Consider the following 136,099-nt stretch of genomic DNA (forward strand, 5'->3'; position numbering starts at 1 on the left):
ACAACTAGTAAAACGTGACGGGTTCGGATGATAATGGTTGGACTAGGAGCTATATAATTTGAAATCAGGGAATCAAAGGTGTTTCAATTATTGGACGAAAACGGACTTACAAGTATTGAATGAGAGTAAATCCTTTAAAACTCTCCTGTTGAAGTATTTGCATTTATACCGGAAGTTGACGTAACTGGAAGTGACGTTTTATGGCGTACGATAAACACAACTCACGCGTGGTGTTCGGCCCGGTACGGCCCTACAGGAGTCAGCTTTACGCAAGTACGCCGTCCCTGAATAGCAACGCCATTTATCCAAAGGTAAGCTCTGGTGGACAACTTTGCCGACATTCGTTTCTACTGAATTAAATGTTAAATCATTTCATTTCCGAAGGACTTACATTACAATAGAACCTTACTCAAATTCATTTGCAGAAATCTTAAGACATTTCATTTTCCGAAGAATTTGCAATTCCAAACTCTGGAGTGTAGAATTATCGGGAACGTATCAATGAAATGTATTTTATGATTTTTTGTATATAAGTCAATAATTACTATGTGATATACATACTAAATATAGTGTGTGTCTTTAGGATCAAATAATGATATATCTATGATAAGCAGTATATAAATGGACATCCTAAGACGTATCTATATACGTGTATTTGCATTAAACGAAATCCACAGATTTTCACAAATAATCGAAATAAAACTCCAATAAATTGTAAAATAAGATACTGTAATTATTGAATACTCATGTATCTTCTTTAAAATGTTGACATCTTCGTCCCACTAAATCGGGTTGCAAAACGAGAGGTCCTCATTAGACAAACTCTGCATTCCACTCCATAAGGCCAATGTTTGAAATATGTATTTTGCGCCGTTTTAATTTTTTTCCAATTTAGATTTTTCAATTTGAATAGGCGATATATTTTAAACGACTAATTATTAGATAAGTGATACCACCTGTTCAAACTTTTAATTGACATCACTAAGTCGTTAATGACCTATGAGTATTATCCATCTTATTTATTTCTACGTGATATCATTTTTTTTTTAAAGTGATATCACTTAATCAATATTTTAATAGGTGATATCACTGAATGAATTATATCACTTAAGCGACTAAGTGATATCTCTAAATGGGGAAAAAATGTAAAACGCCGCGCCATAAAACTCGCCCACGGATACAATTTCCCATTGGAAAGTTGAAGATCTAACTTATTATACCAGTCCAAAGTCGGTGTTTCCGAGTCTTGGTATGTTCCCGGTACATGTATCAGTATGGACTTCATAAAACTGTACTTCCGGTATTTGACTTTACGTATAAAACCGGTCTCCTTTATATACCCCAATGTTACCTTGTAAGTGGCGATTTTGACCTCTCCCAGAAAAGCTCAAATGTTACATGAATGTGTTGATTTTGTTGTATCAACAATTGACCAGTACTACGTGTACTTTTGACGGTAGCACTCCTTGTAAAGTGGGCAACTAATATTTGAAATTTATCAACAAAGAGGTCACGATAGAGGTGTTTGTATTTGTTCGCTGGTGGTTTATTACAGTACCGGAAGTAATGTGACCGGAAGTGATGTTTATATAGTGCCGAATCGTACAATCGTGATGTATATTTAGTATGCGATGTTAAACTCATTCCTATTTAACATTTAAACGCCTGAAATTTGCTAATTCTTTCACTTATAATACTTTGTAAAGTACAAAATAGTTGTAAATAGAAAGACTGGGTCCCAATTTCTTTTACATCGAGGCCATTCCGATTTTATCCTGGCGTGGGAATGGTGGTCGTCAGATTGCGAGGAAAAGGAATTAATTTGGCGACTTGCTGGAATAACCTCAGAAACATAATAACTAACTTTCTCTTTTTACTGCGTAGTTTAAAGAATATTATCAGTTATTCTGGGATGTATACAATCTATCACTGGGAGAACCATTCGGATTATGTCACGGCCGCTTGAGGGAGACAAGGGACAAAGAGGGACGGGAATTAGAACGGTACCCGCTTTATATAAACACGCTGTCAATGGTGCCCGGATACATAACGAGAAAAAACGGAAACACCAACGGAAGGAAGATCTGGATAAAAATGCCGATAGAAAGAAAGGAAATATCATCAACTCAAGTTTGAAAAGCAATGACAGGACATTGTCGGCGTACCATTTCGAAAACATTGTTGATGGCTCCGGTATTTCAAAAGCTAGGGCGACAAATAAACAGCCAGTTCAAACGAGGAGGGGCAGTGTACTCCAGAAACAGAAAATACACAGGTTCAGGGATGTGAATAAGCGTTTCCCCGAATCTAACTCGATAAAATCAAAATATCAGATGAAGGAAAAGAATAATTTTCAAACTTCCAGTCACGAGTTCACATTTGTAATGGACGAGACAAGACATGAGAGTTCAGAAACAGAGGAAATGGCGACTAATGGAAGGGGTATATCTCCACAAACATCTACAGACAAAGAAATAGCAGACAATACACAGAGCCGTCTTAGAATCGTCGCCACAGAACGTGATCAACTCAACCATTCAATCCCAGCAGGTACTACCACGATACCGAGGCGGAGAGTGGATAAGAAATCCAAGAGCTATTCGGTGGCTTTTGGATCTACCGTAGGGTTCAAGCATACCGTAACGAAACATTCCAAACGTCGAAAGCGTCATCGTGTTCGTAATTCTTTAACGGCCATTGTTGAATCAAGTCTGAAGGACTCTAAGCCAGAACAAAACCTGAAATCTGAAAATGAGAGAGATAATGACATTCCGAAAAGTATCACTCGGAACCCAAGTGAAACTTCGCAACAAGTAAATATAACAGTAAGTCATACTGATCCGGACAATAATACCATCGGCCGATCACGTGACCAAACCATAGCTCGCTACGTGAGTTCTGTACCATCCCTTGTTGACCGGTCCACGTCGATGTCGGATGTCCCTAACACGACTTCCGGTATCATAAACGAGAAGTCAAGCATCTCATCAACGTCGACATCATTTCCATATCCGCCAGTGGTTGGCAAATCAGGTGAAGTTTCCCCCTCTATTCCTGATCGATACAAACGCTCTGCTGACGATGATGTCTCTAGTAAAACGCTAAACGTATTTAAGACTCTTGATCCTAATAAAAAGAAGGACGTGGACTTATTCAGAAGTGGATTGGTGCATAATGAAGACAATGTAACAGATAATTTCCCACAAAGGAAGCACCCAGGAGCTACTCAATCTGCGAAGGTTAAGGTTCTGAAAGAATTAAACAAAAACAGGTCGTTTCTAGATACCCATAGTGTATCTGAGAGTAATTTAAGTCGCCAAAACACGTCGTCGGCTTCCTCTCTAAGGCTGATGACAAGTTATGCATCTTTAGACCTTGGGACTCCTTCAATTGCTAATCTCCATAAAATCGAAGGCGACGCCCATAGCAACATTCATCAATATCAAAACAATGATTCTATACGTACCGATACCAGGAATGGCGGTCAGAAACCAGAAATTGACGTCACAAAATATGGAAAAGCGTCAGCTGTTGTGATGCCGACAATTCGTATTCGCCGCTCACCGGAACATCTACCGCGCATGAGCAGAGGAAGTACCCTTTTAAACCAAACCAGCTCAACATCTTCCCCCATTTTTCACTTTCCAACTGTCGAGAAAGTACATAGAAAAAGGGCAATAACTTCCCTGTCTAAACCAACACTCGCGAGGAAGTTGTCGCCATCTTCGACAAACTCTTACCGTATTTTACCTAAACACGTGAAGACATCATCCACGTCACTTCCCGGAAGTTTATCGGCTCTCAAGTCAATGGAGACTTCAGTGCCTATGGACAATCAAGACATATTGAAAAGAATAATCATGAGAAAACTTGGCTTTTCTCGACGGATTCCACCTCAGACGAGAGGCACCATTAGTAAGTTTATTATTTTACATTGAAATACATGCATATCATTAACTGTATATCTCTAAAAAAAAACAAGTCTTCCTTAAAGATTAGCTGCTTTAGTAAATTCAAACTTGCACGCCCGCATTATATGTACGTATTATAAGGAAGGATGGAGAATGGTTTTATGTTCTAGCGACTAATGTTTGTTGAAAGAAGAAACTATTGTGTGAGGGACTAGGTCATTTTTATAGTGAAATATATCGGGGATTAACCGTAATTCTAGTAACTGATCCTTTAAGCCTTCGAGTCTTATTTTTGTCTTTTTAATTTACCATTTTATCGGCGTTGTATGACCTGTACGCCAATCATTCTGTTCATAAGGAAAATATCAAATTGGTGACTTTAGAGGCTTCGGGTGAGGGGCCTAATGAAAATAATTATCTCATAACACCTTTAGCTGACACAATATTATATAGTTCTCCCCCACCTGCTCATAACTCTCAAATTCCCCTGTCTCTCAACTGAATCACGTGTCCCTAGAATGCCCTTTCTCTCCGCCCCACAAATGTCTCATTCTCCCTGAACATCTCTGTCCCACCTCTTCCCACTCCAGTACCTCAACGTCCCCCTAATGTCTCATTCTCCCTGATACATCTCTGTCCCACCTCTCCCACTCCAGTACCTCGACGTCCCCCTAATGTCTTATTCTCCCAAATGCCTCTCTGGCCCACCTCTTTCCACTGCAGTATCCTTCTTTCATTCCATATAAAATATATCAACCGTTCAAAAATAATTATCTTGTATATGATGCAAAACACGATAACATATTTAATATATTATCAAACTCGTATTCTGGCTGAGTATGTATTAATATTTTACAATAATCGATTATTGGAGACCGTGGATCCATCAGATCTAGGTAGATGACAAATCGGCCATCTTTATTGCATTTTTAAAATCATGTATCGATATTGTATTTACGTCCTTGACGTGGGAATGAGATAACAGACATATATTACCTTATTAGAAAACCCACAGGATATCCTGGTTATCAAAGTAAACACAGGGGCGTGAGATGTAGATGTTATCATAGGGGCGTGATATGTAATGTTATAGTCTCGCTGGTGTCAAAGGGAACACAGGGGCGCGAGATGTAGATGTTATCATAGGGGCGTGATATGTAATGTTATAGTCTCGCTGGTGTCAAAGATAACACAGGGGCGCGAGATGTAGATGTCATCATAGGGGCGTGATATGTAATGTTATAGTCTCGCTGGTGTCAAAGGAAACACAGGGGCGCGAGATGTAGATGTTATCATAGGGGCGTGATATGTAATGTTATAGTCTCGCTGGTGTCAAAGGAAACACAGGGGCGCAAGATGTAGATGTTATCATAGGGGCGTGATATGTAATGTTATAGTCTCGCTGGTGTCAAAGGGAACACAGGGGCGTGAGATGCAGATGTTATCATAGGGGCGTGATATGTAATGTTATAGTCTCGCTGGTGTCAAAGGGAACACATGGGGCGCGAGATGCAGATGTCATAGTCTCGTCGGTGTCAAAATGAACACAGGGGCATGTGATATTGAGGCTGTAGTCTCATGGATGTCAAAGTGAACACAGGGTCATGATATGTAATGTTATAGTGTCGTGGGTGTCAAAATGAACACAGGGGCATGTGATATTGAGGTTGTAGTCTCATGGATTTCAAAGTGAACACAGGGTCATGATATGTAATGTTATAGTGTAGTGGATGTCAAAGTGGTCAAAGTGAACACAGGGCCATGGGATGTATATGTTATAGTATCGTGGGTGTCAAAGTGAACACAGGGGCATTGGATGTATATGTTATAGTGTCGTGGATGTCAAAGTGAACACGGGGTCATGCTATGTAATGTTATAGTGTCGTGGGTGTCAAAGTGGTCAAAGTGAACACAGGGGCATTGGATGTATATGTATTACTTCATGTGGGTCAGTGTAAACAGGGATTTGCTATATAAATCTTATAGTCTCATGTCAGGGACATGAGATAATGTATTTCTTATATCATATCCATGAAAAATATAGGTATTCCATCGACCGGTATAACTATTTATGGCTGCAGTTAAACTCATCACAATTATTGCAGTTATATGTATGACGGGCCCCTGTGACTATTTCTTCGACTTATATACAATGACTATCAAAAAAAACATTATTCATTAAAACAAACTTGATGTACGAATATGCCAGCATACTGTGACTGTTTCCATGTCAATGTGCCGGGTCCCTGTGAATGGTATCATTCTACGTTCATTCTCACGGCTATAAAAGGATCACTCCATTGGAAGATTTTCTCGCCCATTTAACGTAAATGCACTCCTTTACCTATAGCTTAACTACACGAACATCACAAAATAATTGATAAGTGATTCTCCGGGGACGTTTAGTCATGGGTAATGTTGTTTAGCTGTGAACTTGATGGGTCAAACCAGCCCAAGCATATCTAGTTGTCAAATTGATATCGTCAATACATACATTTGTTTGATTCCAATATTGTTTGTTTTCATGCCCAATTGATTCGTCAAACAAAAGCTTTATTTTCTTCCAATTAACAGGAAAGATTTTTCATCGATTAATTTGTTTTTTTCCTCTATAAACATGTCATAGACACAACCAAACATGGCGGTAGTTAAAGGGTACGACACGGTCAGGAAATAATGAATAATGATTGCCATTAAAATTAACACGAGCGATCTGTGTTTTATAGCAAAAATAATAATATGTTTTTCCATGCTTATGTTCTCGATATCTAGAGTTTTTTGTGGAATCATTTAATTTTTCAAAAATGCAATTATAAGAGAATCGGGATTAAAATGTCATAATTTTCCTGAAACGTTTAGTGGTTAGAGGGAGAATACTATTTCGGTTGAAAAACTTAACCTACAATTTTCTCTGTCGTTTCCCTTGTATCACATACCAACAATGGATCAAGACTTAATTTAGAATATATCAGTGCTCACGGCAGGAATATCTCGTAGGAACTGTACTCAAACGTATCTCTGACTGATTGGAAATCTTTTTTCTCGGGAGGTAGCTTTTTTATGAGTTCTTCGTATCTATCCCAATGAGCAATGGACGTCATGTGACTTCTGTGTCGCTTCCCTGCTCTATTGATATCCTTTCTTATACGTCATTTTTGCCACTCATTGTCATAGAGGTCGTTGTAATGGAAACGACGTAATCATCAACCAAATACTAAAAATGTCACGGTGATGAATTTAGATACGAATCTTCGGCTGTGCTCGATGATTCGCCGACATGGCATTTAGCCTGTATATCTAGATAGAAAATCACATTTATACATAATTGATAAGTTTCTGTAGTGACAATGTTTGGGATAACATTGTTCATACGGACAGGTGTATGTTAATTTACTCGTCGCTTCCCATGTGTGACGACTGCAGCGCCACCAGAGACTAATTATAAGGACCATCTGATTATCATGATGTACCTAATACGGCATGTCTCTATCTCTCCTTTCTAAATCCAAGAGCTGTCCATTTCTAACCCCAAAAAGCTGCCATTTTCTGCTTTGACGAAAACCCGTATCCTTTCTTGAATTCCCCTTCTTGACCAAAATTATGCCCCTTTTATTCATTGAGAGACGTAAAGGCTGTCCTACTCATCTACATAGAGCCAAAGCGCTTTCTTCTTTGCCTTTCTTGACATAAAGTAGGATATTTTCTTTAATTTCTATATCCATTTCTATCCATTTCTTACATTTACTTTCCCAAAATCTGTCTTTAATTTTACTAGACCAGGTATTGATAATTCCTTACCTTTTCAGATTAAAATTTGTTCTTCCCTTTCATTACTAGACATCCAATCTCATCAATTTTAATCATTCTTCAAAATTACCGCCTTTTTCACTTTCCTTTACCAATCCAATTTAGATTGATATAAACTGTAATCACTTTCCTTTCTTTGTCATTGCTTTCTATTAATTTCCATACTCAGCGTCATTGCAATTTTCCCTTCTCCATTAATTGACGTAAATTACTCTATGGAAACACCCCCCTTCACGTGACGAAACCACGCCACCTAGCGTCCACCACTAGAGTACCCAAGATTGAAACTACTATCGAAAATTCGGTCAGCTAAGATTAAACCTGTATAAGGGAGAGTCTATGTGGGGGTTGTAAACGTTTGACGTTATTGATTTGTTGTTACTATTTACATTAAGTTCGTCTTAAACTTGTTTATGTACAAAGGCAACACAACAGTTCTCTATCCTCAAGCATCTGTTCATTAACTGTTTAACTGTTTCTCAGAAGTAGTTTTTACACTATCTTTGACAACGTGATACGTACACGTTATTTTGTGGTCATTGGTTTTTAGAGGAAACACACAGATATTTATCAATGAGAGGTGATACTTTGTTTGGCTGTATATTGTTTAACGTCCTATCGGCAGCTATGGTCATACTACGAACGGTCTCCCCAGAGTCGGTTAAAGCGCCGGCCACGTAACCCCAGACAAAGTCCGCGGTTCGACGCTCCTGCCCGTGTCGGGAAGCTGAGAAACGAACGGTCTATTCTGTCTTGGGCAAGACACTTAACCCTTATTGCTCTGGATGGCATAGGATGGGTCTCCCTTGTGTTGTTCATTGAAGTAATCACCAACTACTACAAGGATATCCCGCCTAAAAATGACCCTGGTTTTGCACGGGACTATAAGCCAAGCTACCGCGTGTGCGAAGTACATACGGGTAGTAAAAGTTTGTAGACTGTGGTATCTTCGTGTTTGTCTCCTTTGTGATAGCGCGCGACGAAAGTCGAGTTTATAGTGCAATCTCACTGAAGCGTACTACCTAAGACACCAAGCAGAACACCTCGCCCGGTCACATTATACTGACACAGGCAAATTTTTCGTCACACTCTGGCGAGCAGGAGTAGAAACTATCATTTTTAGAGACTCTGGTATGTCGCGGCCGGGGATGGGGGTAGGGGGGAGCAAAACCCAAAGCCTTCATTAGATACGAGACTCAACTAAAGGCCAAAAGTGCGGCAGTGTCAAAGGAGACATTAGAAAGAAGAAAATTGTGAAAAGAGAAAGTATATATCCCAAATTTAGTCGTCTTTTACGATCATGCAATGGGGGCAGCAGGTACAATTCTTACACCCTACTTGTACAGCGAAAGACAGATTTTAAAAAGTCAAAATCTAAATATCACGTAGATAACACTATATAAGACGCGATTTACATTTAAAGATACATTTTTATTTATTTTTAGAACAAACAAAAAGTCACCTGACCAAAGGACTTGACCTTATGAAATAAAACGGTCATAATCTACCAAACAGCTATTTGGTCAAAGATAAAGTTCAAATGATTGGTACTCGTAATCGATAAACCATGAAATTTCTATTATGATATCATGAAGTTGGTTGTATTAAAATAGTAAGTTAACTGACCAATCTATATTGTCAAAGTCAGGTCAGGGGTCAAGGTGACTGCTGACCGCGTCCTTGGATGCCCAGTGTGGCTTCTACATGGTGTTAAATTGTGGTGGCTGGTCATTTTAAATCAGGCATACAGCTGTGCCCTCGATGGTCTGGATCATTTCGTCTGAAAATATATCTTTTTCATTTATGCTATTTTTTTATTTTTTTTATTTCATCCAAAATATAATATTGCAATCATCGGTCAGGTACATGCCTTGTCATAGCTCTTCGCTCTGTAGTGGTGCAATATGTGCTTACAAAACAACCATGGGTATATTTATTGTGGATACGCAACATTAACACGGGTGTGTTTAATTGTCTTGTCGATTGATGTTAATTAGGGACGTGCTAGGATACTAACTAGACTTGGTGCTGGGGTTGGATGACAGTTGTCATACATGGCGGAGTCCGCAAAGGTCTGTTTGTTGTAATGACATCCTGGAACAGTCTACTGTACAGAAACCTCAGTAGAACGGTATGTCTGCTGTAGCGAATCCCAATACGTTATGAGCACAGTATAAAACCTGTTAATTTAACCCTTTCACCCCTACTGACCATATTGGACTTCAACTTATGAAAGAATGGCAGAGTCCACTAAAGTTTCTTAGGGTTGAAAGGGTTAAATACTCTGGCAACGCTACTTTGGCAAATAGCGATACAGCTAGCTTTCCTTTTCCGACGCCATTGTTTTGTTTTTGTGTTGCTATTGTTTCCCTCAGTTACCTGAGTTAAATGTCAACTAAAGTAAAAAAAAAAAAAAAAAAAAAATAGATACCGATAAACTTTAGGTATTTTACAACAATTGCGAAATTCATGTTGATCCGGATGGAGACGTCCAAAGGGACTTGCCGTTGGAGGAAAATGGAGTTCCCGTAGAAGAATCGAACCCGGGTCACCTAGGTGAAGTTCGAGTCCATTACCACTGCGCCAACCGACCATTCAAGATAAATAAATTAGTTAATCTATTGATAAAAGCAAGTAAATAAATGTTCAATTAATTAATTAAAGAACGAAAATACAACTTATTTCAAATGCATACCACAAGCAGGGTTTTGTTCGAACCCTGACCTTTATTTATAACTATGACAAAAAAAACTTATATGACGATAATTGGGCCAATCAGGACGGATGTTTTGATTAATGCCGTTTTAGGTCGTCATCAGCCCGGAGCCGACAAGTCAATAGAAGGTCGGCGTGTTATCGTAGTCTCCACACCAACTATAACCGTCTAACAGTACTGTCATTCGGGTTGTCGCTGTTTACCATTGTTGTCGCTATTATTCCGCTGTAATTATTTATGACAATAGAATATATACTTGCCAGTGCCAGATATACCGGCCTTTTTACGACACGATAGATTCACCTAGCAACAAAAGCATCCGTACCCCAGCATCATCAGATCTGCTTATAAATTCCTAATGAAGAAATCGACTTCTTGCCCCGAACCCATTGATTGGTTCAAATAAACACAGATATACCCTCGCGTGCACGCGCTGGTCATTCTACATGAGACATACCTGAATAGTCTTTGTATTGGAGTTACTTAGAGAGTTACCTGAATCAGAAGTGACTGTGAGTATAAATGATGTGGTGAACCAACCTGTGTTTAGGTGATATATTTACCCGTAACTACGTACAGATAGAGACGTTGCACGCGCTGGTATTCCTGTGGTTCTTGTATTTGAGAATTACTTACCTTAATCAATCTGGATAACATTTTTTTTTTTTAATTTGTCGGTGTGTAATCTAGTCAAGGAGTTCCGTTGGTGCTTGATATTTGTTTGTTTGCTTCTCAGAAGAATGTTTCAACATAATTCTACTATGTACTATTTATAAATTACCCAAATTCACAATCCTCGCACTCGAATGATGATATAAGCAATATGAAATGAAATACCTTCTGTTGAACAATGAGTCTTAATCGGAGAGTTTCAAAGGATCAACCGAAGAACAGCGGGAAGCTAAGCAAGGTGTCAAGGAAGAACTCGAAGGAGTCGGTGAAAGATGTAAATTTGAAAAATAGCTCAAAGGTACCAGTCCTGACTAAACAGATTTCCAAGAGATACATTAGAGGAGATTATGAAACTGGGTCCCAAAGAGGAAGTGTAAACAGTCAAGATACGTTTACAGGAAGTGCGTCAGCCGAAACCGATATACCGGAAGTATATGTGAGTATTAGACCGGAAGTTGATGCTAGGTTTACAAAATTAAGTTTTCATATTTCTATTCTCATCAATTTTGAATTTGAAAAGTTATTTTCAAGGTTCAATCATTCCAAACTACTTCCCTGGGGAAGCCTTCGGAGTTTTATTTTTCTAAGCCTTTTAGAAAATTGAACTTGAGCATATTAACCCAGAATATGGAAAATCCGCTCAATACAATTTTATTTGTTGAACAACACAATTTTGCTGACGTCATTTTGTAATTGTCGGTTATTGAAATGATGACGTGTATCATATTTTTAAGTGAATTAAGAAAAATGTTCAAAATCTTACGTTGATACGTACATGTATGTCGTCGACATTTATTAAGGAGTTATGTCTTTTTACCTTAGTGATGAGGTCATAAACGAGAATATGGATAATTAATTCAAATGTGGTCAGATCTTTAAATAAATAACATATTTTATGGAATAAATGAACGTGGAATCTTCAAATACTGTGAAAGGACGAAATGGGTTGATGAAAGGTGCAGTTTTACATTCAGGATTCGACCTACATTGAGTCTACTGCTAAATTCAAATGCGATGTTCACTTGTGTGTATGTTTTAGTATGCTGTGAGATTTCAGGCCATAGTACATTGTAAAGTCTGCCAGAGGACGTTTATTCCACAAGGCTTGTCGTTAACCTGCATTTCACATTAAAATATGTATGAACAGTACAGCGGTTCAGAATACACACACAGAGGTCTTGGGTTTTTTTTGTTTTTTTTTTATTCTTCTTTATTTATCTTTAGATCTAAAATCCTAGAATTTCGAAAATGGATAAATTATGGAGGTATTTCACCCCGCAACCCTGCATCTCCGCACTGCCTTTCATATCTTGAAATAAGAGGAGAGAGTGCGCCAATAAAAGTGGATCTCAATAGGGAATGTGTATGGTAAATTAAATCATAAGGACCAACTTGTTTATGTTATGGAGCTATAACACAAAAAACGGAGTGTATTCTCATAATCGATCGCTGGTGATAATCCTAAAATAACGATGCTTACAATTCGAATTGAATAATGAAATTAACAAAATATTGATATATCGTTTTTGTTTTTGAGGTGTGTTTTCCTTTTTGACACAATTTAAGAGCGTAATACAAAAAACTGTAGTCTCTGATACAGGATTAATAAGAATCATTTAATGGCAATGCTGGTACGTCTACCTTCTCAATATACATGTAACATTTAGACTAAATTTGGTTTGGTATATTATTGTTTAACGTCCCATAAACAGCTAAGGTCATTTAAGGACGGCCTCCCGTGCGTGCGACATGTATGTGTGTTTTGAGCGCAAATGTGTTTTTGGAAGCTGCAGGATGTTCGTCTTTGTGGTAGTCCAGAACTTTTGCCGATTTATAGTGCTACCTTACTGAAACATACTGCCGAAGACACCCAGCAGGACACCCCACCAGGTCACATTATACTGACAACGGTCGAACCACTCGTCCCATTTTCTAATATGCTGAGCGCTAAGCAAGAGTAGCAACTACCATTTTAAAGACTCTGGTATGTTCTGGCCAGGGGACAGAACCCAAGGCCTTCCTCACAGGGGCAAATGCTCAACTAAAGGCCAAAAGTGAGGCATTGCCAAAGGAGACGTTAGGAAGAAGAAAGTTGTCAAGAAAGAAGATAAAAGATAAGATCCCAAATTTAGTCGCCTCTTACTATCATGCAATGGGGGCAGCAGGTACAATTCTTACGCCCTACCTGCATACAGAAGTAGCATCCTCTTGTGGAACAACATGCATTAAATCTAACACATGTATGATACATTTACAAGGGTAGTAAAACCAAGCTTTAATAGCTAAATCGATTTACCTGTTGTGAATTATTCAGCAAACGCTTTAAAATCGCTACCTTTGTCTATAGATATCATTAACAGACGAATTGTGAAATAGAGAATATATTTCTACTGAAATGTTTAACATATTTTGTAGTCAACACTCCTCAAAAAATGCAAAACAATACGGCGTGGACTGCTTACACGACTGGCTATGCTATGTGGAGTTTATCTAAAGTGTTCAATAATTTGTTGTTTTAGGCTCATGGTCATAGTCATGCTATAGTTAATAATACGTTTTTACATTTGTAATCAACCATATATCATTCCATATCGTTAATAGAAAACACTTTTGGTTTGGTTTGTTTTTGTTTAACGTCCCTATTAACAACCAGGGTCATTTAAGGACGTGCCAGGTTTTGGAGGTGGAGGAAAGCCGAAGTACTCGGAGAAAAACCACCGGCCTACGGTCAGTACCTGGCAACTGCCCCACGTAGGTTTCGAACTCGCAACCCAGAGATGAAGGGCTAGTGATAAAGTGTCGGTACACCTTGACCACTCGGCCACCGCGGCAATACACAGTCGGATATAAAGATTCTTATATCATACATCTGACCTCAATATCACGAAGCAATCTTGTTTTTATTTCTCATATGATATAACGTTATGGCGTGCTATGGATTTGACTAAGTCAAGCTAAAATCCGTGTGAGATTTAAGATTGCTCCATGGTCCTTAAGGCTTTACATTTTTCTCTTGAGACATTTTGCCACAAAACCTTACTCAAAATTTGATTATCTCTTGTATAAAAAGATGTGTGCCCTCTTATACCGATTTTCACAATGACTTATACAATCAACTCTGTGCGACAAATACTTTAAAATCATTTTTCTATAATCGATAAATAAAAACAATAAAAAAAAAACATTTCCATAATGTATAATCTTACAAAAAAAAGAAAACCAAAAAATAAAACAAACAAGAAAAATATCTCTACCTGCCTCTGCTAGGATTAAAGACAATGTAAGCACCCCGGAATTATAACCATTCAAGGAGAGAGAGAGATAGTTAATTAGGAAGTGAGGCTCTACAATGTAACGAGGTTCCTTATCATCAAATGGGAAATATCTGACACGAAATATCGCGTCTAAGTGAAACTGATATAAATATTAGTTATATCAAATAAATAATTCATCAAGATGCCCACCAGTATCAGCAAGTAAAAGCCTAGGCGGCATTATCAAGTTCAGAGCAGACATATTTCCCCTGATACTAGTGTGTTATATAGGAATCAGATTGAATCGTTTTATTAACAAAATATTTGCAATATTGGTAAAATTAATAATTCAAGCGGTATTTCATTCATATGCAATATGAAAGACAACAGTTTACGAATTTGATTGGGAATCAAATCATTTAATTTTAAGATTCTTTATAATTCAAAGTTACTTTTTTATGTCGTCCGTCTCACATTTAAAGGAAATGTTGTGAAAAGGACTATTCTTTTGGTGGTCATTCTTGCACCCTGGTGTTTGAGTACCCTGTCACTCTGGTATTTGGATGTTTATTTTGTCACTCTTATGTTTAGATGTTTATTTTGTTACACTGATGTTTGTTTGTTTGGGGTTTTTTGGGGATTTTTTTGTTTGTTTTTTTGTTTGTTTGTTTTTTTGTTTTTTTTTTGTTTGTTGTTTTTTGTTGTTTTTTTTTTCTCACATAGTCTTTAGGTGTTTATTTTTATCACACTGATGTTTCACCAGTTCTTTTTGCGATTTTTTTTTTTCTTTTTTTTTGAAGAACATTTATGTCATTAGAGCTTATTTACTTAAAACAATAGAACTGTATAACACTTCGTTAATGTACACATTTATGTGACCTCTGTTTGTTTCTTTCCCAAATGAAAACTGTTCTAGAGCTTCGAATAGATTGATTTATAAAAGTTGATGCTATATGTTTTGCAATAGTTATGAAATAAATGAAAATATAGACTTTTTTATATTTTAAATGATTAATTTAAAGTGTTAAAAATCAAAACCGTTAGTAAATCGTCATAGATCAAAAGTTTGTTTTCATATCGAAATCTGTAACTAACGCACATCACCTGCATGCTGTATGTACCAAAGCTACCCTATATTGGAGCGTCTGCAAGATGGATTCGTGTGATTTTATTGATATCGGAAGAATGTATTGTGTGGATAATTGATGGTGTCTGAAATGAGATGTAGAGAATCACGTGGAGTAGGTGTTCAGGTGTACATATATCCAGGCAATACCTGTCTGAATTATGCATATCTACCTGTATGGCATGGCCTGTCTATCGCCATAAACCAGGTATATACTTATCATCACCCTAGCGACAGAGTAAGTCACTATATACCAGGCGGAACGCCGTCAATGACAGTTCACAGGGACATTGGCTAGGCTCTACCCCGCACTCCCAGGTACATATTCATGAAAGTGTGTCTAGAGTTCTGAGATTCAGTATTCGAATCACTTTTCACCATCCTGTTACGAATAAAAAAGGTCCGGTACATCCGCCTATCAGTTTAGGCCTTTCTACCTATGTAATTTCTGTTTTGTTAACATAAAATAATCATTCTGTACCCGGATGTTCATGTGTACGCATGAGCAGGTACTTGCCTACGCGGGTTGTAATTAAAATTTACGACTCGTTGCTTTCTGGTTAATCGATAAATGATAAAGAGTTGTTGAGTGCATTCGAGTTTGTAGCGATAACAATTTATGCACCACAAACAATGAAAATCGTTAGAAATTAATGTTTTGTGCCCACTCGATGTGCGGCGAAGTTTATCCACATAATTGCTGAACATTGTAAGATACGAATTAGCTAGCTCTATGCAAGAGTCCGTAAAAAATGCGCTGTGTCATTTATAAAACCGGGCTCGGTGAACTAGTATGTCGCACTATGAAAGAGAAAAATGGAAATTCTAAATCTATAACAACGAGCTAGCAACTTTAACCCCTGTTCATGGTCAGAAATGAAAAATTAATGTGTAAGGAATTTAAAGTGATCCTTTGAAAACTTGTGTTTGCCCTTCTTTAAACAATCGGAAAAGCAAATCTCCTTTCTTATCCATGACGTCACCCCCATCGTTTCCTTACCTATCATGGATTGCTATGCTCCATACTTGCAACAGCTTTGGTCGTGTCAAAATGAATTCCAGGGGTACCGTTATAGTGTTGTCTCATTGAAATATCAGAACGGGGATGTTATGACGATAGCACTGGCTATATTACTCATCTTCATTCTCCTACATAGAATAATGTTTAACTCTTTAGGAGTAATTTGAAAAGCCAAAACCAATCCGATTGAAACCGTTGAATCGCGAGAGAACCGAGAAAGTGATGTTACGGATTCACTCTTAAATCCAGAAGAGAACACTTTTTTCTAGCTAACCTAATTAATGATAAGGATTCGGATCAGTTTTGTCCCGTGTATTAAATATCAGAAGTTTCATAAAATTTACGGTTTACAATATCATTTGCTTTTGCTAAACCAATGCTTTTAAATTCTCATTTCTGCCATTAAATCTACATGCAGAAGTAGGATTAATGGGATTCAGAAAAAAACTCACACAACGTTTGATCAACCTTGAATAGCCATATGCAAGGGATTTTTCCCTAGAAAAGCAAACAATGGTTAAATATATTGTTTGGAGCAATATGATTAAAAAATAATACACCTATAAGAGGAGAGATATGCCTATAGTTATCCTGCAACTGGCACCGCATTGTCGGAACACATCCACCGTATACATTTTTGCTGTATACGGCAGTGATGGAAAACAGCTGAATTTTAGAGAATATTCGCACGTGCGTCAATTCGACTGACCTACAGTCTATGGACAAAAGTAGTGGAACGATAATTGTTCCACGATGACGGCACATCAGTTTCCGCGTTGTCGAAGTCGGAACTATAAACACAGTATATAAAGCACACCGACACCGTACCGCTTCCATCATTGGAAAGGTCATGGTCTCGTGTTTTGATTGGCGTTCTATTTGTGTCGTCTGCTAGCATGGTGTTTGTTTATAAATAATAGAAGCGAGATGGAGCCAAATTCGAGATACGCGAGTGAAGGCCAGAAACAAAGTGTGGTAGCTATGGTTCAGAAAGGCGTATCTTTCTAAAAAGTTGGTGAGCTACTGAATATGCTTTAAACTACAGTACATAGAATTTATAGAAATTTCTGTAAACGTGGAAGTGTGAAAAACGACAAAAAAACGGGCCGACAAAAAAGTTTAACTGCGCGTGACGGAAGGACAATTTTACGAGAATTGAAAGCCGACAGACGGATGTCTTTGGACAATATTTGTAATAATTTCAACACTAATGAAAACAGAAATGTTTCTTCTAAAACTGTATGGAGGTTTTTAAAATCAAATGGATATAGATGATGTGTTTGCAAGATTAGAAACAAATTAGGATTTTTCCTGTCAATAGAGTGAAACGGGTAACATGTTGTAATGAAAAGCGCCTGTATACGGATGACAACTGGAGAAAAATTATATTTTCAGATGAAAGTCAGATTGTGATTGGAAAGAACAATCGAGTGTGTATTTGGAGAAAATCAGACGAAGCTTATCATCCTGAGTGTATTTCTCCCCGAGTAAAAGATAAAAAAAAAACTGAGCCTTATGATCTGGGGGTGCATCACTTATCACGGTGTAGGAACACTCACTCGTGTTGACAGGAACATAAATTCTGACAAATACATTATAAATTTTAGACCAAAACTTGTGGCCAGTAATTGCTAGGCACTTTCCAGATGATAATTATGTATTTCAGGATGATAAAGCTCCTGTCCACCGTTCCAGAGTCACAAAAGCATATATAGAAACAAGCCAAATAAACACAGTGATCTGGCCGGCACAGAGCCCCGACCTTAACATTATAGAAAATTTGTGGTTGATAATTAAGAGGGCAATTGAACAGTCAGTTGAAAGAATAGAATCTTCTGAACAACTTTATCGAAAAATAGTTTCTGTTTGGACCAGTTTTGAGGTCGAAACAATCCCAAATCTTTACCGGTCAATTCCAATTCAACATACTATTTTTGATTAATACTCAATATTGCTTCGATCTTCTTCTTTGCAGTGGTATAATTTGTTTTGTTGTACATGTAGGTATAAATTATGCAAACTGCCAATATCGCCATTGAAACATAGCACCAGCTACAAATGTTTGACGGTACAACGTTACAATCGTTCCGACTACTTTTGTCCATAGACTGAAACAACATTTAAAAGGCGAACACATTTGGGACATTGTTGATACCGTTTCACTTAAAAATTATTATTTTCATGACTGTTGAATGATAGATAGAATACATGGTTGGTGTCTTAAAATATAAGCTGTATTTTTGGTTCGGGTTCGGGACAGAAAGACAAAAGTGGCTCGCCAAGGCTCGCCACTTTTGTCTTTCTTACCCTCGCCAAAATACAGCTTATATTTTAAGACACTGACTATGCATTCTTTATAGTAATACAATATCACAACGAAGACAATCTTATTTGATGACTCGTGTCCTGACTGGGCCTCGATTTCACGACCTACGGCACCTAATCGCCTAGCCAGAATATATATATACATTATATATGTACATATTCCTTTTGTTATATATAAGGAAGTTACCTTTTGATTTTTTTGCATTCGCTCCGTGTATGTGTAAAACACATTTTACCTTTCTCTAAATACTCTTTCCGTTATTACACTTAATAGAGTCCCACATCCATCACCCTGTATCACACGTTTCTAATATATATTTTAATTATTTACATGCACGAGGACGAATATTTATTAACTACAGGCGTTAATTTCGCCAGCGCTTTCCGCTTCATTTGACCAATCTATAATTTTCTCAAACATTTATGCATGACGAATCTCGCTATTAACGTGGTTCCCAGGCAACGTAATGATGACTGCTGTGTCGCGTTGTTACATGTAGCGACAGAGGTGCAAACTAATACTGGTGTCAATGGGAACGGAACTGTTTTCTAGAGAAATAATTCCGGATAATTACTTTTAACAAAATGGCGGATAGAGATCGCCAAATGGGAAGATATGTCGACGAAAATCTTCGTCTTGAAAACTTGTCCATGGTGAGTAATATTGTAGTGCTAACATCTTTTTGCTCGATAAGTGATTCTATATTTTGTGTAATATGTTACCCTGTATTTGATATGATACATGTATTGGAAGTCATACATGTGAGTTGTACGACTTGATCTTCGTTTGGTTCTAAATATTACATGATACATTGTATGTACGAATATCTCTACTCATCGATCGTGCCATATGTACGGAATATCTCTACACTCGACGCCATGTTCACCGACTATTTCTACATATCACGTGATTTGTACTGAATACCAACACATTACGTCATGTTTACCGAATATCTTTACATAAGAATGACGTGATATGTGCTGAATATATAGAGAATATATGGTCAGTGCCTATATAAATATAAGCTGTATTTTGGCGAGGGTAAAGAAAGACAAAAGTGGCGAGCCTTGACGAGTCACTTTTGTCTTTCTGTCCCGAGCCAAAAATACAGCTTATATTTTAAACCCCTGACTATGTATTCTATTTATGCTGCAAAAGTCATTAAAATGTTCTTTAAAAATAATCATTTTGAAGTGAAACCGTGTCAAAAATGACAGAAATTTGTTCGCCTCTTTAACGTTGTTTCCCTTTGAAGTAGGTCAGTCGAATTGACGCACGTGCTTAGATTCCAAAATACAGCTGTTTTCCGTCACCGCCGTATACAACAAAAATATTGATGGTGGGTGTATTCCGACAATGCGGTGACAGTTGCAGGATAAAAACATATAATATCATGTTTACCAAATATCTCTACATATCACTTGATTTGTACTGAATATCAACACATGACGTCATGTTTACCGGATATCTCTACATAAGATTGACGTGATATATGCTAAATATATCCATATAATATCATGTTTACCGAATAGCTCGACATATCACGTGATTTGTAATGATATCACAAGATTTGTTCAAATAATGGTATATGACGTCATGTCAAAGGAAGATTTCTACATATGACGTCATTTTATGGGATATTTCAAAATATGAAGCTATATTTATAGTTCTGCATACATATGACATGATATGTACCGAATACCTTTTCGCATCGCCAGTAAGGTTAATCACCACAAAACAAGTCACTGACACAACGATAGGCTTTTACTCACAGCAAGGCGGAAACAAGAGAGAGTACAATAAACATGATACATATAAAGCCGGATCCGGGTCCGGAATTCCGGAATGCAACAATTAACATTACACAACATATTTATGTTGGCGCCACCCTTTTTCAATACAATAAAAGTCCTGCACATTATGGAAGGGTGCAAACTTAAAAGTTTTTTTTAAACATCTTTTACAAGTTTACTGAACGGTATATTTACTTTCTGCACAAGGTAATAACTAAAGTCGTTAGCACAATATGTCTAGCGAATAAAGACAACTGGAACACGCTGAACACTAACATTTAACGCTAATAAAGGATATAGTCATCATAACGTTTTGGTACAGTCTTTTGGCGTCTCGGACGACTGGTCTGATTGTCCAAACTACAAGAACTAGGGGAAACATCATCGCTGGTAATAGATTCTGGGCTCATCCCTGATCCCTTTAGATCATCACAACACGGCCGAGAGCTGGTATCCGGGGGTGGCATCGAGATGACAACTGGAATGTCTGGAGTTGGGGTTGGAGGTGCTGCAATAGGTACGACTGAGTTGTTATCATCATCATCATCATCAACGCTTAGGTCTTCAGTAGGAGTATCCCTAGAGCTACGAGTTGTGCCACACTCAGTTACTTTGTAACAGTCAGACTTCTTCACTCTGTAGGAGTTGGCACGTAACTGGTTACCAACAAATTTCTGTATCTGGCACCACAAACCATCAAGCTTTGACACCAAATACCTGTCGCGAGCTGATGACTTATTACGATCCGCGTAAAGATAAACCAGATCACCAACCTGGATAGAAGGAACAGTTGGTACACGCCCATTTGGAGCCTTGGCGTGCTGACTAGACAGGTGATTGGACAGTCTGCGGTCATATTGTGACATAATTAAGTCCTGGTCACTAATAGGGATTTGTCTGTTCATGAACTGGTCTCGCTGGGTCCACATTTCTCGTGCAGATAGCCCGCGACTCCGGATGCGCGTATTCATCCGAGATGTGGCAAGTGAAAGGACAAGAGGGGTTACCGCGCGACACATCGGATCTTGACGTAAGATCTCATCCTCGAGTTCTTGTATTGCACGTTCCGCGACTGGGTTTTTGTTTACGTTCTTAGGGTTTCCCAATTCCAATGTCAACCTGTATTTCCGTAGCAAATCGTCCTTGACAAGAGCTTTGAAACCGGGAGCGGGGTCAGTGCGTATAACTGCATATGGTCCATCAAGAGGATGAAGCTCAATGCAAAGACGTATAAGTGCATCTCGTAGAGTCTCACGCTGTTCGTTCTCAAGTAGAGATGTAGCCGTGTATGATGTGACACACTCGCGGACAACCAAAATAAGTTGCCTTTCCCGTTTGACAACGTCTGCTGCGAACATGCACCCGACAGATACAGGTGGGTCTTGTGAAGTCTGCTCGAGGGCAAAGGAAGGAGCTTTCTTGAGCGACGCGCACTGATGGCAGGTGTCAGTAACCCGCTGTATAGCTGTATCCATATCCAAGGCAAAGAAATAACGATGGACAACCGTCTTAAGCTGATGACAGGTAGGATGCTCAAGTTTGATGTGTAACGAAGTTAACAGACCATCAAGCACCTGCCGCGGAATGATGATTCGATCCTTCGACGCACAGAATGGGGTAGTCGACTTCACGACAAGCAAGCCATCTTTAGAAAGGGATGCAACATTAAGATAACGCTTGACATCTTTTATGTTAGTAAGTTTCTTAGAGGGGCGTGTTCCCTGTCGTAGATGGGCACATGTGCGACGCAAATCGGAGCATTCAGATTGTATGTTCAACCAAGCGGAGCGGCTTGTGAATGGCAACTTTGTGGATCCGTCCAGAATTTCATTCATGTTCACGGTTCGAACTACGGCGCCACTCTCTAAGTTAACAAACGTGCAGATCTGACATGTAGGAAAGTCGCACTCCGGGGCATTACGGCTAGCGAAATCCGATGGCAGAATGGCTGATCCAGACACATGCTGGATGGATACCTGGAAACGGCTAGCTGTCGACAGAAATGTGGTGACTCTAGGACTGGCTGAAAATTCACCTCGACACAGCTTCTCAAAAGCCTGGACACACGGCTTGCTGTCTGTAAGAACACATGGTTTCAAGGATGACTGAATTATATATGGACTAAAGTGCTTGACAGCCGAAGCGATAGATAAAGCCTCAATTTCACAAGGCATCCAGGTTGCTTGGTTACCGCGTAGCTTAGCACTGAAATATCCAGCAAGTTCTGTTCGATTGTCGCGTGACACATAAAGTGTAGCACCGAGTCCGGGGTTTCTCACAGCTCCATCAGTAACGATCCAGAGCTGGTCACTTTGGCGAGGTAGCGTAATAGTGCGACTGTGGGATAAGGCTGACTGGGCCTTTCTGAATGTCTCGAGTAGTTCATCAGCCCACAGAATGGTGTCTTTCGATTCACGTCCAGCTACAATTTCATCTAGCTGTGATAACAATGCAGAACAACCTTTAACAACGCGGGCTAAAACCTTGTATGCGCCGATGAATGATCGGAGGCCGAAAACTGTAGTAGGAGGGCTGCATGTTGAGAGAGCCGCAAGACGGTGCGGACTAGCCTGAAGGGTGCCAAGTCGCCACACCCAGCCAAGAATGGTCGTTTGCCTCGGGGCAATAGTAGTCTTTGTGGCAGACAGATTTAAGTTACAACGGTGTAAGGCTTGCAAAACATTTCCCCAATTTTGACATAGTTCTTCAAAGGAATTGCCACCAATGTATAAGTCATCCGCAACTTTAGCTACGCATCCGGCTTCAACAAAGTCTCCTAAAACCCGACAAGTGAGTTCTTCCAAAGCGGTCTCGGACCCGGGCATGCCCATGGCCGAACGCACGTATACTCGTACTCCCTTATATGGTGTGGCCACACCACAGTACTTCATTGAGTCGCGACTCAAAGGGATCTGATAGAACGACTTTGTCAGGTCAGACGCGATTATGTATTTCCATTGAGCCATCTGGCGCAAGGTTGAGTCGACGTCTGGCAGAAGTGATGGTTGGGGTTTGCTGTACCTCCCAACATCTGCAAAGGCTGTGACTAGCCGAAAGCCACCGTTAGGTTTTTTAACTAGAAAGGATGGGTTGACGTACTCCACACAGATACCAATATCTTCAGGGCGCTTAAAAACACCTATTTTCTCAAGTTCATCGAATTTCCCTTGTAGTTCTACGAGCTGAGAACGGGAGTATTGAGGGACGCGACCTTTCCTTTGAGGTGGTTGTGAAGGACCCATATTGACCTTTGCCTCAAATGGGCCGGCGGCACCGTTATAGCCACTGAAATGTGGGTTGAACACAGAGTCAAACTCGTTTAAAACTTCACGAAATTTGTCTTTCATTTTAGGGGGCATCAAGTTGTCCGGGTCAAGGTTAACATTTGCAGAATGCCTTTGTGATGTCATGTTAGAAGGTGCTGGTGTAGACACAGTTGAGGAAGTTGGGCACTGAGGATTAGGCTCCTCTGTGTTAGGTACGACAGCAGCTCGAACTTTACAGAAATGTTCATTACGCTTAACAATCTGGGGCTGGTCCGTGAGGTTCGGTATGCGAACTTTCCCAGCAACGCTTGTTACGATGGAGGGCTTTGGCCAGGTGGACGAGTACATCACGTCTGCACGTGTGTCATGAGGCTCCAATGCAAAAACGTTACCAGCCTCTGTGAGGTCACTGGGAAGGTCAAGCTCAATAAAACCACCAGGCCAGATTGTTGTGGGTGAGGAGGACCTCAGAACATGAGCCCTTCGGATAGCATGTTTGTCCATCGCAGTTTCGATTGAGCCATATGTGTAGACACTATCTTCAACGATGACTTGATATCGAGACGGGCGAATTGACACGTCATTTTTTTCCATAAATGGAATGCCAGCCAACACATCTGTATCTAAATTTTCAACGACTAGACCTTCAAAATACAGACGGTGTCTACCGCATGTAAATACAAATCGTGTCTCTCCGATGATTTTCAGCGGAGATGACCCGTCAGCCTGATGAGCGGACTGGGAACTGCTAGTAACGCGAACACCAAGCTTTCTAGCACAGGAGGCACGAATCATGTTGCCAGTGGCACCACTGTCAATAGTTAAGCGAACAGAGTGGTGCTCATAAAAAGCATCTATGTACGGAGACTGACGCACGCGTACCCGGTTAATGTAGGGCGAATCGTCGCGTGGACGGTCCTGTTTCACCTCTGTATCAGTGTCCTCTCCAGAATCATCTTCTAGTCCAGTAACCTGTCGGACCTTGGCAAAGAATTGTCGGTCTTGACTGGGTAAGTATACACATTTGCTCAAAAAATGGGTATCCGGCCTACCAGCTGCCTTGCATAATGGGCACAATTTGCGATTGCGGGGTTTACCTGAGGGGGTTCTCGGAGCTCGTGACGATTCGGTGTGCGATAACTCAACTCGGGAGATCTCGGCACGCATGGCCTTAGTATCAGCGACGGAATGGATTTCCTCTAAGAGTGATTCAAGTGCCTGCGAGATCTCAGGCTTAATCGAAGCAAGTGTTCGGGAACGAAGTTCAGTACCATATCTCTGTTTTACTAACTTCGGTAGATCAGGGTGAATTAAGCGGAGCCACGTTAAGACCACACAGTTCTCCAGCGTAGGAGTAAGTTCCTCATCTTGAGCAATATTCTCACCATGATGGGTTATACCCATATCCCTGCGAAGTAAATTGTCCTCCATGAAGGCCATTAGCCTTTGATAAAGATCCTCAGGTTTTTCTGTAGGTCCTAAGGTGATGCCGGCGAAATCAATAAAATGTGCCCCTGTTGTCTGAAAACCGTAATGGAGTCGTATAGTTTGCCAAATGTTCTCCAATGACGTAGAATTTTTCACAATCGTATTACGGGAAATGACAGGACAATAGTTAGCAATCTGCCCTAACATCAGTTCCAGCATACTAGCCTTTTGTTCTCTAGTCAGTCTATTGTTCTCTGGAATGTTAACGTCGTCATTTAGGAAGCCCCTGAACGGTGTGTTCCTTACCTTCTTTTCCCAGAAAAAACCTTCGGCGAGAAATCTGGCGAAGTTAGCGTCCAGTGATAAGGTGTAGATTAAATTTTGTCGCCAATTCTCGAAGGATGTTACTGTTTCTGATGTCGTTAGACACCACTGCTTAGGTGCCCTGTGAGTGTGGGCCATGCTGTTGACGATCGTGTGCTCACGGTAGAAATCAACTACGGAGTGACTTTGCTGACACAAATTATGTGATGAAAACGTTCTGTGATGTCTTTAAAATGACAACATGGGTTCTAAGGTCGCTGCCACCACGCCAGTAAGGTTAATCACCACAAAACAAGTCACTGACACAACGATAGGCTTTTACTCACAGCAAGGCGGAAACAAGAGAGAGTACAATAAACATGATACATATAAAGCCGGATCCGGGTCCGGAATTCCGGAATGCAACAATTAACATTACACAACATATTTATGTTGGCGCATGACGTCATGTTTACGAATATCTACACGTGACGTGATATGTACCGAGTATCTCTAAACATTACGTCATGTTTACGGGATAGCGAATCAATCATAGAAAAGAATTTCATTAAAAAAGTTTATTCTTTCAAATGAACCTGAGGGAAATGGATGAAAATAAAGCACGTATTGATTTAAGAAAAATAAAAGTAATTGCAAATATAACAATTGAACGATTGTTTAATTGTATTTATTGTCACTATAAAATACAATCTTGGTGACAGATAAAAATACATGGCGGACTAACGGGACCAGATTTTTCTTTATAGTATATACCGGATACCTATACAAACCACGTGGTATAACACTCTATACTTGACCTTGTCTGTCCTTTTGGTGACCTAGTCTGTCTGTTTGATGTAGAATACTATTGTGATTTCTATGTATATACTGGTTATTATCTACATTATACTGTAACTGTTTAGGACGTGGCCTTGAACACACTCCTCTCGTCGTGTAAGCTTCAGGCCCTGACGCCTACCTTCGGTATTAAATTATTAATACCTTGGTTAAATTAGTTCGATATTATACCATAGCCTTGTGTATACGTACATGTATTAGGTCTGCGAGGGAATGATTTGCAGATATTCCTGTCAGAATCGTTGTCAGTTTTGTCAGCGAACAATGTCGATTTGTAGAAAATTATTGGTTCTGTCAGTGAACAATGTCGATTCGAGATTAAGATAAGAACGATTATGTTTGTTTATCACTAGCCCTACACCTCTGGGTTGCGAGTTCGAAACCTACGTGGGGCAGTTGCCAGGTACTGGCCGTAGGTCGGTGGTTTTTCTCCGGGTACTCCGGGTTTCCTCCACCTCCGAAACCTGGCACGTCCTTAAATGACCCTGGCTGTTAATAGGACGTTAAACAAAAACAAACCAAACCAAACCAAACCAATCCGTGTATAATTGTACATATACAGTGTAAAGTATTAGTATACAAATTGCCTACATAAAAAGCAAAGAATTACCAGTTTAAGCCATCTTACATAATCCACTCAACGTAGGGGACGCGATGGCCGAGTGGTTAAAGTGAGTTCGAAACCCACGTTGGGCAGTTACTTGGTACTGACCGTAGGCCGGTGGTTTTTCTCCAGGTACTCCGGCTTTCCTCCACCTCCGAAAGCAGGCACGTCCTTAAATGACCCTGGCTGTTAATAGGACGTTAAACAAAACAAACCAAACCACTCAATGTAGAACGGGTTAATTCCAGACCCCAGTTTCACGAACATCGCTTAGCTGAAACGTCCTCAAGGAAAATCAATACAAAATTTAAGCATATAACATTGAAGGACGATGAATGCTTCCCCCAATTAGTGATATACACCTTTACTATACAGACAGCGGTAAGTTAAAGGAATACTTTAACGTAAGGAGCGTTCTTGAATCTATGACGCAAATATAATTTTCAAATACATACTACCTTATACATTGGGTCTTAATCATTGCTACCTTATTCGCATCAGGTTGATTTAACACCAAAATATTTTATGTGTGACTGGAAGAGTATCTCTATTTAAAGCCGAGACTTGTTTCGTAAAGAGAATTTTATTTGTCTATTTTTTTTTTTTTTTTTTTAATATAGTTAGAAAATAAGTTCAGATTCAAAATAAACACTAAATTATTCAAAAAAAAAAATTACAATTCATTCACTCATGACTGATAGGCAACTCATTATTTTCCTCAGGAGGTCCAGACGTGTTATTGGTAAAATACAAACTGATTACATAAAAAGGAGTTGTCAATTTAAGCATAATGACTGACTCCCCTCACTGAAGTGTTTCTCGGACTCCAGTGCCACATAATTCCCTAACTTAATGTCCAACAGGAAAGCATAACAGAATTTCAGGACCGGGTCCTTAAGATGTTTTCCTCCAATAAGAACTATAAGGCTTAAGTGATGAAGCGTGCAGGAAACTAGGACTCAAATATTTTAAAACGACGTTAGGAAACACAAGACAATTTGTCAACGACAGACCTACTTGTAAATAAATTATGTATGCCTGTAATCTAAGTTCTTTTGAAACCCAGTATTGAAATTATCAAATGTATTGAATTATGAATTTTGCAAGTTCTTGTATGTATGGATCTCAATTTAATTATTTTTTGGCGCCATTGTATCTAGCTCTAAATTTGCATTGAAAGGTGTCTCTTGTTAAGACCTTTGTGGCGAAATATATGGTAATTCATTCCGGTAACATTTCTCCTACTATATAAAAGTATCTATATGTTACTCGAACATGTCTACATGAAGTATTTATATGTTAATGTTTGTCGCTACCAATTTGGTAGAGATGATACCGTTCCGCATGGTAACATGACTGTCATTAATAAGGTCAGAATAAGTAATCAGCGTTTGCAAGGCAAATGGGATCCGATAATTATTAATTGACGATTTGGAAAATACTGGGAAGACATTGTATTCTGCCGTTAAATGACAGGTGGTCATAATAATATAATCTGGCTTGTAACAAGCATTTCCATTGGTTTAAAAACTAATGTCATCTGCCTATAACTCAAAAAGTGACGTCGCAGTTCGTAAGGTCGATTTTGATTGGTTGATAAAGCTGCGTAATAATTTCTAAGAGAAAAAAGTCCATCAACAAAAGTAGACTTTCAGAGTAAATGTGTGCAGAAGATTGAATCTTAAATATCAACCTGAATATATGTTTATGTTAACACAACAACTCCTAAAATCCGCGAGGGCCCCATTACATAAAAGTTGTATTCAAGTTACTCCTTCAGCTCCTCAATGTTAAGTACTGAAATGTATCTGTGTGTCTGTGTGTCTGCCTGTGTGTCTGTCTGTGTGTCTGTGTGTCTGTCTGTGTGTCTGTCTGTCTGTCTGTCTGTCTGTCTTTTATGAGTGTAACCAACTTATAAGCAACGTCAAATGAAATATATAAATTTGTAATCTTATAATTTGCTTTTCTGCTAATGAAAAAAGTCTTGTGTCTTACAGTACATGGTATCTCGAACATTCTTATAACCTTTGCTGGAATGATGATTGTACTGTATTAAACGACATTGTTATAATGACCGTATAGGTACTTAAGTGTTTCTTAAGTGATTCTTTCTTTTAGATGTAAAATAAACTCGTTATGTATTGCCCCGAGTCCTTGGAAAACTTTATTTTATCAATTCATGCAGAACATACCTTCCATTAGAGATCCATCTTCTGCAACGTACCCACATATGATGTTTTGGGCAGGACAAGTGAAATGGTCATATAAAAAAAAAGTCTCATACTTTGATACCTGCACAGAATAGTTGTTCTATTCAATGATATTTCAAATTCCACGTCCAGCAGCTGACCCATTCTTGTTTTGTTCATTACACAGATCATTAGACTGGTAATAGAAATAACAATGCTGTTTAATGCCCTTAAATAACATTAAGTACTAGAATGTAGAAATGGCTCTTGGTGTAAACTACATACTTTTTTTCAGCAACGCCGTGTCTTGATTTGTACAACTCTCTTCTTGCATTTTAACTGATATTGCGATAACGTTTTCCACACTTTTGATCCCCTAATGTCACTTCTCTTCAGGACAAATTGGAGACTCCAAGAATAAGGTCCGCTGCATGTTGACCATAGAAGACTAGAACTGGGCCGCTTGAAGAATCTTTGATTTTCATCTGTGTCTGCTATTTATGGGATATTGTTGAGACCAAAATAGATTTTCTGCCCCAATTGCTTGGAATCTTAAATCTTTCTGTGCTTTGTTTTCTTCTCGAGGTGTCTCCTTGACAACCGTCCTCATATGTCCCTGCCTGTTGGTGTCTCCTTGACAACCGCCCTCATATGACCCTGGCTGTTTCGAAGAAACACCTGTTTGGTGTTATAGAAGTTTGATATTTATTTTTTTACAGAATATATTAATAATTCTATATTTTTTGTTACTTTCCTCATATGTGTTTTTATTTCAGTGTAGCAAGAATATCCCAAATAAAGTTTATACGATATTTTCTCTTCATAGCAAATTATAAGAAAAACATAAGTACATATAAGTGTTTATATAGCGTCCCGTTCATCATTAAGCTACTACGTACTGGTTTTCTTTTTCTTTACTTTTTTCATGCTGATGCTGCCGTCATAGAAAAGCCAATACACGCCTATTGAAAAATGTAATAACTACAGCTAACGCTTCAATACAATAGCACGACTGTGGTGAAATGTCATCCTTTTGAAAAAAAATATTACTAAGCATGTTTAAATATCCATGAAAGTTGGTTTTAGTTTGGCAATAACACTTAAAACACAAGCTGTGTGTTACCATATTTTGTATATGTATAATTATATTCTGACATAGATCATTGTTTTAACTTTAGAGGTGTAACATGTTTTCTAGAACACGTTACACCTGTGATGAAATAGACAACAGAGGTAATAGAAGACAACGCATACCTTGTAATAATTGCTGTATTGTAAAACATCAGTGCCGTAAGAGTGCGTGATCTTGTTCACAGACCTATATTGTTCTACTTTACAATAAAACTTCAAGGCAAGCCTGAGTTTGTGTGTCAGTTTTATGTCTATTCTAGACCTACCCTGTTGATTACAGCACGACTTTGATTGCCTCAGTCACGAACACACATATGTTATGTAAGAGATGTATACTTTTGTTGTTTTGATACATATACCTTCATGACTCTGTTAATATAGATATCACTATACACTGCTAGATGATAAATATATTATAGAGTTGGTCCCCCTTGAGATATATATTCCAATTGCTTTTAAATCGGCGTACAGATCATGATAATAGTCACGGTCATGCATTGAGAAAACATTTTTGTTTGCATCAATATTTCAGGACAAAGTAAAATAATCCTCGATTTGACTATGATTAAAGTGTTTAATCCAGATTGCTCACGGATATAATGAATATTGATATTTATCATTATTGTTTTTTCACAACACTACTTAAACTCAGCAGCTTAAGGCGTTGGTCCCTTTAGTCTCTGCGGATATGGTGTACTATTCACCCCTATTGTTCCCACTGCAGCTTTGTCAGTGGCCAATTAATTTAATATCTTAATTTTTCTTACAATGTTATGACATCTTTGATATAATTTGAACCTGTTTTAACCAGTATTGGTTAAATTATAACGTTATAACCTCTTAACACAAAAATGGTGTCGTTCTTTTAGGGCGCTGCTTTATTTGATCGTAGTACTTTGCATTGGTTTCGAAAAAGATAAAGGTCGGTCGTTTAAGAAAATTGGAAATCATGTAATAGTCCAGTTAAATTAAAATGTAAATGTTTCCTGGGGTTATTTTCAACTTTTTGAAGACGTTACCTACGATGCTGTAATTTCTTTTTCATTTTATTTATTTATTTTTTATTATTTTTTTTATATTCCGTTTTCCTGTGTGTTGGCACCAAATAAAACCAAAATTGCCTCTTAAATAAAGACAACTAGGTATGAATCTGTTTTCTTTAGACAGAAATTACTACTGTAACGGCCAATAATATATAAGGAGATAATCTCCCAATGATTTTTAGATAACTGCATTATCAACTTTATGTTTTTCAGAGTGATATACAATATGCCTACAGTGATGAGGAGGCTGATGGTCATCCCGACCATCGTCCCTTTACCGACTCCTACCGGGGCCATCCATTCACGTTAGGTGGCGCTGGTAGGTACGAACAGAGGAAAAATGGAACGACAGCTTCAGTCAAAACCGTTCCTGCGATACCACCAGGAAAACGGAAGGAGAATGGTGTGAAAGCAAATCTCGTGACGTTCTATATAAACGGGGACCGGAACTACAAAGGATTAACATTAGCTGTCAGTAGTAAAACATGGCTGAACATTGACAAATTAAAAGAACATTTAACAGTGAAGATCGGAACGAACTGGCCTGTAAAATGCATTTTCACAATTCCAGATCGTCAGTTAATTGACGACCTGGACAAGTTCGAGAACAACAGGTCGTACATTGTGTGTAAGGACAAAAACGCTCAGGTGAACGGAATCCAGTATGGTTACTCCAAGGAGAAACACTGGGTCACCAAACGACCGTCAGCAGGCAAGATTCGCAAAAACGATTTGACTATGCTTAAACAGAATCCCCCAGCAAATTCGCCATCGAAAAATCGCAGAGTGATAACTATTATACAGAACAAAAACAGGATTCGGAAGGAAAAGGTGATTTTAAATCCGGAAACATCAATGTCTTTCGACCAAATACTTAGTGATATGGGAGATATGATTAACATGCATGCCACGTCATTGTACCTGTACAAGAAACCAGAAACGAGGGTAAGTGTTTATATGATACAAGCATAGCGCTTCGTTTCTATCGAGAGAATGATCTATGGAGACCGGCCTCGGTCGATATTGGTTATCTGAGCTCCATAAATCATATCGATAGAAGCAAAGCGCCATACAACTTTTGTTACATTTCGGTATCGAAACCAGAGCTCAGAACTTATTCCATAATAATCATCATAACGTCAGAAACACCGCATCTTTTATAAAACATTGTATTTCACTCTCGTGCAACTTGCTTGAATGTCTCTGACAAACCTGATTGGGTGAAATTTCTCGACGTCACAGAACGCTCGCACGAGCGTGAATAACGATGTTTTATCACTGTCGCAGAGTGCAAATCGACCCTAAATCGAATTTAACACGTGATTGGATCTAGACCAATCAAAATTGAAATTTAAATAATATATATTTTATATGAGTATCTCTGTCCCAGTGAACCTTTGGTCATATCATATTAACGTGTATATAGGTAGTTCATATTTGCATATAATCCAGGTAAAATAATATTAATAAAACTCCCGTGTGTTTTTTAAAATTTGTTTGGGGAATTTGTTTTTACTTCGACTTCCCTTTCTTGATTTTTCTTTGATCTCGCTGCCCTAGCTGATTCAAACTAAAATACCATTGCATTACAGCTGTCTTCATAAAAATGAATCGATATTTGGAATTGTCGATTTCTTCTGCAGTCTAGATGAATGTTAAATGGTTTATGTTACTTGTAGTGCATTTGTATTCCATTCATATTCACTAGTTTAGAGAGACAAATCAGCCTTAAATAAATGTCCGAGCGGAACCATCAATCAAGCATTTCCATTGAGCGGTTTTATCCTCGCAAAACATCGCTTTACCTATGTCCATTGCCTTAAGGTCATAGTGAGGTTGTTCATACTTCCAATAACTAGATCTTTTCTTTTGTGCTGATTACGTGCTAATGTTTACAGTACCGATTCTCTAAACACATATAGCTAGGCGTTCTATTATGTATATCAGAGAATGTGTTATTGTACCTATGCACATGGAAGTAACGGCCTCGAACTCAACCAGCCACGACCTCAAATTCACCGAACACAGTATATCAGACAGACCACACCTCAGACCCATGGAACATATATACGACCGTATATTCACCATCCATTACTAATTAATGTTTTCATTAGCCCTACCGAGCCGAGTATATCCCAATGCAGTATGCATATTATCGAGAGATTTACCAAGCGAAAAAAACGTAGGGAAATATAAAGAAAAGAAACATCTACATGTTGGCATTTTTAAAAGGTTAAAGGCAATAACCGCCAGTGTTTATGAATATGTAAAGTCTCTCTACGTTATCAACGACACATAATACCATGTTCCCAAAGTAAGAATTAGGATAAAAATGACCAAGCATATTACACGTTAAGGTATTCAACAATGAGATCACGGTGACAACCAGCAACCTGCATTTTTTGAAACCGACTTTCGACATTTATTACGGAAATCGTGCTTTTGAGAACTCACCGGTATACAAATACTGCATGCTAGAAGGACAAAGTCAAGAGGGCATTGAGACCGATTTTATTTAAATATAACACATCATAAATATATCTTATAGTGATTTTGAAAGACTGATCGATCTTTCAAAAAAAAATCAGCATCGTTTGTAAACAAAAACAAGTCACTTTGGGTATAAATAATAGTCTGTACTTCTGCCAAAATCACCGTTCGTTTTTGTAGGAAAAGTTTGTTTTGTTGTTTTTTTTGTTTTTTTGTTTTCGTTTGTTTTGTCAGGTATGTGTAGCGAACATAGTGGAAAACGATGTTAGACGAATTGTTTTTGAAGGAGTGGATAGTTAAGAAGAACAAAAACTCATTGGAATTCATCAAAATCTATTTATTTCGCTTCTTAGCTACACAGTCTCATTATTCAACCCCAACGCTATGGTCTTCAGTATCATAATACGACTGCACCCCCGATAAAATATTACTTAGAATTCTAAGTACGATGCATTGTTAAAGATACACCGAATTGCCTTAAGGGTTGACTCTGAGGGTTTTCAATCCTGGCAGCCCGTACAATTTACTTGGAAAAGATTTTGAACTGCAAATATCTAATTTGCCCATTATTCATGCTAATATCCGTCCACTTTTCAAAGAATATGTTGAAACATATAAAATTGATTTACTCTGCCATTTACCTTCAAATATATAAATGGAGACAAATATTCATTGTTTATAGTTGTTTTAATGTTATAATTAACTTAAATGTATATCTTTATGTGAAAAAGCCACAACGTAAAAATAGATGTGATTTTTATTTATTTTTTTAGTTCACAATTTCTGTGGACTCTTTCCTAATAGAAATTACTACGCCCCTATGTCAACATTTACAAGAAACACATAAAGATTCAATATTCATACAGCTGGTCCCAGTGAAATTCTTAAGGAAGTAGTGGAAATCAAATCTTAGCATTTATTATAGTCAGAGCCAGTTCCACTATCAATAAGAATTAGATGTTCCATTTTGAGCGACGAAAAATTTTGGGAACTTACTAATAACAAACCAGAAGTATTGATATCATACCAGAATATAGATGAACAGGCGGGATGGAATGGTCATTTGGGATGTTGGTGATGTGGGGAAAAATCCCTTGATATACATGTACATGTAGTTCCCTTGGGTTCTCAACCAAATGCCCTACCATCGGGTATACTTATTGGTTTGACGCATACTGTATAGTTGTTTAATCTCAAGGGGCTATATTTTCCCGGTTGTCCCATTCGGAACTTGTTCGCCTGTATTAATTTCAAGTGACACCACCATGTTAACATTCTGCAGCAAACAGACGAACACTTCTATACATTTATGAGTAGGTAAGTTGTCTTAAAATCGATAATTTACGGTATAAATATTCGCGGGTATTTATTTTCGCACCACATTTTATGACCGCGAGTTAGCGAAATTATGTCCCCCGCGAATATTACCAGCTATACAGATATGTCAATGTTAATATTCATGAATGCTCCCCGTAATAACGAAACTTATGAAATAATCAAAATGAATAAAATCGCGAAAAATAGATAACTCCAAAACAACAAAGAATACAGACATAATAACAAAACTAATAGAATAATTAAATTAATAAAATCGCGAAAAAGAATTATCTCAAAACAAAAAAATAATACAAACATGATAACAAAACTATAATTCAAACTCAAAATCGAGTATAGAATGGGACCGCGGTGGCCGAGCGGTTAAGGTTCCTGACACTGTATCACTAGCCCTCCACCTCTGGGTTGCGAGTTCGAAAACTACGTGGGGCAGTTGCCAGGTACTGACCGTAGGCCGCTTGTTTTCTCCGGAAATTCCGGCTTTCCTCCACATCAAAAACCTGGCACGTCCTTAAATGACCCTGGCTGTTGATAGGACGTTAAACAAAACCAAACCATCAAAGATTATATAGATTTACATGAAAGCTCTTGAAAAAGTGCAAGGCATCAAAGTCTTCGACAGCCGGCATACAAAGCCGCTATCTCAAATTAGAATAAGGGTTCAAGAGGCACCAAAAACGTCACATCTCACAAAGAAATAGATTATTTCGAAATAAGAATATGATGTTGACCATGAAACTTTCCAGTGGTCTTCAAAAATTAGAATCATAACAAAATACGATTAAAAAAAAAATATCAATTTCATAATTTGCGTGATAACATCCGTTTTGCTTCGGATGAATCAAACCTTTTTTGTAAAACCGTGAACATTTTTACCTTCGAAAAACTATCCTTTTCAGTAATGTTTATCATGATGAGAACGAGTTATGAATAACTCTCGCTGTCACTAATAACAATCAAAATCTCACGAAATTATTCATGAGATGCTGAATCAGAGGCATAATGATGTTGATTGTTAACAGCATGAGGGGTTTTTTAATTCGATCGAAATAAAAGATACCAATTCTCTTTTTTTCTGTGCATAAATATATGTGCGTGATAATTGCAGCCATCGAACATGGAAAACAACTGATAGAGATAGTTCTGGAATACCGGTGTGGTTTATTGCATAATTAATGTTGACACGAACTCCCGTAGACACGGAAGCTTGATTGTCCCAAAATAATAGAGATATGTAATTTGAGATATATAAACGTATAATCAACATGTTAATCTATAGACACTGTCGCTTGATTAGTATGAAATCTACAATCGTCAGCAAATGTATCACGAACTTTGGATTGTCGATAATATATGGCTCCGACCTTGTTTATTATGTTAATTAGTGTTCGTAGTGGTCTGGAGTTTGCTAATTGGTGTTCATTGTTTGTTTTGCTTATCAGTATTCATAGTGGTCTCGTGTTTGCTCATAAGTATTCATGGGGGTCTTGTTTTTGATCATTAGTTTTCATAGTGATCTTGTTTTTGCTCATTGGTATTCATGGTGGTCTTGTTTTTGCTAATTAGTATTCATAGTGGTCTTGTTTTTGCTCATTAGTATTCATAGTGGTCTTGTTTTTGCTCATCAATATTAATTATGGTCTTGTTTTTTATCATTAGTATTCATGGCGGTCTTGTTTTTGCTCATTAATATTCATGGTGGTCTTGTTTTTGCTCATTAGTATTCATTGTGGTCTGGAGTTTGCTCATAAATATTCATGATTGTCTTGTTTTTGCTCATTAGTATTCATGATGGTCTTGTTTTTGCTCATATATATTAATTTTAATTGTTGTCTGATTTTTCTCAGAACTAAATTTCGAATTGTCGAGATATCAGAAGACGCTATGCCCTCTGTTGCACATGGTCTAATCTTCTTCTGCACATATAAAGGGAAGCTGTGTAACATATTTCCTTTGTTAATATATCAACTTGTTCAATGATTTCGAATTAGAATGTTTTATTAATCTTCATTTGTATCCTACTTTCTATCACGTTGACTGGATTCAAGTTTTTTTTCCTTGACTCCATGACACTTATCTTCTGACGCATTTACTATAAGGGCAGGCTGAATCGGTAACCGTCGGCTCTTTCCGTAAACGAGAAATTATTTCAGTATTTTCTCGTTTTCGGTAATGACCGACAATTCTCGATTGGAAAAGAGTGTAAATTATATTTACTGCGGGACTTGCATATCTCAGGACAAGTGTATATTATATATTTTGAATTCCATTTAACTCATCGCCATCACTCATTGTTATTTCTGTTTTCTTGCCCAGGTCACTTCATACTCCCAGCTGTTTCGAGAGTTCAAGACGGTAGACGAATTTATTATATGTGGAGAAGAGCTGGTGCCTGTTCCGGATTCTACAGGTCAGAAACGGACCGCTCCCAGCAGCAATTCTAGTAATGAATCCGTCACCAGTAGGGGGAGTCGGCAGAAAAAAATGCAGAAATCCTTCGATTATGGTTAGCTATGTTAAAACGCAAATGTGTTTGGTTTGAAATCTATCGACATGAACGGGCTAATTGGGAATATAAGAAATGGAAACAATCATGAATATTTTATTAGCTTAGAATGGTGGTTTTTTACAGTAACGGGTTTCTTCCATTGAAATATTGTCCTGTGTTTGTTTGGGATTATCACTGAATATTGAATATCTTGCATGGTTATCTAGATGTTTTAATTATTGAAGTCCTCCCACAGTATGATATCAAACACTTTTCAGAAGCATTTACATTTTTGATTCTGTACTTAAAGTTGTTTGAAAAAGAAAATGGCTTTTTCATTTGAACAGCGTAATCAAATGTGATAATTCTGGATCGAAATATCGGTGTGGGACATGCTGATTTTCTCATTCGTAAACAACCTAGATTTTCTGTCTTGAAATGTTTGCAGTATTTATCAGAAATCCATTATCAAATGTTTATAAGTAAATATTACTGATATTACTTTTATATGTAAATATATGTTAAAGTCGTAGTAATAGGGTGTCCATTGTCACTGTCATGATGTTGTCAGGATGACAATGTCATCTTTCGTGTTAGAACGTGATATTGCAAAAGGAATTAGTATTTGACAATACAAATGTAGTTATTGTTGTATGTATAATGCGTTTAGGTACAATAGATACAACTGAAATTAACTCCGTCGACATGGGTATTGTTTATGTGGTCCCAGAATGAAAACAGAACATAAATACTCGTAAGGGATGTGGTACTTGAACAACATTTAATATCGCTCCTTTAACTTCCAGTAGATGCTTAAGTTTACGGCTATATGATTCATGACAGCAGCAGCAATTTTTTTGTTTTAAGTTATCTGTATTCATTGATCTGAAATCCACATAAATATTTAAGTTATTCCAACAATTCCCGCATGTGTGACGAACCAAATCCGTCTGTTGATAAACAATTCTGTGATATCAGGTGACATTTCAGGCGTAAATAAAACTAACACACGTTTGAAATGAATTCCAGGGATCTACAGAAACCATTATAAAAATTTAACACGTCCAATCCTGAACCTAGATATGAATGTAGTATATCCATAGTGTTTATGAATATTGTATCAGACTATATAACAGGCTATTGTCGGTCATATAATACTGTCAATACATGTATGTCCTATCTGTAACCGTGTTTACGATATCCATATAGTGTTTATCAATATCATATCAAACTTTATATCAGTATAATGCTGAAAACATATATAATTTAGCGGTAATCGTTTTAAACGATTTTCGCAAATGAAGCATTGTGCTAAATTATAATTCCGTTAGTTACACTTTCTTTATTTTATGTATTTATTTTCTATTTTTATTTATTTATCTTTTATATATATATATATATTTAAGTCATTTTAGAGTCATTTTATATGAAGCAACATTGATTAATCTCAGGGGAGTAGGGAGGAGAAAGAGAAGTCAGGTTTAGTGATGTTGTAACATAAATAGGTACATTTGTACAGAAAATAAACATGATAAAGAGACTAACCATAAGGGCGTTTACAATATCCGGAAAAGATACACTTTTGATACACTACGAAACATTATTAAGCCGAGCAGGTAAAGAAAGGTAACCCATCCTATTGTTACTAAAAATCCTGTATCTTTAATAAAATTCTCTAAAATTCTCTAGTTCTCATAACGATTCCTACGATGATTGATGGCTGGGGTTACAATATATTATTAATTACATAATGTAATTTGATATTTGGTTATGCTGCTTTTATTTTCCTTGATCTCTCGGGACTTCCATATTTTGGTCCCTAGCAGAACGAAATAGCCCAAATATATATTCATTATTAAATGTTAAATAAATCTATTGTTAAATTCATATATAAATGGATTTATTAACATTTTCAATACTTTAAACTTATTATTTTGACGATTTGGCGAACTCACATTAGTTTCTATAGAAATGTTATATAGAAAGTGTAATTAACGCATTACTGATTAAGCGCAAAGCTTTCAGCGCCAAAAGCGCTGAAATAAAATTACCGCTAAAATATCTGCATGATAGTATATGTATGTTATATATACCCTACCATAGCGAGGTATCCTAACCTCTTCATTTTGTAGTATTTTCATCAGTGAAGTTATGCTTTTATTTTGACAGACACACAAGAGTATGAAGACTACAGTGGAGATATCGAGCAATACAGCTACCCGGACAACGACGACCGCAAGCGTTGGGAAGACATTATAGAGCAGGTTTCGTTTGACGATATACAAGATGACGACGAGGAAAACGCTAAAAGGGTCAAAGTTCGAATACGAGGAAAGTATAAAGGTCAGTACATGTGTAAGTAGACATGATTGGCGTGTGAAATCTGACATGATGTGACGTCAGTGGACACATCAATTGACAATATAGATATTACAAAAAGAATAGAAGATATCTGATATTAGGATGATACCAAGGTTTTCAAAAATGGTTTCATACATACCTGTCTTTTCAATGAGTTCAATACTACATCAAATGTTGAATTAAATGATTTAGCAATCAACTTAAAAATCTGGTGTTTTGTAAAATAAATAAACCAAACGGCTATAAATATCACAACACGTGCGCTACACGTGCGATACACGTGCGCTACACTTATCTGTCTGTCTCAAGGGTCAAAAGCTGCACTTGACTACTTTCAAAATAAAACGTTTGTGTTTGCTCCTCAGACGATCTTGTTCATCATACTATTAATACATGTAAGCTTGTATGTTGTTATATGTATCCCTGTATAATTTAAGCACTAATTAAATAACAACGTAATACTAAGGTTAAAGGGAGATATTGCTGTTTGTACTCGGTTATTTACTCGTTTACAGAGTATTTCCAGCCAGAGAGACCTACGCCAGATAACCGCTCCAGACCCAACGGGAAACTCATATTGGAATGGCTGTATCCTTTACACGAAAAATACAATTTAGACTATTAGTGGAATAAGTAGAGGATATTGAATGGTTCCCGTTTAATATAACACGAGTATGACAGAATATCGAAATATTCTGTCATACGAGTGAAATATATGTTATATCTAACGGGAAACCATTCAATTTTCTTTTTATTGCATTTCATCAACTTAAAAAACAAAATTAAAAACATCGAAAAATAATAGTGTCAAAAAGTGCAGGAATCAGTAATGACGTCATCTCTTTGTGACATTACTCCTCGTCAACTTGACGGTGCCATTTTGAAAGGACTGATCAGCGCAATTTAAACGTTTTCTGCTGTTATAGGAGATATCTGTGCATAAATAGCTAGCTTCAAGTGAGTATTTTGTCAAAAACTAGTCTGAAAATTTCAGAAATACAGCAAAATATCCAATTTATCTCCGCTTCGATTGGAAAAATCGGCAAGTTTCAACGAGGTGAATACAAAGGACTGCTCTGATTGGTCAAAAACGGAACACATATTTTTACTGCAAAACTTATATTTTCACTGAAAAATCTTATATTTTCACTGCTCGTCGCTGCAGTGAAAATAAAAGTTTTATTAGCTTGATAAATTTCTATATTATACTGGTAAAAATACAAAAGAAATCATATACTGAATAACATAGAATATTCTTGTGTACTTTTTTGTGGTTGGAGGTTTTGAAAATTGCTTAGTGGGTACAGATTTTCGTGGTTAGCCAATTCAACAATAAGATAACAACAATACAGACACCAATATCTATTGTATTTATATTCGTATTCCAGAGCAAACAGGAAATCAACAAGTTTATACACAACGAATGCTTCATTTTTGTCCAATAACAATAAAAGGAAAACATTAACACACTACGTCCATACGAAACATCGATACAAGTACGGCACTGTGAAACATGATTTAACGAAAATGTGTGGGACTAAGTCAATGTATCGGATATAGTGTGTCGGTAAAGTCAGTGTGGAATATGACAGTAAGTCGGTAAAAACAGTGTGGCATAATACAGTGTGTCGGTGAAGTCAGTATGGAATACGACAGTGTGTCAATAAAGTCAGTGTGGGTTATGACAGTGTGTAGGTAATGTCAGTGTAGGATATGACAGTGTGTCGGTAAATTCAGTGTGGGATATGATAGTGTGTCGGTAGAGTCAGTGTGGGATATGACAGTGTGTCGATAAAGTCAGTGTGGGATATGATAGTGTGTCGGTAGAGTCAGTTTGTGATATGATAGTGTGTCGGTAAAAACAGTGTGGGATATGACAGTGTGTCTGTAAAGTCAGTATGACTTATGACAGTGTGTCGGTAGGGTCAGTGTGGGATATGACAGTGTGTCGGTAGAGTCAGTGTGGGATATGATAGTGTGTAGGTAGAGTCAGTGTGGGATATGACAGTGTGTCGGTAGAGTCAGTGTGGGATATGACAGTGTGTCGGTAGAGTCATTGTGGGATATGACAGTGTGTCGGTAGAGTCAGTGTGGGATATGACAGTGTGTCGGTAGAGTCAGTGTGGGATATGACAGTGTGTCGGTAAAGTCAGTGTGGGATATGACAGTGTGTCGGTAGAGTCAGTGTGGGATATGACAGTGTGTCGATAACATCAGTATGGGATATGACAGTGTGTCGGTAGAGTCAGTGTGGGATATGACAGTGTGTCGGTAAAGTCAGTGTGGGATATGACAGTGTGTCGGTAAAGTCAGTGTGGGATATGACAGTGTGTCGGTAAAGTCAGTGTGGATATGACAGTGTGTCGGTAGAGTCAGTGTGGGGATATGACAGTGTGTCGGTAAAGTCAGTGTGGGATATGACAGTGTGTCGATAACATCAGTGTGGGATATGACAGTGTGTCGGTAAAGTCAGTATGGGATATGACAGTGTGTCGGTAAATTCAGTGTGGGATATGACAGTGTGTCGGTAAAGTCAGTGTGGATATGACAGTGTGTCGGTAGAGTCAGTGTGGGATATGACAGTGTGTCGGTAGAGTCAGTGTGGGATATGACAGTGTGTCGGTAGAGTCAGTGTGGGATATGACAGTGTGTCGGTAGAGTCAGTGTGGAATATGACAGTGTGTCGATAGAGTCAGTGTGGGATATGACAGTGTGTCGGTAAAGTCAGTGTGGGATATTACAGTGTGTCGGTAAAGTCAATATGGGATATGACATTGTGTCGGTAGAGTCAGTGTGGGATATGAAAGTGTGTCGGTAGAGTCAGTGTGGGATATGACAGTGTGTCGGTAAAGTCAGTGTGGGATATGACAGTGTGTCGGTAGAGTCATTGTGGGATATGACAGTGTGTCGGTAGAGTCAGTGTGGGATATGACAGTGTGTCGGTAGAGTCAGTGTGGGATATGACAGTGTGTCGGTAGAGTCAGTGTGGGATATGACAGTGTGTCGGTAGAGTCAGTGTGGGATATGACAGTGTGTCGGTAAAGTCAGTGTGGGATATGACAGTGTGTCGGTAAAGTCAATATGGGATATGACAGTGTGTCGGTAAAGTCAGTGTGGGATATGACAGTGTGTCGGTAAAGTCAGTGTGGGATATGATAGTGTGTCGGTAGAGTCAGTGTGTGATATGACAGTGTGTCGGTAAAGTCAGTGTGGGATATGACAGTGTGTCGGTAGAGTCAGTGTGGGATATGACAGTGTGTCGGTAAAGTCAGTGTGGGATATGACAGTGTGTCGGTAGAGTCAGTGTGGGATATGATAGTGTGTCGGTAGAGTCAGTGTGGGATATGACAGTGTGTCGGTAGAGTCAGTGTGGGATATGACAGTGTGTCGGTAAAGTCAGTGTGGGATATGACAGTGTGTCGGTAGAGTCAGTGTGGGATATGATAGTGTGTCGGTAGAGTCAGTGTGGGATATGACAGTGTGTCGGTAGAGTCAGTGTGGGATATGAAAGTGTGTCGGTAGAGTCAGTGTGGAATATGACAGTAAGTCGGTAAAAACAGTGTGGCATAATACAGTTTGTCGGTGAAGTCAGTATGGAATATGACAGTGTGTCAATAAAATCAGTGTGGGTTATGACAGTGTGTAGGTAATGTCAGTGTAGGATATGACAGTGTGTCGATAAAGTCAGTGTGGGATATGATAGTGTGTCGGTAGAGTCAGTTTGTGATATGATAGTGTGTCGGTAAAAACAGTGTGGGATATGACAGTGTGTCGGTAAAGTCAGTATGAGTTATGACAGTGTGTCGGTAGGGTCAGTGTGGGATATGACAGTGTGTCGGTTGAGTCAGTGTTTGATATGACAGTGTGTCAGTAGAGTCAGTGTGGGATATGACAGTGTGTCGGTAAAGTCAGTGTGGGATATGACAGTGTGTAGGTAGAGTCAGTGTGAGATATGACAGTGTGTCGGTAGAGTCAGTGTGGGATATGACAGTGTGTCGGTAGAGTCATTGTGGGATATGACAGTGTGTCGGTAGAGTCAGTGTGGGATATGACAGTGTGTCGGTAGAGTCAGTGTGGGATATGACAGTGTGTCGGTAAAGTCAGTGTGTGATATGACAGTGTGTCGGTAAAGTCAGTGTGGGATATGACAGTGTGTCGGTAGAGTCAGTGTGGGATATGACAGTGTGTCGGTAGAGTCAGTGTGGGATATGACAGTGTGTCGATAGAGTCAGTGTGGGATATGACAGTGTAGCGTGTCGCCGTTCTGGTGCAGATGGTCGGATTTTGCAGGATATTGTCAGTCGTCGGTAAAGTTTTATTGTATAAACTTACATTTTGCAAATCTGTTCTCCATAAATTAATCGATTCTTTCATTTGTTTCCTTTTGCAATCTTGTTTTCTGTAAAAGATAAGTTAACAAAATTCAAGATTAAACGTCATCACCGGAAGTTGATACAGATAAATAACACGAAACGGGGATACATCAAAACAAACAGAATTCAATTACGACCACTTATATACGTCATGAGACAAGTCTGACAAGCAATGCTCTGTTATAACCTCCTTAGCTAGACTATAGTTACGGGTACCGCTCTAACGACAACAATACCAGTATGCTGATGTACCACCGGACCGGCGAACTCGTCTGTTACATGGACGCAGCCGTGGTGTTCTACAATAGATGCTTCGATCAGCAGCGCTTCTACCTAGCTCACACTGAGGAAATCACATGGTGGGCATACTTAATAAGTAATCAAGGCTTTAACGTGTCCAAAGGACCATGAAACAGTAGCATTAAAGCAGAAAATGAATATAATCTGCACAGTAATATTATTGATATAATATACAAACTTCTAGTCCATTTGATGTTCTTCTCTTTGACGCTTGCATAAGTAATCTCATACCATCATGTAGTGTTTAATGAGTTTTAGAAATCTATAATAAAGCAACCCTTGTGTTAATTATCCATGTTCACACGTTTGCAGTATGGCCTTACACCCGGAGGGACGATGGATAGCGACAGGACAAAAAGCAGGCTCGAGTCCTGAGGATGTGGTAAGAGGGAAAAATTATAATATAATACATGTAATTCACGGTTTGACTTAAATTAGCAAACCTGGTTTAAGCTTTTTTATTAGTATTAATACTTGTGTCATAAGAACTTTGCATTGCCACTGAAAAAAAAAAAGAAAATAAGAATAAGGAAATGCAAGATTTCTAACTCGATATAGATAAAAAGAGGGCAACATATGACCAAAATTGATATTTACATGGAGACCATGGGCAAAGTACAAGCAGACCAGGTGTCCCGGAAGTCTTCAGATCCATCGACGACTCTTGCCCCGCAATTCTAGTTCAGCTACAAATGAAAGATTTCACATCATTATGACATTAATAGTTTGACTTTCATCGTTATAAGTTTTCATCTATTCGGGAAGTTAAGCCTTAGTCTTTGTTAGAAATCTTAGCATACATTACATCATAGATTTACGTTCTTACAGGCACACATCCGTATCTGGGATGGACGAACTCTCAGTACCCAGGCCATACTTGGTGTAGGAATATTCTCCTGTGGTGTATCCTCCGTCAACTTCTCTGTGTTTGTAAGTCAACTACTACAGCAAAATCCACATTTGATTTGACCTCGAAATTGTCCTTTGCGATTAATAAAGGTCTGCATACAATTCTCACTGGATTACACTGTGGTAGATAGATATGAGATTTTGGGAGATAAGTATATTGTTTATCAACGATAAATATGATATAACTGGCACTTGAAACGAATGTTGTCAATTTAGGTACATACTATCTATGTCAAAATATTATCTTAATTAAGTATCTTATTTCAAGTGTTTATGGATTTTTTTTACTTTATTAGTCCTATATCTGATCACAATGGCAGGAATTTCATCTACATACCATTCAAATGTATTTTGTCTTACAACTAACACATATAATTATATCTATAGAACTATAAACAATCATGCTAAATAATAAATTTTTATTTTTACATTTTTACATTATTGTCTGCGTGAAGTCTTAAAGATGATATGTATACCACTGCAATGTAACTCTGATTGTTGTGTTGTATTATCAGCGCGAGGGGGTATTGTTATGCGCCGTGGACAGTAGCGACAAGCACGTGCTTACAGTGTGGGATTGGAACCGGAAACGACTTTTGGCCAAGACTACAGTAAGTACATGTACAAAGTTCTTGTGGATCCGCCTTTGTGTTTATTTTTTTTCTACCCAGTACACAATTACATGTTCAAACCAAAGACTTCTATTACATATCAATAAGGTTCTGCTTTAAATTTCGCTAGAAGCTATCCTATAGTAGAATTAAAGACACCATTTCAATACATCTCCTTAATTGGTTTGTTGGTGGACTGATGCAGGCCTACCGCACAGTTTTAACAAAATGGACTAACATATTATATTTAGACTATCTTCGTGTTTCGAAAAGAAAGAATTTTTTTACAGTCTGATAAACGTCAATGTGATCATGATTCTCAACAATTAGACAAAGAACCCCTATTATACAATAGACATGATGTTTTACATCCCAGTTCTGAAGCTTTTTGTAATTTACTATGATAACGTTGAATCATGCATTTCCCTATATTGATCGCCTTATCCTACAATAGGTACACATATCGCTATTTATAAATATGTTATATTACTTTGTGTTTATATTCGACACCATCAGCTTATCTTATTGACTGTATTTTATTTCATTGAAGCAGAAGGTTCGTAAGTCGTTCAGGTTGATTTCGAATGAAATATCACTTTTCGAATGTCATTAACACTTTCACGTTTTTTGATTAAAAGAAGAAAAACCCTCACGATAGTTAAGTCACGTACCTACAACACTTCTTACCTGAGGCATGTCTATAGTTGCATGCCCCTCCTTAAGATGCTTATAAACTTCCCCAGAATCAACTGAAACATTCAATGCGTTCAAAAATTCATGAATTGATATCCAGAGTTTTTACCAGTTCTACTATCCAGCAGTAGTATACCCAGCAAAATTATTTTGTTGATAAACCTTGATCTACAGAAAGTTTTCACTTAAATGATTGACGTAAAACTCTTATGCTTTAGATGTTTAATGGGAGAAAGCACATTGTTTTAGTTAACAACTAGAAGCCGATATCCGCTTTACTCCAAGTGATAATTTCTATTATAATCCGATGCATGCTTGATAATCCCTGGCATGCGTTAAAGAACTGATGCATTTTTGTGTGTCGGCAGTAACAGTTTTGTCCATTTTTATCTCTGCTCTTTCGTGTTGTAAAATTCTGTTCCTTGGGATACCTCCTTGCACCAAAACGTTTATGTCAGAGCGATAAATGTGTGTCGTGGATCCTCACAAACCTATCCTGCCATTAATTGCGTCTGCTGGTAGTTCACTGGTAGACAACCCGATGTACAGTGTATCCTAGAAAATGTGTATGTTTCAATTCTCAAGTACGAAGCTTTGAAGAGAAGCTTGGTGAACCAACCACTCAAGCCAGCTTCATTGTTTAGAAGGACGTTTAAGAAGTTACAAATACAAATAAAAGTGACAAACGTTTTTTCTGTGACCTTATGATAACACGGTATTCTGAAATTTACAAAACAGATTCATAATCAGCTAGTTTCTCATCTTTCGGAAGTAGCAAAAATAAGGCAGAAAGGTTTTTGCTCTTTATCAACCAAACATAGTTCATCCTGTAAGTCAAGTAGAATGTTCTTGTTCACATTCTTAACGAAAAGGTAGATCGAAAATGTCATAAAGACCAGCAAGTTGTAGGCAAAATATTTTTTTACAATGATCAAGGTTTTGAATGATGTTGTTCCGATACAAACCCATCATGCAGATCGTTCTATGCTATTCTGAGTCAGAATCAAGGCTTGTTTGTTCTTATAAAATATTATTTTTTGTGATACATACCCAATGCTTCGTTCTGGTTATTTAGATATACAAAAAAATGTTGCCAATTCAATTCAACATTCTATCCTGATTTCTGTAATAGTCTCAACATTTCAGCATTGACGTAAAATGCTGCATTACGTTGAAAGATTTTATTTCATACATACATGTTAATTGTAGACGACTACAAGACATGTGTCGCACGCTTGCTTCTACCCATTTGACGACACCATTCTGATCACCTATGGCGAACAGCACCTCTATTTCTGGAAGCTGTTTTGGGACCCAGGTCGCGACACGGAGGGACGCTTGCTACGAGACAAGGAGAGCGGCGCCTTCTCGGTATGTTAATTAGGCTACATCTGAAAAGGGAAGGGAATCTCTTTCAGGAATATGTAATTATTTTCTGATTCTATGTAGCGAAAGATGATCACTCCGTCTAAAAACGAAACAAATTGAAAAGCTGAGTTTCTGATTCTTTATTTTCTTTGTGTTTTTCAACACATCTGAGAGACATTACAAAACAATACAATAGTATCCATACAACAATGGTATATCTCATTTATGGTGCTCTTGCTCTGGTATAAATTCATTCCTCAGTAAAAAGTCGAATTCAATATGGTAAACCTTAGGTTAGGATAGCACATCAGTTAATTTCAAGTATCATTTATTCATTTATTCTGTTCTTAACATATATTGATTAGAGTTGGGTTATTATTGGTCTTTTAGTTTCCTGTCACATGTAAACTCAACACTGACGACTCTCGCGAGATAATGTCCATTGCCTTTCCTCCAAACGGTGACGTAGTAACAGGAGATTCCACGGGATCGATCATTATTTGGGCAGTCGACCGCTCAACGCTTGTCTTCCGGTTCTACACGGTACTTCCGGATCGCCATCACGTGAGTATTTACTCGTAACTCATTGGTCGATGGTTAAGGTCGCATTGATACCATTGTCTCACTGAAAGATATGTATGCCTGTCGTAGTTGTTTGTTATTATGAGCATAATTTTAATTAATATTTGCCCCCCCCCCCCCCCCCCCCCCCCCCCCCCCCCCCCCCCGATCGAAAATAAAAGATATATATAAATATTTGTAAGGGGAGTGTTTCTTGTTTCGATATATACAAATGTTTTATCGTTTTCACAGATCCGTAACATTCTTTTTGTGTTACACCTACTATTCCCTTATCCGAACGTTACGTTACATATATAGATGTTATTATTTGTTCTCCAGAGATCCGTGACCAGTCTTTGTATGCTGCCAGACTCCACACTGATATCCGGAGGAGGCAAAGAAATCAAGGCATGGAGCACCAGTAACAACCATTACAGAAAAACACAAGAAAGGGTGGTAAGTACCGGGTTATTGATAGTGTCGGGTTATGAGTGGTTCGTGTCGGATTACGGGTGGTGTACGAGTGGTATCAGGGGGGTAAGTGTCGGATTATGGGGGTTAGTGTCTGATTACGGTTTGTAAGTGTCGGGTTACTGGTGGTTAGTGTCGGATTGCAAGTTGTAAGTGTCGGGTACAGATGGGTGTGATCATATTTATATCCTATGATGTGCTCAAGTATGAGCTTAACATTTGTTCTTAGCACAGAAGTTTACGAATGACCAGAAACACTGGTTTCCTTTCCCAGGAGTCTTTCGGTATATTATTACAGTAATAAGAGTTTTAACGTTATAGAAATTATCACATAATTTCATTTTGCTATCTTATGGTTTTATGTTGCAGCTAGTTGATGGTTTGGGTGACGTAGCCTCCGTTGTCCTGAAAGACAAGTTGGTGGCAGAAGGCAAACCTGCATTCTTCATTGGTACCAAAAACTCCTGCATACTGGAGGGCTCGTTTGAGGACAAGCTCAAAATGCATATAGAGGTGGGTTAACTATTGGGGTCTTTTATCGTATCATAGTCTTTATATCTGTCGAATAGCTTGTTTGAAGCATAGTGCCAAACGTGAATGCCAATATCAGTTGGTTCCATCCATTTCAAGAATAATTTTGTTTACTACGTAAATTAGCGCGGAAATACCGATATCATAATACATGCATAAAGCAACCAAACTAAATAAAATTGCGAAAATTTTGACCCAAGAAAATAACTGGCTATAAGGTATATCGTAGACAACATCATTTACAATATACACGTGCATTGACAAAGCGCTTTATATAATAACCTATTTTGATTGTTTACCAAGCAGTATTATTGATGGTTTTTTCCCTACATAGGCCCACTACGACACGGTCTCCTCTGTAGTTTCTCATCCAAGAGAAAACTCTTTCTACTCGGCATCAATGGACATGACGGTCAAGAAATGGTCAGCCGACAGACACGGACTTCCGGAGACAGTGAATGTCGGGGTAAGATTGACAAATATCTTGTTTTATCCGTTATATCTTGTATTTCGAAATATATACTGTACGATTTAAAAATATTTCTCAACTGACACAAATGATTTTACAGTTTTCACTCCCTTAACAGTTTCTTGGGTTGAAATCTAATGAATAAAATGCATCATATTGTATTAAAAATGTGTTCAGTAACATGTGGAGACCTGAGAATATTTTCATTATTGTAATGCATATCTATTGAACACACATATACTTTTCCTGCTGAAAGATTTACAACATATACATTATATCACATATTATTATGAGCTTGTCTGTAAATGATGTTTGTAAATGATGTCATAATTAAACAGCAACAGTCCATCATATCATTATTAAAAAAATGATTTTAAGACAAATTTTTGACGAAAACGGTTAACATATCCATAGATACAATGGTCTCTCATTAAACAACTATCTTATTCAGAAACCATGCAGTTGTATCGACATCGACGGAAAGGGGCGCTACTTGACTATTGGAACAGCCGATGGTTTCGTCATAGTTCTCGGATCATCATTAAAGGATAAAAAAGAAATTGCCATGATCAAGGTTGGAGCGACCTCAGAATTCATTGAGTGTGTTAAAATTTCACCAGGTATGTCACGAGGTTTAGGCATAAATTGGAATATTTGAAAAAAGGAATGTTTTATAAAGGGCATTACAAACCTCAAATATACTACAGCTATAAATACTTTCCAGGTTTTATAATAATTCTAATGAAGAAGAAAGTCATGGTTTGTCGTTTGTTCCAGAGAGGGATACGCTGGCTGTAGGTTGCCATGACGGTTGCGTGTACATCTACAATGACATCAACGACGGCGCTAAGCTGGCCATCCGAAACAACACTATCTTCAAGGTATAGAGCACTGATACATTACTGCCATATGCGTCATGGAGATGTCACTAGATTAATGTTGGGGTTTAAAATTTGGTTCCAGATATCCCAAACAGACCAAGTTCTGCCGATAGATTGGCGTTATATTTAACACTCGGGACACAGTGCTTGCTATTGGTTTCAACCTAAAAAAAAGGCATAAAGCTTTTAATTCTGGTGTTTTTATTGGTGTAAATTCGTAGCAGTTGGCCCTAGTGTAAGAAATGTTAGGGAATGCTGGTATCGGTATAAATCTGATATAGTGAGTACATAAAGGGTTATTGAACCAACAGTATGCGCTGATAGGAGTGTATCTGGTACATTTGTATGTCCCTTCGATTCAGTATTCTCTCTTCCGAATTCTCAAGTGTCGTCACCAGGTTACATTACATCACACTATTAAACCGTATTTTTCCTCAAAGATTATACGTTTAGTTTCTTTTTTCTTTTTTCTGTTTTTCTTTTCGTATCTAAGTTGAGGCAATGTCTGTTCTTTGTACCTTGTGTTGGCCGGTACCTTTGTACCTTGTGTTGGCCGGTACCTTTGTACCTTGTGTTGGCCGGTACCTTTGTACCTTGTGTTGGCCGGTACCTTTGTACCTTGTGTTGGCCGGTACCTTTGTACCTTGTGTTGGCCGGTACCTTTGTACCTTGTGTTGGCCGGTACCTTTGTACCTTGTGTTGGCCGGTACCTTTGTACCTTGTGTTGGCCTGTACCTTTGTACCTTGTGTTGGCCTGTACCTTTGTACCTTGTGTTGGCCTGTACCTTGTGTTGGCCTGTACCTTGTGTTGGCCGGTACCTTTGTACCTTGTGTTGGCCGGTACCTTTGTACCTTGTGTTGGCCGGTACCTTTGTACCTTGTGTTGGCCTGTACCTTGTGTTGGCCGGTACCTTTGTACCTTGTGTTGGCCTGTACCTTTGTACCTTGTGTTGGCCGGTACCTTTGTACCTTGTGTTGGCCTGTACCTTTGTACCTTGTGTTGGCCTGTACCTTGTGTTGGCCAGTACCTTTGTACCTTGTGTTGGCCGGTACCTTTGTACCTTGTGTTGGCCGGTACCTTTGTACCTTGTGTTGGCCTGTACCTTTGTACCTTGTGTTGGCCGGTACCTTTGTACCTTGTGTTGGCCTGTACCTTGTGTTGGCCGGTACCTTTGTACCTTGTGTTGGCCTGTACCTTGTGTTGGCCTGTACCTTGTGTTGGCCGGTACCTTTGTACCTTGTGTTGGCCTGTACCTTGTGTTGGCCAGTACCTTTGTACCTTGTGTTGGCCGGTACCTTTGTACCTTGTGTTGGCCGGTACCTTTGTACCTTGTGTTGGTCGGTACCTTTGTACCTTGTGTTGGCCGGTACCTTTGTACCTTGTGTTGGCCGGTACCTTTGTACCTTGTGTTGGCCGGTACCTTTGTACCTTGTGTTGGCCTGTACCTTTGTACCTTGTGTTGGCCGGTACCTTTGTACCTTGTGTTGGCCTGTACCTTTGTACCTTGTGTTGGCCGGTACCTTTGTACCTTGTGTTGGCCGGTACCTTTGTACCTTGTGTTGGCCGGTACCTTTGTACCTTGTGTTGGCCGGTACCTTTGTACCTTGTGTTGGCCGGTACCTTTGTACCTTGTGTTGGCCGGTACCTTTGTACCTTGTGTTGGTCGGTACCTTTGTACCTTGTGTTGGCCGGTACAACATATTCCAGGTGTTCATGAAGTGTTCGCTTAATGATGGGGATTGGTGATTTATTGGTCAATAACTATCATTAAGTGAAATCTTTAATGGTGATGTTGTATCTAGGTGGTTGTGGTGGTGGTGGCGATGGTGGTGGTGGTGATCGAGTAAGATTTAGTTGACGTGTACAGTTAAAGACACTCTTTTGGAAACAAAATACATACATGCAATTACAAAACATACTCCGTAGAGATTAAGTATCCGTATGTTTGGTAAACTATGCCAGTGTGTACAGTGAGACTAAACAGGTAGACGTATAGACCATACTATAATTACTAATGGTTAGGTGTTTTAGATGTTTTTAAACTCTAACTTTTAGGCTAACTCTGCTCCTGTCATCAACGTCGACTGGACCAGTAACAGTCATTGTATACAGACAATGTCGTCGGATTACGACCTGTTCCATTGTGAGTATGCACCTTGCTGTGACTGCCTGCCTTCATTAACTTAAGAGAATTCTTTACTTAAAAATTTCCGGAATGGAAACAATATTAGTTAAATACCTTTCCTTAAATGCTGTAGTGTTTTGTCTATAATCATTTTCAAGTTAAGTAATATTGGTGAAACTAGTGCCTGCTAATATTGCACTAACGATCATCTGCTGTAGTTGAGATGTCAGATGTAGCTAGAGGAAGAAAAACAAGTAATAAAGAGATCGTTTATCAAATGGTATATTTAATTGTTCTTGCTCATTAGGGGACGTAACAGACATGATTGCTAGCAAGGCCGTGGCCTTCAGAGATGCAGAGTGGCACACCCAGAACGTCACGGTCGGCTACCCAGTGTGCGGTGAGTCAGGAATCAACTACCGTAGAAATGATAGGGCAATTCTACATGTATTTCTCGTAACACCGTTTTCTAGATTTAAGTCTGTCTTAAAATTTGTTAATAAGTAGTTATCCAAACTCGTTATTTTTAATTTAAGGTGAACACATATTAAGGGGAAGCTTCAAAATTCTCTTTATTCAGAAATCATTTTTTAATTGAAGAACGTTTCAAATTCTGCTGATTAAATTCTTTTTCAAGCTTTAATGCTGTTAAAGGGCTACGCTTCAATGTTTGGATAATTTCAATATATTGATAAGGATTTTTTAGCTAATGATTGTTACAATGTATTGTTAAGTGTTGATTAAGGCATATTTCAAAGTTTCGACTATTTCAATACGTATATACAGTGTTTCAAAGTTTGTAAATTAAGAACCGTTTCAAAGTTTGTAAAGTAAGGACTTTTTAAAAGTTTGCAGACTTTGTCAAAAATTGTAAATTAAGGACTGTTTCAAAGTTTGTATAATACGGACTAATTCAAAGTTGGTAAATTAAGGAATGTTTCAAAGTTATCGGTTTATACAAATCGACTCACTTTTATGGTACATTCTTCGATGATACATATTCATACATTAAAATCAGAAAACTTTCTTTTTTTTTTTATTTCTTAACATTAAAGTATCATATGACCTTATTGTTGTTTGGAGCCGAGTGCAGGCCAGGCAAACTCAGTTGGTGTCTCCTTGACACCTGTCCTCATATGACCCTGGCTGTTGGTGTCTCCTTGACACCCGTCCTTATATGACCCTGGTTATTAGTGTCTCCTTGATGCCCGTTCTCATATGATCCTAACTGTTGGTGTCACCTTGACACCCATCCTCATAGCTGTTGCAATGATCTTTAACATAAAACCTTTAACCGACATAATTTGTACTTAACACTTTCTGTAACATATTTCTGAGCCGATGATGTGAGCGCCTGTGTGAAATGTTTATGTTTCTCTATCTTAAGGAATGTGGACAAATCTGAAAGACGACGACGAGGTGAAAGTGATGGACAGATCTCCGAACCATGAAAGTATCGCCGCCGGGGATATCAAGGGCGGCATTCGTCTGTACAAGTATCCATGTGTCGGAATCAAGGTACGCGTGTTAAGTAACATTGGAAAGTAACCGTGTGTACTTCCGGTGTTCTATCACCACTGCATCGTGTTCCATGAATGCTGAAGGTTTTGGGGGGTTTTGTAATTGGTAAAGCACTTATGACGAGTTATACAATGTGTGTATTCATAAAAAGATTGTTCATATCTACATTACCAAAATTAAATAAATAAAAATCACCAAAACCGAAGTTTTACGAAATCTTGTATAATGTTCCTTGTTTATGACAATTATTGTTGACCTACTTTTTTTATTCAACAGCCGGAGTTCAAGGTGACACGGATGTATTCGAATGAAGTAACGGCTCTTAGTTTCCTTGCAAGGACGGATCGCCTCATATCATGTGGCGGACAGAAATCTGTCCTGGCCCAGTGGAAAGTCGAGAAATACATCACGTCCAATGAACACTAAGATTGCAAATGCTCAATCAAATAAAAATGAGAATCATGTTGTGGTTAATTATTCATAAAAATAGCATTCGGTTTACAAATAAATGTTCAGTATATAGAAGGACTTTTCAAATCGTATCGTCTGTTAAGTACTATACGGTTGATCATAGTGTAGCTGACTTAACACCGGTTTAGAAGGTTTTATCGTGGCGACCAATGAGAAACTGGCTTACGTAAATGTTCAATAAGGCGACCAATGAGAACCTGGCTTACATAAGTGTTCATCAAGATGACCAACGAAATCTGTCTTACATATGAGTTCAACAAGGCAACTAATGAGAACCTGGCTTACATAACTGTTAAAAAATGTGACCAACGAAAATCTGGCTTACATATGAGTTCAACATGGCGACCAATAAGAACCTGACTTACATAAGTGTTGAACAAGGCACCGTATGGTACATGTACACATATTCTTTACGAACATTCATTAGTCGCTGTGGTTATATAGTTTTTTTTAATGTGATGTACATGTATTATGTTTCAGGACAGAGAAGTGTTTTTGGTATTTTGGACGTTATAACGGGTGTCGTGATACGGCCATATGAAATTAACAATATCAAAATGATCAGAATTAAATGAGATGTGAAATTGTATTTCAGCTATCACTAGAAAACTTACACTTTTTTCACTCAACTTTTTGTTGTATTTGTCAATTCGTCATATATTTTCTAAATGTGTAGAACGTAGATCGTAAACGAATATCCTCAACGGTCATTATAATTCAGCTTTACTGTACACTCGGACTGTGATATTTCAATATGTGTATCATACAGGTTTACTTTTTTTAATTTTTAAATATCTCAAATGTCATCATAATATGCATTTTGCTAATTTGAAAATTAAATGCAAACTACTTGAATATATTTATTTCTTTAAATGTTATCTCAAGTACCAATATCTTCTTGTTACTGAAACATGACGTCGCCGTATATTTAATTTTCTCGTTTCATATCTAATCAACATCCATCTCTTAACCGAATTTGGGCTCCACAGACATCAACCGGTTGATGTACCTAACGAATCTCTTATATATTCTTTCAAACTTGTGTTACATTTTTATCAACTCGTACCGCTTATCTTTTGATTTTGAGGTATCACACCAGATTTTGACCTATCTACGTACTTCCGGTTGCCATATAAAGTACCGGAACTACTTTCGGGACACGGTTTACCAGTGTCACGATTTTTATCATTTCTTCTCTATCCCTGCTATATTGTCTTGTAAATGTTAGGTTTGGGTATTTCGTGCAAAATAACGGACGTTGTGTCGTAATTATTTTCCGTTTTCTTCAATAAACAATATTTTAGGTAGTTTCCACAATTTCGCCATGCCATTGCACTTTTGATACAGTGTCTAATTTTATCAGTTTAATGTATATCTTGCCACTGAAACATAGTTCTTGTTTTATCATTAGATTTATCGCCGATTCATTCCTGTTAGGTAGGGGTTAGAACGACGCAAAGAGCGCCACATCTGTCGTGTTTCGATTTCATTATAGGTTGCATTAAATCAAAACCGTGAATGTGGATCGTCCATTTTCAGAGGTCGTTAGTGTGTTTGTATTAATACACATTTTCACATCTGACACATCTGGCTCGTTCTGGTTGTATTTTGTATTAAAAGGATCATGGCGGAGCTAACAAACCCTGATTGATATCTGGGCTCGGTAAAGACATTTAAGAAATAACCGTTAAATTCATTGGTCATGGAATTATATTTAAGATTCTATATATGGCATCCTATAATATCCCTTACCTTTTATATTGAAGCACATAAATTTTGTTTTCATTGAAATTCTTAATTCTATTTTAATGAACCATTCGACACGCCCATTTGCTCTATCGGAAACATATTGTATCCTACGTCAAATTAAAACTTTCATTTTTATTAAGATGTCCTGGAAAGTATCTTTTTATCTGTAGTAGCTTTGTTTCATTTGTTATTTACACCATAAAATATTGGTACAATACATAATTGGTTTATTTATATCAGATAAGTTACACCACTGAAATGTATACTCTGGTTCTATATGCTGGCCTCCCTTGTCGCCCGTATGTTGAATATGTCAATTGTTAAGTTAAGACGTACATACTATTTTATAAGAAGATGTACTATTTTTATATATAATTGTTTCCTTGGAAACAACATCTGTGTTTTCATAGTCAGACTGTGAAATCGTTTAACATAGTCGCAAATTTATCTTCTCTTTGTCATTAAATAACTTATTATCCATAATTAATTGTTTCTTATTTCTGTTACATTTTACCAAGACTGTTCGTCATGTATGAAGATTGTATAAAAAGACACACAACATATTAATGACATTCAATAAATATTCAGAATTATATACAGTAGCCAAAGATGAATCCAACTGCATCACACAGCCGTTTTGACCTTCTAGGACTTATCAGTGATGTTAGGGACATCATACACTCGTTTTGACCTTCTAGGACATATCAGTGATGTTAGGGACATCATACAGCTGTTTTGTTTTTCTAGGACTTGTCAGTGATGTTATGGACACCACACAGCTGTTTTGTTCTTTTAGGACTCGTCAGTGATGTTAGGGACATCATACAACTGTTTTGTTTTTCTAGGACTCGTCAGTGATGTTACGGACACAATACAGCTGTTTTGTTCTTCTAGGGCTTGTCACTGATGTTATGGACATCATACAGCTGTTTCGTCCTTCTTGTCATTCACAAAACAAGTGTTAAGCAACTCAGGTGATTTGGGGAAACTTGCCAGACGATGTGGTCATCAGATTAAGCCACGACCTGGACTCGATAACCTTTACACTACATATATATGGTTGAGAAATGAGCTTCATTTATGTGGTTTAATCCTGAGATGGATCATATGATGAATTAAATGATGATTTGCATTGAAATATAGCCCGCCGACCTTGTAAATTTCTCAGATGAAATGTTTGAGTTTCTGTGCTATCGTTGTTGTCATCCGTGTACTCTTGTCCTCCTCCTCCTCCTCCTCCTCCTCTGCAGCTTTATTTGTCCTCTCGTTTACTTATAGACTTTAACATTGCAATAGACTAACCCCCTGTCTATAGAATATCAAAATTAAGAAATAAGTCGAGCTTTGCAATATGTTTAGTTCGAGACTTATTCCCAAGTTTCAAACTAGGGGCGATAATCAAGTATTTCAATTTAGCTGAACATTTCTTTACAAAACCATTAGGCGCTGGTGACTAGTATAACGTGGCATGTCAAGCTAGTTTTACAACATTCCAAAGTGAAATACAGCAAAGCAATCCTAAAGCAATAATTCCAGTGTGTATCATAAATACATATTTTAACACTGCCTTGATCTTTTGCGATTTAACACAATGGATATTTCTGGATGCTATCTGAATCCATTCTTTTATTACATACTTTAGGCAACTGCTTCAAATCTATAGTGTATATACGCTTGTCTTGAAGCATACGACTGTCATATCGTCATCTTTGCTACATAAGGGACCATAACTTTATATTTGTATTTGATTGGTTGGTAGAGATAATTGACAATATTCTAATAGTAAGCGATAACCAATGGAACCCCATTGCTGGAAAAAATATAATGCTAATTAAGTTTCACTATTAAAAGACGATAGCGAATTATCAGTTTCTCCGCTAGGTGGCAGTCGAAGGAAAATATGAAAACAAATCTAGACTGTCAAAGATGAATTCGAAGTTATGAACCCTTGGATATCGAAGATGGCATTTCTTCTGACTTCCAGGAGAGCGTGTTGAGGTAAAAGTAATGGCATTTTGTAGATGTATAAATCCCACGTATATATGATATATCAATCCTGCAGAATCATAAATCTGTATAATGAAATGCTTTTGACAGGTAACACGGCATCCATTCATCGAAACATTCGTACATTCTTTCTATCAATTAATAATTCATCCGTGAACCATGCATGCCGCAATTTAACTCAGTTATTCTAAAGCTTCTAGCTCGATTTACTAACTTTCTATTCACTATACACACACATAGATAAAATCAATCCACATGTTGCGTATAGATACCTTTCACATGTCGAAGTATCATTGATCGGGTATCGTCACGCAACAGAGCCATCATCACATTGATGTTGATTTCATAGGAATCGTCATAGTTAAAAGGAATCAATTTCCAATGGAATAATTTATTGATATAACATTGGTATAATTTCATGGATACCAGCAACTTACAACGTGGTTTAAGTATGTGCTTTAACATTTGATGTATGTGGAGGACAGATCATGAGACTCTTTGAAAAAATATTTTTATTAATCTACATAAATCTCTTAACTTTTTAACATTTTTTGTGTTCATTATTTCTGAAAATTTAATAACATTTGGTAATTCGTAAACATACTTATTTATATACATTTTTCTTTCTGTATTCAAATAAGGACATTTCAATAAATAGTGGAATTCATCTCCGATTTCATGTGTATTGCAATAATAACAAATTATATTTTGATATTCAATATTTTGCCATCTTCCAGGTTCTACCATAATTTATGATTACAAGTTCTAAATTTACCAAATAGCCTTCGCTCATTGCTTTATAAACAACATTCATGAAGAGAGAAAACTATTTGTACTTATCAAAATAAGTCACACGTCGTCTGAGGTGTACAGGTAGACCCTGTCTTGGTACTATAGAATGGATCATTATAGTTACGATTTTTTTTTACTTCCAACTGGTTTATTGAAATATTTAGTGATTCAAGAGAATTACATGTAGTGTCCAACGGTAATGAAACACCACTTACATATGTATGGCTACTATTTCTTAAGAGTTTTTATATTTGCCATCCAAAAAGACAAAATCTAATATAAAAAAAGCAACAGAGAATACCGACAAAATAATGATACCATAATTCATACTAAAAACCAATTAAGCCAAGGAAAAGGATGAAAATAAAAGTATCGGTTTGCATGGAGACTCATGAAAAAGTACGAGGAGAATATATATAATAAGACCAGGTGTTTCGTAAGAGTAATGGTATTCTGCTTCATCAGTCAAATCCTGGTTAAGTCGCAATCTCAAATGACAGTTAGGGTGGTGACAACGGAACTACTGGGAATATCAACAAGGGTCAAACATGTCTGACTCCATATCACACCAGGAAGTAGAATTTTCCTTATGAGATCAGGATGACGACCATAAAATTTTCTATCGTACGGGGGCCGCAGTGGCCAAGTGGTTAAGGTGTCCCGACAATTTAACACTAGCCCTCCATCTCTGGGTTGCGAGTTCGAAACCTAAGCGGGGCAGTTGCCAGGTACTGACCGTTGGCCGGTGGTTTTTCTCCAGGTACTCCGGCTTTCCTCCACCTCCAAAACCTGGCACGTCCTTAAATGACACTGGCTGTTAATAGGACGTAAAACAAAACAAAACCAAACTATCGTACGTATCAATCTACTAACGAAAGCTTGTGTTGTTAATGTCTCCATCCGTAGTCGATATCTGTCACGACATCTGTAAGTAGGGGATGCAGGAATGTTGCTATCAAGAAATGGAAAGTTAACAAATGGGAAAATTGAAATCATCGCATTTATCATACAGCTTAATTGTAAGCTGTCCCTATTGATTACTTTATAAGATAGACTAACTTTCACTAGCATTTAATTTTAACTTGTACTAACCATAAATTTTGGGCCGGCTAGAAGCGCGCATGGAGCCTTACTGTTAAAGGGCATATAATACATGGAGAAAACACGTGGTCGGGCAGGTGATCATATCACAACACCGCATCACCAATTCCTGGGAATAGAACTATCTTACGATTATAGTGTTGCATTACAATGATAGAAAACGTTATCGGAGCAAGTTTGGATATGGGGTTAAGACCTCAATTCTCAATTCTTTATTAGTCTTGAGAATATACATCTCATCAACATAATACAATTACAAGAATACAAGAATATAATTCAAGTCAGCTCGGGTAGAACAATGCATATGACATTATAGCATGCACATATTTATATATATATTTATATAATTCAATAAGGTAAATGAATAGTATATATCAAACTACTAGTTACTAGAAGCCACCAGAGTAGAACGTAGTAGCGATGCTTGGTATAAAAACTTGCCCAGATTACTTAATTCTTTAACATTACCCGTTGATAGTAAATTGATTAACTTAAGTATGTGGCTACACATTATACATATCCCTTTGACTTTAAACAAAATACGTCGGGTTATATAGGCCTGTCTGTTAGGTATGATTCATTAATTATGAATGCCATTATCAAAATATAAGTGTAATATCTTAAGTATACACAGCGAAGTAGGATAATACAAAAATCAACCTTACAAAGATGATTAACCATCGATGATATTTACAGTAAACAACGTAAACAAAGGGCAGCAGTAATAAACAACAAAAATAAACAAAGCCTTGTTATCTTTGGTGAATACGAATACTTTAATATTTTCAGTACGTCATGCTGAGATACAATACGTGGCCGATATTTCTCACTTTTAAATCGTAATGTTAACTTAAGAGTCGATGTTTCGTTAAGGCTTTATAAGTCCTTATCTCGACCCATAGGATCTAAACATAAAATTATAAGAATTTGAACATTTATTGCATGGATGATATTTAATTTTAATAAATAACCACACTGTCAGGAAATAATGAACCGAGTGTCTCCTTATACTATCAGCGCTCACAGCGGAGATAACTCTTCCGAATGTTCTCAGACGTACGTCTCCCGTAGGATTGGAAATCTCTTTCTCGGGAGGTACAGTAGCATTTGTTGGGTGTTTCACATCCCATTAAATACAATTTGAAATTGTCCACACATATTAAAAATAGTATCCATGACAATACAAGTTATCGTTTACAACCCACATTTGATAATTGTTGTTTAGTTTAGATGTGCATTTGATTAGAAAGTTGGTACTGAATATTTCTATTTCTTCTCCAATAACCTTATTTACTTTAATTTAACTGACATTAAAATCTAAATATTTCTACAACGCCTAGGAAAAATCTGCCCCTTGTCATTTCAGTATCCATTGAATCATGTAACAAATGAGTTTATCTTAACCCTGTAATAACTACAAAAAAAAACATAAAAATCAAGGGAAACCCTGGTAATTGATTCAGAAGTGGGAAGTGCTGGTATTTGAGGTTATATAACTGTATATACTGAAGTATAGGATTCGTAATTAAATTTACAGTTCAGTCTATCCTAGTAGCAGTACAAAAAATCTCCGATTCATATCTTGATACATAACCGAGGAAGTTTGGTATATTTAAATCTTATAACGTGAATCCCATTTAGCATTCAATGTTGGTAATGCAAATACAATTAAACCAACCTTGTCACTGACATTGTTTCAAAAACGTGAAACATTTTATACTGAAAATAGAAATTCTTCAAATTGCTTTGTTAGTAATGAAATCTGCAATAATCTATTATTGAAGTAATAGATATTTTTACCCTAGGGAACCACTGATCATACTTTTTTCACAATATTCTGTTTATGTGTTAAGCCCTAGTAGACGAAAAAACCGGCAATACCATATGTATCGAAACAGAATATTAAAAAATATTTAATCTTGAAATAAGCCGGTTTAACAATAGGATAATAACATATTTCTAACCTAACAAAGCTTCGCTACCTCTGGCGACGAAATCGAGTGCATTGAAGGGTATATGTGTGACGAATGGAGCAGAAACGCCAAGGATTCTGACATACGGAGCATATGAATAGCGGAGTCCGTATATTATTATTTGTTAGCTTTACGTGATGAAATAAAAATTTTAAAATGTTACTAATAAACAGTTATTTAATGATATAAACATAAAAATAAATGCTCTGTCACTGTTTACATGACTGTGATTTGTTCGTGTTACAAAACTTTAATTATACACGGGGAAATCATCCATACGTGTTTTAAAGCATATACAAAAAAGATGACCGTTCTTTGAATGATCGGGCCCGGGGGCATACAAAGGCTTGTGTGTATGTCTGTTCGTCTATAGGTATATAGTAGGTACACACACACCATCGCCCCTACATGTAGTGTACGTAGCCGTCAGCACAGCGAAAACTCCTGTTTACATTCCAGCGTTTTCTTTACATTATTAGAATCATATAGAATAGGTGGCAAAATGGCGGATGGTACTATTGAGATTCAGCTAAGAAGATTTGATACAAGTCAGCCATGGGGGTTCAAGATGCAAGGTGGTGTGGACACTGGCTGTCCAATCCACGTGGCTCAGGTATGTAATTAAGTGTCACCCGTGCAGGTAACATTATTTTATTCTCCTTTTACGTTTTTTTATGATTTTTGTAATTTTACCTCTAAACATTATACAAATGGTGATTCCATACAAGTAAGATACATGTAAGATATACGTAAGATACGCGTAGGATACAAGCAAGATACACGCGATATTCACGTCAGATACACGTCAGATACATGTAACAAGATACATATTACTGTAGTTACAATGCTATTACACACACATATATATATAGTTCAACTCATTTGATTAGCCACCTTATCCCCCCGGAAAATCAAGCAATGCGTAAAAATTTCTTCTGTACAAGACTTTTAATGTACCGCGCGATATCTACAGTTAATTTACAAATTACTTTTCAACAAAAGTACCATTTAAGCAGAAAAATGTTTTTCGTGTGTTAATTTGAAATATAACAAAATATAAGTTGTGTTTATAATCAAGGAACTTGATTTACTTTGATAGCCTGCAGTGATTACTATAACACATCATGTGTATTTATGCAGTTTATATATATATATATAACAACAATATATTCTTGTGTTATATACATGTAGTATATAAAGTATCAATTTATCATTCCTTACATTCCATATAAATATATTCAGCTGTTTTCGTATTCTATGAAGTTTAATATGATTACCGGTCCTGACGGTATCGATAGCGTTGTCTTCCAAAGATCATACAGTTTAGTAAATTATACGTATTAGGGATGTGATAGAATTGACTGTCAACGTATACTTAATCTAATTATAGATTTTAACACATTTCAAAATATCGAGAACATTCCAAATCTTCTCGATAAAAAAAAAGTTGTGAGGAATGTTGTTCCCGTGTAAACAGTATTTATATTGATAACGAACATCAGTGTAAACAAACGTATGCTATCAAAACCACAAACGCTAATACACATTATTTGTGTAAATAAAAACTTTATTCTCGCTACTAACGGTCTTCTGTGGTTTCATCTCGTGGTTCTTTTAAACACGAAGAAAGACTGCCTGTTGTTCCATCGGAAGCCAATAGAAATTCCTTTGAAATGTGAGAATATTATCCCTGGGCCTCAGCAACTTTTGCCCGTTTCTTAAACTTATTTGTTACGATACTGTAATGTTTGTGTTCCGGTACACCAGCAGCCGTCGTAGAGATAAATAAATTAAAGGGTATCAGTATAATTTATATTGTATGGAACTGTTTAAAATAGGAATACTGGTTATATAGTGTAGCCACTTTCGTCTAACCAGACTTCAGATGATTTATCATGCACGTTCTTATGTACGTGCGTTGCGGTATCATTATTTGCACACATACCGTAGATAAGGTTCCGCTTCCTACAGTGCACGCGCCAGCCAGATCGGATTACGTTTTGCCTAATAGGGCACATGCTTATCTCCGAGTTATCTCCCTTTGAACACAGCAGTTGATCAGAACATAGCGCATCTGTTAAGGATCAACTTCTTATGACATTCAACAAAATTATATCATCAATTATTTACAAGTATTTTTACATGTTATCCTTCGCTGAACAAACGTATAACATATACCTTTCGACAACAAACAGTTCACGCTGACGAAGAAATTATCCCAAGCAGTAGTTGTAAATAAATTTGAAATATAGATATAATTATATTTATTACGTAAATCTGTATCATTAAAATTTTAATGCATTAAATAAAGAATGATAAAAAAAAGTATGGTGTCAGAAGTGGGATTCGAACCCACGCCCACATACGTGGACCAGAACACTCGTCTCACGCTGTGAGAAGGCTGTGCCTTGAGTCTGGCGCCTTAGACCGCTCGGCCATCCTGACTACATATGAAAGTTATCGATATGTTAAGATAAGAAAATCCTATATAGCAATACCGTTTTATGTCAACTAGTGTGAACTATTTCGCAAGGATGAAATTATATCTTTTGTTTTAAAAACTCTCTTTAACTTTCGTCGCATTAGTACTTTATTCGTATCATTAAAAGTCTAACAAAAATTAACATTGTTGACAAATTTGACTCTATATCGGTTACATCAATAAAAACTACACATTGAAAGTCATTTTTAAAGGAGTTTCCAACAATTAACCTTTAACTATCATCCTTAACATGATGGAACTGTTCTGAGATTCCTTATATTAAAACAAACTTTGGATCAGAAACATGTATTATCCCATCTGAGAGACAGACAACATTGTCATACACACTACTCCTTGAAATGCCTTGTGGAATGTGGTGAAATTCTTGCTACTTGGTGACATGGTTGGACAAGGTTATATAATGGATTACAATAGAGTATTTAAACAGTCATTTACAGTAACTTTTATTTTGACCTCAAATGTTCAATCAAAAGCTTTCCGCTAAATACTAAATGAGATCAATGGAAACGTTTTACAGTTTAGACTGTGTCGTTTCTGATATTAAAAAAGAATAAAGAATTTGGCATTTCTATAGCTTATTTTTTTCAGAATTTGACATTTCTATAGACCGATATTAAAGATAAATATAAAGTTATCATTATTACAGTAGATTGAATATTTTAATACGTACCGTTCAGAATAGTCCTTTGTTTTCATTCCCAATGAATTCAGCTTTTTTGTTGTACCGTATTCCCAGCATCTCGCCTCCTCGCCAAACGTCCGCCATCAAGCCCCCGTATAAATAAACTCAACTCTCTAATCCTTAAAATCTGGTTACCTTTCAATCCACACGCGTAGAAACCAATACTAAGATATTCTCTAAACCTGAATAATCTGAAATCCTCTAATCACGGTATGTCTGCGTCATCCTTAACTACACGTTAAGATATCATTCGTAAGACTTTTTTATATAAAGAAAAAGAGACCTTAAGCTGAGCAAGTTTTTGAAATTTAAAGATAGCACTGAAATTGAAGAAAAAAGTGCGTGAGCGAATTGATACATGTATACGTCTTTTGAGGAAATAGTTCGAGGATGAGCAATATTTCATCATAAACTTTCAGGGGCTTGTTAAGGGTTTTACTCTAAAATGTCGAATTTATTGCCAACCTTCATTATGGAATCAGTAATACATAATAAATATGTGTCTAAATTTGTACAGCCAAATTTAAATGCTGTCAATACTGGACAGGTATAATGATTATAAAACAATAGATTTCCCTTTGTTTGTTTCACCATAAACAAAGCGGAAGCCTCTTAAACGATCCAATAATCACAGATAGGAAAACGAATTAAAAATCACATACCATAAAATGTCATTTCATACCACTTTATAATTTATTCAATTTCATTGTTTGGAATTACCTATACACGTATGCGCTGTTAGATCCACATTATGATGAAATGAAGTATCAGTTTTTATTGAAAATCTCATTCCTCCAAGCGCCCCTTAAAAATAATTGCAGACGCCCTAGTGATAACAGGCCATACCTAAGTGTAGATTTAGAACTAGACATTTTATCTTTAGTCAGCTGAATCATACAGTCAACACATCTTGGTTTACATCAGTGTTAATTTACCTGAGAGAAGCCTTCGACCATCGTTACACAGTGTATGGTAAGTATACCTGGGACAAACTCTCAACCTTCGGTACACAGTGTATGGTAAGTATACCTGAACAAACTCTCAACCTTCGGTACCCAGTGTATGGTAAGTATACCTGGGACAAACCCTCAACCTTCGGTACCCAGTGTATGGTAAGTATACCTGGGACAAACTCTCAGCCTTCGGTACCTAGTGAATGGTAAGTATACCTGGGACAAACTCTCAACCTTCGGTACACAGTGTATGGTAAGTATACCTGGACAAACCCTCAACCTTCGGTACCCAGTGTATGGTAAGTATACCTGTGACAAACCCTCCACCTTCGGTACCCAGTGTATGGTAAGTATACCTGGGACAAACTCTCCACCTTCGGTATCCAGTGTATGGTAAGTATACCTGGGACAAACTCTCAACCTTCGGTACCCAGTGTATGGTAAGTTTACCTGGGACAAACACTCAACCTTCGATACCCAGTGTATGGTAAGTATACCTGGGACAAACACTCCACCTTCGGTACCCAGTGTATGGTAAGTATACCTGGGACAAACTCTCAACCTTCGGTACCCAGTGTATGGTAAGTTTACCTGGGACAAACACTCTGCCTTCGATACCCAGTGTATGGTTAGTATACCTGGGACAAACCCTCAACCTTTGATACCCAGTGTATGGTAAGTATACCTGGGACAAACCCTCAACCTTCGGTACCCAGTGTATGGTAAATATACCTGGGACAAACCCTCAACCTTCGGTACCTAGTGTATGGTAAGTATACCTGGGACAAACTCTCAACCTTCGGTACACAGTGTATGGTAAGTATACCCGGACAAACTCTCAACCTTCGGTACCCAGTGTATGATTAGTATACCCGGACAAACTCTCAACCTTCGGTACACAGTGTATGGTAAGTATACCTGGGACAAACCCTCAACCTTCGGTACCCAGTGTATGGTAAGAATACCTGGGACAAACTCTCAACCTTCTGTATCCAGTGTATGGTAAGTATACCTGGGACAAACTCTCAACCTTCTGTATCCAGTGTATGGTAAGTATACCTGGGACAAACTCTCAACCTTCTGTACCCAGTGTATGGTAAGTATGCCTGGGACAAACCCTCAACCTTCGGTACCCAGTGTATGGTAAGTTTACCTGGGACAAACCCTCAACCTTCGGTATCCAGTGTATGGTAAGTATACCTGGGACAAACACTCCACCTTCGGTACCCAGTGTATGGTAAGTATACCTGGGACAAACTCTCAACCTTCTGTACCCAGTGTATGGTAAGTTTACCTGGGACAAACCCTCAACCTTCGGTATCCAGTGTATGGTAAGTATACCTGGGACAAACACTCCACCTTCGGTACCCAGTGTATGGTAAGTATACCTGGGACAAACTCTCAACCTTCGGTACCTAGTGTATGGGTAGTTTACCTCGGACAAACTCTCAACCTTCGGTACCCAGTGTTTATATGTTCTTAGTTTCCGGTAGTTGATGTCATTTTTATTAGAAATTTCGTTGTCAATATTGAAGGATATTTTTCTGGATTTTTTTTTTTTTTTTTTTTTTGCCACTATTAAAGGATATTCTTTATTTCTGTATTACCTGTAGGTAAACCCCAAGAGCGTGTCTGGTCAAGCTGGTCTGCAGAACGGTGACCTCATTGTATGTATAGGAAATATGGACGTAACCGGATCTACTCATCAAAAAGCACGTGACGAAATGATCCGTAGCGGAAATGAAGTCGACCTTCAAGTGAGGAGGTATGTATTTAAGAAAAATGAGGTATGCTAGTGTATGTGTGTCCGTATAGCAGAAAACAATAACTGCAAACGTAAGTATTGTGTATGCAAAAATACGTACATGTAAGGCGCATACTACCAATAAGTACATAAGTAGCGCTTTCTCATATGAATTCGTCAAAGATACATCATATTCGAAATATTGGAAAATTATGAGTATAACTGTATCATACACGTATTTTACATACCCGAACTACCCGAGCAGGAGCGAGGAAAGAATATGACGACTAATTAGGGGGCCCCCTACACGATCAGGATGGTCTCTCCTTTGTCTTATGTTCAGGGGACATATTCATTGGAGAACACAATAAAAAGGCCCGCTGTGTCCGATTGTATGTTGATCGTCAAAAGGCGACTAAAAGGTGGCCACTGAAGGATCAGGGGATTTTCTTCCTTGTCTTCTATTTTGGAGACCTTGAAGACACCAAAATAGATCGTCTGACACCACTGAAATACTAGGGATCTTAAATATCTCCTTTCTTTCCTCGCTGCTTTGTCTTTCTTTTCTTTGTTTTTTGCTCTGTTGCGAGGACGTTAAATCCCTAAAAATGAAAACAAAAACAAACAAACAAACAAACAAATTATACCAATCGACATGGTAAATAAACTTCTTAATTGTTTAACACAACTCGTTATTATTTTATTATTTATCAAGAGGTGAAATAACTTGTTCTGATAAGTCCTGCTATAAAGTAGCTTTGTATGTCAAATAATGTCATTATATTCAAAAATATATACAATTATATAAATAAAGCATAATAAGACATCAAAATATTAATGTACACTTTTCTTTGTCTCAACCTCAACAGAGGAGGCGTGGCAGTGAAATCTGCACCTCCACCGGAACCGGAACCGGAAGATGGAGGTTCTTACCGCGATGTGCAACCCAAGACTTACCAAATACTTGAGAAGGAACTCCCACAGGCTGCAGCAACAGGTAACTGGATACCCAAGATAAATTTGTCTATCATCAATTACGTCATACAGCATGTATGGATCACATAGAGAATAAATCGGAAACCATCGGCACTTTCTGTAAATGAGAAACTACTTAAAGTGCCGACGGTTCCCGATTGAACAGAATTCACAATGTCGGTATTTCATAAGATAACTGCAGATAAATTCGATCCATTAAATTTTCTTTTAATCTTAAAAAGTTTATTGATAATATGCTAATGGCATACAAGGATTTATATTACTTTCCGGACATGGTAAGCTAGAGAATTCACATTCGGCTAACCTCGGCCGATTCCGGTATCCTTTGATGTAGGCACGGACTCGGCCGAGATGTGACGAGTGGAGAATTCATAGAACGCCATAGAAAAACAGAATGAAAAGTACTATCTTTATTCCTTGTTCTCAAATTAATTTCTTTCTTTTCTTCTTCTTAATTAGGAGCAAGACCAGCATCCATCTTTGACAGGAAGAAGCAACAAAGATCAGAATATACGAAAACCGATAAATCTGGATACATGAAAGCATATGGTCAGCAATGAAACGGAGTTATTTCCCTTGGATACAAGTAAAAATAGTCTCAAACCAAAGACACGTAGAACCGGGTGGTTCCTATGTAAAAACTACAAAGCAGAAGAAGACAAAGTGTATAGAACCACCCTGGCTATAGAAACGTCGTGTTTAAGATCAAACCTTCCTGGAAGTATACAGACGTGAACGAATTAAATTATGAAAACCAATTTTAGGAAGATAAAGACTTCCTAAATCCATGTTTTGGAATTTGTGTGTGATGGTGAATTTGGAAGCAACCTTAGTGACGTACAATGTTTTATCGACTGTTGCAATGACGTCAGATCCGTGTGAATGTAAATTATCGTCTATTTTGCTCTTGAAGAAAGTCTGTCAGTTTACGGTTTTAATATGGCCCTAATGACGTCAATTTAATGTCGTGTTATATGACGTCCGTTATATCAATTATTTTAGTTTTGATATATTGACAAACATCTGCGTATATATAACCTCACTTACCATCGGTTAAAGGGGAACATCTTACATTTGTGCAAAATACAATACAGTTGAGTGAATATATGCGGCTGCAAATTAAACATGTGAGGATATTTAAAAAAATATTGTAAATAACAGAATAATTCATGGCTAATTATATTAAAACTATTTTCTTATTTTCGTGTTGACAAATAAAATGAAAGATGTTTTTATTTAAGTTTAAAAAATCTTATCAGAAATAATTCTGTATAATTTGTCGACAAAATTATTTAACGACATTGGTAAACATCATTATTTGAATTATAATTAAACGGTTTAATGTGTTGTGATATATGTTTCTATGTATGCTTTTATATTTCTATGCAAAGTTTATTTATTTGCCAATAAAATAATACAAGTTTGTTACATCATCGTTTTTTCTTTTGAAATGTTTTTATTTCCTTTTTCAACACATGGTATACAATGCACAATATACAACATTACAATAACACAACCACAATTCCTCACAGACTTACATTATAAATATGCAGGACTAATATATAATCATAAACAAATGTAAACAATGATGATATCTAAATCATAAACAAGTGAAAACAAACGTAACAACGATGACATCTCCTTAGTCGCTAATTAAAATAAAATTTAAAGAAAACAATATCAAAACGTCCTACCCGTGATTACCGATATTTCTCTCATATCTCGCCATGTTGGATAGAGTTTGCCCATGTAAGATAGCTATGTAAGATAAATCTTTCTCTCATTCCTATAGGTATCATACTGTTCTGTCCAGGTAAATACACCCATGCTTGCTGTGTGTGTATTACCTCGCTTCCGGTGTAGGATAGCCACGCGCGCGCAATGATACAAAAGTAGGTCGCCGAACCGAAAGTAGATCTATCTATAGATTTGTAAACACATCGTCTGCTCCATGTGCTAGGCCAGATCTAATGCGAAATTTGTTTATGATATAAATTATGTAAAAAAAAAACACGTTCTTTTATTGTTTTTTATTAATAAAACATGGAACTATATTTTCACGCGAAAGGACACACTAGCTTAGCCGACATCAAGTGATTTGGCTTCGCTTGCAATGACAGGGCTGCTGAAACAACGTTAGACTGTGGAAATGAATGGTTTCCTTCGTTTTTAGATCAGTAAACAGAGTTTGAATATATGGGGTATGGTAAATCGATTGGCGCTGTTCTTTTTTTATTATATGCAGTAGAAAAAAAGTTTGGATTGAGAAAAAATGGCGTCTATCTGAGAAAGCTATCGACAGATAGTGCCTATTTTTGCATATTTTAGGTTGGGGAAAGAGAGAGAAATACTCAATCATATGTGGTTCATGTAGGATAGGGATATTTCACCCCCTGGGTCACAAAATGTGGTAAACCTTCTTAGTTTCCGGTAGTTGATGTCATTTTTATTAGACATTTCGTTGTCAATATTGAAGGATATTTTTCTGGAGTTTTTTGGGGGTTTTTTTTGCCACTATTAAAGGATATTCTTTATTTCTGTATTACCTGTAGGTAAACCCCAAGAGCGTGTCTGGTCAAGCTGGTCTGCAGAACGGTGACCTCATTGTATGTATAGGAAATATGGACGTAACCGGATCTACTCATCAAAAAGCACGTGACGAAATGATCCGTAGCGGAAATGAAGTCGACCTTCAAGTGAGGAGGTATGTATTTAAGAAAAATGAGGTATGCTAGTGTATGTGTGTCCGTATAGCAGAAAACAATAATTGCAAACGTAAGTATTGTGTATGCAAAAATACGTACATTTAAGGCACATACATACATAAGGACATAAGTAGCGCTTTCTCGTATGAATTCGTCAAAGATACATCATATTCGAAATATTGGAAAATTATGAGTACAACTGTATCATATACCTATTTTACATACCCGAACTACCCGAGCAGGAGCGAGGAAAGAATATGACGACTAATTAGGGGGCCCCCTACACGATCAGGATGGTCTCTCCTTTGTCTTATGTTCAGGGGACATAATCATTGGAGAACACAATGAAAAGGCCCGCTGTGTCCCATTGTATGTTGATCGTCAAAAGGCGACTAAAAGGTGGCCGCTGAAGGATCAGGGGATTTTCTTCCTTGTCTTCTATTTTGGAGACCTTGAAGACACCAAAATAGATCGTCTGACACCACTGAAATACTAGGGATCTTAAATCTCTCCTTTCTTTCCTCGCTGCTTTGTCTTTCTTTTCTTTGTTTTTTGCTCTGTTGCGAGGACGTTAAATCCCTAAAAATGAAAACAAAAACAAACAAACAAACAAACAAATTATACCAATCGACATGGTAAATAAACTTCTTAATTGTTTAACACAACTCGTTATTATTTTATTATTTATCAAGAGGTGAAATAACTTGTTCTGATAAGTCCTGCTATAAAGTAGCTTTGTATGTCAAATAATGTCATTATATTCAAAAATATATATACAATTATATAAATAAAGCATAATAAGACATCAAAATATTAATGTACACTTTTCTTTGTCTCAACCTCAACAGAGGAGGCGTGGCAGTGAAATCTGCACCTCCACCTCCACCGGAACCGGAACCGGAAGATGGAGGTTCTTACCGCGATGTGCAACCCAAGACTTACCAAATACTTGAGAAGGAACTCCCACAGGCTGCAGCAACAGGTAACTGGATACCCAAGATAAATTTGTCTATCATCAATTACGTCATACAGCATGTATGGATCACATAGAGAATAAATCGGAAACCATCGGCACTTTCTGTAAATGAGAAACTACTTAAAGTGCCGACGGTTCCCGATTGATACAGAATTCACAATGTCGGTATTTCATAAGATAAATGCAGATAAATTCGATCCATTAAATTTTCTTTTAATCTTAAAAAGTTTATTGATAATATGCTAATGGCATACAAGGATTTATATTACTTTCCGGACATGGTAAGCTAGAGAATTCACATTCGGCTAACCTCGGTCGATTCCGGTACCCTCTGATGTAGGTACGGAATCGGCCGAGATGTGACGAGTGGAAAATTCATAGAACGCCATAGAAAAACAGAATGAAAAGTACCATCTTTATTCCTTGTTCTCAAAGTATTTTCTTTCTTTTCTTCGTCTTAATTAGGAGCAAGACCAGCATCCATCTTTGACAGGAAGAAGCAACAAAGATCAGAATATACGAAAACCGATAAATCTGGATACATGAAAGCATATGGTCAGCAATGAAACGGAGTTATTTCCCTTGGATACAAGTAAAAATAGTCTCAAACCAAAGACACGTAGAACCGGGTGGTTCCTATGTAAAAACTACAAAACAGAAGAAGACAAAGTGTATAGAACCACCCTGGCTATAGAAACGTCGTGTTTAAGATCAAACCTTCCTGGAAGTATACAGACGTGAACGAATTAAATTATGAAAACCAATTTTAGGAAGATAAAGACTTCCTAAATCCATGTTTTGGAATTTGTGTGTGATGGTGAATTTGGAAGCAACCTTAGTGACGTACAATGTTTTATCGACTGTTGCAATGACGTCAGATCCGTGTGAATGTTAATTACCGTCTATTTTGCTCTTGAAGAAAGTCTGTCAGTTTACGGTTTTAATATGGCCCTAATGACGTCAATTTAATGTCGTGTTATATGACGTCCGTTATATCAATTATTTTAGTTTTAATATATTGACAAACATCTGCGTATATATAACCTCACTTTTCATCGGTTAAAGGGGAACATCTGACATTTGTGCAAAATATAATACAGTTGAGTGAATATATGCGGCTGCAAATTAAACATGTGAGGAAATTGAAAAAAAAAATATTGTAAATAACAGAATAATTCATGGCTAATTATATTAAAACTATTTTCTTATTTTCGTGTTGACAAATAAAATGAAAGTTGTTTTTATTTAAGTTTAAAAAATCGTATCAGAAATAATTCTGTATAATTTGTCGACAAACTTATTTAACGACATTGGTAAACATCATTATTTGAATTATAATTAAACGGTTTAATGTGTTGTGATATATGTTTGTATGTATGCTTTTATATTTCTATGCAAAGTTTATTTATTTGCCAATAAAATAATACAAGTTTGTTACATCATCGTTTTTTCTTTTGAAATGTTTTTATTTCCTTTTTCAACACATGGTATACAATGCACAATATACAACATTACAATAACACAACCACAATTCCTCACAGACTTACATTATAAATATGCAGGACTAATATATAATCATAAACAAATGTAAACAATGATGATATCTAAATCATAAACAAGTGTAAACAAACGTAACAACGATGACATCTCCTTAGTCGCTAATTAAAATAAAATTTAAAGAAAACAATATCAAAACCAAAATACAAGCAAAAAACTAATACACATGTAAAGTATATGGAAAACAATGCTACCTCCAGAGAAAAAGATTTCCAATCAAACGTCAGACTTATGTTTGAGTAAAGTCCTACCCGTGATTACTGATATATATTCTATAATGTAGTCAGTAGCCATGTAGGTCTCCTGGCATTGTCCTATCCCCTTAAATCAATTCCTGTAATTAGTTAATGCCAGCCTCATTTTGATTTTCCTGACTTCCTATCTGGTTTGCCCCAACATCACAGACGAATTCTAGAAGGACGAAACAGTTGTATGATGTCGCCAACATCACTGACGAGTCCTAGGTGGACGAAACAGTTTATAATGTCCATAGCATCACTGACGAGTCCTAGAAAGATGTAATAATTGTATGATGTCCCTAACATCACAGACGAGTCCTAGAAAGACGTAACAGCTGTATGATGTCCCTAACATCACTGACGAGTCATAGATAGACGAAAAAGCTGTACGATATGTCCCTAACATCACTGACGAGTCATAGATGAACGAAACAGTTGTATGATGTCCCTAACATCACTAAAGAATCCTCGATGTATGATGTCCCTAACATCACTAAAGAATCCTCGATGTATGATGTCCCTAACATCTAAAGAATCCTCGATGGATGAAACGTCTAACAGCCATTGAGATTTTTTGAAAATGAAAGTGAAGAATGTTATCGCTATGTTCTACAAGTCGTCGATCCCCCGCTGAATATTCTATTCTTTACGGCCCATCAACGCTTTAAAGGTAATTTGGTGAAAATATATAAGCAATATAGCTGTATGGCCCATCCTAAGACGGACAAGGACAACCTCGTCGCGGCGATTGTCTCTGTAGCCAGGCGACCATTCACTGATATTTACTTTAGTCGAGTGTAAGATTCATTGTCTTTATATTCACTACATTCGGCTTTTCACTGTGACAATAAAATGTTATCTACAAATGAACAGACTCTGGAGCAGTGAATCAACTGTGATATGTAAACTCCCGAGAATCAACTGTGATATGTAAACTCCCGATACTTAGAACAGACTCTGGAGCAGTGAATCAACTGTGACATGTAAACTCCCGATACTTAGAACAGACTCTGGAGTAGTGAATCAACTATGACATGTAAACTCCCGATAATCAGAACAGACTCAGAGCCCCACTCGATTTGCACTCTTCTCCTTCTAGAATATATCTTCCGGTCACTCTATTTGTAGCTCTTCTGCTTCTGGAAGATCTTCTACCTCTTCCGTCTCGAAGCTGGAAGATTTATCTTCCAAGATGGCGGCGACCATGTTTTAAGTGTGCGAGTGATGAGTTTCACTAGAGAAGGATTTATGACAAATACATGAACGTGTTTGTGTCAAAGTGTTTGAGAAAACTTAAAAACTTGTTTATTCTGGGTTACATTCTCCCGGATTACTCGATTTACATTATATATAACGGAATACAATCTTCTTAGAAAGCTTCTCCTCTGAGAAGAGTGCAAATCGAGTGGGGCTCTGGAGTAGTGAATCAACTGTGACATGTAAACTCCCGATACTTAGAACAGACTCTGGAGTAGTGAATCAACTGTGACATGTAAACTCCCGATACTTAGAACAGACTCTGGAGTAGTGAATCAACTGTGACATGTAAACTCCCGATACTTAGAACAGACTCTGGAGTAGTGAATCAACTGTGACATGTAAACTCCCGATACTTAGAACAGACTCTGGAGTAGTGAATCAACTGTGACATGTAATATCTTACGTAATTTCATGCAAGTGGTGATGATATGCATCTACTGGGTAAAGTATCTTAAAGATTGTACAAGAAAAACGTTTGTGATTTAATTATTGTAGTTGAAATCGAGTTAAGTATCTAATAATAGTAATATATTTTCTAATACTGATCATTGCATGGATCTTTCATTGCACAAAACTGTTGATTCGTGCTTGAGATTGTGTTTTTATTCGTATGACCATTCCAGGAAAGTATAAAATAGTTGTAAAAATGCAATAAAGCATAAAATTAAACCTAGATTGCTGGCAATCCAAACCAAATAGGTTACAAAAATATTTATCGCTTTTCTTCTCTTCTAATCGTATTTTTTTCTACCTTAATTCTCTCCAGTTTTCCCTCTGCCCTAATCATCTTAAGCCATCCCTCAACCCAAATTATATTTAGTTTTCCCTCTCCCCTAGTTATCTCGGCTTCATTTGCCCTTTTGTAATAATTCTAATTTTTGTTCTTCATCTATTTCAGTTTTGTTTTATAGCTATCACGGAAGTGAGGTAAGCATTTAATGTATTGAAGAGTATGAAAATGATTAATACATTTTTTTTCTGTATATATTGTCTTATAAATGGCCGTGGAAATATTTTGTCCAGCATGAACCGAGGAATTTGATATCTGACGTAGATATCAGACACTATAGCCACTTAGGTTCAAGAGACAATTCATTATGGTTACCACATCAACATCAGTGTTTGCCATGAAACGTATCCTTAAAATATCTGCTACCATGACGTTTTCGTTTTATGAAGTAAGTATCCCTAAAATCCAAGATCGAACAACACTTCGCTGATGTCGGTCCTCTACACATCAGTTTACGGAGAGTAGCATCCCCTACATGTTAAAGTTGGTCCGTACAGGGTAGATAACTCTGTCGCCCTTGTCACAAATAGAGATGTAAGTGACGTATTGATTTAATATCTGAGTTTTTTTTATTATCATTTCATCAAGTTCTTGTTTCATAGACCATTTAGGAGATGTTTTATCAGTAAAAACAAAATGAAACAAAGTGAAAAAGGAGTAATAGAACATCTAAACTGACACCTGAGTTGTTCAAAAGGTGATTATCTTAATCATTTTATTACTGAAAATCCCATTTCCCCTTTACTTCAAAATCTATGTATGTATATTCTATGAAATAGGTAAGTAGGAAGAGACTGACGCGTATTGTAGTTTTATGAAATTTTGTCAAGTTAGTTTTACCAGAAATGATTTTATCAGTATTTTAAAATTGTTGTTAAACCGTGATTAGCCTATAACATTTTGAACAACTGGGCCGTGTTGTCCCTATCGATATAAAGTCTAATCTTGGTTCTAACTACAGGCACAACGGAATATTTGGAGAAACTCATTAATGAATTTGATCTACCCCTTTAGAAACACCTATATCGTATTATTTTTGATATATTTTTCTTTTCGTTAATACTTTGGATTTATTTTATAATTATTTTTTTGCTAGAATATGTAGTTAATGTTTTCGAATGTTCCTAATAAATATAACTTTAATTAGGTTATAAATGTGTAACACGTTATATTGACATATTAATCACGCTTGATTGCCCGGATGGAAGCGCGAGAAAACCCAAGTGGTCGGACAGATGACGAAGGGAATCGAACCCCGTCCGCCCAGGTGAAAGTCTAGCGTTAAACCACTGTATGTAATTAAGAAATTATAATAATATTGTAGTGCGTGGATGATATCGGTATTCTGTAATACAGGTGTACAGCTATATTGACTTTGTACTAATGGCAAACCATGGCGACATTTTAAACCCCTACAAATAAAGTGTAAATCAGGACCGCTGGATTGATGTATCAGCATTTAGATAAGTTAGAAACTGGTGGCTTAAAGTATTAAAGAACAGAACGGATAAATTTTCGTTGATGAGTTCTCTGATATCAGATGCGGTATATGGATAACGATGAGCAATGTCATATAATCCAATCATTTTAATAAAGTTCGTTTTTCATATGTAAGCTTATACATTGTAGATGGCCAACCCTACTTGTTTATGATTGTTGACAAACATTTCCATATCTATATTTAGGACACAGTTCGTGTCTACTAGTCAAAACATTAAACAGTAGATTTATAAGTTTTCAAACTATTCCATTCAAATTATTTAACCTTTAAACATGTGACTGGGTCCTAAAAAGCATGGAAATTTTCTTGATCTACGTGTAGTCAAATTATTTTTGTTGCCGTTGAGATGAACATATAAATGGTTGTACAAAATATACAAAAACAACATTAATCGAAATAAAGTGACAGAAGAGGTAAAGAACGAATACTGAATGTAAGACTCCATCCCCTTACGTATCCTAGAACTCGTACGTAATGCTAGGTACAAAACTGTGGAAACAATTTCAAGATATGGAAGAAATATTATCAACCTTTATTTTCTTCAATTTCCATTTGTCCGGGAGACTGTGTAACCCAAGAAAGAACACAAATCACGTGCTGCTATTTGTTAAGACATATTAAGTTATAACTATATTCAACGTATTGAGGAACTGGTTCGAGTCATATATTCAATACATTCTACTGTAGTTCAATAAAGAGGATTGTCAAAAATTTCCAGTAGATTTCTTAAACCTTGAAACACGTGACTGTAGTCCACACGTGTCAACAAGGTAGGTTTAGTCGACTGGCAGATTTGCTATGAGTAAATATTGTTTTCACGTGATCACGTAAGCTACACAGAATTTAAAATAAATGCAGTTTAGTTATTTATATTTGTCAGTGGCAAAGATTTTACCACGTGTCACCAGAGTCGTATGTAATCCGATTATTCTCGGTCTTTAAATATAGTTTTACAATGAAAACCGAATAGCCGGTTGTTTTCGTGGGATAACATTTTCGCTTTTTCGAGAGCCTTTGAAGCGGTCGCGAAAATTTGATCCGTGAAATAATAAGCCACGGGTAATTTTACCCACTGAATTAACTGCAATTAAGACTATTATCAGATTGTATCGTCGTCAGCCGACTCGGCTGCTGCCAATCACCCAAGGTTATTTCGAATATCACAATCGTCCAGAACAGATTAAATGTACATAGGACACTTGTGTTCGAATGCTAACAATAGCTTCCAAGGTTCCTATTGTTCTATATAGAAACAGAGATAGACGCATACCAGGTTGTAAGGTGTATCATAAATAGATGCTGAACAGTGTAAATGTCGGTAGACTGGCATCGCATGGAAAATTTCGCGAGAGTAATGAGCCACCTCACCAACATTAGATTCAGCCTTGTGCACTGGTTGTGTGCCAGAATCAAATCAATGTTTTAGGCCGTGTGACACACAGAGACAACAGTTATATAGTATGTACATATCGTATTGAAGGGATCTTAACCCATCCTCTCTGATTACTGTGGTAAGAAGCAACAAAATACCGCCTATTGGGCTCCAGCTATAGTTTCATAGCATGTACTTATCGCTTTTGAAATAAAATACTGTATAGCCGGTTATTTTTGGAGGTAAATTCGCTTTTTTGTTTTTAAACGAAAGAAAATAATTTTAACATCAAAATTTCGAGATATGGCTTTAAGAGGATATCTCATTTTCGTTTGTTTTTGGCATTCAAACATCGCTAAGGTTCAACGAGATGAAACAACAACGACTTATGCTTATAAGTATTCTGTGTAACCACGATAATTTGTTCTACAACGTTACAACACATCATCTCATATGTATTGTCGAAATTGGATGCAATCGAGTCGGCTGCTGACGGTCCAGTCGGACGACAATCTTAATTTATTCTGCGTTATTGAGGCGGCCACGTCAAAGGTCCGCGAAATAGTGAAAATATCCTCTTCCATTGGATGTAAACGACAGTTTTATAGAGTGTATTGTGTCAATTTAGTCTCTGAGAAACTCATCCTCCAGGTACTTGAAAACGTAACTTGTTGAAGACAAACAGCAGGTATATTACTCTGTAATATACCGTAGAAGCATATCATCTATCTGAGGCAAATACGCTTGTTTATATGGTAAGACCATACAATTACACCAATTTGTTTGCTTTAACATGTCCGTGCGATGGATTTAGAAATAAGACTATACATACATCATTACAGTTTTGTTTGTTCTTTGCATACTTCAAACCTTTGTTTAACTGGTTAAACGTGAATATGTATAAAGTTTATTTGTTTTTGGCCACATGAGGTGTTCGGTAGATATCAGAAGTGCTTAGAAAGAGTGGAATGGAAAAAGAAGATCAAAGGAAGGTATTGCTGCAGATAAAAACATAAAGAACTTGTTATTTAAGATACTATAGACTCTTCAAAATAACGGCTTACTTTGATATTTATTTACAACGTAAACAACTGGTACAGCTGACGATTAAGCTGCAAGATAAGTGCTATAATCTCAATATCTCTACCAAACTTTCCATGTACAGATAGTAACATCCTTGCTTTCCCCACCTTTGCTCTTTACACGTGTTAGAACTTACTTAATTTTTAGGTCTTGTTTCTCACGATTTCTGTGACAGATGTCGACTAGTGTCGGAAAACCATTATTTATCGCGGGATTAGGGTTGATAGAGACTATGGAGAAATTGTATGGTGGATATTTTAAACTCATTTGAAAATAAGATATGTCCCTGGGTGACATGAAGTTGGATGTGGTCATTCCGACTTTACCTGGGTTTTGCATAAATTTACATTTTAGGGAGGAAACAAGATTGGTTCTCCGTTGCCTACGCTACTTCTTAGTCAACATCTTACTGTAATCAAGACGGGACAAAAAATGTCTTATGTATGAAGAAAAAGGAGAAATACTTCCAATCTGCATTACTACAACACATGCATATACCATTTAGTAATAAATGTGCTACGATCTGAAGTCAATTGATTTAAACACATTATATTGTCCAGAGTGAAATATGTATGAGAGACATGTTCTTACAGCTAACTAGCTCTTCTCCATTGATATAGCATATGCAATTAGATTTACATAACGTGACATTCATACGGAAGTCATTTTTCTAAGATAACAGATTTTGTTTTAAGTCTATTTTGATAATTGTTCATTTGGGTAGTAAAATTATTTTGATGCATGAACAAACTTTTGTACGGATTTGACAATGTCTGTGTTTGTTTCGTATGAACAAATGCTACCATTTCCCCACAAAATAACTTCTAAATTGAAGTCAATAAGTAAACACAATGATATCCCAGTAAATTAATTCAAACCATGGATCCAAGGTGATTGGCGTAACCTATTAAAATGAATCCCCCTTTCCAAAAGGAGAATATTTACTGCCGTTTGATATGTCACATTACATGCAATGATTAATTGCTTGTTTTCGAGATTTAATGTGACATGCAGGGTTTGTCAGCCTTTATACATATATTTGATAATTACATACTGCTCATGACGTCAATAGCTTAATTTTCATTTTTGTCACTGAAAGTAAAAAGTCCATGTTACGCTTTATTGACGTCATTAGGCTGAATACGTTAACACTATTTAATTAGGTTCAAACCATTTTTGTAATTTCACAAGGTTGAACCAAAATAAGAATAATAGGTCGTATGTTTGCTCGATTAAAGCGTGAAGCACGTTACCAATGGTAATGCAGGTTTGTGATTTAATGATATCTTTGTCGTATTGAAAACAAGTATATTAAGAGACAGTTCTTGAATGTTTCCGCCTTAACATTAAATAAATTAGTTTTGAACAAACGTTAAACGGACTCAAAGCTTTTATAGATGGACATTTATATCATAGGAAGACTCACAACAACTAGCTAATAAGACAATTATTATTTACCAACTAGCCTTAAGCGTTATCACAAAATCTAACATTTTTGGATCTATATCAAATATTCAAATGTAGAGACGAATGTTATTCAGATCCAGAATTCGGTCGCATTTACCTTATAGTTTTTCTTCATGTCGGGACCAATGTTTACAACTTGAATTTATAATTTGTTAAATGTCAAGGTCATCTAAAATGTCTTGTTTCAATTTGTAACATATAAATTGTTTGGGTGTCGCTGTTGGTTTTGGCAACATACCAAGATACCAAGGTATGTCTGAACCGTTGAGGACATTGGCATACCTAAGTTACAAAGAACCCACATTATTTTGACTCGCTACCATTAATCACTAAGTGTTTATGTCTTGACATTTTAAACTAATGATAAGCCTGTGAATAAAGTAAAACAAAGAGAGGACGTAATATAAATGAAATTCTTTGTAGAAGTCTGTTGAATATTAGACATTTGATTAACATGGGGATTCGCAAATGCCACCAGCTCAAATATAACCCTTACGAATTTATAGATAATGATATGTATATACCCTGATCTCCTATTCTCGCGTATTCGCGAGTTCCCTACTCTGGGGTGTTCCCTATTCACGCGGTAGCTAAAAATGACTAAAATGCACGAGAGGACTATTTTTGCGTCATTCGTAGACAAGCTGAAGCATTGTTATCATAGTGATCATAGATCACTTTGTCTTGCAGTTAATTAATATGCTTACAACATTCATCTGTTAGGTACGGCGAGATTAGGGAACTACATTATACCAAGACTATAAAATGCACAAAGGTAAATATATATTATATATATATTTCAAGTAGTAATAACGACAATAGAGACAAGGAAGTTGACAATTTACTTGTCTGTACTGTCGTTATTACTACTTGCCAAATTATCTATTTCTAGTAATACACATCCAACGAACATCTGTTTGTTAGGACCCAGTACCTATATTGGGCTATACCGTCGTTATTACTTACTGGACCATACATTATATATATATATATATATCCGTTATAACCAGTAAATAAAAGATTAATATCGGATTATGAGGATGTTTTCTTTACGATATTAATCTATTAAGGTAATCAACTGTTAAACTAGCTGTTCCGTTTCGTCTCTGTTTCGTCTTCATTGCTCTGTGCAAAAACAATTAAAATGGTTTAATGATATCAAATTGGTGACCAGTATCTATTTAAAGACCAGTATAGGTGTACTTACATGTATATAGGTTTTGTATATAAACAACGCGTACCGTATTCAAACATTAGCGATGTATCGGCTGATTACATTACAATATCAATACCAAGGCTTTGACAATCTCGAGAATGCCATTGATGGCCAAGTGTTTACATACAGTGCAGTTTACCTCTGAATATGGCAAAGTTTCAAAACAAAACATGTGTACAAACTATTGGGAATTTTCCATTAATGAAACAAACATTTATTCACGTGGAAATTACACGTTGAATGTGTCCTTCCAGGAAGACGGAGTCATTTCACACGAAACATTTTATAAAGAATAATTATCTAATAAATGTTTTTCAATATAGCATAATTTCTTTTCTAAAAGCAAAATTTAAATACCATACACTTATTTCATCCATAACAAACATTACCAAACAAGACTAAAATTAGTCCTGAAGGCTGACATCGAGATTACTTTCTGGTTTACCAAATACATTCTCTCTATTGTGTGTTTTATTTCTTTTATTTTTCATTTTTCATTTTCTTGCTACTTATTGTTTTTTATGTTAGAATAAAATGTTTGGAGATCATGTCGATAATTGCTTTCATTCTTAGAAGTATTGTGTTGTTTGTGAAAATTGAGAAGATGTTTAACCTACCTAGTCCATATTCCGTAAACTATATATATATATTTATGCATAACGGTTTTTTTAATTGGAATTATGATTTCGTTATTATGTCGGCAGTATTTGTTGTTCCTGTAGATTATCCAAAGACTTCCTAGTTTTAATAAATTACCTCCTGTTTTTTTTAAAAAATGTTGAAACCTTTTTACCCAACATTTACTAGTCCCATGACTTCTTTTGTGTTGATGGGCCGTTAGGTTTACAATAACAATACATAATCGTTTTCGAACGCCAACCAAGGCATTAACTAAATTTAGGTAACGGTAATATTTGTCAGTACTTTATGGAAACTTACTGGCCCACCCAAACTTGGCATTTTTTGCTTAGACTAATAGTTACGGGGTCATGGTTTTAACTTAATATGTGAAACTCACTGGCTTGGTAAATGTTGTGTTTTAACGGTTATACGAGTCCTTGTGTTGTATATACACAAGAGTAATAATTCCACTTCTTACCTATCTTACTGAGTAGTCTAATGAATATGTATACCTGTAATGAAAATGTATACATATACGTAAAAACACAGGTTAAGAAAGAAGTATGATAAAATTTCATTTCATTTTTTTTTTTTTTGTATTCCAAATAATTTTGTTTATCGAAAATGTATATTTATCTTCGGAACATTGTTGGTTTGCTTTTTATATGTTAAGATATTTTAATCATATTTTATGTATATACTGTATATATAGTATATATGATAATAATAATACATGTATAAGATAATATGATATATATAGGCAATAATATGTATAACATGTGTTCGTTATAGTTTGATTATCAATTTTATGTATCATTCATACTCTTATATAAACTCATGTATCCCAGGGTATTCTGATATATGCATCTTGTGTATTCAGTTTTAATATATATTATGATATATTGATGGTATTATGGTGTAAATTCATTGATCGCAGTGATGTATGTAAACTGGTGTATCCTGGGGTATTCTGATGTATGCATCTTGTGTAATCGTTGGTAGTATGGTGTCCATTCATTGATCGCATTGATGAAATCAGAAGTATGGCATACGTGAATTAAACAGTACATGCAGTTACACATGTCTGTAACAGGTACGTGCAGAAATGAATGGGATACACTTTCATTTTCCCTCATACTGAATATCATATGATAATAATATAATTATATATTCAAAAACACATTATATAAGACCATGAAGGTTACATGTTTCATTTTGATAACTTTTGGCTATGTAATTAATTTGGGTTAAGGCATAAACTGAAGCCTTTCATTGTTCATATATTGGACGAATTACAAGGAAACAAAATAGCAATGCCACATCGTCTAGTGACCCATATTTTGTGTATAGAATAACCAGAAAGTGTCGGTCGTATACACTGCTTACAATATCGGTATGTCGGTGACCCGACATAGACATTTAACGGAATACATTGTCTCCCACGACTTACTTATCGTGGTATCCACGCTCTCAGAGCGTGGATAAAACATGAATCGTGCCCAGATATATATATATGTCACCTGTAAAAACAGGATTCAAGTCCTACTGGTAAAAATGTAGTCTGTTGTAATGAATAATTATCCCTACTTTTTCAAAAGAATGACAGTTCATGTGAAAAGTGAATGTTAATGTTTCTTTATAACGGATTATCTAATAAAGAATCTAGAACGCGGATTACATAAACGTCCTAAAATTGTGTCAAGGTGGAGAGCTATCTGTTGTGTACTTTTTGATTACCTGTACGAACATAAAAAAATATGTAATGGCCTTTCCTAATGTTTCCAATATACCGATTTCGGTAACTGATGTCGACGGCCAAAAGAGGAAGATTACGACATTTTTTTATTTTATTTTTTTAATTCACGTTGATTATGACTATGGTCAATGACATTAATATTTCTTAGTACTGTATGAAATTAAACATCTACCCCGTTAATGGATATGTGTGAGGGTTCAGTTATCATCATCCTGGTCCTCATTTTGAATGAGACATATGGATTTAAACTAAATATACCAGAATCGTCGATGAAGAGGAAGACGCTCGCCATTGCGGAACCTATAGCATTTATGTGTTTTTCAATGGTGGCTGTGTTGATGTCTATTTTATTCATATTAACCCTAACTTTTATAGATGTATGGTTAGAATTAACTTGTATGAAATCGAAATAAAAGCTAGGTTACTTCATGTCAGACAAAGATACAACGATAAGAATACCTGCTAGTCACAACACAGACGATAACAATATTTAATAGCTAGAGTGGGCTCGACTCCAATATTTGTTTTGGAAGCATACCAGGTATAGCAGTATTATTCCAAATCTGGCTTCATACCCCAAGATCAAAACGATAATTTCCATTACATTGAAATAGACATTTACTACTTTGTCAACAAGTGAGTCATGCTTTTAAACATAACCGGATAAGGAGGAGTGGGGACATGGAGATACGTGTGCAGATTGTAATAAAATAAGAAATCATTTCATGAAGGTACGCATTAATATGTATGTCACATACAAGTTTCCCTTGTAAAGAATATAATTCAGATTTAAAGTTATTGCATTACCTGGAAATCCTTAGCTGAAGAAAAAAAGTACCTGTTTGATTAGGTATATACATTATATATGTATATCTACTCTAGGAAGAGATTATTCCGGTTGACGCAGTTGATTAAAACAGTTCGGTTTTAGTCTCATTCGGTCTATAAATAAAATTTATAATTGTGCATAAATGTTTAAAGGCTCTATTCTATATTTTGTCTTCTGAATATATCACTTTTATACGTGACCCATGAGTATTCATCAAAGGATTGTTCAAAAGACACACGAAATAAAGAGGGTTTCTTTTCTTCGAGTTGCGAGTTGGAAAATGCGAGTTGCGAGTTGGAAAATGCGAGTTGCGAGTTACAAAATGCGAGTTGCGAGTTGGAAAATGCGAGTTCCGAGTTACAAAATGCGAGTTGCGAGTTGCAAAATGCGAGTTGCGAGTTGCAAAATGCGAGTTGCGAGTTACAAAATGCCATTATTAATGTTTCTTTAAAAAAAGTGTTGGTCTTTAAAACATACATCCCCAGAAAGCATGTGATTGTCATCGTAGGCTTCATTTTATCGCTAAAACTTTGTGCAACCGACATTGTTTTCTTGTGCACTTTCACATATATACGTAGAAAAACATAGAAATGTTTTTTTTAATAATCAGTAGTCATAAAGTCTACTTATATCTGTATTACTTCGGTTACTGAATTCAACATAACGTTACAGTAAAAAAGTCTATCACAGAGTTAGTATCATGGTTTTATCTGTTGTATCATGTCAGGAATTTTGATTTGACATGTAATGAGTCGAAATGACTTCCACAAGCCGGAATTAATTATTGTTAAGTGAAAGTAGAAGTTTCTAATGTATCAGTTAACAAAAGATTGTCACACCTTACCATTGGGTGGGGCGTACAGTAGTTGTACTTATTGTCTCGTTCACTTTCTTTGTAAATCAATTCATTTGAAAGATTACGTGAGCGTGTGTTGACCCAATTAGGTCACAAGCATCCTTTAAGGAAGAGGAACACATGTGTTCATGGCAATCCAAGGTGCTCATTCAGCCTCTCCTTACATTAAAATGACCGCTGTCCTCGACGCTTGACCGGGGGAATCCTTGAGACATCAGTGTATAAAAATCACTCGTCGCACATATTCTTATCGGGAGATTTTTCACGAAGCCGGAAACAACCAAACTACAAAAACGTATACTATACTACACTACACATAAACTACACACATGGCCGTTGTTTACATTCCGTGTATACGTGAACTTGCCTTAGCATAGATTTCAATATATTAGCAAACTTTTCTCGTAATAACTGCCGAATATAATCAGACACAGAACTAAATACTTAATTTTAAAATAAATCAATATTAAATATGCATTAAATGTTGAAAAAAAATCTTTTAGATATGACCACGAAAAATTAAATTGTATTATTCTTTAAAACATAACAACATGCTTTCTGGGGATGTATATTTTAAAGACCAACACTTTTTTTAAAGAAACATTAATAATGGCATTTTGTAACTCGCAACTCGCATTTTGCAACTCGCAACTCGCATTTTGCAACTCGCAACTCGCATTTTGCAACACGCAACTCGCATTTTGCAACTCGCAACTCGCATTTTGCAACTCGCAACTCGCATTTTTCCAACTCGCAACTCGCATTTTGTAACTCGCAACTCGCATTTTCCAACTCGCAACTCGCATTTTGTAACTCGCAACTCGCATTTTCCAACTCGCAACTCGCAACTGACAAAAAGTGAACCTCCGATATAAAGCACCTTTCAATATATACAAAATGAAACAATAGTTGCAAAATAATACATGAGCAGAGTTGACGTGTGCTGGTACGAATCTGCTGTACTCATGATGGAACGCGATGTACTTAGGTATTGCATCAATTGCGAAAAAGGTACTATTGACGTATTGAATTTGATGCAATGAAATTTTAGCGTAAAATCAAATAAAGACAGATAAGCGGAATGACGAATTAGAGCACCACCAATTATGGCCATAGAAACCAATGTAGCGGAATTCCCTCAAGATAAACGCAAAAATACGATAACCGCTAAAATGTGTACGGTTACAGTATGTAATAAAACTAGTATGCACACCCTTGATGGTCCTTACGGTAATGCTACGGCAGGGTTTGTAAACATGCCTCTATCTGTGCCAACAAAAGAGATTCAAGAGTGATTCATTTCCTGGCATTATAAAGATAAAAAAAAAAAACTCACTGCTACAAAAATTACTTGATATTAAACATCTGATAAGCATCTATAGTATTAATAGAAATTAAAAAAAAAAGCACTTTCTCTTATATTGAGACGTTTAAGAATAAAGAGAAAAGAAGATTGTATCAACATGAAGATATATTGCGAAGAGCTCCAAACATCATGATTGTTGATGTTATCTCATCTAATAAACACAAAACATTCTTTCAGTTCTGCAGAGGTATTGACACACTAATTAACTTCACTCAAGTCCTAGCTATAGACATGTAATGATAGATGCAACAATCACGGATCGTTAGCTAAGGTAAACAGGAGACTAGTTCACTTCAATACAAACATCTTCATTATCGGTTTGCTGAATCTGAATCTGTGTGTCGTGAATGATATAATACATGCGCTATGTAGAATGCAACGCAGATCTGCGCGCGATGGGTGGACGAGGGAGGGGGATGCTTAATATCAAACAAGGAGTTTGGCTTTTTGTCAGAAGGACGATATCAAATATCACTCAGCATTTGTTAGAAAATTTACTTAACTGAAATATTTTTGTTGGCTGATTACCAGGTATAGAATAAATGCCGTAGTTCACACAAACCGCACCTGCCGTTTAATATAATAAAATGAAATCGTGTTAATATGAACTGATCTCGTGTTAATAGCGATAAGTGAAGACAGGTGCAAGAAACATATTCCATAATTCATTACATTGATACAATATTTTCGCCTGTCAGCCGTGACGTGAGAGGTGACCTGATCACAAAAGATACAAAAAAAATCATCATTCCCGACCAACTTGTGATTCTTGGAAGATAATGTATTAACATATTTGTTTGTGACAGATTTTGATAGATCTTCCATTCCTATTTTTCCCCTATCACTGGTGCGTCCAAGAAAAACGATAACCTGTGGGCTGCAGTTTAATTCATTTTGGCTCTGCTGTATCAACCTCCAAATTTGTTTTAAAACGTAACTTTTTATGTGTTTTTATACAAGCCTTTCAGATATCAAGCATCAAGCCTGTCCTTGTTCTATGATGAATATGCCTTTAATACAGACAATAAACACTATCAAAACATTCAGTCACTGTTTGCGGTCATAGCTCTTCAAAAATGCAATTACAATTTCTTCCAGGGAAATCTATTTGTATTAACATTAGTTAATAACTTGAACGGAAGCATTTCACCCGACTCAGCTACTTCCAATCATTCAGCTGTGTGGTGTCCCTAACATTACTGATGAGGACGAATCAAATGTGGATCTTACGGTTATAAGTTCCATTTTCTAAAAATCTGGCGTGGGTAAAACGTGACAAAAATCTGTAATATTAATAAATAACTATTAACAATGTCTAAAAATTCATTTTAGACAATTCGCTCCCTGGTAGTAATGCGGTACAGTCACGCTGTACCATGCTGACAGACTATGGGGAATCGTCATGTAAACACGTGCAAGGTCACGGTCATGGCGTGGTCACGTGAGAGACATAACATGGTATTGGTAGTAATGGCGGAAATGCATTGTTTTTAATCTGTTTTTAGATGTCGGTCAAGTTTAACTTACAGTTTTTACATAATAGGGGAGACAGTGTATACTATTTAATAGATGACAAATACAATGTATTTACACCAGAAGAACCGAAATTCCATAAGTTTCTTTTACAGACGCTATATGTCGGTCAAGTTTACTCCATAGGATACAATATACTATTAAGCAATCACGTGACCGTGTTTTCCATTCATATATTATGTGACGTAACTTGATTGACTGGTATTTACTGGTACAAAAGTGCAGCAGAGACATGTGCAGTCTGTTCACGTTTTCGGCACCATGTGCAGCCGGCTCACGTGACACAGTAAACTAGTCAGCTTAACATCCATCTAGATGTATGGAATGTTTGTGCCATATTCCAAAACGTAAAAGCTCGACTCCCCTTGTTATATTAGATTATATCGTCCTGTTGTAGCAGGCTTCTGTACCTTGATATTATAATGAGAGAAAACAAATACAAATGTGTTATTTTCATAATTGTAAATAAATGTATACATGCTGGAAGCCACACAGACTATCGCCAGGCAAAGTGCACCTTTTAATAGGTAAATTGTGTACAGCTAGTGTCTAAATACGAGTATGTCTGCCATGGGATTTAAATGTCACTCATGTTGAGTAACTTTATTTCCGTCAATACACTCGGAAAAGTTCATGGTCGATATTCGAGAACTTCGGTCATAGCTCTTCAAAAATTGCAATTGCAATTTCATCCAGGGAAATCTATTTGTATTAACATTAGTTGATAACTTGAACGGAAGCATATCAGCCGACTCGGCTGCTTCCAATTATTCAAGGTTATTTTTACATTAAGGATTATTCAGAACATATTATATGGCGCATGTGACAATCATTTGTTGCATAGTAGAACAAAAACAAGCATTGTTATGACTGATACATTATTATTGCGTTTATAAGCATAAATCGTTAATCAATATCGTTGAACTATAGTGAAAGTTATAGTCAGATAGCGAAATCCCCCCTCGTTAAAATATATTTATTTCGTTTTAAATGACAATGACGATGTTTTGCCCACGAAAATAACCAACAATACGGTATATCAGGGAAAGAACAATGATTACTTTGGTGGCTAGATATATCTTTCTTTTTCTTATCAAAGCTACAGAAAACATATGGGATTAAATGTAACCTAAAATATGATAATTCATGAAATACACGAATACTGACACAAAACGATTATATTCATATTGATTATAATGTTTGTTCTGGAGGAAAAGACTTAATACTGATGAAATAAATAAGAGAATACAGACATTCTAACTCGAAACCAACGAACGGAGAACAGAATACGGACAAAAGATATCTTTGCAAGGAAAACCTTTTGGAAATATCCAAAGACAATTCAGGCCAGGTGTTCCGTGAGTGTCAGCGTCTTTGCTTCATCCACATTACCCACATTACAAATATTGGTCTTACCCCGGTTAGTCACCCTCTCCAAATGAGAACTAGGGCTGTGACAATGGAACCACTAGGGCTGTGACAATGGAACCACTAGGGCTGTGACAATGGAACCACTAGGGCTGTGACAATGGAACCACTAGGGCTGTGACAATGGAACCACTAGGGCTGTGACAATGGAGCCACCAGGGTTGTGACAATGGAGCCACTAGGGCTGTGACAATGGAGCCACCAAGGCTGTGACGATGGAGCCACCAGGGTTGTGACAATGGAGCCACTAGGGTTGTGACAATGGAGCCACCAGGGTTGTGACAAGAGAACCACTAGGGCTCTGACAATAGAACAACTAGGGCTGTGACAATGGAACCACCAGGGTTATGACAACGGAACCACCAGTGCTGTGACAATGGAACCACCAGGGCTGTAACAACGGAACCATCAAACATGTGACAACGGAACCACTAGGGCAGAGACAACGGGGACCACTTGGCATATCAACAACCATCGAAAGCGTTTGACTCCTTGTGATCTTCATCAACTTGTTTCGCTCAAAAACCTGTATGGGAACAAGTTCGTGAATATCGAATCAACTGAGACGTGTTTAAACCGTAGGTTGAAAAACTTTGCAAGATGGACTCTTCGGTGTAATTAACCTCGAATGAAAAAAAAACCATGTTGACTAAGAGAAGGGCAGTCTGTTCTCATAGGTATGTCAGGAGTCCGTTCGAAGGTCTTGTAACCAAAAAGTCATCAAAGATGTTGTCTACCAGAAATTCAATAATTGTTTTCGAATGTGAAATGATAGTGTAACATATGAAAAAAAATGTAATGTGTTGACAAAATTATCCGATTTATTATGACCCTATAAGTTCCATTTTCTAAAAATCTGGCGTGGGTAAAACGTGACAAAAATCTGTAATATAAATAAATAACTATTAACAATGTCTAAAAATTCATTTTAGACAATTCGCTCCCTGGTAGTAATGCGGTACAGTCACCCTGAACAATGGTGACAGACTATGGGGAATCGTCATGTAAACACGTGCAAGGTCACGGTCATGGCGTGGTCACGTGACAGACATAAGATAGTGTTGGTATATGGCGAAAACGCATTTTGTTTAATCTGTTTTTAGATGTCGGTCTAGTTTAACTTACAGTTTTTACACAATAGGGGAGATAGTTATACTATAATAGATGACAAATATTTACACCAGAAGAACCGAAATTCCATAAGTTTCGTTTACAAACGATAAATAAAGACGCTTTATGACGGTCAAGTTTACTCCATAGGATACAATATAATATGAAGAAACCACATGACCGTGTTTTCCATTCATATATTATGTGACCTAATTTGATTGACTGGTATTTACTGGTACAAAAGTGCAGCAGAGACATGTGCAGTTTGTTCACGTTTTAGGCACCATGTGCAGCCGGCTCACGTGACACAGTAAACTAGTCAGCTTAACATATCCATCTAGATATATGGAATGTTTGTGCCATATTCCAAAAAGTAAAAGCTCGACTCCCCTTGTTATATTAGATTATATCGTCCTGGTGTAGCAGGCTTCTGTACCTTAATATCATAATGAGAGAAAACAAATACAAATGTGTTATTTTCATAATTGTAAATAAATGTATACATGCTGGAAGCCACACAGACTATCGCAAGGCATAGTGCACCTTTTAATAGGTAAATTGTGTACAGCTAGTGTCTAAATACGAGTATGTCTGCCATGGGATTTAAATGTCACTCATATTGAATAACTTTATTTCCGTCAAAACACTCGAAAAAGTTCATGGCCGATACCTATAAATACGACTATACAATTTTGTCCGACACGTGCAAAGTATGTCACGTTTGTTTGTAGATTCACACGCAATAATTAGGAAATTGTTGTGGATATCATCACATCAATAAATTGCCTAACTACAATGTGATATATACTTATCAACTACAAGGTTATATATACTTATCAACTACAAGGTTATATATACTTATCAACTACAATGTTATATATACTTATCAAACTACAAAGTTATATATACTTATCAACTACAAGGTTATATATACTTATCAAACTACAAAGTTATATATACTTATCAACTACAAGGTTATATATACTTATCAAACTACAAAGTTATATATACTTATCAACTACAAGGTTATATATACTTATCAAACTACAATGTTATATATACTTATCAACTACAAGGTTATATATACTTATCAACTACAATGTTATATATACTTATCAACTACAATGTTATATATACTTATCAACTACAATGTTATATATACTTATCAACTACAATGTTATATATACTTATCAACTACAAGGTTATATATACTTATCACACTACAATGTTATATATACTTATCACACTACAATGTTATATATACTTATCAAACTACAGTGTTATATATACTTATAAAACTACAATGTTATATATACTTATCAACTACAATGTTATATATACTTATCAACTACAAGGTTATATATACTTATCAACTACAATGTTATATATACTTATCAAACTACAAAGTTATATATACTTATCAACTACAAGGTTATATATACTTATCAAACTACAAAGTTATATATACTTATCAACTACAAGGTTATATATACTTATCAAACTACAAAGTTATATATACTTATCAACTACAAGGTTATATATACTTATCAAACTACAATGTTATATATACTTATCAACTACAAGGTTATATATACTTATCAACTACAATGTTATATATACTTATCAACTACAATGTTATATATACTTATCAACTACAATGTTATATATACTTATCAACTACAATGTTATATATACTTATCAACTACAAGGTTATATATACTTATCACACTACAATGTTATATATACTTATCACACTACAATGTTATATATACTTATCAAACTACAGTGTTATATATACTTATAAAACTACAATGTTATATATACTTATCAACTACAATGTTATATATACTTATCAACTACAAGGTTATATATACTTATCAACTACAATGTTATATATACTTATCAAACTACAAAGTTATATATACTTATCAACTACAAGGTTATATATACTTATCAAACTACAAAGTTATATATACTTATCAACTACAAGGTTATATATACTTATCAAACTACAAAGTTATATATACTTATCAACTACAAGGTTATATATACTTATCAAACTACAATGTTATATATACTTATCAACTACAATGTTATATATACTTATCAACTACAATGTTATATATACTTATCAACTACAATGTTATATATACTTATCAACTACAATGTTATATATACTTATCAACTACAATGTTATATATACTTATCAACTACAATGTTATATATACTTATCACACTACAATGTTATATATACTTATCACACTACAATGTTATATATACTTATCAACTACAGTGTTATATATACTTATCAACTACAAGGTTATATATACTTATCAACTACAATGTTATATATACTTATCAAACTACAGGGTTATATATACTTATCAAACTACAGTGTTATATATACTTATCAAACTACAATGTTATATATACTTATCAACTACAATGTTATATATACTTATCAACTACAATGTTATATATACTTATCAACTACAATGTTATATATACTTATCAACTACAATGTTATATATACTTATCACACTACAATGTTATATATACTTATCACACTACAATGTTATATATACTTATCAACTACAGTGTTATATATACTTATCAACTACAAGGTTATATATACTTATCAACTACAAGGTTATATATACTTATCAACTACAATGTTATATATACTTATCAAACTACAGTGTTATATATACTTATCAACTACAATGTTATATATACTTATCAAACTACAGTGTTATATATACTTATCAACTACAATGTTATATATACTTATCAAACTACAGGGTTATATATACTTATCAAACTACAGTGTTATATATACTTATCAACTACAATGTTATATATACTTATCAAACTACAGTGTTATATATACTTATCAACTACAAGGTTATATATACTTATCAACTACAAGGTTATATATACTTATCAACTACAATGTTATATATACTTATCAACTACAATGTTATATATACTTATCAAACTACAATGTTATATATACTTATCAACTACAATGTTATATATACTTATCAACTACAAGGTTATATATACTTATCAACTACAATGTTATATATACTTATCAACTACAATGTTATATATACTTATCAACTACAAGGTTATATATACTTATCAAACTACAGTGTTATATATACTTATCAACTACAATGTTATATATACTTATCAAACTACAGGGTAATATATACTTATCAACTACAAGGTTATATATACTTATCAACTACAATGTTATATATACTTATCAACTACAATGTTATATATACTTATCAACTACAATGTTATATATACTTATCAACTACAATGTTATATATACTTATCAACTACAATGTTATATATACTTATCAAACTACAATGTTATATATACTTATCAACTACAATGTTATATATACTTATCAAACGACAATGTTATATATACTTATCAAACTACAATGTTATAAATACTTATCAAACTACAATGTTATATATACTTATCAACTACAGTGTTATATATACTTATCAAACGACAATGTTATATATACTTATCAACTACAGTGTTATATATACTTATCAACTACAATGTTATATATACTTATCAACTACAATGTTATATATACTTATTAAACTACAATGTTATATATACTTATCAACTACAGTGTTATATATACTTATCAAACGACAATGTTATATATACTTATCAACTACAATGTTATATATACTTATCAACTACAAGGTTATATATACTTATCAAACTACAGTGTTATATATACTTATCAACTACAATGTTATATATACTTATCAACTACAATGTTATATATACTTATCAACTACAATGTTATATATACTTATCAAACTACAATGTTATATATACTTATCAACTACAAGGTTATATATACTTATCAACTACAATGTTATATATACTTATCAACTACAATGTTATATATACTTATCAACTACAATGTTATATATACTTATCAACTACAATGTTATATATACTTATCAACTACAAGGTTATATATACTTATCACACTACAATGTTATATATACTTATCACACTACAATGTTATATATACTTATCAAACTACAGTGTTATATATACTTATAAAACTACAATGTTATATATACTTATCAACTACAATGTTATATATACTTATCAACTACAAGGTTATATATACTTATCAACTACAATGTTATATATACTTATCAAACTACAAAGTTATATATACTTATCAACTACAAGGTTATATATACTTATCAAACTACAAAGTTATATATACTTATCAACTACAAGGTTATATATACTTATCAAACTACAAAGTTATATATACTTATCAACTACAAGGTTATATATACTTATCAAACTACAATGTTATATATACTTATCAACTACAATGTTATATATACTTATCAACTACAATGTTATATATACTTATCAACTACAATGTTATATATACTTATCAACTACAATGTTATATATACTTATCAACTACAATGTTATATATACTTATCAACTACAATGTTATATATACTTATCACACTACAATGTTATATATACTTATCACACTACAATGTTATATATACTTATCAACTACAGTGTTATATATACTTATCAACTACAAGGTTATATATACTTATCAACTACAATGTTATATATACTTATCAAACTACAGGGTTATATATACTTATCAAACTACAGTGTTATATATACTTATCAAACTACAATGTTATATATACTTATCAACTACAATGTTATATATACTTATCAACTACAATGTTATATATACTTATCAACTACAATGTTATATATACTTATCAACTACAATGTTATATATACTTATCACACTACAATGTTATATATACTTATCACACTACAATGTTATATATACTTATCAACTACAGTGTTATATATACTTATCAACTACAAGGTTATATATACTTATCAACTACAAGGTTATATATACTTATCAACTACAATGTTATATATACTTATCAAACTACAGTGTTATATATACTTATCAACTACAATGTTATATATACTTATCAAACTACAGTGTTATATATACTTATCAACTACAATGTTATATATACTTATCAAACTACAGGGTTATATATACTTATCAAACTACAGTGTTATATATACTTATCAACTACAATGTTATATATACTTATCAAACTACAGTGTTATATATACTTATCAACTACAAGGTTATATATACTTATCAACTACAAGGTTATATATACTTATCAACTACAATGTTATATATACTTATCAACTACAATGTTATATATACTTATCAAACTACAATGTTATATATACTTATCAACTACAATGTTATATATACTTATCAACTACAAGGTTATATATACTTATCAACTACAATGTTATATATACTTATCAACTACAATGTTATATATACTTATCAACTACAAGGTTATATATACTTATCAAACTACAGTGTTATATATACTTATCAACTACAATGTTATATATACTTATCAAACTACAGGGTAATATATACTTATCAACTACAAGGTTATATATACTTATCAACTACAATGTTATATATACTTATCAACTACAATGTTATATATACTTATCAACTACAATGTTATATATACTTATCAACTACAATGTTATATATACTTATCAACTACAATGTTATATATACTTATCAAACTACAATGTTATATATACTTATCAACTACAATGTTATATATACTTATCAAACGACAATGTTATATATACTTATCAAACTACAATGTTATAAATACTTATCAAACTACAATGTTATATATACTTATCAACTACAGTGTTATATATACTTATCAAACGACAATGTTATATATACTTATCAACTACAGTGTTATATATACTTATCAACTACAATGTTATATATACTTATCAACTACAATGTTATATATACTTATTAAACTACAATGTTATATATACTTATCAACTACAGTGTTATATATACTTATCAAACGACAATGTTATATATACTTATCAACTACAATGTTATATATACTTATCAACTACAAGGTTATATATACTTATCAAACTACAGTGTTATATATACTTATCAACTACAATGTTATATATACTTATCAACTACAATGTTATATATACTTATCAACTACAATGTTATATATACTAATCACGCTACAGGGTTATATATACTTATCAAACTACAATGTTATATATACTTATCAACTACAGGGTTATATATACTTATCAAACTACAATGTTATATATACTTATCAAACTACAGGGTTATATATACTTATCAAACTACAATGTTATATATACTTATCAACTACAGTGTTATATATACTTATCAAACTACAATGTTATATATACTTATCAAACTACAGGGTTATATATACTTATCAAACTACAGGGTTATATATACTTATCAAACTACAAAGTTATATATACTTATCAACTACAAGGTTATATATACTTATCAACTACAATGTTATATATACTTATCAACTACAATGTTATATATACTTATCAACTACAATGTTATATATACTTATCAAACTACAGTGTTATATATACTTATCAACTACAGGGTTATATATACTTATCAACTACAGGGTTATATATACTTATCAAACTACAATGTTATATATACTTATCAACTACAAGGTTATATATACTTATCAACTACAAAGTTATATATACTTATCAACTACAAGGTTATATATACTTATCAACTACAGGGTTATATATACTTATCAACTACAGGGTTAGATATACTTATCAAACTACAAGGTTATATATACTTATCAAACTACAGTGTTATATATACTTATCAACTACAGGGTTATATATACTTATCAACTACAAGGTTATATATACTTATCAACTACAAGGTTATATATACTTATCAACTACAATGTTATATATACTTATCAACTACAATGTTATATATACTTATCAAACTACAATGTTATATATACTTATCAACTACAAGGTTATATATACTTATCAAACTACAACGTTATATATACTTATCAACTACAATGTTATATATACTTATCAAACTACAGTGTTATATATACTTATCAACTACAAGGTTATATATACTTATCAACTACAAGGTTATATATACTTATCAAACTACAGTGTTATATATACTTATCAAACTACAGTGTTATATATATACTTATCAACAACAAGGTTATATATACTTATCAACTACAATGTTATATATACTTATCAAACTACAATGTTATATATACTTATCAAACTACAATGTTATATATACTTATCAAACTACAATGTTATATATACTTATCAAACTACAAGGTTATATATACTTATCAAACTACAAGGTTATATATACTTATCAACTACAATGTTATATATACTTATCAACTACAATGTTATATATACTTATCAACTACAATGTTATATATACTTATCAACTACAGTGTTATATATACTTATCAAACTACAATGTTATATATACTTATCAAACTACAAGGTTATATATACTTATCAAACTACAAGGTTATATATACTTATCAAACTACAATGTTATATATACTTATCAACTACAATGTTATATATACTTATCAAACTACAATGTTATATATACTTATCAACTACAATGTTATATATACTTATCAAACTACAATGTTATATATACTTATCAACTACAATGTTATATATACTTATCAAACTACAATGTTATATATACTTATCAAACTACAATGTTATATATACTTATCAAACTACAATGTTATATATACTTATCAAACTACAGGGTTATATATACTTATCAACTACAATGTTATATATACTTATCAACTACAATGTTATATATACTTATCAAACTACAATGTTATATATACTTATCAAACTACAGTGTTATATATACTTATCAACAACAAGGTTATATATACTTATCAAACTACAATGTTATATATACTTATCAACTACAGTGTTATATATACTTATCAACTACAGGGTTATATATACTTATCAAACTACAAAGTTATATATACTTATCAACTACAATGTTATATATACTTATCAAACTACAGTGTTATATATACTTATCAAACTACAGGGTTATATATACTTATCAAATTACAATGTTATATATACTTATCAACTACAATGTTATATATACTTATCAAACTACAATGTTATATATACTTATCATACTACAATGTTACATATATTTATCAAACTACAATGTTATATATACTTATCAACTACAGTGTTATATATACTTATCAACTACAATGTTATATATACTTATCAACTACAGTGTTATATATACTTATCAACTACAAGGTTATATATACTTATCAAACAAAATGTTATATACTTATCAAATTACAATGTTATATATACTTATCAAACAAAATGTTATATATACTTTTCAAACAAAATATAGTATATACTTATCAAGCTGAAATTTTATATATATATATATATATATATAGTAATAATATTAAAAAAACACAAACCAGAAATTCACACTAGCGCTTTCACATGCTTTGAGAGCAAGCTCTTCAGGTGTAATGAAAGGATTTATTTGTGACGTCATCACTGTGTGTCATGGTTACGTCAAAACAACATAGATTGATGACGTCATAAAAGACAATGATCAAAAGTATACATAAATACAAAATTGATGACGTCAAAATAAAAGATACACAATTAGAAATTATGTAATGGAAAACAACTGTTTTTACAGTAACATTGATTTGGAATTACACAGAACTACATGAATTAAGACTTGGTTTTAATAGATTAATAAACATATCTTCTTTTGATTCTCTTTCTATAGCATCTGAGCTAGACATTTGGTATATAGGTAAAACATAAAACTCACTTTTAGAACATTGGTGCATATGTTTACTAACTGTTAAAAATCTTAGATTGTCTGTTCTTATTTGCTGTCTATGTACTGTCATACGTTTTCTAATTTCGTTGCCCGTCTGGCCAATGTAAAATTCATATATATATATATACTTATCAAATACGAGGTTATATCTATTTATCAAACTATAAGGCACGGTTTCATACACATGTAATCAGAAGAGAAGCCCCAGGTAGCTTCTTGACATCGCCTACAGAGACTGCAGGTGAAAAGCACAAATAAGGGCTAGTCATTACATTACGAAAGTTTGTTATCTATTGTAAAATGAGGTAACAAAAAATGACAAGCGAGGACAACATCATGTAATGGATAAACATGAAACTGGGTAAACCAACCAGGGGGACGGAGAGGTATATTTGGCGCCCCAAAGGTGGATATGTGAAAGCGAGTGTGATTCAGACAACTAGATGGATCTAGCGGGGCACGTGAGAGTCGTGCACGTGAGACTGATCGCGGTAAACGTGTCTGCTGCGTCAGGAAACAATTGCAATTATCTGATGAACGGACATCTGGATTTTTTTCTGTTTGATAGGAGCTTTTTCAATCAGCAAATTGAAAACATTTCTATTACGCTTCAACAGGTGTCATTAGGTCAAATATATTATTCCTTATTTCAGTCATGAAGCACTGTCATTTTGGCGTCGTGCAGAGGGCGACAGCGCGCCAAGCAAAGAGCTACAATGTGCCATGCGACAAAATGAACACGCATGCAACAAAATGATGCGACAATTTGACACAAAACAACAACAAAAATCCCTCGCACTGTAGTATTTGAGAGGTGCTTTTGTCGCATGGCGCTGTGTCGCTCTTCGCATGGCGCGCACTGTGCCTCTTCGCATGGGCGACATGACCAAAATGTGCATGAGGCACAAGGCCAAAAACTGCAATATTTACTTCATGGTCGTTCGTACTTTTAATCCTTTTCAAATTACATTTGACCTTTACACCCATATATGTTACAATAAAAACATTTTCGCCCTAAGACCCTCTATCAAAGATTTCCATTACCCCTCAGGTCACGTGTTTCCCCTTGAGGTTTCTTTTCTTTTTTTAACTATTCGTTATTTCCAGAAGTTACTTTCCACTTTGTAATATAACATTGTCGAATCGGAGGGTCATATTTTTAAGGTTCAAATACACTGTAATCATATTACGCAAAAAAAAAAAAAAAATACACAATGAGCTGCTCTTAAGCAGGCGTGGATCCATTCAACAAACGGAACCCTCATACCCTTGAGATTGATATGCATAAGAGAGTCTATATATTTATCAATGTGTCGTTTAGAATGGACATACAGTTTGCCTTTCAACTACAGTATAGATTCCAGACAATGTATTGGCTGGCGAGGTTGCCTCACCTTACCTTGTTGCTTTCCTCTACCTATAGTAAGAGGTTATGCTATTATCGGTACTTTCTGATTCTAATTTTCTGATGATGAACAGATGCACCTATTAGAACACAGAAAACATGCATATACAGTCAATCTGGTTGTTATATTAGGAAATGAATTGGCATTTCAATGCTTTTGTTTACAATAACTATATAGTCAGAACGTGATGAAATGATAAAATAGAGAGATACATATCACGTTGGAATAGGCTAACTAAGAATCCCAATGCATAGTTTGGTCCTTAGTATACGCACTCCCCCTTTTATTTAATTATCTATTTTTTGTCATAACTTCTCTCCTGGATTTCTACACGATTGGCCCCTTAGCATCACCGGTCGGTCCTCGACAGACAAAGCAGCTTTAGGATGCAGTTTTGCATTCTCTGTTTTCCATTGATTACATTCCATGTTCTATTCACTAATGAGTTTCGTTTCTGTAAGCTATCATTCTCCAGTTAACTTAAATTCATAATATGTGCATACATTGTATAAAACTGAATCAGTTCCGTAGGTTTACAATTATACAATGGATAACTGCAGCTTAAAGCCTTTACAGTCAAAATAGCATTAATGTGTTGTTCAAAGAAGAGAAGTTGTTTTCATTTATAATCAAAAGAACCGTGTAAGCTCTATTTAGACTGACACATGTTGAATTAGCATTAACTGCATGTGAGAAATGTTGATATGTATCATCTGTACTAAGTCTTCAACTAAGTTGTATTTTATGACATTAGCCGCCAGGCTGCTGCGGAGACCGTGTTTACACTGTGCCATCATCATCATCATCATCATCATCAGGAAATTCGTCATCATCATCGCCATCATCATCGTCGTCGTCGTCGTCGTCGATACCTGGAAAATGTTGAAGTGGCCGAATTCAATCAAATCAAAATAACATATTCGTAGAAAATTCACTTGTAAACATCCTTATATTTGGTATGCTCAGACAATTATTATCGTATTGTAAAAGTTAACTCTGCATGCCACATATGATTATAAAAGTTCAAGGAGAATGGCTACAGGCCAGAATCTGCTTACTTATAAATATCTTCTTTCATAATTATCGAATATATCCAAAAGCACCAAATTGTATGCTTGATTAATCTAGTAAATGCAGATTATACTTTTACATCTGTTTTTTTTTGCTATTTCAATTTTCCAAACTATCATTCTGGACTTTCGCCTCCAGCACCATTCAAACTTAGAAAGACGAAACAGATTCCATGTGTCAGTTCATACTAACAGTGATACCAAATTGCGTGTTTTCTGCGATACTTTAAATTATTAATATTTCGATTAGACACTCAGGATATTTAACACCTTTCGATACAGATTTCAAGAGTGTGAATGAAAGAGTAGAGCCAGAAATCCATTGAATCGCGTCATACATCTATTTGGGCCTTCTAGGACTCCTCGGTGATGCTAGGAGCACCATACAGCTATTTTTGCCATTCTAGGACTCGCCCGTGATGCTAGTGACGTCATACAGCTTGTTTGCCCTTCAAGGACTCGTCAGTGATGCTAGGGACACCATAATCTGTTTTTACCTTCTAGGAGAGGACGATCATATGTTGTATGAATGAGGCTAGTGTGACCCCGGGTCAGAGCTAGAGGCCTCAAAAGGCTACCTTGGCTGAAGTTTTCCTTTAAAAAGTCTATTCCGTCTTAATGCATAAATGGATTGCAACCAAATTTTGTCTGAAACATAATTGGGGGAGGATAGTAATAATTTATATAAATGTGGCTGGTATTAAAGACAACTGGGGACAGAGGGGCTGGCCCAAAAATAATAATCCGATTGAAATTTTGATGTAAAACGCTACTCCTCCTAGATACAGAATTTTATAACAATCAGATTTGGTCTGAAACATCATTATTTATATAAATGAGGCTGGTTTGACCCCTTGTAATGGGGAGCGTGTCCCTGCTGTACAGTGTTTCATGATCACGTGACAGTATTTAACAATCGGAACAAGTTCTATGCATGTCAGTCCAGTTTACTCCATAGTACACATGTACTGAGGAATTTACCGCAGCCATGTGCGGCCACCTCACGTGTCTCTCTGTAGAACATGTATACACTAGCCAGCTAACAGTCATTTAGATATGAAATGTTCGTGTCATATTCCAAAAAGTAAAAGTAAAATGACTTGATTGACAAGTATTTAGTACAAAACTGCAGCAGAGACATCTCCACGTTATAGTTTTCTGTACGGTAATACAGCACTGTAGTTCTAACATCACGTTTTTTTAAACTCACGTGTACGGACTGATATAAACATCCAGTAAAAATCGGTCACCCACTGCTGGTGACTAGTTCATATAAAGGTCACCGGACATGTCAATGGGCGCCTCGGCCATCGTGGTTCTTGACCTTGAGCTAGCTACATGTATACATATGTACATGTAAACACGAGCGTTTGCATTATACTGTGTGTATCAGCAGTACAGCCGTCCATCCGCGTGTAAAACGAAACATTCTAAAACATGTAATTAACCTTCATAAATCTTAAGAAATACTGAAGCTATATTAAGATTTATCAATTAAATGCTTGTAATACAAGAGATCTCAGTATCTATATCAAGGTCTCTGATAATACTGAATATTGATTTGTACGCCTTGTTTACAAAAATGTCGGTTCATGACTAAGAGTTCGGATGACTAACAATGAAATCATACCGCATTGTGTACAAAGTACGGATATTGTTATTATCTAGAAATTTCTAAAAATAAGCCTACGATTTGATTGAAGCAGAAATACAAATTATAATATATTAAAAGTGTATTAATTTCGTAACAGCTGTATCGCATGAACATCCAGGCTGCAACAAATCTTTTTATTTAAAATTTGTTTTTAGAATTGCAGGATCTGTACAATTATACATCTATAGAAACTGTCTGTTATTTCTATACAATCCAGTTTTCAATTCGTGTTTCGTGTGACGAATATATCATTGATGTGCATATCCTACCGCATAGATACTAAGTATATGTATATGTATCTCAGTTTCTGTCTTAATTACGGCAATGCATTGCTCACTATCTGAACGAATGATTAATCATTTAGTATATATTAGCAATCCCTTTTTCTTCATGTTTAGGCATCAACTTACATTTGCAAATACAAAAATGTTAATGAATTGAAATGAAATCGAACTGAGTTGAATTGAATTGAACTGAATTGAATTGAATTGAATTGAATTGAATTGAGTTGACCTGACCTAACCTGACTTGACTTGAGTTGACTTGAGTTGACTTGAGTTGACTTGAATTGACTTGAGTTGACTTGAGTTGACTTTAGTTGACCTGACTTGACTTGAGTTGACTTGAGTTGACTTGAATTGACTTGAGTTGACTTGAGTTGACCTGACTTGACTTGAGTTGACTTGAATTGACTTGAGTTGACTTGAGTTGACCTGACTTGACTTGAGTTGACTTGAATTGACTTGAGTTGACTTGAGTTGACTTGAGTTTAATTTGAATTGAATTGAAATGAGGGGCTAAATTCACGTTAAATGTATCGCTCAATGTCAGAGCTTATTCCGTGGCGCAGAGTCTACATTACATGTACTTATACAATGTTGAAAAGCCATTGACCATCGTCCATATGATTCTTATAATATAGCATATTATTCTGGAAGTTATACTCATATAAAATGTTCCTCAATAGCAGTTTAAGGACAAGCTGTCAGTAGTATTTTTTCATTTATTCACGCGTGCATTTATCACTTTAATTTGATACATATAATAATAAAATGTAGATTCAAATGCTTTTAAATCGAATTCCATGATTAAAAGTACCTGTTCGCGATGCTACGCAAACCTTGAGTTTGTAGGATGTTTATCTCAAAATGAACCATTTGTTCTCAGAATTAAGCAATCTAATTAAAATCTAGATTGTCAGTCTCACTACGCTACATATGAACATCTAACAACATCCCATAAGTACAGGGGTCACGTCGGGGTGACCTTTTGGATTAGCCAATCAAATGACTACTTCCAGAATCTTCGAAGTGAATTTTATATGTCCGAATTAGCATGACTAGAGTGCATAGCTTGCACAAACTGTCAATTTGTTTCAAGTCATTTCGTCCTCCATAGCATATACATATAAACATGCTGTGCCGAAATGGTTTGCTTTAGATGCATGCTGTGGCGAAATCGTTTGCTTCCAAGACATCGACAAATTGACAATTCGCCTTGAAAGTGAAATACACACATCTCAAAGGTCATCAGAACGTGACCCCTTATGGGATGTTGTTAGCTATTCATGTAACTTTTGTGAGAATGACCATATTGATTTTAATTAGATTGAGAATTAAGAAGATGAGTTAAATTGGTAGTCGAGTACATATTTACACATGGAAGTAGCCTTGTCCACCTACTACAACACAACCAGTAAACATGTTGATCAACCGCAATGTGAAGAGGTAAAGCTACTGTATATATAAATAGTACACGGCTGGTCAACCGCTGGATACATGGAAGAAACGCTTACTGTATGAGAAAGGGTTAAGCATGCGGTCACCTTCGTCAACAATAGTCCGGCGTTCTGTAAACAAACAACAAATGATACTTTATTGAATACATTTATTTGCGAGCAATTGGCCATTAAAATAAAAGGTTAGAAAGTAGGGCCGTAATGCTGAACTTTAGCACGTGGATGTGGTAGCTATTTAAATATATACATGGGTCTTGATATTGTCCTGTATCTAGGTATATGTCAGAAATACATTCATAAATGCTATTATTGACATTTAAATGAAGCAAAGGACACAGTAAATTACCTGTAGCACCTTCCAATGTAAATTTGAAGTTTGATATGGTAGAGGCAAAAAATAATCAAATTACACCACCTTGCAGTTTTGATCTTCTGGAAATTTGGCGACTCGGGGAACTCGATATAGGTCATAAAGAAATGACACAATCTAGATGGTATTGCCTGTAGTCATAATGCAATGTCAGCTTTTTATGATTATAGTCAGTTGAAACACAGGCGCGTTATGTGCTAATATATATAATATTGCTGTATGAATATATACTGACGTTCTGCATGATAAAAATCTGTGGTCACAGGCGCCTGCTTCTGGTTAGTATTAAAAGAAAAAAAAATATTAGCCCCTCATAGTAGGAGTAGGGGCTAATATTTGTTTATCTATTATTTCTAACCAGAAGCAGGCGCCTGTGCTATGGTCAACTCTACATCTGTATCCTTTATTATCATTTTAGAACAAATGTCCAAAAATCAAAATCGTCGTGAAATAAAGTATTGTAAACACTTTGTTTATCATTAAGTATATGGACGGCTAGGCCTACACCACATGTAAAAGCATGTTTACATATTGACCGACTTTAGCGGCAACACCGGCCGGCTAACCCTGGGGTTACCTCGCTGGTCATGTCTGTATACACATGATACACGTGGCTTGAAATATATATATAATACATATCAAAAGAATGTTATTCTCACGTGGCATGGTTCGATTTACATTATATAACACACAAAAATGCACAAACGACGATGTTTTCTTATGCATTGGTGCTTTCAATATTTATTTTTAGATTCTCCAAAATAGCTACACGACAAAATCAGCGCTTTAAATCTTTATTTTAGATGCTTAGCAATGGCAACACGACAAAACCTTATTAAGCATTAGCGCTTTCAATATTTATTTTTAGATTCTCCAAAATGGCTTCACGACGAATTAAGTCTTCTTAAGCATTGGTACATTCAATATTTATTTTCAGATGATTCACAATGGCTGACGAAGTCTTCGCTGTTGTTGCATGTCAGGAAATGAAAACTGAAAACGCCAATTATAGATGCTTAATGTCGCATTTTTGCACCAACCTATCAGGTACCTGACCTGGCCTTTTCCATGGTGACCGTTGTATCATATACTTGCTATGGGGTATTCTTGAAGACCTGTCGTCTCATTAAGGTAACACAATTAAATAATACAAAAGAATATAATAAAAACATATATGACATTATAAATTATATATCAACTGTGCAATGGTATGACTCAATGGATTAACGAGAAAAGCATGTTTTGTTGTACTTCATAGCGGTTATTCATTATCTATCATGGTGAACAGTTGTCAATAGATATTTAAACTGACCAGCTGACCAGTACAGACACGTTAGACAAGTGACCATGGATATCAATTAAGAATATTATTTGGTATGGAGTTACTTAGTGTAAATTAAAGACAGCAACATAAATACGCCAAGTAATAATTCTATGTATTTTTTATCATCGTAACATAAACCCCATATAATGCAATACAATATGGTGTTTACATACCACATTGTCGGATATCCATGATCGATTTCATTAGACTTATCACTTATGATCAGTGTATCTATATAAGTATGTCGTAGAGTTGTGCAATCAGCTGTGGGTATCCGGCAATGCCAGCTACAAGGACGTATGAATTTTTCATGAATTATTTAGCTTGGAGAAATAACTGCTGTTTTTTACTTTCAGTCTATCCCTTGACGTACTGCACCGATGCCATGTAGCATACATGTATTCTATGCATTATATCATGATGTGACATTAGAAATTGTTCTGGTTTATTTGTCCTCTTTGCATTTCTTTTGTCTTTCTATTTGTCTTTTCCTCTTGATGTCTTCTGTTGATCGGCTAGACGTATTTACACTGTCACATTGTCAATATGTAGCATATTCGTTGTGTAGCAGGAGAGGAGAAAATGTAGCGGCCATACCGGGGTTCGAACCCGGGACCTCCGAACACTAGCCGGATGCCAATTGAGCTACCTGGTCACCGATGATCGACCCAGTCCAGTCCCGCTACAGTTGAACAAAAGGGCGTTAATAAGTTGTAACAAACTGTACCCAATGATTTTCCAATATGTTAACGATATTTTTGTGTACCACCCTAACAACGATAATCGACATCCGATTACGTCCACAACTGATGCATCAAGCCGGTTACTGGCCTGTCAAACTCTCACCACAGGTGCCTGACTCGTTTTATAAAATAATAACATATAAGAGTGCATATAAACGAGTCAGATACCTGTGCTCTCACTCGAGGGTTCAGATAAGTCGACCCAGATATCCCTATATTTGATATTTTTTTCTCATTTACTTTTTATTCCATCCCTAGCAATCACGGAATCACCCTGTGAAGTATGTAAGAACGATACTTTCTTTTATTCTCACACAGGGTAGGGGAAAGCAGCTAGCACGCGCTACATGACGCCACTCACAATAGCGTAACGTCATCATTTTATGTAGCGTAACAGACGTCGCAATATTGATAACGTCATTAATTTCTGCTAACATTTTTACAACGCCTGATACGATTTGTTGCTTTTATAAATTACAGTATATGAGAAAAATGATCAAACATGCTCATGTAAGATTCTAAAAACCCCTAATAATTGATCTATGCTTTATCCAATACTTACAATGTAAGCCATTCAACGAAGCGGCACGTTAACATCTTACATATCAACAGCGCGTATATTTTCTCTCAAAATGATACTTAGTTTGTTAATAAGATATTTTCGATATACATGTAAACATTATGTAAGTTATTAATCAAGTTTTGTGTTCTACATTTTTCTCGTTTTGGCTTTGTGTGTTGATGATATTGCCCAGTTATATCGATTTAGATTTTTATGTCGATATGGACTTTCTTCGACTTCGAGATGTATGGTGATGCAATATCTATCTCGATTTTTGTTGTTGTGATGATGGTATGATAGATTTATTAAGAATTCGAGTTGTATTAACGCTGCTTTGACACACTTTATTTTTCTCGACTTTCAATTGTCCATTGGTTTACTGGTACGTGCTTTGCTTTAGATATTTCATTTGGATTGATAATGTGTTACATCCGCCTTAGCAAACACACGTCACCTTGTTAGAATACAGAGAGAATATTTGAATAGGGAACTTGGTCATACATGTAAATCTTTCTGACCCTCCCATAGGAAACACTGACCATAAAAGTGGAGGAAATTAATATCTATATAACAGTTTATCTGACAGTATCCAACTGAAGGAAACTCCATCAATACGCGCACTAATGAAACCGATGACGTCAGAGTGCAGGTGTCCATTGGTGGTAGGTTATGGGAGACGGGAAACACTTCCAGGCCTTTCTCCAGGATGTTGGTCCTACTGGACAACAACTGTAGTGTAGTAAACCTATCACTTCTAATGATTCCGAGATGTTCTCAGCTTATTATCCTGACGAAAGAAATTATTGGTATTGTTTTTTGTATCAATAAGCCGATGATTTTAGTTTAAACAGTATTTTATTCAAAATATGGCAGTGACAAAATAATACAAAAATCAACAAAAAGGATTCGAAAACAAGTACATAAGTGCTTATATCAATTCGTCTCCTTATTAATAAATCTTGCAGTAGGACGGCACTGTTACATATATTTTGATAGTATAAAAGCAAAAAAAGAAGAAGAAGAAATCGGGGAGGGGAGGGCAGAAGGGGTGCATCAGGAAACGAAAGAAAGTGGTTACGAAGAGAATAACAAGAAGAACTGCATTACTTGATTGAATCTGGTTGGAATGTGATTCATGAAAAGGTAATCCTAATAAGCTCTATATAAGGATGCATTAAATACATTGGAAATCTCTAAAGCCGATGATTTTAATCATTTACATTTATTTGCTGAGATATTGGAATGCTTCAAATTAAGGATCTACGTTAGAAAATGCTTAACAATGGAACACGTTTTCTGGTAATCACTCTTAATTCATCAATATTCCTTCACTTAAAGAAATTTACTTAGCTTGAAATTTAGATTTTAGTAATTAATTTACTATGATGGGTTTTTTTTAAACTCTGTAAAATGCGTTTACTATGGAAAATTTTATTTTAATGGATTGGTGCTGAAACAGTGGCCTGATCGTTTGCTGTTTACTAGATACTCCGGATACCAAATCTAGTCTATTGATCAGCGCGATATTAGGCTATAATTATTATTTTGCCAGCTCGATATTATATTTTGTATATATTTGTATCAGTTTTGTCCACTCAGATGACTCTTGGCTCCTAATAAAGTACTTATTGTGGTTATCACTTTTTAAATAATCGGGTGTTCAATTTTTTTTTATGAAAAAGTGACATCATTATCTTCCCTATAGACATATGTTGCAAGAGATCCAAAAATAGTGTAGAATTTATAAGAACTATTTTTAGCGCAAGACTTAATACTGTTATGCCTAAAGCAGTGATTAACTAAATCTATTTGGCCTGAAGTTACAGTTAATGGAATTTTATCAATCATAAAAAAATATTCACGCCGCTTTATATTCATTGTATACAACAATGCTGTTGAATGTTCGACTTGGCAGATAAGTAATGATTTCGATGTCGTGTGGGTCATCTTTAGACCCAATGTTCACGTGAACACGGCGTGATCAAAACTTCCTCGGCCTTGCAACTCGTCAGCCAATCAGATTACAGTACACAAAGTAAGCTTGGTCGAACAACGATCGTCTGTGTTAGATTTCGATTCCGCTTTGAAAAGTAAACATCGTGCTGCCTACATGGCGTCAAATGATCAACTTATCCATCTTGCTGCTGGGGGGTAAGTACAAATAAATATGATACTTTATCTATACAAATGCATGTTAATCGAGGAAGTTTCACTGTATAATTCAATTTTGCATTATTGCATAGCCTTATGTTGTGTTTCACGAATGTCAACAAAGTCGGCCTAGATAGTATAAATTTGGTTCCTAGCCTCGAGCGGCATTTATCTGTTTTCGTGATTTCTGGACTGTTATTGACCAAAATTGCCTGTTTTGTAATTGATATAGTTGTAAACAATAATTGTAATATATAGTCTGACAAAATATGTACAAAATGTTTCATAATCATTATTTCCATGTGGAATTTTCCACTGTATAACTTGGTTCACATGTTTGACCGACATTCGAATAGGTTATGAAGACGAATGTATGTTTTGTTAAGTAAATTATATTCAAAACATATTAAGCTAGACCATTACGTGGATTCTGGTTTATATAAACACTTTTCTTGTCACGTATATTGGTGCTAAATGTCGGAATACGATCTACTGTTAATGTCTTGACCGGTCGGCCCGCCATGTGGATTTTCTGGGTCAACTGTTGAACTATTATAATGACAGTAGCTATTTATAGCAGGTAAAAATGGCTAGTAGTAAATATGTAGGCTTAGGTAATGTTTAATACATTCTGTATATGTTGATGTTGTTTAAATAGAATACTAATCAGCTAGAATTCGCATAGCTGCCCCAATTTTATCCCTGTCCATTGAAATCAAATGGAAAACAAAACAAATACGATTTGTATGTGTTCACCATTTGGTCTGTTTGTTTATTGATTAATGAATTTCTGTGTTGTATTTTCAGCTTGGGAGGAACAGCAGGAGCAGTGTTAACATGTCCTCTGGAAGTGGTAAAAACAAGACTTCAGTCTTCTTTAAGTACATTCCATTACTCGACAGCAACATCAACTGCTAGGCCTACATGTCTGGTGTCTAACTATTCCGCATTCCACACCGCTCCAAGCAGTACTTTTGTGACAATTCGAAATGTTGGAACTATTGCTAATGTTTCTGAAGCAGCACTGGTGCATGCAAGGAGTCGTTCCCTTGGATTGTTATTCTGTCTCAGGTGAGTTTAAAAAGACGCAGAGTAGTCTACAATGTTATCGACCTGAAATTATGCATTGTACAAAAACTGGTATTTACCACAGACAAATACGATAAGGGCGGGCTTAAATGCAGTTACCGTATATTATTGTGATTGGGTGTAAAATTACTATTATATTATAAAGAAAGCATGTTATTTTGATTGTTGCCATCAAATTACGTTGATAAAAAAGCGAAACAATTTACAAAGAAAAGTAGTAAAAACAATCATGCACATTTATAAGGCAGTGTATATATGTAGCCATGAACATTTTGGGTACTATCTGAAAAATCTGAAAAATGTTGGTTGCAAATTACAAGTAACATTGCCAACCGATGATAAATATATATTTTATGCAATGCAAAATCTGGGTCAAATCTAGAATGAAAACTAATTACCTCAATCAGTTATATCTAAAGATCTAGATTTAATTTAAAGCTTAATTAGTTATAAAATAGTAACATATTTCTTGTGTGCCACAAATGGCATGTTCTTTAATGACATATTTGCATCTGCAATCACAGCTTGGTATGTTTGTGCTTGATCTTACAAGATTTAGGACAACATACTTTAATTTGGTACATCATCAAAATAATGTGTTCCTTTTTATTTTGCAGACAAATTGTCATACATGAAGGTATGAAAGGTTTATTCAAAGGCTTGGGACCAAACTTGATCGGCGTCATTCCATCAAGGTAATTGGAATTTTCAAAATATGTCATTAAAAGATAAATTCCACAAAAATCTGTTCATACCTTAAGCTTCCTAACATGATTACATCAAAATGAAACATATCTGTACATTTGAGAAAAGTCCTACATCTTTATTGTTTTGTGGGCTTATGAACATATTCAAGATAACTTGTTAAAAAAAATACTTGTATCATATGTGCATGTGCAGTAATTGAGGTCGTTCAGTGAAGGTTGTGTATAGTTTGTTTACAAGGCTGTAAGTTTACGTGTAGCTGCACATGTACACAACACAGGAGTGTCGGATGAATAATAAAAGGTGCAGAGGCAGTCCAGTGCAGAAATTTCAGCTAGATAGTATAGAAAGATATTACAAAAGGAAGAAATTTTTGGGGCTATACATAGTTAGATGCTATATTTAGTCTGCATGTAATCCCTGGGGTATTCTTAGGGATTCCAGTATAACTGTAGTATATCAAGATTGAGAGGGCCACATGCAATAAGACATACATATTTCATCATTTATGTCAGGATTAGTATACATGCTCCTAAAATATGTCTAAATAGAGTATTGAAACATTATCACAATTAGTTCACCTAGACAAATGGCTGCTTGGGAAAAAAAAGTTGTCTGTTAAGTTGTAATGATGTATCTCCTTAAACTCTACTGATTAAAATTATGTTTCTTTATTAAATTGTTATTCTGGAAGACTGCATGGCTGAGCACAGATAAATAAGGTTAATTATATAATATCTATAGATTAATGGCTAAAATAAATTCAATGACACCTCTTTTACATGTTTTTTTTTCTTTAATTTCAGAGCAATTTACTTCTATTCCTATGCCAATATGAAAAAGTTCCTGAACACACAAATGAAACCAGATACCTCTCTAGTACACATATATTCAGCTGTCACCGCAGGTATGTATATATATACTATACTAAGTTGTACATGCTTTGATTGCTTGGACAAATATGTGGCTATCACTTGATTTGGAATACTTTGCCAATTTTCTTGACAATACTGTGGAATCAAATATGTAGTACGTATCCCATGTCACTATATCAGGTCCTTATATCTGTGAAAAAAATCTGCCTTTGTGCTAATATATAGGTTACATGGTTTCAGGGTCGACATGATAAGAAACTGCTAAGCCTATGATATTTTATCTCGAATTGGGTGACTATCAGTTAAAAGGTTTTCAGGTCATGTCTGATAAATCAGAACAGGTAGCTGTAGGCTATAGTATATAACTATAGACGTTTCAAACAAAGAAACATTGATGGCAACACGTACTGGGTTCGAAAAAGTTTTGCTGATGAATTTGGTTTAGGTCACATTAAATATAAGCTTAGGTTTCTTCCTCCACTGTCAACAATATTAAAAGGATATATAGTAATATCTAGAGCCACAAGTATCAACATTTTCTATAATGAAGATGATACCTTTTGCAGGGATAATTATGGTTTATATGGGTCACCGAGGGATAATGAGATTTCAGGGTTTCGGTGAAAGAGATTTATATTCTGAGAATTTCAATGAGATATTAAGTAAAAAAAAAACGAAAGTGGACTATGTGTTCGGTTCTACGGGCATCAGAATTAACATTCTATTAGTTAAATCTATAGATGATCATGACAAAATTTTCAGTGATTAGTAATGATATTTTATGAACGAACATGATCATTGTGATACCCTCAAATCTAAAGTGTGTACGACATCGGGATTTCACATGTTGCACCACATTTAAATATATATATCTAGATATATACTACAGTAAAATTCCACCACTGACCTTACAGATGATCAGACTTTGGCTGTACGCCAAGTAGGTTTTAATCACAAGTTATGTATACACACACTTCAAACTAAGAGTGTATATACTATACACCAGACTACTGACTCGGTCCCTTAGATTCATATGTACTTGATTTGTGTATAGGCATGAGTTGTACGTATACTGACAGTAATTACCTTTATATGTAGGAAGGCAGTTGTACTAATACTGACAGTAATTACCTTTATATGTAGGAAGGCATTTATACATTTTTCTTTTATATTTATAAAGTTGTCACTAACATTTGAAGTTGGACATACATGGTATGACAAATTTTATTAAAAAGTTTGAGTAATTCAGAGTCACAGATTCCAGGTTGTATAATTAATTATTCAAGTGTGAAAAAAGGGAACCATGTGATAGATAAATAAAGTTGGTATTTTAATGATAAAATTGGCAGAATATTCCAAGGGTGACAAAGTGATACCCACATATTTCCATGATACAAGTAAGTATCAACTAATCAGATACCGACCATTTGATTCTCATCATCCTGTTCTGTTCCTGCATGAAACTTGCTTTATTTCAAAGAGTGCATTATATGTACTGGGCTAGTTTATTGCAATTATCAAAAAAAGATATAATTCTATACATGTATATATACTTTAAACAATGTATAGTCATCTGTAAATTGTTGGAAACTGTATACAGGGGTTTCACAAGTAGCCAGTTGTGAATACTTGATAAAAAGTATCTTCCTACAGATATTTTTCACTGCTGACTATGTATACCTTAAAAAATAAAAATTGTAATGAGGTCGTTTTAAGAAATACTAAATTGTCCACAGTTGTGTTCAACACGTTCAACTTTCATTCAAACCCCTGTGTATATAAAAACAAATCGGTATTCAAGACATTTTGTAAATATTCTTAGATTTCACAATTTTGCACACGAGACCTTTAAGTTTTGAATGCAACAAGCCTCTATAAAATACTTTGGTGAGGATAGAATTATAGCTATAAATTAGACCATGCAATTTTGATTTCTGACTGATAGAAAGCTTAAGGTTGACTACGTACAATATTCATAAAAATTGAAGGGGAGGGGGAGAGTCTGCATGCCTTTTGTTTGTTATTGTTAACTGAAATTCTAGTTTCAATAATGACACAAATTATGTGTGTGCATGTTACGTGCCTGGAGAACGTTTCCTGAACCTAAGTCTTTTCAGATCCTGAAACACCTGCCCATTGATCGGCATAATGCTGAACGCCACCTAAAAGAATTTTGGACGGTGCATCTCCATAGTTGAGGTGCTATCATTTGTCCCTAGGGCTAACAGCTCTCACCAGAGAGGGCAGTAGGGTTGAGGTAATTGGTTTGATCATCTATGTAACATTTCTGCCTGTGGGGTGATCTAACTGGTTTTCAATGGAAATCCAAGCAGTCTTGGTGTCGTGTTCAGCAAGTTAAATCTTATTTTAGTATTGTTTGAATCTGATCATGAGTATACGTAGTCGGCCTGGAACTATGTATATTATGTACCAAAATTTGTCAGTCATAAAAACTTCAGAGAGTCAGTATTTTCAAATCTAAAAGCTGATTTCTTTAGATTGTGAATAATGCATGTCGGTTTTGTAAATTTGCACGAAATGCATTTATAAAACATACAGGTAATTAGAATTAAATAGATAAATGCAGTATAGTTCATGAAGATATTGGAAAGTTTATATTCATGAACAAGCATTGATGTTAAGGGATTCAAAATAAAGCACACTTCATCACAAGGTGAATCTTGTCTGTAGGCAACACCGGTACCTAGTTATATATAATCCTGCATGTTCTGTCTGGAAAAGTAAAGACACTACAAACTAAACTCTGAGTTTTGGCATGAAATCCTGTGATATGAAACATCACGTACTTTGCATCCATAATTAATTTACCTATATAGCTTACCGACTTAGGGGATCACATGCTCTTGTACCAATTACTTAGCTATGGTCATGACCTGTATAATATATGTATAGTCTTTGGATAATTAGGTCATGGAGTTTTTTGTTGAATCAAAAAAATGTCTCAAAAGTATGGATTTACGAAAGTATGACAGCTCATCAACAGTTGAGGAAAATAAATCATAAAAGGAAATTAGAATTTGAAATTTAAAAAAAAAACAAACAACAGAATAATGACAATAAATCTTCCACTCAAAGAGGGGGGGTTCTATAAAAACTAGCTACCATGTACATGTACACACAGAGGTTAAATGTACATTCGGTCTTTGTATATATATTTATTCCATTAGCACACTTTACTAACACTGTTCCTATAATGCTTCATCACTTTATATAACTTGCCTGAGTTTTATGTATTGAAAATGACTAGCCAGACTGCATTGTTTAATCCCTCGATACCTTTGTATTTTTCAGGTTTCTGTGCCTGCACGACAACCAACCCAATATGGTTTATCAAGACAAAACTCCAACTCGATCAGAAGTAAGTTAAGCTATTATCATTTAATGTAGGCTTGAAAAAATTCATCAAAATAAACGATAAAATATATTGGCTCCAAGGACATGAAACAATTTATTTTTTTTGCTTAATATGTAATTTGTAAAAAAAAAAAAAAAAAGTAAAATTCAAGATTTGGAGATCCCGAGGCCAGATCAGTCTGATATTACCTCATGAACTGGTCTTCTCCAATATGTTTGCTATTGACATTTAGTTGATAAACCTTTCCATAGGCCAGCTTTCAATAAAGAAACATACTGGACATAATTACATGTATGATGGTGTGATTTACAATGTTTTAACATTCTTTCACTTCAGGAGATCCAACTCTCTTACTTGTGTAGAGTGTATCAGGAACACATACCGATCATACGGATTAGCCGGCTTCTACAAAGGCATTACTGCTTCTTATGTAGGCATTACAGAAACTGTCATCCATTTTGTCATCTACGAAGCTTTGAAGGAGCGATTAAAGTGTTGGGACAATCTCACCTTCAACAGGAAGGGTGGTGAGGAACCCTTTATCAACAGCTTCTTTCGGTGTATGTTGGCCGGAGCCATATCCAAAACCTTTGCCACTTGCATAGCTTATCCTCATGGTAAGTAAAAATGGAACTGGGCTTCGGAAATAATTCTACTTAATTATGGAGGACAAGAAATATTGTACACTTTCATAAACAAAGATTAGAACTGAATACCATATTTCAGTGTTTTGTGTAAATTTTGGCACAATTAAATATTTAAACAGCATGACTTTTTCTTCTTAACAAAAAAGCAAATATTTAATAAAATTACAATTATGAAATCACTATATAAAAAGTCATTTGTAATCAATTTGAGGTACCCGGTTTGTAGGTTACAATTATTTCTTCTGTCTTCTTCAGAAGTGGCGAGAACACGACTTCGAGAGGATGGCAACAAGTACAGAACATTTGTACAGACATTGAGACAGGTGTGTAAGGAAAGTGGAATAAGGGGTATGTACAGTGGACTGTGTACACAGCTTGTGCGTCAGATCCCGAACACTGCCATCATGATGGCTACATACGAGGGTGTTGTCTACTACTTCAACCACATGAAATCTGGGGAGGACACGTGATCAGCCACTAGTCTGCAAAATCGAGGTGCTACGTTCCTGGTCCACGCTGGCCATTTACGGACAGTCACTGCAAGTGATTCCAAAATCATTCACTAATGAGTTGGATGGTACTGAACACTGACCAGATTCAAGTCCACACTGCAGATATGATTTGATCAGTCTGTGGGCATCAACTGGGCTTTTACTTAACAGTGATCAAAAGCAATAAATTCTAGTCCCAAGTTAATAATGTGTTGCGGATGTATAGATACTATGACATATCTGTGTGTTAGTCATACTGCTAAACATACACTACTTTTAAGATCTGGATTCCATCAAGTACTGCTATGCAATCTCATTCAATATATTCACTTGTTGTGAATTAGTTTGTGTACTCACAAGCAGATCTATTGTATTCTAAATCGTTCAGCACTGTATCAATCTGTTCTATCATTGTGTTCATATATGTAGAAAACATTGTATTATATTATAGATAGAAGTCTGATAAAGATTTTTCCAGCATTGAGAAATTGCCTTTGATGAATTTGGCATTTTGAGAATTTATAAAGTATTAAATCAAAAATACAATCTGTTCAGCTAAAGTTTGAAACACCATGAGGTGCTACTACATTATAAACATCAGAACTCCACTCTATGTCTTCTTTATTTTGATAGTCCAAGGGAGACAATCTAGTGGCTTCTATTCTGTTAAATAGAGTAATTAAACAAAAAAAATGTATTTAAATTGTACCAATGGTATTGAGTTTAAACAATCATTTATTATATATGATATAGAAGTTAAAATATTTAAATTATTTGTAGGTAATACAATGTATATGGTGTAGAATTTGAGAAGATAAAACTTGCTTTTAAATGGTTTTAATAATATTGAAACAACATTTACTACTACCATTTTACATGGGCCTTCAGTCATGAAAAGTGTCAAAACAGCCAGTTACTGAAACAAAGTCATTTGTGTGTATATATTATGCTGTTTTGTTGTGATCTCGTAAAATTTCAATGTACAGTACTGTTTTTGTTACTTGTGTTACACTTTTAAATGTTTACTTTCCCTTTCTTTCAAGCTGTAGATATGTGTCCATTTTGTAAACAAAACAAATAAATTTGCAACTGATGTAAACTTGTGATATTAAAGTGCTAATGAAAATTTAATAACACTTGAGATTTACATGTCCATATATATACTTTGTTCACATCCCAGTAGTTAATACTGAAATGGAAGGGGGGGAGGGTGTTGAAAAAAAAATTGGAATTGAAAAATGATTTATTAAATGTTAAGAAAATATTAATTTTGGTAACAAATTATATGAAGACTTCAACAGTCAGGAGAAGATCTGTAACTTTAAGAACATTTTTTTATCAGACTGATGGGGATAAAGGCAGACTTATTCTTTACCACTTTGGTAGTACATTCTGTTTTCTTTTGTTTTCCGTTCCTTTTGTTCGACGTTCTTTGTTTATGTGACAATTCACAGTTACTGTTTTACATGTTTATTCCTTCTTTTAGAACACTTACAAAACTGAAAGTATTCTTTCAGCAATTTGTAAGAACTAACTGAAGTGTTTGTGATAATGTTGATAAGTATATGTATATATATTGACTTGACAATTTACTGTTTGGTGAATATTTAATGATGCAAATAAAATGAAAAATCAAACTTACTACAGGCTTGTATTATGTTTTGAAGGAAAATCATTCCACGGAACTTTATCATCATTTATGGATACAAGGATGCTTTGTAAGTCTGAATTGACTTAATTGTGGCAAGTCCTTAAATTTTGAGTCTATTTCAAAATGTTGGAGCAGAGTTATTTATTTATGGTAGAAGGCGAGTAAATCTTATTTAGTATAATTTGCTAGTCCTCATTGGACGGAAGGCTGTTTAACCCTTGTTATGGCCACTGGAAGGATATTTCTATTCATTATGTAGGTCCATGCCAACCATTATCGTGGATTTTGACAAAATTTTGTTATGCTAGTACTCAAGGTGGATCTTTCTCAAATTTTATTAGCTCACCTGGACCAAAGGTCCGCTGAGCTTATGCCATGGTGCGGCGTCCATCGTCCGTCCGTCAACATTTGCTTCAAATCGTTACTAGTCAAACAGTTCTTATTGGATTTTGACCAAATTTGGTCAGAAACATCCTTGGCGGAAGGGGAACAGATTTTGCATAAATGGTGACTCTGACCCCCAAGGGGCAAAAGGGGCGGGGCCCAATAGGGGAAATGTCCTCTAAATCGCTACTAGTCATAAAGTTATGAATGGATTTGAACCCAATTTAGTCAGAAAAATTCTTGGGGGAAGGGGAACATATTTTGCATAAATTGTGACTCTGACCCCCAAGGGGCCAAATGGGAGGGGCCTAATAGGGAAATAGAGGTAATTCCTTCAAATCACTTCTAGTCATAAAGTTATGAAAGGATTTGAACCCAATCAGGTCAGAAACATTCTTTGGGGAAGGGGAACACATTTTGCATAAATGGTGACTCTGACCCCTCAGGGGCCAAATGGGCGGGTGCCCAGAAGGGGAAATAGAGGCGATTCCTTTAAATCGCTGCTAGTCATAAAGTTATGAATGGATTTGAACCCAATTTAGTCAAAAACATCATTAGGGGAAGGGGAACAGATTTTGCATAAATGGTGACTCTAACCCCCAAGGGGCCAAAGGGGCGGGGCCCAATAGGGGAAATAAAGGTAATTCCTTTAAATCGCTACTTGTCATAAAGTTATGAATGGATTTGAACCCAATTTAGTGAGAAACATCCTTGGGGTAAGGGGATCAGATTTTGCATAAATGGTGACTCTGACCCCCAAGGGGCCAAACTGGCGGGGCCCCATAGGGGAAATAGAGGTAATTCTTTCAAATCGCTACTTGTCATAAAGTTATGAATGGATTTGAACCCAATTTAGTGAGAAACATCCTTGGGGAAGGGGAACAGACTTCCATAAATGGTGACTGACCCATGAGGGGAGAAATGGGCGGGGCCCTATAGGGGAAATAGATGTAATTCCTTTAAATCGCTACTAGTCATAAAGTTATGAATTGATGTTTTAAAAACAATTCTTGAGGTCTTTCATACCCTTAGAGAGTCTGGACTTCGTTATTTCTTTAAAGCAGTTGGGATCCCCACACCATTACCATATATAGCATTGTTTGAGATTGACAAATAAAACGAATTGAACATGAACATTATTTTGACATTTGGTCTAATCCAACCAGGTGAGCGATACAGGCCCCATGGGCCTCTTGTTTTTTTATTAACTTTGTCATAAAGTTTAACAAGTTCCAATTTTGAGACCAACCAAGTTAAAAAAAAGAAAAGAAAAAAAAGGCCAACAGTCTGCCATCTTAGATCTTGGGAGATGATATTTTCTCTTAATCGTGATGTTTGTTGCTGGTTGTGCATATAGTCTTGAATTAAAACATCTATTACCTGGTTGCATACAGCCCAGTGGACTAGGGACCGATGGATGCTCTCCAGTAAACCTGTATAATTAGGAGATGTTGGATTTGTTACAATTCTGTCAAACAGCTGTGGTTATATTACTAATTCCATATTTAGGTGTAATAATCTGATGGAGAAATATAATCGCTATTTAATACACCTACGCAAGGGCTTAGCTGGACCACAGGGGCACGTTACAATAATAATACATGAAATGATTAAAAATGTTATGTAGGTCAGTATAAACATAACACGTCGTGCCCCTGTGGCTGGGCCATATCTAACGTGAAGAACTGGCTACCAGACCAGAGAAAAATGGAACTTCAAATTGTGCCATTTGGGCTATCAAAATAACATATGACGAAACTATCGTAATAAGTGATCAATACTTATGCATACACGTAAAACTTTAAACGTATACTGGTCAGTAAGTTAAATGACACAAAAGGTTTAAAATATTCAGAACAAATGTTAACATTTCTTCACTAAATACCCCTAATTTGGAAAATGACGTTAATGCTTATGTGCTTACAAGAAAGTACATGCCCGCTACGCCATTGATGAGATGTATGGATGGTCGGGTGGCACAGTGGCCCACATATACCTGCCTTACATCTAGGTAACCGGGATCGGGCGTAAAAAGGTATGGGGTCACCTGCCCGACCACGTGGTTTTCCCCCAGATGCTCCTGTTTCCTCCAACACTAGACCCCTCACGCGCTTCGCGGGCCAACAAGCATGATTAATATATATGTTGATATAACGTTCGTCATTGTTGTAAAATAAATGATATTTGTATAAAGAGATTATTTTAATCAGGTTACGAGGTATTACTGACAATCTTGGGTTTAAGGTCACATGTCCGAGAACGTGTCTGCAGTGTTAGGATAATAACCTGACCGACTTCATAACTTCACTTCGAAAACATGACCTTTCTATACATGTATATTTAGTTTGTCCCCGACTGTCGCTGACATCATTATCAAGTTGATAAGGTGGACATACAGTGTAGCATTAACCTCAATTCACCATTTAAACGGAAATGAGGGAAGTTGTCAGATTATATACACATTACAATTGATTATGTTGACTTCCACATTAATTGAATATGACCAGCAGCTAAGGAGAGTATTCCATAGAAAACAAAAAACGACCAATACTGGACAATTAAAATTTAAAAAAGCAACAACATTGTATCATGGACGTTTATTTTATCAAGAACGAGTAAAAACGGAAGACAACTGAAGCCGTGAAAGCTAAATCTCCAAAGAGAACATGGCGACTTAATTATCATTTCTTCAGCTTACTAATGACCGCCACATCGCTAATGTCCCAATACGATAATGAGTAAGTTATCATCTTCGCTGTCGTTTGTCGGTAAAATTAATTAGTTTTCAACCTAGACAAAGAAAGTAAGTGATCAGAGGGCCGATCTGTTTATATGTATGGCAAGTTGACACGGAGCAATGTTGATCCAGTACTTAACCTACTTATATAATATATCTTATTTACTATATAAGATATGTTATAAAGTATAGAATATATACCTTATCAAGTATCAACTCTTTTATTTAAAGTTTATAAGATATCTTACATCTTTTCAATCTCATACCGTACAGTTGTATATTAGATATCTTATATAATTTTGTTAATAACTGGATCAGCTTTGCTTGCCATATAAATTAATTGCTATCGTTTGGTTATGAGTTCAAACTAGCCACGTTGAAGAGATACGGTATGGTTAGGATAGAGTGGACTAGCCATTCTGAAGAAATATGGTATGGTTAGGATGGAGTGGACTAGCCATTCTGAAGAAATATTGTATTGTTAGGATGGAGTGGACTAGCCATTCTGAAGAAATATTGTATTGTTAGGATGGAGTGGACTAGCCATTCTGAGGACATACGGTATGGTTATGATGGAGTGAACTAGTCATGCTGAAGAGATATGGTATGGTTAGGATGGAGTGGACTAGCCATTCTGAAGAAATATTGTATTGTTAGGATGGAGTGGACTAGCCATTCTGAAGAAATATTGTATTGTTAGGATGGAGTGGACTAGCCATTCTGAGGAGATATGGTATGGTTAGGATGGAGTGGACTGGTCACGCTGAAGAGATATGGTATGGTTAGGATGGAGTGAACTAGTCACGCTGAAGAGATATGGTATGGTTAGGATGGAGTGAACTAGCCACGCTGTAGAGATATGGTATGGTTAGGATGGAGTGGACTAGCCACGCTGTAGAGATACGGTATGGTTAGGATGGAGTGAACTAGTAACGCTGAAGAGATATGGTATGGTTAGGATGGAGTGGACTAGTAACGCTGAAGAGAATGTAAACACTACAGAGCTGTCAGAGATTCATTGTCCACACCTACACAGGATTCATCGCCAGCGTTGAAAACGGACCGGATTCCATTTCCGATGTGGTTCCATTTTCAAGATTACATCTGAAATCATATTGTCCTGTCAACGTAGTAGAGTAAACATCTCAGTTTATGCAGTAGTGGAACACAGGTTTAGGTTCTTGGCGACATCAGTAAGACGGAAAGCAGACTCAGTTTCATCAACGTTCATTAATTTAAGGAAATTCATTTAAATTGTCCATAGGAAGTCATTGCAGAATTTCGTGAATGTGAGCGGGTGGGGTGTCCTGCTGACTGTCTTCGGCAGTAGGCTTCAGTGAGGTCGCACTATCAAATCGGCATCAATTTCGCGCTATCATTGAGATAAACATTGAAAATAAAGGTATATACCCATGTACCTCGTAAACGGGTGGACAGTCCTTAAATGACCATAGCTGTCAAACCAAACCCTGAATAAGAGTTCCTGCTTGAATCCAATAATTATTCCCCATCTTAAGTTTAAGTTTATGAACGTTGACGAATCGTTATGGAAGGCACATTGGTTTAAATGGGAGTGTACTGTGCATGGACAAGAAGGGCGGAGTGTATAGATGATGAATCTGCAGGTTTCAGTCCATGTTCTCATCTGTGTAACACTCATTACTGGGTTACAAACGAATGCAGTGTCGCCTTGCATCATTGTTGTGAACAATATGATTCTTGGAGATGTAACAGACATTATGGAAGGGTACAGGGACATTGCGAATACGAGGAATCGAACCAAATAGACCAGCGAAGAAAACCAAGACAGCAACTCACCTAGACATGATATGTATAGTACAAGGATGGGACAATATATATACCAACAGGATATGTATAGTACAATGATAGGACAATCTATATACCAGCAGGATATGTATAGTACAAGGATGGGACGATCTATATACCAACAGGATATGTATAGTACAAGGATGGGACAATCTATATACCAGCAGGATATGTATAGTACAATGATAGGACAATCTATATACCAGCAGGATATGTATAGTAATAAGGATGAGACAATATAAATACCAGCAGGATATGTATATTATAACGATGGGACAATCTATATACCAGCAGGATATGTATAGTACAAGGATGGGACAATCTATATACCAGCAGGATATGTATATTATAAGGATGGGACAATCTATATACCAGCAGGATATGTATGGTACAAGGATGGGACAATCTATATACCAACAGGATATGTATAGTACAAGGATGGGACGATCTATATACCAGCAGGATATGTATAGTATAAGGATGGGACAATCTATATACCAGCATGATATGTATATTATAACGATGGGACAATCTATATACCAGCAGGATATGTATAGTACAAGGATGGGACAATCTATATACCAGCAGGATATGTATGGTATAAGGATGGGACAATCTATATACCAGCAGGATATGTATATTATAAGGATGGGACAATCTATATACCAACAGGATATGTATAGTGCAAGGATGGGACAATCTATATACCAACAGGATATGTATAGTGCAAGGATTGGACAATCTATATACCAGCAGGATATGTATGGTATAAGGATGGGACAATCTATATACAGGCAGGATATGTATATTATAAGGATGGGACGATCTATATACCAGCAGGATATGTATATTACAAGGATGGGACAATCTATATACCAGCAGGATATGTATAGTACAAGGATGGGACAATCTATATACAAGCAGGATATGTATATTACAAGGATGGGACAATCTTTATACCAGCAGGACATGTTTATTACAAGGATGGGACAATCTATATACCAACAGGATCTGTATAGTATAAGGATGGGACGATCTATATACCAGCAGGATATGTATATTATAAGGATGGGACAATCTATATACCAGCAGAATATGTATAGTATAGGGATGGGACAATATATATACCAGCAGGATATGTATAGTACAAGAATGGGACAATATATATACCAGCAGGATATGTATAGTACAAGGATAAGACAATCTATATACCAGCAGGATATGTATAGTACAAGGATGAGACAATCTATATACCAGCAGGATATGTATATTATAACGATGGGACAATCTATATACCAGCAGGATATGTATGGTATAAGGATGGGGACGATCTATATACCAGCAGGATATGTATATTATAAGGATGGGACAATCTATATACCAGCAGGATATGTATAGTACAAGGATGGGACAATCTTTATACCAGCAGGATATTATGGTATAAGGATGGGATAATCTATATACCAACAGGATATGTATAGTATAAGGATGGGACAATCTATATACCAGCAGGATATGTATAGTATAAGGATGGGACAATCTATATACCAACAGGATATGTATATTATAAGGATGTGACAATCTATATACCAGCAGGATATGTATAGTACAAGGATGGGACAATCTATATACCAGCAGGATATGTATAGTACAAGGATGGGACAGTCTATATACCAGCAGGATATGTATATTACAAGGATGGGACAATCTATATACCAGCAGGATATGTATAGTACAAGGATGGGACAATCTATATACCAGCAGGATATGTATATTACAAGGATGGGACAATCTATATACCAGCAGGATATGTATCGTACAAGGATGGGACAATCTGTATACCAGCAGGATATGTATAGTATAAGGATGGGACAATCTATATACCAGCAGGATATGTATGGTATAAGGATGAGACAATCTATATACCAGCAGGATATGTATAGTACAAGGATGGGACAATCTATATACCAGCAGGATATGTATGGTATAAGGATGAGACAATCTATATACCAGCAGGACATGTTTATTACAAGGATGGGACAATCTATATACCAACAGGATATGTATATTATAAGGATGGGACAATCTATATACCAGCAGGATATGTATAGTACAAGGATGGGACAATCTATATACCAACAGGATATGTATAGTATAGTACATGGATGGGACAATCTATATACCAACAGGATATGTATAGTACAAGGATGGGACAATCTATATACCAGCAGGATATGTATAGTACAAGGATGGGACAATCTATATACCAGCAGGATATGTATAGTACATGGATGGGACAATCTATATACCAGCAGGATATGTATATTATAAGGATGGGACAATCTATATACCAGCAGGACATGTTTATTACAAGGATGGGACAATCTCTATACCAACAGGATATGTATAGTATAAGGATGGGACGATCTATATACCAGCAGGATATGTATATTATAAGGATGGGACAATCTATATACCAGCAGAATATGTATAGTATAGGGATGGGACAATATATATACCAACAGGATATGTATAGTATAAGGATGGGACGATCTATATACCAGCAGGATATGTATATTATAACGATGGGACAATCTATATACCAGCAGGATATGTATAGTACATGGATGGGACAATCTATATACCAGCAGGATATGTATATTATAAGGATGGGACAATCTATATACCAGCAGGATATGTATATTACAAGGATGGGACAATCTATATACCAACAGGATATGTATAGTATAAGGATGGGACGATCTATATACCAGCAGGATATGTATATTATAAGGATGGGACAATCTATATACCAGCAGGATATGTATAGTATAAGGATGGGACAATCTATATACCAACAGGATATGTATAGTATAAGGATGGGACGATCTATATACCAGCAGGATATGTATATTATAACGATGGGACAATCTATATACCAACAGGATATGTATAGTACAAGGATGGGACGATCTATATACCAGCAGGATATGTATAGTACAAGGATGGGACAATCTATATACCAGCAGGATATGTATAGTACAAGCATGGGACAATCTATATACCAACAGGATATGTATAGTATAAGGATGGGACAATCTATATACCAGCAGGATATGTATATTATAACGATGGGACAATCTATATACCAGCAGGATATGTATAGTATAAGGATGGGACGATCTATATACCAGCAGGATATGTATATTATAAGGATGGGACAATCTATATCCCAGCAGGATATGTATAGTACAAGGATGGGACAATCTTTATACCAGCAGGATATTATGGTATAAGGATGGGACAATCTATATACCAACAGGATATGTATAGTACAAGGATGGGACAATCTATATACCAGCAGGATATGTATAGTATAAGGATGGGACAATCTATATACCAGCAGGATATGTATATTATAAGGATGTGACAATCTATATACCAGCAGGATATGTATAGTATAAGGATGGGACAATCTATATACCAGCAGGATATGTATATTATAAGGATGGGACAATCTATATACCAGCAGGATATGTATATTATAAGGATGGGACAATCTATATACCAGCAGGATATGTATATTATAAGGATGTGACAATCTATATACCAGCAGGATATGTATAGTATAAGGATGGGACAATCTATATACCAGCAGGATATGTATATTATAAGGATGGGATAATCTATATACCAACAGGATATGTATAGTACAAGGATGGGACGATCTATATACCAACAGGATATGTATAGTACAAGGATGGGACAATCTATATACCAACAGGATATGTATATTATAAGGATGTGACAATCTATATACCAGCAGGATATGTATAGTACAAGGATGGGACAATCTATATACCAGCAGGATATGTATAGTACAAGGATGGGACAATCTATATACCAGCAGGATATGTATATTATAAGGATGGGACAATCTATATACCAGCAGGATATGTATAGTATAAGGATGGGACAATCTATATACCAGCAGGATATGTATAGTATAAAGATGGGACAATCTATATACCAACAGGATATGTATAGTACAAGGATGGGACAATCTATATACCAGCAGGATATGTATAGTACAAGGATGGGACAATCTATATACCAGCAGGATATGTATAGTACAAGGATGGGACAATCTATATACCAGCAGGATATGTATATTATAAGGATGGGACAATCTATATACCAGCAGGATATGTATAGTACAAGGATGGGACAATCTATATACCAGCAGGATATGTATAGTACAAGGATGGGACAATCTATATACCAGCAGGATATGTATATTATAACGATGGGACAATCTATATACCAGCAGGATATGTATATTATAAGGATGGGACAATCTATATACCAGCAGGATATGTATAGTACAAGGATGGGACAATCTATATACCAGCAGGATATGTATAGTACAAGGATGGGACAATCTATATACCAACAGGATATGTATATTACAAGGATGGGACAATCTATATACCAGCAGGATATGTATAGTACAAGGATGGGACAATCTATATACCAGCAGGATATGTATAGTACAAGGATGGGACAATCTATATACCAACAGGATATGTATAGTACAAGGATGGGACAATCTATATACCAGCAGGATATGTATATTATAACGATGGGACAATCTATATACCAGCAGGATATGTATAGTACAAGGATGGGACAATCTATATACCAAGCATGATATGTATAGTATAAGGATGGGACAATCTATATACCAGCAGGATATGTATAGTATAAGGATGGGACAATCTATATACCAGCAGGATATGTATAGTATAAGGATGGGACAATCTATATACCAGCAGGATATGTATAGTATAAGGATGGGACAATCTATATACCAGCAGGATATGTATAGTACAAGGATGGGACAATCTATATACCAGCAGGATATGTATAGTATAAGGATGGGACAATCTATATACCAGCAGGATATGTATATTACAAGGATGGGACAATCTATATACCAGCAGGATATGTATAGTACAAGGATGGGACAATCTATATACCAGCAGGATATGTATAGTATAAGGATGGGACAATCTATATACCAGCAGGATATGTATAGTATAAGGATGGGACAATCTATATACCAGCAGGATATGTATATTATAAGGATGGGACAATCTATATACCAGCAGGATTTGTATATTATAAGGATGGGACAATCTATATACCAGCATGATATGTATATTATAACGATGGGACAATCTATATACCAGCAGGATATGTATATTACAAGGATGGGACAATCTATATACCAACAGGATATGTATATTATAAGGATGGGACAATCTATATACCAGCAGGATATGTATAGTACAAGGATGGGACAATCTATATACCAACAGGATATGTATAGTATAAGGATGGGACAATCTATATACCAACAGGATATGTATGGTATAAGGATGGGACAATCTATATACCAACAGGATATGTATAGTATAGTACATGGATGGGACAATCTATATACCAACAGGATATGTATATTATAAGGATGGGACGATCTATATACCAGCAGGATATGTATAGTACATGGATGGGACAATCTATATACCAGCAGGATATGTATAATATAAGGATGGGACAATCTATATACCAGCAGGATATGTATAGTATAGTACATGGATGGGACAATCTATATACCAGCAGGATATGTATAGTATAGTACATGGATGGGACAATCTATATACCAGAATGTATAAAGGGTGTAGCCATTCTTCTGTCAAGATGGCTGCAGACGTAAGTTCTCGACACAATCCAGGTGGAGCTATTCTTTGTTGATGTGCGTTATTGGGCATCACTGTCGGTTTCACAACACAACAAGACAGCTCTGGTAGAGGGGATGACAGAAGCTGGAGAGCAGGGATCATTTCGGTCTCTGCATGTTTGAGGTTGCTCTGTGTTACCACACAAGGTGGTCTTTAACTTTCCATTTCATCCGATTTGTCCATGAATGTCTCTACCAAAATACTTTCAGGGGCCTAAATATTTTTACAGAACATGATTTAGCTCTTTTAGTAAGGCTATATATACACTTTTCTATATTTGTATGTATTATATAGGTACTTTTAGGAACTGGGTCAGACAAGGTAGATGACTAATATAGAGGCAAGCGACATCTGGACCTCAGGTGATGTAGTCATAACACATGTACAGGTAACAGCTGGCTCTCAATAGCCATCAGCGATGACATTGTTACTATAAATATCCTGTTCTGTCATCAACAGGTAAGAATACCAATATACACGAACGCATGATTAAAAATTTGTATATTAGGAACTCTCCACACATAACACCACGATGTCTATCAGAGTTCATTAAAGTCTACTTAGCCAATTCTAGCCCATATATACTGTAGGTATATATATGTAGTGGATGACAAGTACTTGTATCATTCGAACTAGTAATTAAATTAGCTAACAAGTAACACCAAATTATCAATCTTAAACTGTTTCTGTAAGAACATGACACTTTTTTTCAGGCATTTCTCAAAATCACAAGCATTGCTTTAAATATCCAAGTATGGTTGATGGGAGGTAACTCACAAAGATAAACACAAACTAAATATCTTATAAGAGATTTTTTTTATTAATAATAGTCATAAATAACTGTAAATATCAAAACAGTAGCCATACGAATTGCACCACATTGTTAGATCATTGTTGTGATATATTGCTACACTTGTAATACATACTACACAATGTCACACATTACAGATTGTATACCAGGAGTGTGTCAAAACGTTTGTAGGCTAATTAAGGACATACAGTAAATATTGACATCCTATACAGTAAAGGCATACATCCTACCTGAAGTATATATGGTAAAGGCATACCTATATAATACATATACCATATATGAAAATATATAAATTCTATATGTATAGGCATACATCTATATACTTAAGACATAAATCATGCCTACAGTATATACATCTTGTAGACATACACCCTACATATACTACAGGCATACATAGATCCTATCTACAGTATATATGCTGGTTTGGTTTGTTTTTGTTTAACGTCCTATTAACAGCCAGGGTCATTTAAGGATGTGCCAGGTTTTAGAGGTGGAGGAAAGCCGGAGTACCCAGAGAAAAACCACCGGCCTACGGTCAGTACCTGGCAACTGCCCCACGTAGGTTTCGAACTCGCAACCCAGAGGTGGAGGGCTAGTGATAAAGTGTCGGGACACATTAACCACTAGGCCACCGCTGCCCCCAGTATATATGCTAAGACATACCTATATCATACACAGTATATATTCTATAGGCATACATCTGTATAATTAAGTCATACATTATGCCTTCAGTATATATATCTTGGAGGCATACGCTCTACATATATACTACAGGCATACATACATCCTATATACAGTATAAATGCTTAAGATCTACCTATACCATACATACGGCGTATATACATTATATAGACTGTATATGCTGAAGGCATACATTCATCCTACCTACAGATATTTATATCCAAAAGATATACAACAACCTGTATGCCAAATGCATACATACTCATACCAACAGAATATGCCAAATGCTTCCATAATCATACCAACAGAATATATTTATGCTAATGTAATATGTCATCCCTACAGTATACAGAGTACATATCTACCTTACAATAATACATATACCTCCACACAATACATCATTGTTATTAATTTCTTATTATTAGTGGCGACACAGAATCAAAGGGACATAACTCCTGTGTTCCTAAGCTAAGGAACAGACTCAATAGCCTGCCCGGAGTTCCACTCGATTTGCACTCTTCTCAGAAGAGAAGCTTTCTAAGAAGATTGCATTCCGTTATGTGTAAATTGAGTAAACCGGATAAAAAGAACCCAAAACAAACAAGTTTTTAAGTTTTCTCAAACATGTGCATGCATGTGTCATAAATCCTTCTCTAGTGAAACTCATCACTCGCACACTTAAACATGGTCGTTGTCATCTTGGAAGATAAATCTTCTATCTTCGAGACGGAAGAGGTAGAAGATCTTCCAGAAGCAGAAGAGCTACAAATCGAGTGACTGGAAGACATATTATAGAAGAAGAGTGCAAATCAAGTGGGGCTCGTCTCTTTTCACTCTCTGCTAGGCTTCACTTTGAAATAAGCACAGCCTGGTGGAGAGAAATGGTACTAAGGCAGATAATTCTGTCTAAGTTAAATACTTCCCTTAATATGCTGATATTTAATCGATATTACTGGCTCTGTAGATATCTTTGTGTGGTGCACACATCCCAAGATTAATTTAATTTCACACAAACAATAGGCAAGAGAATGATTTTGATTTTATATTAAAGTATTATCTAGTGTACAATATATCATAAACATTGTTGTATAGCACTTGGAATGAACGCAGACATAACACTGTTAAAACCCTTTGTATTAAATTATAAAACTTTCATCTAACACTCTAGAAATTAATTATTCTAATAACAATGTATTTTTTTGTTCCATAACCATTAAATTGTATTATGCAATTTAAAAAAAAATACATGAGAAAGTAAAAAAAAAAAAAAAAAGACATTTGAAAATCTAAGTATAGGCTGATGTGGATTTGACATAACCTGTGTAAGTGGATAGGTGGGGTTACTGTTGAGTTTGTTTTATCACAGGTGGTTTTGTACAGATACTATACACATCAGGTCAGTGCACAGATGTTAGGGTGTACAGGACCCTTACAAAGAATACACTTCTTTCTGATTTTGATACATGCACTACGAAATTCCATGACCGGATTTATATCGGGGTGAAAAATGAAATGCTTATTTATTGCAAATACATTTTCATTTAGACAATACAGTTCT

The 136,099-nt window shown here is 35.7% G+C and overlaps 4 protein-coding genes and 1 non-coding gene across 8 annotated transcripts; 4 read left to right on the forward strand and 1 right to left on the reverse strand.

Moving 5' to 3' along the window:
* Positions 1 to 10,548: 10,548 nt before the first annotated feature.
* LOC117344874 (echinoderm microtubule-associated protein-like 2) lies at positions 10,549 to 57,639 on the forward strand. 4 transcript variants are annotated; one of them, XM_033907733.1, is made up of 21 exons: positions 10,549 to 11,542; positions 31,662 to 32,393; positions 37,590 to 37,779; positions 39,931 to 40,104; positions 40,638 to 40,710; positions 44,702 to 44,854; positions 45,108 to 45,177; positions 45,624 to 45,725; positions 46,220 to 46,315; positions 46,866 to 46,871; positions 48,218 to 48,379; positions 48,767 to 48,940; positions 49,277 to 49,393; positions 49,778 to 49,921; positions 50,274 to 50,405; positions 50,860 to 51,028; positions 51,186 to 51,289; positions 53,346 to 53,433; positions 53,723 to 53,815; positions 54,803 to 54,933; positions 55,213 to 57,639. In XM_033907733.1, exons 1-21 carry the CDS (start codon positions 11,285 to 11,287, stop codon positions 55,360 to 55,362), a joined length of 3,318 nt encoding a protein of 1,105 aa, XP_033763624.1. In that variant the 5' UTR covers positions 10,549 to 11,284; the 3' UTR covers positions 55,363 to 57,639. The 4 variants fall into 4 exon arrangements, with proteins under 4 accessions (XP_033763624.1, XP_033763625.1, XP_033763627.1 ...); XM_033907734.1 differs by having other exon boundaries at positions 46,869 to 46,871; XM_033907736.1 differs by having other exon boundaries at positions 10,550 to 11,542; positions 37,590 to 37,683.
* Positions 57,640 to 63,419: 5,780 nt separating this feature from the next.
* Positions 63,420 to 71,335, forward strand: LOC117344875 (PDZ and LIM domain protein Zasp-like). The gene is made up of 4 exons (XM_033907737.1): positions 63,420 to 63,642; positions 68,781 to 68,932; positions 69,781 to 69,908; positions 70,367 to 71,335. The coding sequence occupies exons 1-4, from the start codon at positions 63,532 to 63,534 to the stop codon at positions 70,465 to 70,467; spliced, it is 492 nt and encodes a 163-aa protein (XP_033763628.1). The 5' UTR covers positions 63,420 to 63,531; the 3' UTR covers positions 70,468 to 71,335.
* On the reverse strand, positions 65,361 to 65,474 carry Trnal-caa. The gene is made up of 2 exons: positions 65,437 to 65,474; positions 65,361 to 65,406 (listed from the first exon to the last, which is right to left on the reverse strand). It is a non-coding gene; the product is annotated as a tRNA-Leu (tRNA).
* Positions 71,014 to 75,025, forward strand: LOC117344724 (PDZ and LIM domain protein Zasp-like). The gene is made up of 4 exons (XM_033907554.1): positions 71,014 to 71,034; positions 72,460 to 72,611; positions 73,461 to 73,594; positions 74,054 to 75,025. Exons 1-4 carry the CDS (start codon positions 71,014 to 71,016, stop codon positions 74,152 to 74,154), a joined length of 408 nt encoding a protein of 135 aa, XP_033763445.1. The 3' UTR covers positions 74,155 to 75,025.
* A 38,306-nt stretch (positions 75,026 to 113,331) lies between these two features.
* Positions 113,332 to 122,287, forward strand: LOC117344876 (solute carrier family 25 member 36-like). Its single transcript, XM_033907738.1, has 7 exons — positions 113,332 to 113,463; positions 114,271 to 114,534; positions 115,170 to 115,247; positions 116,064 to 116,164; positions 119,445 to 119,511; positions 119,845 to 120,125; positions 120,411 to 122,287. Exons 1-7 carry the CDS (start codon positions 113,423 to 113,425, stop codon positions 120,623 to 120,625), a joined length of 1,047 nt encoding a protein of 348 aa, XP_033763629.1. The 5' UTR covers positions 113,332 to 113,422; the 3' UTR covers positions 120,626 to 122,287.
* The last annotated feature ends 13,812 nt before the right edge of the window (positions 122,288 to 136,099 follow it).

The sequence above is a fragment of the Pecten maximus genome, chromosome 16 (genome assembly GCF_902652985.1).
Source record: "Pecten maximus chromosome 16, xPecMax1.1, whole genome shotgun sequence".
Lineage (NCBI taxonomy): Eukaryota > Metazoa > Mollusca > Bivalvia > Pectinida > Pectinidae > Pecten > Pecten maximus.

Excerpts from the sequence above, each read along its gene's own strand:
- LOC117344874 (XM_033907733.1), top strand. The coding sequence starts at position 11,285 with ATGAGTCTTAATCGGAGAGTTTCAAAGGATCAACCGAAGAACAGCGGG. Across the intron at positions 37,780-39,930 it reads GCAGAAATCCTTCGATTATG|ACACACAAGAGTATGAAGAC; the intron begins GTTAGCTATGTT and ends TTATTTTGACAG. Across the intron at positions 45,726-46,219 it reads CCGTCAACTTCTCTGTGTTT|CGCGAGGGGGTATTGTTATG; the intron begins GTAAGTCAACTA and ends TTGTATTATCAG.
- LOC117344875 (XM_033907737.1), top strand. The coding sequence starts at position 63,532 with ATGGCGGATGGTACTATTGAGATTCAGCTAAGAAGATTTGATACAAGT. Across the intron at positions 63,643-68,780 it reads GTCCAATCCACGTGGCTCAG|GTAAACCCCAAGAGCGTGTC; the intron begins GTATGTAATTAA and ends TATTACCTGTAG. Across the intron at positions 68,933-69,780 it reads GTCGACCTTCAAGTGAGGAG|AGGAGGCGTGGCAGTGAAAT; the intron begins GTATGTATTTAA and ends CAACCTCAACAG.
- LOC117344724 (XM_033907554.1), top strand. The coding sequence starts at position 71,014 with ATGCGGCTGCAAATTAAACAT. Across the intron at positions 71,035-72,459 it reads TGCGGCTGCAAATTAAACAT|GTAAACCCCAAGAGCGTGTC; the intron begins GTGAGGATATTT and ends TATTACCTGTAG. Across the intron at positions 73,595-74,053 it reads CCCACAGGCTGCAGCAACAG|GAGCAAGACCAGCATCCATC; the intron begins GTAACTGGATAC and ends CGTCTTAATTAG.
- LOC117344876 (XM_033907738.1), top strand. The coding sequence starts at position 113,423 with ATGGCGTCAAATGATCAACTTATCCATCTTGCTGCTGGGGG. Across the intron at positions 114,535-115,169 it reads GGATTGTTATTCTGTCTCAG|ACAAATTGTCATACATGAAG; the intron begins GTGAGTTTAAAA and ends TTTATTTTGCAG. Across the intron at positions 116,165-119,444 it reads ATATTCAGCTGTCACCGCAG|GTTTCTGTGCCTGCACGACA; the intron begins GTATGTATATAT and ends TGTATTTTTCAG.